Source organism: Pleurodeles waltl, chromosome 7, assembly GCF_031143425.1.
Source record: "Pleurodeles waltl isolate 20211129_DDA chromosome 7, aPleWal1.hap1.20221129, whole genome shotgun sequence".
Classification (NCBI taxonomy): domain Eukaryota; kingdom Metazoa; phylum Chordata; class Amphibia; order Caudata; family Salamandridae; genus Pleurodeles; species Pleurodeles waltl.
In genome coordinates, this window is record NC_090446.1 from 1,521,058,012 (window position 1) to 1,521,202,190 (window position 144,179).

General features: G+C 46.3%; 1 protein-coding gene across 1 annotated transcript; it reads right to left on the reverse strand.

Annotated features, from left to right (window-relative positions):
• Positions 1-28,904: 28,904 nt before the first annotated feature.
• LOC138246633 (guanylate-binding protein 2-like) lies at positions 28,905-119,688 on the reverse strand. Its single transcript, XM_069201344.1, has 10 exons — positions 119,604-119,688; positions 70,478-70,690; positions 70,247-70,374; positions 69,940-70,049; positions 69,293-69,513; positions 66,584-66,826; positions 63,883-64,160; positions 43,586-43,798; positions 39,242-39,344; positions 28,905-30,645 (listed from the first exon to the last, which is right to left on the reverse strand). The coding sequence occupies exons 2-10, from the start codon at positions 70,668-70,670 to the stop codon at positions 30,299-30,301; spliced, it is 1,836 nt and encodes a 611-aa protein (XP_069057445.1). The 5' UTR covers positions 70,671-70,690; positions 119,604-119,688; the 3' UTR covers positions 28,905-30,298.
• Positions 119,689-144,179: the final 24,491 nt, after the last annotated feature.

Genomic DNA, 144,179 nt, shown 5'->3' on the forward strand with positions numbered 1-144,179 from the left:
CTTGCCTCTATTTCTATTGCCTTAATAGCTTCCTCCGTGTTGCTTGTCACTATAGCTACATCATCAGCATATGCAAACACCTTATATGTTTCTCCATGATATAATAGAGGTTGAATATTTTTGCATTCTTCTAATCTCAGCAAGAAAGAATCAATATATAGAGCAAAGAGCAAGGGGGAACATGGACACCCTTGTCTAGTCCCCCTAGAGATTAAGATAGTATCTGATTCCAAACCAGCAATGCAAATTCTAGCTTTTGGGGCTACATATAAAGTTTTTATAGCTGTGATATATCCACTCCCTATACCTTTCCAGCGCATGACTTCCCATAGAAACTTCCACGATACACGATCAAATGCCTTCTCGGCATCCAAAAGTAATAATCCTAAATTTGTTTGATATAGTTCTGCAAGATCAAACATGGCTATTATTCTTCTTATATGATCTATTGTATCTCTACCCGGAATAAACCCATGTTGTTGTTTTCTAACCAGCCTGACTATCACATTTGCCAATCTACTGGCCAAAATCTTTGCATAAATCTTTCCATCTACGTTTAACAAAGATATGGGTCGGAGAGCAAGATGGTGGCCGCGTAACGCAGCCGCGAAGCGTCTGCTCCGACCAAGGAAACCTCCCAGCTTTGCTGCAGCTCTCCCGCGGGTCGGAGCTTCCTTCGGCAGTCGCGCTTAGAGGAAAACAATGTAGCGGCATTTTAGCAACATTGTGCTGACTCGCGTTGCTTCACCTGCTCCCTCTTTTTTTGGGGATGACTGTCCCAGGACTCTCAGGAGGGGCGGCACAGGGGAAATATTGCGGGTGACATTGCTTTTTGAAGGACTGCTTTTCATGTGAGGATTGTTCTAGGCTACTTGGCTCTTGGTTTCTGCGGGGCCTTTTTTTTTCCCCTGGGAGAAGTAAAACTACGTGGATTTGCTGACGGAGGCTAAAAGGATTGCAAAGTGCTTTCCCGGGATGCGGTCTGGACTGCTCCTGCTCCTACCTGAAGACAACTACAGGTCTGTGCTCACGGGTCCCAATTGGGGGCAATTTTCGACGTGGACTCAAAAAACGGTCAGAGTTTCTTTATTTTATTACAAGTATTTGACACTGGGCGTATATTATAATAACGCATTTTGCATTAAAAAGCAAAAAAAAAAGGTAAAAATGCCACCTAAAGGAGTGAAAAATGTGACTCTGTCTGGACGAGGCAAGCCGGTAAGAGTAAGCCTGTCGGCACGGCAGGGGGGGGGTACGGATATAAAACAAGGCTTAGGTGAGAAGGTTGTCTCCAAAAACAAGAGTGCTTCACTGGACAGGTATTTTGAGAAAGGGAAGGACATACTGGTGGGGGGCATAGATACCCCCCCCCGCCGCCGTGGAGGAGGCTGATCCTCTAGTAAACGAAGAGATGACGGCTATAGATGTGCCCCCCCCCGCATGAAGGTGGGCAGAGTGATGCTGAAGATGTGGCAACTTTACAAAAACAAGCTACCGGGAGTCAGATGGAGCAGAGGGAGCAGAGGGAGGGCGCACAAGGCGCTAGGTCATTATTACAGGTGGAGCGGAGGCCAGTGGAATTACGCGATAATGAGACAATACAAGGAGACAAGTTTTTCTCACTATCAGATCATTCAAGTTGGTCAAGCAACGAGCAGCTGGATTTGGAGGCGGATAACACTTCTTCTGAATTCGAATCTGAGGTGTCCTCTTTGGCACTGGGAAAGGAATTACAGGAGAGTGGCAGGAGTGCCACTGTTAGGAAAAAACAGAGGAAGAGAAGTGAGCAAGTAGGACCTAATAAGCACTCCACTAACCCATTGGACACTAAGGGTCTTCAGGGGCTTCAGTGGGAGTATTCCAAGGATGATTTAACTCTATATGATAATGGTGAAAAACAGCCTAATCCTGTGTCACTGGAAACCATATATCAAAGCATTATGGAACATCGAGAGGAATCTAAATTAGAGAGCCGTAGGACTCAAATGGCTTGCCGCAAGATGCAAATCCAAATTCGTCGAGTAGCTAAAACATGTTCAGAGTTTACTACACGGATGGAAGAAGCAGAGACCCGGATCTCGCGTCTGGAGGATGAGGCTGGAGCTCGCCAGTCATCTCGAGAAATGATGGAGAAACAACTTGAGGACACTCAGTGGAAATTGACAGATTTAGAGGACAGAATGAGGAGGAATAATCTGCGCGTCCTGGGTGTACCAGAAGGACTTGAAGGATCAGATATACATAGCTTTATGGTCGCACTTTTTAAGGAAGCTTTTCCGGACTTACACCAGTGGGACTGGGACAAAGAGGTTCAAAGAGCCCATCGATTTCCTTTTAGCAAAATAGGACCAAACTCAGAAGGAGGAAGTGGTAGACCTAGAGCAATATTAATCTCTTTGCTTAATTATCAGGCAAGGCAGGCTATATACGACCGAGCTCGACCCAATGCTAGAAGTAAGGCTAAGGGATGTGAGTTTTTTGTGAGACCAGACTATTGCCATATTACTGTTGAAAAAAGGTGGAGGCTCCGGCAGTTAATTCAGCCACTTCAAAGTAAGGGGGCACAGGTTTTTTTATTAAATCCGGCTAAACTGAAAGTAGTAATGGATAATAGGACTTACTTCTTCACGACAGAGGAGAAAGCAAGGGCTTTTTTGGGTGGACTTAACGGTCCGGTTCCCTAAGATAGATTTTCTGGATTGGGACATAGGGGTGGGGGTAAAGTAGAGAGGGTTAGGAGTTAAGCCCTGAGAAGTCGAGCTGGGGGTAAGATATTGTTTTGGCTGAAACAGGGTTAGATAGAGAGAGATAAAGACAAAGAAAGGGAGAAAAGGTAAAAGGAAAAAAGAAAAAGAAAATCATGCACTGGGTAGGGACGGTCGGAGCGGAAGCTTTACCATCATTAGGGACAGTGAGATCCCATACTCTCCATAAATTGGGTGTAAGGGTAGGGGTAAGGGGTGTAGGGGGGTGGGGGGGTGGTTGGTAGCAGGGTTGGGGTACAAGGGGTGGGAGGATGGGAGAGGGGGGAGAGGGGGGAGAGGGGTGGTGGGGAGTTGGGGGGGGCACTAATATAGGTAGAAATGTTCAGAACAATTTAATGAAGACATATCAAAAGAAGAGGATGTATAGGATTCAATATCAACAAGTTGGTTTCTTTAAGGGAGAAAGTATTGACGTGAGTTTGGTACATCAAACTGAGTGATATGGCAAATAGATTAAGGATTTGTACACTGAATATTTGCGGTCTAAATAGCCCCCAGAAAAGGAAAAGAGTGGCAGCTGGTCTTAAACTAATTAAATCAGATTTATATTGCTTGCAGGAAACACACATTGCATGGAGTAAGCGAGAGCTCATACGAGAGCTTGGGTTGACGCCTCTTGTTTGTACCAGACAGGAGGTTTCGACACGTGGGGTGACGATACTTGCCAGAAATAACAATGTACAAGTTTGTAGATCTCGAGCAAGTAACGATGGGCGGTGGGCTCTCTTAGAATTATCCGTGAATACATTTAAATTTACCCTCTGCACTATACATGGATCAGTTTTGGACGAGGCTGAGCCTCTGGATACGTTGAATATGGAACTAGTTGGATGGCCCTTACCAATAATTATTTGTGGCGACTTAAATATTCATTTAGAGGTAGGTAGCAGGAGCATGGACACCCAGAGTTTATATCAGGGACGAAAGCCTAAAGTATGGAAAGCTCTAAGGAGGTTAGTAAGGGAACATGGGTTGAGAGATGTCTGGGAAAATATTAAAACTGTAGATCCAGGGTATACCTATTACTCGTTCCCACATGCTAAATTGGTAAGGTTGGATTATTTTTTCGTATCACAAAACTTAATCTATGGGGCTGAAATAGAATGCAAACCCAGATTCTTATCAGATCATAATCCATTAATATTGTCCATAACAATTAAGGGACCATCTAATTTGCGTCGTGTATGGACATTTGATAGGAAATTGTTGGTTGACCCAGGATATATATCCCATATGAAAGAGTGGATTCACCACTTTTTTGATATCAATAGGAATACGGCAGATCCGGGGATGGTATGGGATTCATTTAAAGCTGCAGTGAGAGGTGAAACTCTTAGCTATAGTTTGGGAATACAGAAAATTAGGGGGAAGGAAATTGTAGAACTTCAAGAAAGATTAATAACAAAAGAGAGGGAATTAGCTAGTAAAATTACTAGTAGAGAAGACATTACTCTCACTCAGACCCAAATGGTGATTCTTAAGGCTAAAATAAATGCTTACTTGAATAAAACAGTGGCAGCCGTCTATCAAAGTCACCGATTGGAGTGTTATGAATATGGTGAATCCACAGGAAAAGTCTTAGCTAGACGGGTCAGACAAAAGGCAGTTAAACAGAATGTTTTGAATATAATTGATGGTAATGGGCGGAAACATACAGAGTTAGAAGGAATTCTAGAGGTTTTTAAGGGTTACTATCAGGAGCTGTATAGTGAAGATATAGTGTATTCTGAACAGCTACAAAAAAAGGTTAGTGAATTTCTGGGGGGATTAAAGAGTACAAGGCTCTCTTCTGAGGAACAAATTACATTAGATGCACCAATTCGTATTGATGAGATAATTGAGGCAGTAAGCTCCCTGGCAACAGGGAAAGCTGCTGGACCGGATGCAATACCACTTGAATTTTACAAGACCTTCCTGATAGACATTAAAAAGGATATGCATAGCATTTTTTGTATAGCGCAGGCAGGTCAGGCACCCTTATCGTGGGAATGTGCAAGTATTATAGTGCTAAAAAAAAAGGATAAATTAACAGAGTTCCCCAGTTCATATAGATCCAGCAATACTTCCAGTGAGACACAGGTAAGAAGACATCACTGCCTCCTACATCTCACAAAATTGTTAGACCTATCATATGTCTGTCACTTTCACCCAGTGTATGGACCCTGACTTGTCACTTTGCCTTTCCATTTCACAGATGAGGGTCCCACTGTGTGACCTCTGCTATATTAGCTCATGGACTAGAGCTGTGTGACATAGGTATGTTGACAATACAATGGATATTGCTATTTTCCTTAGTTATAGCAAATACACATTTGTTAAAGCACAGACTGACTCCAGATTGTTTTGTGATTCAAGAGTGTTTATTTAAGTGCAAATTAGAGGAGGGGGTTGGAAAATGGTCAGGGGTGATGGTGGAAGAATGTCCATGGCAGAGTCCAGTTATTTGTCTCACAGGTGCATTCTCCAAATGGGCATAGGAAGTGGAGCTAGGGCAGTTTAAGGATGGACAGGGTGACGAAGTGGGACAGAAGGATGAGATTCAGGGTGGTCTCATTTCTTGGCGGGGGTCTTAGCATTGCTCTCTGTCTTTGTCCTGGATCTCAGGGACTGTTTCCAGGGTGGTTCTCCATCTGCAGGGGGTGGGGTACTGGTGTCGTTGTCCTGTGGCGGTACCTCCTGTCCACTAGCGCCGGTGGAGGTGGTGGGATGTTCATCAACGAGGCTAGTGTCAGGGGCCCCTTGTTGTGCCACAGTGTCCCTCTTGGTGTTCACAAGGTCCTTCAGCACCCCTACAATGGTGACCAGGGTGGTGTTGATGGACTTGAGTTCCTCCCTGATCCCCAAATACTGTTCCTCCTGCAGCCGCTGGGTCTCCTGAAACTTGGCCAGGTCCGTTGCCATCGTCTTCTGGGAAGGATGGTACGCTCCCATGATGTTGGAGAGGGCCTCGTGGAGAGTGGGTTCCCTGGGCCTGTCCTCCCCCTGTCGCACAGCAGTCCTCCCAGTTCCCCTGTTGCCCTGTTCCTCTGTCCCCTGAACCGTGTGCCCACTGCCACTGCCCCCAGGTCCCTGATGTTCTTGGGTTTGTGGGTTTGCCTGGGTTCCCTGTAGTGGTAGACACACTGCTGCTTGACGTGTCCTGGGGACAGAGGGATGGGCCCGCTGGGTGGATGCTGTGCTGTTGTTTCCTGAGGGGGAGGCTCTGTGGTGGCATGTGCCAGTGTGTGTGGGGAACCGACTGTCCTGAGGTCCCAGACGGGCCGGGCTGGTCATCTAGATCCAGCTGGACAGAGCTGCTGTCATCACTGTGGGCCTCTTCTGTGTCTGGCACCCCGGTCTGGTGACATTGGGTAGGGGTCCTGCAGGGGTGTAAAGGCATGATTATTGCATCTGTGTGTGTCATCGTGTGCAATGGCTGGGTGACCCTGTACCCCAGTGCTTACATTCTTGTCTAGGACCTTGTATGATATTTGGTTTGGGGATCTGTGTGGATATCTGTAGTGGACATGCTTTGGTGATGGGTGTCCATGCTTTGGTGTTTGGTGGGGGTAAATGATAGCATGCAGGTAGGGTAGAGGATGTAATAGTTAAGATTTGACTCACCAGAGTCCATTTCTCCTGCTACTCCTGCGAGGCCCTCAGGATGCAGTATAGCCAAGACCTGCTCCTCCCATGTAATTAGTTGTGGGGGAGGAGGTGGGGGGTCCGTCGCCAGTCCTCTGAACTGCAATCTGCTGTCTTGAGACCACAGAGCGCACCTTCCCCCGTAGGTCGTTCCACCTCTTCCTGATGTCATCCCGTGTTCTTGTATGTTGTCCCACTGTGTTGACCCTGTCTACGATTCTGCGCCATAGCTCCATCTTCCCAGCAATGGAGATGTGCTGAACCTGTGATCTGAATAGCTGTGGCTCTACCTGGACGATTTCCTCCACCATGACCCTGAGTTCCTCCTCAGAGAACCTGGGGTGTCTTTGCGGTGCCATGGTGTGGTGTGGGTGATGTGTGAGGTGGTTTGTGTTGTGATGTGTGAGGGGATGTGTGAGGTGGTGTGTGTGAGGTGCGTGGATGTTGTGTGAGTGATGGTGTTGTGTGCCTGTGGATGCTAGTTTGTTGATGGTGGTGTCTCTCTCTCTCTCTTTCTTTCTCAATTTTTGTCATAGGGAATTGTGGGTGATGTGGGTATGTGTTATATTGGTTTGGGTGTGTGGGAGTGGTGTGTGTATGTGTATCAGGTGTGTGTATTTCGATTTGTCCAATGTGGTTGTGTTTTGTAAATGTGTGTGTATTTTGAGCGCGGTGGTGTGTACCGCCAATGGAATACCGCAGTTGTAAGACCGCCGCATGGATTCGTGGATCGTGATAGTGTGGGCGTATTCCTGTTGGTGTGACGTTGTCGGTTTTGTTATCACCAGTTTATCACTGACCTTTGGTGTGGCGGACTTGTGTGGGTGTCTAGATTGTGGCGGATTCTGGCCTGTGGGTCGTAATAGCTGTAGCGGATTTCCGCGGCCGCAGCGGTGTGTTGGCGGTCTTCTGCACAGCGGTAAGCGGGATTTACACCCAATGTTGTAATGAGGGCCTATATTGTTAAGAAGTGCAGTGCTGTGTGCATTTTAAATGGCAAATGTATGTGTGTGACTATTTAAATGTCTGTAGACTAAGACAATTCTGAATGAATGGTCTGGTTTAATTACGGGGAGCAACGGGTTGTTCATTGCTGAGACACAGGGTTCAGTTACACCCTGGTACTCTAGTTGCGTGAGGGGTTTCCTCCTCGGTGCTCTAGCTTCATGCTTTATTGAATATTGGGGTTGTGGTTGGGATCTAATTGGTATTATCTGGTGGGGGAGAATCCTTATCTCACCCTACATGGTTGTGATATAACGCGGGTGCCTGTGCCAATGCCCAATCAATAGCACAGGCCTCCCTGAGCTCTCTTGGAACAAGGAGCGAGAAAGAGGGTTCAATTACCTCTTCCCCAAATGGGAGATTACAGACAAATTCTGGTGGCCAATCTTTTTCGGCCAATAAAATATCATAAATGGTAGGTATACAATCCAAAAAGATAACATAAATTGTGTGCTCAATGTCTCCTTCTAATTGTATTTTTAGTTTATACACCCTATCAGGTGTGGAGACGCCAATGTCTTCAGTCTCGACTTCTAAAAAGTTGTTAGTTGCTTTCACCTACAGATACTCTTGAAGATTCTGGTGCACTAGTGTGACCTCTGCCGCACTGTCTAGCAGGGCCAGCACGCACTTCCTGTTCTTCTGTAAAGCTCTCATCCTCAGTGGCATTTCATATAGATTTCACTGCCACCTTCTTTTCAATTCGAGGTTTTTGTAAGTTTCTCTTCTTTCTGAACAGAAACTTCTGATGATTGTTGTGGCTCATTTCTCGGTTTGAAATACTCAGTTCCCTGTTTTGACGGCCCACCTCTTTCAGTGCATTTATCCGGTGAGTCCTGAAAGAAATGAGATTGGCGTGAATCATTGTATTGAAATCTATCAGGAATTTCTGTATTATCAATATTTCTGAGATTATAGCGTTTTTGACGGGTGTCCGAATGCGGGATTCTCCCCTTTCTTTTTTAGGTTTTTGTTTATTCCAGCATTTTTTTAGAACCCTCAGGTGCTTGCGTGGTAGAATCCTTATTGGATTTACCCTGCAAATGTGGTTCACTAGTCTGGCTCCCAGACTATCTCGACCAATACCAGAGTAGGTCTCAGAGTTAATCTTTGGCAGCTCACGTTCTTGATCCTGTACTGGAACGTCTGGGAGCTGCATGCGCACTGCTAGTGCTACTGCTTCCCCTTTAAAATTACTTAATATTATTGAAGATACTGTGGCAAAATTGCCCACTGATTGCATCCCCAAATTCAGGGCCAGGGCAGCCCCGTATTCATCTGGAATTTGTTTTAACACTTCAGGAAGATTGGTAAGTGTTGGTGTACAATGTCCTGTAGTACAGAGCGAGGCAAATACTGTGCCCTAAGTATTGCAGTTATCTATTGTAGGAACCATCCCGAATGGCAAGCACATGTTTATCTTCAGGTCCCATAATGGGGAAATACTGCTCCCAGCGTATTTATTTTTTGAGCTCACCAAAATGAAATTTAGTCCCATTTGTTGGGTACCTTACCCATGATCGAATATACAGTCACAGGGTTAATACCTGGTGTGACTGCATGCAGTTGCACTGGGGCAGCTCCTACTGGGTCACTATTTAATGTTTGCATTACAAACTGTATATTTAAAGTATATGTGCGAACCTCAGCTACCGCTAAGATGCCTCCCTCAGGATACAGTGTATATGTGGCCATTAAAGGCCAGGGAGGACCATCATTGCTCAAAGGACCTAACCTAGCGTGTAATATTGTATGGGATAGGGCGCCATCAAGCCCATTATTATGGTCTTAAAACGATAGAGGTATCTCTATATATGCATATGTTCTGTATTGTGCAGGTATATTAGCAGGTGTGTAATGATGAAATGTATTAGTGTTCGCATCGACTGCTGGAAAGTTGACCCAAGAATAAAACATTTCTGTTCTATAGGCTAGGTGAGTCTCAACCACTAATGTAATGGAACCCCCTTGACTGCAAGGCCATTAGCTCACAAATGAGCAATGAGGGGAGGTCGGAATTACCAATCGTTGGGGTTCGCATAGTAAATATACCTGTTCAGAGATAAGGACATCAAATTGGGAATAATCCTTTTAAGGTTCAAGTTTTTACGACCTACAGCATCGAATAGGTACTACCTATCTATCTGAGGAGGAAATCCTTAATACCACGGAAGTCTCCATATATATTATTGATGTGTCTTCAGCATGTAGTAAGGCAGAGATACTCAGGAGGATCCGAAAATCAGTGCCTGACCAAACATTGGCGGCACCATGTCGCTTTGGCTCTAATTGTACCAATGAGATTGCTGGATTTCGGCGTCAGCCTACTCGGAATTGTGGGGAACTGAGTCCAATCCTACACCATATGACAACTGTGGCCCAATCCGTTTCCGGTCAGGTAACAGCGCCTCATTTCTGTCCAAGAGCAGGGATGATTGTGGCAACCAAGCGCATGACATTATGACTTCTCAGGGAAATCGTGGTAGATCAGATCTCATCCTTTTCTCTCAGTTACATTAATCTCATACATGAAAAAACAAATAGAGGCAGGAAATGGTTCAGTAAGATTTATTGAATCAGATGCGATTTAGATAGAATGAATGACATGCAATAATTGGAATGAGGAAACATACTTGAAGCAAAATGGTGACAAGGAAAGTGAAACACAGGAAAAGTCCCACCATACTGTCACTATGCACAATATATGCATTGCATGGACATTGGGAAATGTTTCTTTCAGATTCGCAACATTTCCCCACAGTAGTCTGTGTTTGAACCCATTCTGGTACCAGTAATGCAGGTATTAATTGAAGGTCTGGACACAGTAGTGCGAATCACAGACGATTATTGTTAACAGTCCTGGCTCCGTTTGTTCCAGTGGCATTAACATATCCTTGAGCTCTCCTAACTGTGCAGTGCAGTCCCCTAAGGTCTGCGTATAGGTGTGTTGTGTAATTCACCATCCTTCAAGTAACCACTCAAAACCGCCCAGATGACGTAGTATTGATGTTCGGTGCCTACTGATGGTTAGGCTGAACCATCAGTGTACATAATTATTTTATATTGTTGAAAAGATAGAGGTATCTCTAAGTATGCGTATGTTCTCTATTGTGCGTGTGTGTTAGCAGGTGTGTAATGATGAAATGCATTAGTGTTCCCATCGACTGCTTGAAAGTTGACCCACAAATAAAACATTTCTGTTCTATAGGCTCGATGAGTCTCAACTACAAATGTAATGGGACCACCCTTGGGCTGTAAGGCCATTAGCTAACAAATGAGCAGTGAGGGGAGGTCGCAATTACCAACCGTTGGGGTTCACCATAGTAGATATACCTGTTCAGAGATAAGGACATCAAATGGTGAATAATCCTTTTAAGTTTGAAGTTTGAACAACCTACAGCATCGAATAGGTACTACCTATGTAGCTGAGGAGGAAATCCTCAATACCACTGAAGTCTCCATATATATTATTGAGGTGTCTTCAGCATGTAGTGAGGCAGAGATACTCAGGAGATCTGAAAATCAGTGCCTGACCAAACATTGGCAGTGCCATGTCGAGTTGGCTCTCATTGTGCCAATGAGACTGCTGGATTTGGGCGTCAGCATAGCCCGAATTGTGGGGAACTGAGTCCAGTCCTACACCATGTTACAACTGTGGCCTAATCTGTTTCCGGCCAGCTAGCAGCCTGCCCAAGAGCAGGGACGATTTGTGGCAACCAAGTGCATGACATTATGGTGGTCATTACAACCCTGGCGGTCGGTGTTAAAGCGGCGGTAAAACCGCCTACAGGCCGGCGGTAAAAAAATTGGAATTATGACCGTGGCGGAAACTGCCAACAAAGACAGCCACTTTAACACTCCAACCGCCACGGCGGTACAGACAAACAGCGTGGCGGTCACCGCCAACAGACAGGCGGAGGACAATGTACCGCCCACAGTATTACAACCTACCAATCCACCACCTTTTCCGGGGCAGATTCACCGCAGATAAAAACATGGTGGAAACAGCCATTTCGAAGGGAAAACGCTCACCTCTACACACTCCATGAGGAACAACAACACCATGGAGCCGGAACTCCATATTCTGCCAGCGATAGTCTTCCTGCTCCTATATGAGGATCATCAACGCCGGCGGCAAAGACCACGGTGAGTACTGCACCTACGACATAGGGGAGGGGGAGGGAAAAACACAGGGACACACACAGCCAACATCCCAACCCCCACCCCGACCCTCACCCACTACACACACCTTAGCATATCCAAACATTACATTAACAACCCCCAACCCCCCTGGAATAATGCAAAGACAAAAGGAAATGAGTTGAACCATTGTAATATATCAAAATACAAAATACAGTAACCAAATATATACATATATATATATATATACACATTAAACAAAATATACACCACGATTAGTAGTGCAGGTAATGCACCATTCATTGTCCGTGGACCACTGGGCCCAAAATGCATGGGCGAGGTCCACACTAGATACCTGATCAAAACGGAGAAACATTGCAGGGGCATCAAATAGAAATACAACAGGCACCTCAGGGGGGAGGGAAGCGGGGCACCTCAGCCGGATGAGTGCACCACGCCAGATCCACGAGGGGGCTCCATGCCCATTGATGTATCCTGGGGAGTGCAAATCCACAGTCTCTCAAGTCTCTACAGTGGGTGGGTTGCCCACTGTACCATCCTGGGGAGTGCAAAGCCACAGTCTCTCAACTCACTACAGTGGGTGGGTTGCCCACAGTACCATCCTGGGGAGTGCAAAGCCACAGTCTCTCAAGTCTCTACAGTGGGTGGTTTGCCCACTGTTCAATTCTGGGGAGTGCAAAGCCACAGTCTCTCAAGTCTCTACAGTGGGTGGTTTGCCCACTTTACCATCCTGGGGAGTGCAAAGCCACAGTCTCTCAAGTCTCTACAGTGGGTGGGTTGCCCACTGTTCAATCCTGGGGAGTGCAAAGCCACAGTCTCTCAAGTCTCTACAGTGGGTGGGTTGCCCACTGTTCAATCCTGGGGAGTGCAAAGCCACAGTCTCTCAAGTCTCTACAGTGGGTGGTTTGCCCACTGTTCAATTCTGGGGAGTGCAAAGCCACACCACAGTCTCTCAAGTCTCTACAGTGGGTGGTTTGCCCACTGTTAAATCCTGGGGAGTGCAAAGCCACAGTCTCTCAAGTGGATGCATGTCTCCACTGGTTCTGGAGGGGGACTGGTGCCCAGAGTGCTTCATCCTGAGCAGGACAGACGGAGTGGATGCATGTCTCTACTGGTTCTGGAGGGGGCTGGTGCCCAGAGTGCTTCATCTTGTGCAGGACAGACAGAGTGGATGCATGTCTCCACTGGTTCTGGAGGGGGACTGGTGCCCAGAGTGCTTCATCCTGTGCAGGACAGATGGAGTGGATGCATGTCTCCACTGGTTCTGGAGGGGGACTGGTGCCCAGAGTGCAGCACTCACCCCTGACGGTCCCAGTTGCGTCACTGCCCCTGCCGCTAATGGGCTAGCGGTGCTCGCCTTGGCGGTCTTTGCCCTGTTCGGCGGTCCTTGCCTTGTACAGCGGTGCTTGCCATGGTCAGCAGTGCTTGCCATGGCGGTCTTTGCCCTGTTCAGCGGTGCTTGAGTTGGCAGTTTCTGACCTGTTCAGCTGTGCTTGCCCTGTACAGCGGTGCTTGCCATGGCAGTCTTTGCCCTGTTCAGCGGTGCTTGCCATGGCGGTCTTTGACCCGTTCAGCAGTGCTTTTCATGGCAGTCTTTGCCCTGTTCAGCGGTGCTTGAGTTGGCAGTTTCTGACCTGTTCAGCGGTGCTTGCCATGGCGGTCTTTGCCCTGTTCAGCGGTGCTTGAGTTGGCAGTGTCTGACCTGTGCAGAGGTGCTTGCTCTGTTCAGCGGTGCATTCCATGGTGGTCTTTGCCTTGTTCAGCGGTCCCTGGCCTGTTCAGCGGTGCTTGCCAAGGCGGTCCTTCATTGCCCAGAAGGCCTGTGGCTGGCGGTCCTTCATGGGTCAGCTGGGATGTGGCTTGCGGGGCCTTCCTGGCTAGTGACTCTGGGGCTGGCAGTGGCCTCCTGGCCAGTGACGATGGGGCTGGCCTCCTGGGCAGTGACTCTGGCGGTGGCCTCCTGGCCAGTGACGATGGGGCTGGCATCCTGGGCAGTGACTCTGGCGGTGGCCTCCTGGCCAGTGACGATTGGGCTGGCTTCCTGGGCAGTGACTCTGGCGGTGGCCTCCTTGCCAGTGACGATGGGGCTGGCCTCCTGGGCAGTGACTCTTGCGGTGGCCTCCTGGCCAGTGCCGATTGTGCTGGCCTCCTGGGCAGTGACTCTGTCGGTGGCCTCCTGGCCAGTACCGATTGGGCTGGCCTCCTGGGCAGTGACTTTGGCGGTGGCCTCCTAGCCAGTGACGATTGGGCTGGCCTCCTGGGCAGTGACTCTGGTGGTGGCGTCCTGGCTAGTGACGATGGGGCTGGCCTCCTGGGCAGTGACTCTGGCGGTGGCCTCCTGGCCAGTGACGATTGGGCTGGCGGTGGCCTCCTGGGCAGCGGGGATGATGGCGGTCTTCTCCGCCGTGCTGCTCCTCCCAGACTTTGGAGATTTCTTCTGCCCCTTCCCCACCTTGTGAGGAGTCACAGCTGAGTCGACACTCCCCCCGGGACCCTTGTGAGCGGGCAGGAGTCTTCCCCCTCTCCCGCCGGGCACTGTCCAACTTCTGGTGCTTCACAGGGGGGGACTGGCTGTGCTGTGGCTCCGTGCCACACTGGCTGTCCTGGTGGCCGGTGCACTCCACATACCTGTAACAGGCACCACTGGTCCCGGAGAATTTTTAGCTGAGGTGCTAATACAGGACCTATGGGTTGGAGGGGGGGTGGTGGGAAAGAGGTCAAGGTTGGCCAGGAAAAGTTTCTTAGGAACACTGGGACGGGTAGCTGGAGGGGGTTTGGGAGTGGAGGAAGAGGTAGTGGTTGTAGGAGGTGTACGTTTGGTGACTTTAGGTGAAGGTGCATGGGCTGGAGGTTGTCGTGAGGTGGATGGCTGTTGGGTGGGTGTGTGCCTGCGTTTGTGTATCTTCGGAGGGGGCATCACAGACACACTGGGAGAGGACACAGGGGACGTGTAAATGGGAGTGGGGGTGGTGAGTGCACGTGAGCGGGTGTGGTGATGGGTGTGCTGGTGCGGGACGTAGTGGCTGTAGTGGTAGTGCATGCAGGTGAGAGTGTATACGAGACTGGTAGGGAGGAGGGAGACGAGGAGGAGGGGGATACAGTGGAGGCAGTGTATGTTGGTGTGTCTGTATGTGTGTGATGCTTGCGTGAGTGCCTGTGGGATGTGTGGTGCTTATGTTTTCCTGAGCTTCCCTTGTGTGGTGAGGTTTGTGCAGGCTGGTCTGATGGTGTGCTTGGGATAGGCTGGGGTACAAGGGATTGGATCTGGGTGGAGGAAGTTGGAGGGGGGAGGCTAGAGACAGGGACAATGGCTGCCATCAGTGCTGAGGCCAGAGTTTGCAGGGTTCGATGAAGGGCAGCCTGACCAGAATGAATGCCCTCCAGGAATGCATTTGTGTGTTGCAATTCCCTTTCTACACCCTGGATGGCATTCAAAATGGTAGACTGCCCAACAGTGAAAGACCTGAGGAGGTCAATGGCCTCCTCACTGAGGGCAGAACTGAGGGCAGAAGAGGTGACAGGGGCAGGGGCTGAGGTGCCTGGGGCGAAGGTGATGCCCACCCTCCTGGGTGAGCGGGCACGGGCCGAAGGCTGAGGGGCTGCTGGGAGGGCGGTGATGGTAGGGGGGGTGACGGTTGTACCTGTAGAAGTGGGGGGCACAGAGGTTGCTACCACCACAAGGGAGCTCCCATCGGAGGACGAGTCCGTGTCGCTAGTTGCAGATCCTGTGACCGCCGTGGTGCTCCCCTCGCCCTCCGTCCCACTGGTGTACTCTGAGTCCATTGTGTGACCCTCCATGGCCATGTGGGATGCAGCTCCCTCGCGCTCCGGTGCCACTGTACCTCCGCCTGATGATGCTGATGCACACAGGAACAGGGAGACCACAAAAAGGGGGGGAGACGACAGAAGAAAGACAGGTTGAGTGCATGGCTTACCGCTACCGTTGGTGGACAATACAGACACAGCAGCCCCCTGCACTACGTTGCGCTGTTGGGCTCTACAGATGCAATTCCTGGGATATGTCCTACATGGCTATGGTCAACATCTGCACACATAGATGACACAGGGGCATGTATACCTGTACTTGCCACTCTACAGAGGTGGGGTGGGGTGCCACATGGCCTGCATTCCGGAGGGGCCTAGCCTACGGAACTCACCCTGGCCTAGGGAAACCCACAGCCCTCCTCCCCGACCCAGACACCTTCACTGCGAGCAAAGTCCGCTGAATTATGTTGTACTCAACCCCTTGTGTCTGTTGTGATGCCCTCAAGCACCCATCCAACTCAGGGTAGGCCACCGCCAGGATCCGGAACATCAGGGGGGTCATGGTTCGACGGGCACCCCTCCCACGTTGGGAGGCCATCCCCAGCTGAGCCTCCGCCGTCTTCTTGCTCCAGCGGCATATGTCCTCCTATCTTTTCCAGCAGTGGGTGCTCCGTCTGTGGTGGACCTCCAGGGTCCGGACGTCCTTGGCGATGGCACGCCAAATATCCTTCTTCTGGTGGGTGCTGACCTACATGACATGTACAGGGGAAGAAGAGAAGTCATTACCAACTGCACCGACGAAGTGAGTGGCCCACATCCCTAACCTTGCCATGTGGCACATGCATTCACAGTCCTTCATGCACGCAGAACTGTGCCCCCTTCCTTCTTACAACCAGCCCTCTCCACACAGGCATAGCCCATACAGCGTGCTCCCTGTGTACTTACCTGTTGGTCTGGAGGACCGTAGAGTAGCGTGTACTGGGGGAGGACCCCGTCCACAAGCTTCTCCAACTCCTCTGCAGTGAAGGCAGGGGCCCTTTCCCCAGACGCGCGAGCCATTGTCTCTTCCAGACCAAGGTCACAGCAGCACTTGCAGTGTAGGTCCTCTACTGTTGATGATCAGGTATCGAGTGATTGAACAGCTAGAAAATGGTGGTCACGTCCGCGGCGGTGCGTACCATCACCGCTGGCGTACATCGTCATTGGCTCCTGGGACCCATAGGGTCCAATGTTAACCAATGCAGCATTGCGCCGTGGTCTTCGACCGCCTACCGCGACGGTGTACAACGCCAGCGCAGTTACCTCACATCCCATTGTCCCACTTTAGAGGTCAGGCAGCCGCCATTTCAGGGGCCCACATGGCCTAATCACCAACTGCGTCACACAGACCTAGGCCTTGTCGCACAACACAAATACAGGCCAGATTTTGTGTATGAATGGTGTTCTGTGTAGACTGTGGGTACATACCTCTGAGTTGTTTGACTCTGTGGTCGCTGTTGTCATTCCTAGGCACCGTCCACTGGGACATGTGAGGATATGGCGGAATCCTCCAGTGTACCGACCGCTGGTGGACCTGTCAACAATGGAGGAAAGACATTTGATCATCAGGGATGTCCCAGCCTATGTTTTCCAACATGTTGTCCAGAGTGTTGTCTGCCCTGCTGAAACACATGCAGAGCTACATCGTTTTCCCTCAGGTGGAGGATTTGCCTACAGTTAAAGGTGACTTCTATGCCCTTGGACATATCCCCAACATCATAGGTACCATTGATGGGACCCATGCAGCTCTGGTCCCCCCCCCCACAGGAGTGAACAGGTGTACAGGAACCAGAAGAGTTATCATTCGATGAATGTACAGATGGTATGTATGGCAGACCAGTACATCTCCCAGGTAAATGCTGTGTTCCCTGGCTCTGTGCATGACACCTACATCCTGCGAATAGCAGCATCCCTTATGTGATGGGTCAACTCCAGAGGCACCAGGTGTGGCTATTAGGGGCTCTGGTTACCCCAACCTGTCATGGCTACTGACCCCAGTGGGGAATCCCAGGATCAGGGCAGAGGAACGCTACAATGAGGCCCATGGGCGGACTAGGAGGTGTGTTGGCGGTCTTCTGCACGGCGGTAAGCGGCTTTTACCGCCAATGTTGTAATGACCCCCTATGACTTCTCAGGGAAATCGTTGTAGATCAGATCTCATCCTTTTCTCTTAGTTACAATAATCTCATACATGCAAAGACAGAGTCAAGAAATGGTTCAATAAGATTTATTGAATCACCTACATCTTAGAGAGAATGACATGACACACAATAATTAGAATGATGAAACATACTAGAAGCAAAATGGTGACAAGGAAAGTGAAACACAGGAAAAGTCCTACCATACTGTCACTATGCACAATATATGCAATTCCTATCCAAGCTATGATAGAGAATAGAGAATAGCAAGATAAACCCTAATCCACTCTTCAGGATTCCCCCCTTGGAAGACATCAACCCCACACCTGAGTATGACAGTAGTAGAGAAGCCTGTTATCTATAGAGACAGCATCCCCAAATAGGCCAGGGAACCGGTAGTCTCAGCGAGCAGTTGTAACAGACGGCATGAAGTCATGGTCATCTGGTTGGAACCTCCCTCTAAAATGCATGGGATAGGGAAATGGTTTTCTAATAAAACAACTGGTGTTCTGAGAAAGTGTCCCCACGTAAAGGTATGTGTGTTTCTATGAATGTTAGAGATGCATTGTACGACTTGTACCGACAATCCTATCTCGCTGCAGCCTTGAGCAAAGCAGAGTGAAAGAATGTCGTGCTAAGAAATTTAATGCTTTCCTAGGCGAAAGGACAACATGATAAAGAAAATAAAACACCATCATGAATGGAGCCAATTGTAAAAGAATAAAAATGAAATAAAGTAAAACGTTACTAGGCTAAAGGGCACGGGCAGCAGGCCTAGATGCTAAAATAACGTGCCCAGAGGCATCACTAAAATGGCTCTCAACAACACTAACCAAATCTACTCCAAGTAAAAAAGTGTGAATTCTATGAAGACAAGGACTGCACCTACCCCTTCTCGATTAAAATAGGCTCCTTGTCCAAAGGAAACGCAAAGGAAAATCCTCCCCTCACAGCATCTTCATGGACCATTATGGCATATCACTCTTAGTTCTCATCTCAGGAACCCCTGACATATCCCTGACTTAGAGATGCTCCATGAACACTAGAATTTAAGTTTAAGAGGCATTCACTAATATGTTGTATATCTATCTGTTTGCAATGTGTCCATTATGCACCTGCTGGACTGGAATTATTATGTATCCCATATGGCTTGGTCCCCTTCACTGTAATTCTTTTTTTGGTGTAAGGCTCTGCATCATGACCACCGGATTGAGTCTGGATGAATACTTTTTGAAATCTGTTGATGTCAAACAAAAGCATGATCTCAAGTTCTTATGAACCTACTTAACTACATTGTTGGCCAATGTGCAGGCTGGTGTTCTGTATCTTTTTATTGATCTTTCTGTGCCAGGAGAGACTTCTGGCCATATTTTGCTGCTTTTTGCTAATATATGCAGTATTTTGACAAAAATATTTTTGTAGTTTTCATTGTCTAGGTCCTTTTGTGAAACATGGGGATTATTTCTAATTTGGCTTGTTCACAGATCACTTTAATAGGTCCATTTAGTAAGTATTACTGATTTATTTCGGGGTGAGCTGAGGCCTCCTGCACACCATCCTGATTCTTCTCTGAGTCGGTTATCTAACTTTATTTTCAAAGTGCTAGCGTAGCCCTTTACTGAGTTACATTGAAACATAGATGGATTCCTATGGGTCCCTAAGTTACCAGTTTGTAAGTACTTTGTCAGCGCCTGAGCACAATAAGACTAGGTCATGCTGGTGCTGAGGCATGTATGTATACATATTTCATTCTATTAGAGTCCTTGAGAGAACCTGTATGGTTAGTCAATTTTCCTTGGGACCAGAAATGGATGTCTGGGATGGTATCGTCTTCCTTTTTAATAATGTAAGTCAATGCTGTTTGTAGTAGTGTTATGAATGGCAATATGCAGTACATAAATTAACGGGTGACATTCTTTAACTATCAATAGTCATGTGGCATTCCATAGTATGTTTGATGTTTGATTCGTCTGAGGCTCTGACTAACTAGGGCGTACAGCATGTTCGTGGCTTACTTTGAATCCTTGTTATTGGGTCTTTTGAACTCAGTGTCTTGTTGAAGTCTTGCTCTAAACGGAGATATTGAACTTGATTTGCAGTATCCACAACGGTTTTCCGCCACTTTGTATTTTAAGACTTTATTTTAACACGCTTCATAGAAAATGTTCACGTATGCATTTGAACGTATGCTTAACTGGTTTGCTCATTTGGTCATAGCCTTTTTGAGCTTCGATTGCCTAAATTAAGAAAGACATTTTGTCATGACGTCTGCTCTATGAATTGGGAAAGACACATCAATGTTGGTTTTGCTATTATTCGAAAGACTGTACTTTCCTATTCGAAGAATTTCTATAGGTGGGGTAGGATACTTATGTGTAGATAGCAGACCAGTTCATAACACATTATTTTCATGTACTGTTATGGTTTTAATATTTGTTTTTTTTCTGTTGCCTAATGTGTGTTACATCTTGTCTGCCATTTTTAGGTCGAGTCTTCGTGAGCATGCACCGGCGCATGCGCCCTCGCTTGTGAGGCTTTTGTTTTTTCTTATAGGCTTGGAACCTGCCCGTTGATTACCATTTGTTTAGATTTGTTGTGCTTTTCTTTGCTGCTTTTTAATTGGGCATTTATTCTGATGCGTCATTGCCTTTAATTCAGATGGCACATGAACAAAGCACAGATTATTTAACTTTAACCCCTTCGTCGCCATGGACGTAATGGTTACCGGAAGAGTTATCATTCGATGAATGTACAGATGGTATGTATGGCAGACCAGTACATCTCCCAGGTAAATGCTGTGTTCCCTGGCTCGGTGCATGACACCTACATCCTGCGGAATAGCAGCATCCCTTATGTGATGGGTCAACTCCAGAGGCACCGGGTGTGGCTATTAGGGGCTCTGGTTACCCCAACCTGTCATGGCTACTGACCCCAGTGAGGAATCCCAGGACCAGGGCAGAGGAACGCTACAATGAGGCCCATGGGCGGACTAGGAGGGTGATCAAAAGCTCAGCTTCCAGCGCGATCGGAAGAGAAATGCAAAGCATTTCTCTTCCAATCACGTGGGGGAGGCCGAGAGTGGCTTTAAAGGGAAGGAAAGTTATTTCCTTCCCTTTGAAGTCTCTCTCTGCGTTTTGGCAGCCGGATTGAAAGCAATCCGGCTGTCTAATTTCCCACTAGACACCAGGGATTTTATTTCAAAATTGAAATTGACATAAGGGAGCGACCCCTTGGGCAAGGGTTGCTCCCAGGGGGGGCATTTTTTTAAGGCCTTTTCTGCCTCTAGGCACCAGGGATAATATATATATTATTATTTTTTTGTTTGTTTTTTTGTTTTAGAGATGGGGAGCGACCCCTTAGGCAAGGGTCGCTCCCATAGGGGGGCAAATTATATTTAGGCCATTTCTGTCCCCCTTGGGGGCAGATTGGCCTATTTTTATGAGGCCAATCTGCCCCCAAGGGGGTCAGAAACCACTAGACACCAGGGAGTTTTTTTTTTTGTTCGTGAATTTCACGTAAGGGGAGCGACCCCTTAGGCAAGGGTCGTTCCCCTGGGGGGCACATTTATTTTAGGCCATTTCTGCCCCCCAGGGGGGCAGATCAGCCTATTTTAATTAGGCCGATCTTCCCCCAAGGGGGGCAGAAACCACTAGGCACCGGGGATTTTTTGTTGTTGTTGTTGTTTTACAGATGGGGAGCGTCCCCATAGGCAAGGGTCGCTCCCATAGGGGGGGCAAATTATATTTAGGCCATTTCTGCCCCCCTTGGGGGCAGATTGGCCTATTTTTATGAGGCCAATCTGCCCCCAAGGGGGTCAGAAACCACTAGACACCAGGGAGTTTTTTTTTTTGTTCGTGAATTTCACGTAAGGGGAGCGACCCCTTAGGCCAGGGTCGTTCCCCTGGGGGGCACATTTATTTTAGGCCATTTCTGCCCCCCAGGGGGGCAGATCAGCCTATTTTAATTAGGCTGATCTTCCCCCAAGGGGAGCAGAAACCACTAGGCACCGGGGATTTTTTGTTGTTGTTGTTGTTTTACAGATGGGGACCATAGGCAAGGGTCGCTCCCCTGGAGGGGCAAATTGTATTTAGGCCATTTCTGCCCGCTTTGGGGGCAGATCGGCCGATTTTAGGTCAGTCTGCCCCAAGGAGGGCAGAAACCACTAGGCACCAGGGATCTTTTTTTTTGCGCCGTCACGCAAGGGGAGCGACCTTGTAGGCAAGGGTCGCTCACCGGGGGGGGGGGGCGGCGGCGCAAATTTATTTTAGGCCATTTCTGCCCCCCCGGGGGCAGATCGGCCTATTGTTATTAGGACGATCTGCCCCCGGGGTGCAGAAACCTCTAGGCGCTTGGGCAATTTTTTTTTTTTTTGTTTGTCTTTTTAGAGATGGGGAGCGACCCCTTAGGCAAGGGTCACTCCACTGGAGGGGCAAATTGTATTTAGACCATTTCTGCCCCCCTTGGCGGCAAATCAGCCGATTTTAGGTGAATCTGCCCCCAAGGGGGGCAGAAACAACTGGGCACCGGGGATCCTTTTATTTTGCGTCGTCACGCAAGGGGAGAGACCCCGTAGGCATGGGTCGCTCCCCTGGAGAGGCAAATTGTATTTAGACCATTTCTGCCCCCCTTGGGGGCAAATCGGCCGATTTTAGGTGAATCTGCCCCCAAGGGGGGCAGAAACCACTAGGCACCGGGGATCTTTTTTTTGCGCCATCACGCAAGGGGAGCGACCCCGTAGGCTAGGGTCACTCCCCAGCGGGGGTGGGGTGCAAATTTATTTTAGCCATTTCTGCCCCCCGGGGCAGATCGGCCTATTGTTATTAGGCGATCTGCCCCTGGGGGGGCAGAAACCTCTAGGCGCCAGGGCTAATTTTTTTTAGTGTTTTGTTTGTTTGTTTTCTTAGAGATGGGGAGCGACCCCTTAGGCAAGGGTCGCTCCCCTGGAGGGGCAAATTGTATTTAGACCATTTCTGCTCCCCTTGGGGGGCACAACGGCCGATTTAAGTTGAATCTGCCCCTAAGGGGGGCAGAAACCACTAGGCACCGGGGATCTTTTTTTTTTGCGCCATCACGCAAGGGGAGCGACCCCGTAGGCAAGGGTCACTCCCCAGCGGGGGTGGGGGGGGCAAATTTATTTTAGGCCATTTCTGCCCTCCCTGGGGCCGGCTGAGCTAGAGGCCAAAATCCACAGGTAGGCACTTTGCAAAAAACACCTCTGTTTTCTGTGAAAAAATGTGATGTGTCCACGTTGTGTTTTGGGCCATTTCTTTTCGTGGGCGCTAGGCCCACCCACACAAGTGAGGTACCATTTTTATCGGGAGACTTAGGGGAATGCTGGGTGGAAGGACATTTGTGGCTCCTCTCAGATTCCAGAACTTTCTGTCACCGAAATGAGAGGAAAAAGTGTTTTTTTGGCCACATTTTGAGGTTTGCAAAGGATTCTGGGTAACAGAACCTGGTCAGAGCCCCACAAGTCACCCCATCTTAGATTCCCCTAGGTGTCTAGTTTTTATAAATCTGCTGGTTTTCTAGGTTTCCCCAGGTGACGGCTGAGCTAGAGGCCAAAATCCACAGGTAGGCACTTTTTTCTGTGAAAAAATTTGATGTGTCCATATTGTGTTTTGGGCCATTTCCTTTCGTGGGCGCTAGGCCTACCCACACAAGTGAGGTACCATTTTTATCGGGAGACTTGGGGGAACGCTGGGTGGAAGGAAATTTGTGGCTCCTCTCAGATTCCAGAACTTTCTGTCACCGAAATATGAGGAAAATGTGTTTTTTTAGCCAAATTTTGAGGTTTGCAAAGGATTCTGGGTAACGGAACCTGGTCAGAGCCCCACAAGTCACCCCATTGTGGATTCCCCTAGGTCTTTAGTTTTTAAAAATGCACAGGTTTGGTTGGTTTCCCTAGGTGCCGGCTGAGCTAGAGGCCAAAATCTACAGGTAGGCACTATGCAAAAAACACCTCTGTTTTCTGTCAAAAAATGGTATGTGTCCACGTTGTGTTTTGGGGCATTTCCTGTCGCGAGCGCTAGGCCTATTCACACAAGTGAGGTATCATTTTTATCCGGGGACTTGGGGGAACGCTGGGTGGAAGGAAATTTGTGGCTCCTCTCAGATTCCAGAACTTTCTGTCACCGAAATGTGAGGACAATGTGTTTTTATGGCCAAATTTTGAGGTTTGCAAAGGATTCTGGGTAACAGAACGTGGTCAGAGCCCCACAAGTCACCCCATCTTGGATTCCCCTAGGTCTCTAGTTTAAATAAATGCACAGGTGTGGTAGGTTTCCCTAGGTGTCGGCTGAGCTAGGGGCCAAAATCTACAGGTAGGCACTTTGCAAAAAAACCCTCTGTTTTCTGTTTAAAAAATGGGATGTGTCCACGTTGTGTTTTGGGCCATTTCCTTTCGTGGGCGCTAGGCCTACCCACATAAGTGAGGTACCATTTTTATCAGGAGACTTGGGGGAACACTGTGTGGAAGGAAATTTGTGGCTCCTCTCAGATTCCAGAACTTTCTGTCACCGAAATGTGAGGACAATGTGTTTTTATGGCCAAATTTTGAGGTTTGCAAAGGATTCTGGGTAACAGAACGTGGTCAGAGCCCCACAAGTCACCCCATCTTGGATTCCCCTAGGTCTCTAGTGTAAATAAATGCACAGGTTTGGTAGGTTTCCCTAAGTGCCGGCTGAGCTAGAGGCCAAAATCTACAGGTAGGTACTTTGCAAAAAACACCTCTGTTTTCTGTCAAAAAATGGGATGTGTCCACGTTGTGTTTTGGGGCATTTCCTGTCGCGGGCGCTAGGCCTACCCACACAAGTGAGGTATCATTTTTATCGGGAGACTTGGGGGAATATAGAATAGCAAAACAAGTGTTATTGCCCCTTGTCTTTCTCTACATTTTCTCCTTCCAAATATAAGAGAGTGTGTAAAAAAAGACGTCTATTTGAGAAATGCCCTGTAATTCACATGCTAGTATGGGCACCCCGGAATTCAGAGATGTGCAAATAACCACTGCTCCTCAACACCTTATCTTGTGCCCATTTTGGAAATACAAAGGTTTTCTTGATAGCTATTTTTTACTCTTTATATTTCAGCAAATGAATTGCTGTGTACCCGGTATAGAATGAAAACCCACTGCAGGGTGCAGGTCATTTATTGGCTCTGGGTACCTAGAGTTCTTGAGGAACCTACAAGCCCTATACATCCCCCCAACCAGAAGAGTCCAGCAGACGTAACAGTATATTGCTTTCAAAAATCGGACATTGCAGGAAAAAGTTACAGAGTAAAACGTAAAGAAAAATTGCAGATTTTTTCACCTCAATTTCAATATTCTTTTTTTTTAGTTGTTATTTTCTGTAGGAAACCCTTGTAGGATCTATACAAATTTGCTGAATTCAGAATTTTGTCTACTTTTCAGAAATGTTTCGGTTTCTGGGATCCAGCATTGGTTTCATGCCCATTTCTGCCACTGACTGGAAGGAGGCTGAAAGCACAAAAAATTTTAAAAATGGGGTATGTCCCAGTAAAATGCCAAAATTGTGTTGAAAAATTGGGTTTTCTGATTCAAGTCTGCCTGTTCCTGAAAGCTGGGAAGCTGGTGATTTTACCACTGCAAACCCTTTGTTGATGCCATTTTCAGGGAAAAAACCACAAGCCTTCTTCTGCAGCCCCTTTTTCCCATTATATTGAAAAAAACGAATTTTTCACTGTATTTTGGCTAATTTCTTGGCCTCCTTCTGGGGAACCCACAAAGTCTGGGTACCTCTAGAATCCCTAGGATGTTGGAAAAAAAGGACGCAAATGTGGCGTGGGTAGCTTATGTGGACAAACAGTTATGAGGGCCTAAGCGCAAACTGCCCCAAATAGCCATAAAAAGTCTTGGCACAGGAGGGGGAAAAGGCCTGGCAGCGAAGGGGTTAATTAGTGTCCCTCTTCTGCCCGTGCTGTGATTCAGCTACTGTTTCTGCAAAAAAATAAAGTGCTATGATGCAGTCAACACTAGTTGCGTCATAGCGCTTATTTTTCACCTTCTACCCACCTCCCCCAGTTTAATCTTTCCCCTCGTCTGCCCCATTTTGTTTTATCTCCCCCACCCACCTCCATTCTTTTTTCAAAATAAAAATGTGAAATCCGCCCAAGGTCAAGGCAGCGCATACAGGCGCACAAGATTACTTTCCACGTTTCATTTATTGGCTTTTCTTTATCAATGTTGAAGTTCGCCCCTTGTATCTGGAACAATGTCAGCACATACATCGGTTGCTTATCTAAGGACAAAGCGAGGGAGGAGGTTACAGTCTGCCTGTGTTTCACATAATTGTGATATAATGTACGGAGCCCGCACATTCTCAAGCACATATGAGGTCTGCCTAGGCCGGAGGGAACTTTTTACCAAAATTGGGGTTGTCAGACAAAACTTACTTTGAAGATTGTGGGCCTGTTTTTCATACAGTGTTTGTTCAGTAGAACAACCGAGAAAAGACTTTCACTTCTTAAATGCGCATCAGTTGTTCCAAAACACACGCAGCATCTCTCTGCCTCGCGACGCCAGTGTGTAGTAGAGACACTTGTGTTGTTGCATTCTAGAAACATTTAATTGCTGAGTCAGGCGGGAAGCACCATCACCATTAAGGGGTAAACCAGCCACTTGATTGACCACATGTGTTCTTTGTGGCACAGCTTGGCCCCTGTAGTCCTGAGCCCGGCAGCTCATCACAAGGCACGTTTCCCTTCCTAACATATGCTGACTGTGTCCCTGTTCAACACACAGCTGTTTTTTGGCCAGGTTTGCGCTAAATAATTAATACATACATTCATGCATCAATTAAAATAACCATGGAGAGGTGACACCTACCATGCCAGCAGCCCCTCCCCAGTGAGGTGCTTTGAGCAGTGTGTCATCTCCAGATTGTGTACACAATGGTGTGCACCAGATGGTCATTTTGGAAGAAATAAGTTTAACCCACAGTTCCAATATTTTCTACAGCAAAATTATGCTTGGAAACTGTAATATTTGTGCTTTTCATAGGGAATTACAATAGGACCTTTGGGAACAAATTTCATAATTTATAAATGTCAAAAGTGTGTAGCCTTTGGTAAATGGTGATTAACAGTCAAATCTTTGCATGAAGTAAGCAGTGCAACTCTTTATCTTTTAAATATGTGTTGGTGTTTCTTTGGAATGCCATGTTCAAAAGCTCAGAGTGGCAAAAACATTTCTGCTACTTTTTAAAAATGCTTTATTTACCAATACCAGCTTCATTGTGTAGCTGCGTTCATGCTTGTTGTGCGGGCCCAGAAAATAAAAGAGGCAAAAACGTCATGGCTCCTTTTTTGTGTCCTCTTCTGCCATGTTGCAGAGCATCTGGTATGCTGTTTATCATCACTAAAAACATTTTCAAAGCTAATAGATCCCAAAGGCGAGACCTGTTGGCTTTGCCAATGCTTGTTAATATTGGTGTTATAAAATAAAACATTTGTATTTTAGTAGAGTTTCTAATCCAGTAACTACGTAGAGACTGTGCACATGTTCAGAGGGTTTAGGCATCTCATGATGAGCTAGGACCTTGGGGTGAGGGGGGACTGGAGCAGGAGCCAATGCCCTTTTTCACAGGATGCTTCTGCCTAGTTCTGCTTCTCTAGGAAGAGCAGAATCTGGGATTGGATTGCAATCTATGTGAAGAAATGTACAGTGTGTGCATCCACCATGTTGGCGCTCGCTAGTGTGTGGCACGAGGTCTGATCAGCATTTTTATAACCTCGAGTGATACCCAAGCAGACTGCACACATAACATACATGTCACGAGGGAGTGTGCAGTTTGCTTCAGTTTGTTGTTTTTCCTCCTTCTCCCAGACCTAAAAATGAATCTATAGGTGGTACCTTGTCCTTTTTGATAACCTTGATTGACACCTGTGCGCTCCCTTCTACTTACCAATGGGCAGTGTCCCCTTAAGCATAAGCCAATATATGCGTAGACAGTATTTTTTTCCCTCTCAGTGTAGTTGGTAATGCACCAATGTACATGTTGCTTTGAAATCTTATCTTGCAGTTCATTTTTGTCAGTGACTATGCTTAAATGCCTGCCTTGAGAAGGTGGAACTTTTTGGTGGCATTTTCTCCCATAAGGCAGTTCCATGTGCAACTTGTTTTATGTTTTTGTAAACCCAGACCCGGCAATAATTGTATTTGGTCTGAGTTGTATTACCATGTGATTATTAATAACTCTAATGCTGCTCCATACAAATTGTAATGAGGCTACAGACTACCCAATCTTTGAGTTTCAAACACTTCATATTGCATATTCCAGTAACACGACCTCCTCATACTGCATGTCCACGGTACAATTATAGAACATATATTGGCCCTCATTATGACATCAGCAGTTTCCTCAGGAACCGCCGATGCCATGGGCGCCAAAAGACCACCATAATATGGTTACTGCAGGATTTCGGCCACAATAAGGGTTGAAATCCGGCAGTAGCCATGCTGGCGGTTGAGGCGCCTGGGCGGTGCTTCCACCTGCACCGCCCCACCAGTAGGATGCCGCCAGCCATATTTTGACCAAAAGACAGCCTGACGGTGTCCTACTGGTGGGGCGCTGCTGGAAGTAGCAGCGCCCCTTCCCGTTCCCTGCCAGACGACCACTTCGCTGGACAAGGTAAGTCGGGCGTCCGTCAGCAGAGGGGGTGGGGGGTGTTGTGTTTGAGTGTGTGGTGTCTGCATGTGTGTATGAATGTGTGTGTGCGTGTGTGTATATGTCTGTGAGTGTTGTGGTGTGTGCGTGGTTGTATGCATGTGAGTGAATGCGTGTATGGATGAGTGTGAGTGAATGCGTGTATGGATGTGGTGGTACAGGGTGTATGCGCCATGCGTGTGGGTGTGTGTGTGTGCATGATTCTGGGGCGGGGGGTTTGGGGGTTGGTGTGATTCTAGGAGGGTCGGGTGTGGTGGTTAGGAGATTGCTGGTGGGGGGTTAGGATATTGCTGGGGAGGAGCCTTCTACCGGTGACAGGGAAAGAATTCTCTGTCACCTGTAGCCCTACCGCCATGGTTTTCATGGCAGTGGTACCACTGCGAAAACCATGGCACTAGGCCCAGCTCATTATACTGCTGATGGTCATGTGTGGACCGCTGGGTCGGAAATGCACATCTCCGGCCCGGCGGTTCATACTGCCATGGAGGTATGAGTGGTGATGTGGCGGTATACACCGCCTGCCTGTTGGCAGTGATACCTAACATTAACCCTAGCAGTCAAAAGACCGCCATGATTACAATGAGGGCCATTGTGTTTTCAATGCATGTTATATTAATTTCAGTGTGTGCCATATTCATTTTAGCTCATGGAATGTAAATCTCAACATGTCACTTTCATTTCAAAACATGTCTTCTTTTCAAAGTATCAAACATTCATTTAGGTATGGGTCTTCTTTATTTCAACACATGCCTTATTTATTTCATTATGCGCACATTTATCTCTCGGGATTTTCTATTACCTTCAATGAGTGTAATTGATTTTAAAGAACCTCATATTTATTTTGATACAAGCCACAATCATTTCAACATATCCATATTCATTTCAATATATGTTATATTCATTTCAACGTGTCTTATTCATTTCAGTGCATGTCATTCATTTAACACATTGAATGCTAATTAAAAATATGTAATTTCATTCAACCTATGTTGTATTCATTTCCCTATATGCTATATTAATTTCAGGATGTGTCATATTACTTTTAGTGCATGTCATATTTGTTTCAGCAAATACCATCCATTTTAGAGTAAGTCATATTAGTTTTAACACAAATGTCAAATTCTTTTCAGTAATTATACTATTATTTTCCATGTTTCCTGTTAATTTCACCATATGTCATATTCATATCAGAGTTCAATTTTATTTAAAAGCATATCACGTGCTTTAAAAGCTCTTATTAATTTCAACATACATCATAATTATTTCAGCGTATGTCATATCCATTTGAACGCAGGTCAATTAAATTTCAGTAGATGTTATATTCTTTTAAATGTAAATGTTTTGTTACAGCATAATCCTTAGTCCATGAATTGACAAGTGTCAGCAGTACCAGGCATTTAGGAGTAGCCTGGCTGAACAGTCTTATTTTTAGGACAGTCAATTATTCTTTTAAAGAGAGAAATCCTTGCTAAGTGTTTACTTAGCTTCATAAGGGTAAACATACAAGGCCAAATCTACTGCCTTTCAGTTACTTGTCTACGCACAGCACCTTTGTGTTCAGTGTTGAGTTAGAATAGATACCCACAACTTGTTTACGTGGATAAAAGCTGCTAGCACACATTGATGTTTCAAGTCGATTACTGAAAAGCAATGTTCTGTCAAGAACAATTGCAATAGTTGAATAAATGAAGCATCACATAACTGATAGCATTTATTCCTCCCAGAATCATATATCAGCTAGCCTTTCAAAACAGATATGTGTAAGCGTTTAGACAGTAAAACTACATAATCTAAAGAACACTAATTAAAGATAGATGCAACTAGAAAGATCCCATGAATATGTCTATTTTCCCAGGACAGGTAACATATATTAAAGAGTGCTGGCCATATACTATGATCACGTTTTTTTCAACTCGACAGGGAAAGCATGTCTTCACCGGAGGTCTAGAATAATTGCCAGGTACATTCTGGGTATTGAAGTTACTGGCATTTTAGGAAATGTTGTCAACCAGTTATGCAGGTTAAGATAGCAAAGCAAAAAAAACCACTTCTGTCTTAATCAATTTTTGATTTTTCCTGTAACAGGTATTGCCAGGCTTGGATCTATAGATGATCAGATGTGGAGAATGTCTGAAAAGACCTTACCAATTGTCTCAAAAAAGCGAAATGGGCGGGGCTCTTCGAGATTTTTCTTTAAACTGTCAATCTGACTAGTCAGCCGGCTGGCTTTTTCTTCAAACCCTTTGTTTATCAGATCCTCTTGGAGCTTCATCCTGCTCTCCAGTGCCTTCTGTGACTCCATCCTCTCTTTTTCAGCTTCCTCTTTCATCTTGGCCTTCAGCTTTTCAACATTCTCATTGTGGCTGCGCTCCTGGTCTTTCAACATTTGTTCTGTCTGTAATACCCTCTCCTCTGCAGCCTTCTTCTCCTGCGCGATCAGAGCTGCTTTCGCCTCCTCCTCTGCCCATGAATTGAACAAAACAGTGGAATGTTAGTGGCAAGTTTTTGAAAACATTCTGGATGTCTCTGTATTCTCTGAAAGGCTTTTACACCGTGCAGCAACCCAGACATATGAAAGTGGGGTTTACTTTATGATTCACACATTTGCATGCACTGGAACAACATGAAGAAAGAGCACCCTGGCAGGCTTCAGCATCAAGTCTGAGTCTAATGCAGATGTGACGTCTCTTGTGTAATTCATGAAAGAAGGGACAGTAAAAGTCATTGATTTCTTGATACACAAGTGCATTAAAATTCAAAGCTTTTATTTTATTAGCAGTAATAAGGATTACAACCTTCAGAATGGTGATGTGAGATCATTATGAATCTTTGATCAATATAAGAGAATAGCCCGGAAGCAGGGATGGGAGTCTGGTGTAATATATCATAGGCATGGAAGTGTAAGGGAAACTGATATGCATTTTTCTGAATTCCACTATGTTGATAGTAATCTTTTTGCTACTGAGATTGAGAAGCGAGGGGAAGTTACTCTGAATAACCTGTCAGCAGACCAGTTTTGTTTTAGATGTTGGGATTAACTCTTCTATGGTCCATTGTAAAGGCACAAACACTCCTTTGATTTATACACTACTGAGCAAAAAGAACTAAAACTATATGTGAAAAAAATAACAGAACTGGAAAAACTACCACTGGTCAACATATTAACATATAAAAGGTCACAGAAGTAGGAGAGGAAACGGTGTGAAAATATGATTGTAGCACTTATATAGAGCAATCTAACTCCAGGTTTCTCTAGGAGCTTGAGCCAGATGTCAGATGTGTAGAACAGGCCTAGCCATGAAATGTCCATGTTTACCTGTGTGTATGAGAGGTATATGTTAACCCATATTCGCCCTGCTCTCTCTCTCTCTTTCTCTCTCTCCCTCTCTCTATTTGTGTGCATTAGCATCGTCAGGCAAAGGAGAAAGGGCATAGGTGAGTGGGGAAGCTGCAGCCCACAGGTCTCCGAAAGCGGCTACCAGCGAGAGCGAGGGACCCAGTGGGCCAGAGGGCGAAGGGAATGCCACAGGGGAGACCTCTTCTTCTGAATCCTCCCCAAGTGGACACTCCCTGGTGGTGGCGGGCCCATCTGGGACCACACGAGCATCATCTTTGTCTGCCACCCCCTGACTGACACTGACCTCCCTGTAGCTCCCCACCCAGTTGCCTGTGCCCGCTCATCCAGGAGGGTGGGCATCTCCTTCGCCACAGGCACCTCTGCCCCTCCCCAGTCAGTCCTGCTGCCCTCAGTGAGGAGGCTACTGACCTCCTGAGGTCCATCTCTGTGAGTCAATCCACCATTGTGATTGACTGGCAGCTAAAGTACAACAGAGCAAAGTGTTCCTGGAGGGCATTCACTGTGCCCTGGCTGGCCTCCAGAAATCCTTTCAGGCTCTTGCCTCCTCACTGATGGCAGCCAGTCTCCCTTTGTCTACCATCCCTCCTCCACCTACCTCTTTCCTAATCCCAAACCACTCTCCCCAAACCCAGCCAAATCACACATACACATAGGCATGCACTCACTTCAACAGACAAGGCTACCACTGACAAACACAAGTACCACAAGACCTACCAAAGGCATGCTCGCACACAACAGCCTCCTGCAGACACAACAACATCTGCTCCCTGCACTGACTCCCCCAAACCCCTTCATCACATCACATCATTCACAGATCCAGCCACAAGTCCTATCTTATCCACTGTCAGCACAATATCAGACCCTCAGACGTCCCCCGCAGTCACCACATCCGCACCCACCACAACCACCCACACCTCCACAGGCAGCACATGCACCATACTACAGACACCACCCCAGCAGTCACCCATCCAGCAGGGCATCTCCCAGCACCTCTTCCCTCACTCCTCCCTAGACACCTAAACGCCCGCACTCACCCACCCAACAGACACCCAGCAACCACATGCATTCCACGCACGCAGTTGAACCCATGACATCCACACCAACACATCTTACAACCACTCCCTCTCCCGCCACTCCCAAAACCTTTTGCCATAACCACTTCTGAATGTCTAAGAAGCATTTCCTCTCAGAGATTTCCCTGTTCCCTACTCCTCCCCCACCCTGTGATACCCCCAAGTGCTCCGTGTCCCTCCTCAAGTCCAGCCCTTCAACATCCAAGTCCGACCCCCTGCTAGTGCCCATGCCCCTCTCCCTGCCAAGACGTCTACCCCTCCCAAGCCCAGGACCCCCTCACAGACCAATGCCCAAGACCCCACCCCCTCCATCCTTCTCCCTAATCCCTGAGGTGGGTTCCTGCCCCCTTGATGCCCCTATCCTGTAGAGGTCTTATTGTAGTCAGGAGTCAAGTAGGGGCACACTGAGGTGCCATTTGTGCCTTTGGCTCTTCGGACTGACCAATTGCCTGCTATTTGCATATAGTTATTTATTTGCTACTTCCTTTTTTAATACATCTGGCCCAATATGTCGTTAAATTCAATGGTAACATACTTGTCCTGACTTTCTTTCCACATGGCTGTTTTGTATTTGGCGGCTTTTGTTTGTGGGTGTGTGACGTGTGTGTGTGTTGGTTGTGCTAGCTGTGGTGCCTGGGATGCATGTGTGTGTGGCCTTGCCATTTGTCCTGCTGTCATTGCTGTGTATTATGTCTAAGATATGTTTGTATTTGGTACATGCATGTATGTAGCTAAATTGTGTATTGTTTGTATTACCATCTGTATTGGTGGTGTTGTGTGCCCTTGTGTGGTTGTTGTGTATGCGTCCGTGTGTGTGGTTTTGGCTATGTCATATGCATTGTGTGTGGTGTTAGTGTGGTATGACGTATGCTTTGTTGTATGGCAGTGTGATTGAGTTTATTGGTTGTTAGGTGTTTTTACGTGTTGTAGTATGTATGTGGCTTCAAGTAGGGATGTGTACTGAAATCACTGGATGAATTGTTTTTGTAGTTGCAGTTGTGAGGTAGTTGTGTGAATCGGTGGTGTGTATGGTTGTGTTAGACAGTGGCAGTGCTATGTGTCTGCGGGTTGGTGTGTGTATGGCACATGTGTATTGTCCGTGGTGTATGTAGTACGGCTGTGTGTGTGTGTAGTATGGGTGTGCATGTGTGTGTGTTCATATGGGTGTGTGGTTACGTGTGTGTGTCGCCTTCACAGGCCGCCCCAGCTGTGTATGTTGTGTGTGCGTGGGTACTAATGCCTTTCCCTACAGTGTGAGGTAGGTGTGTGGACGGTTGCTATTGTCATCGCTGGTTCCAGAGTTGTTGTGCTACATAGAATGTGAATAAACATAGAAAATAATGTGCAATTTGGAAAATGTGCCCACTTGAATGGCCGTCATTATTTATGAAGTGTGTTTATTGAAAGCTTATTATTATTAATTGAAGTACCTACAATAAGAAAATGTAGCAGTGTGACGTATTAATGAATTTGCATTATTTGCTTTATTAATTGTAGGCCTTCGTTAGCGAGGTTTTGGGCCGAGTTTTGCACAGCCTCATATTAAGTAGCACTGTTAAAGAGATGTGGTGAGAAATGTACGCCCGAATAAATTAATACATGTATTGTTTTCACATGGAGTTAACCAACCGTTAGCAGGTGTATTTTGCTTTCTCATGAGAATTGCTTGTTAGAATGTCTTGTACGAGTTGTTGAAACAATGTATGGTCTGGTGCGTGAGACAGCGATGTTCTGAGGAGCTAACAATGGATGTACTGACTGGAGTATGGATGTATACAAAAACTGTTACCTGACAAACCTGACGATGGGAAAAGAAGAAGAAGAGCCAATCATTGACATGCGAACAACAGTTTAATTATATCTTAGATTTAGGTTCCAATTCTTAGTGGACTAATTGCGAACGTACGATTTTCTGACCAATGATGGCGCACAAAATTTTATGCTAGTTTAGCTTAAGTTGCTTGCACTTAGAAGGTCAAGGTCCATTTTTTTCTGATCCCATTCGACCCACTCTTTCTACCCTTGCTAAGAGTCCTGATTGTGGAACACCGCAGTTCAATGTGTTTTTTTAATTTGTGTTAATGCTGATCCCTTATTAGTGCTTCGTAAGTGGTTCAGATAGTTTAGAGTCCCCGTCTCCGGACCATTCCCTTTCACTGTCCCATTGCTGATGCTGACCAGATGGATGTACACCTGACGAAGAGATCACACCTTGCTGACACATTGAGGAGAGGTATAATGAAATGTTACTCTTGCCATGCTGTTTACATGAAGTTTCAAGTCCTGGCTCCTAAGGCAGGGGAGTCACGGCGCAAGTGAGGGGGGAACCTGCATTCCAAAGAATGAGTCTCCTCTCTCCTCAAAGAGCCTGAATCCCCACAGGTGTTGCTGGATGACAGCAGCACTCACCACAAAATCACTTGTGGGAGTATGATCATGGCAGTCAAGGGGATGTATTCTCTGATGTACTGTGATCCTAACAGTCGGCTTTTTGACATGCCGAAAGTCCGTTGAGGCCAAGCTTGACTTTTTCATTTTGCACATCCTGCATGGTGCTTCTGCATCACATGTTTAGGTCTTGGGCTCTGCAGCACATGGCAGTGTGACAGGTGGTCTGGCCCTCCATTTCCAATCCATTGAAGAGGAAGCAAATCCCTCTCCCCCAGGGGAAGGTGAAGAAGGATCCGTTCAATTAGCTGAGTGGGCTGGTAGTACCCACATGCTGAACACAGAAACTGGGCACATATGCAATTGTAAGGGCAGATGTCCAGCTGGATACTGGTCTTGCTCCCCAGGCACCCAAGTATTGCAGGCCAGAAATTAGCAACAAATGGTCATGCTCCAAACCTAATTACCAAAATACAACAGGAAAGTCACAGAAGGAATTTTCTGGATACATAGGGGAACCAAAAAAAGGATGAAAATAACAAATGTGAGGGACACTGGACTTAGCAGATAAACTATAAAAAGCAAATAGTCAATGAACTATGAGTCATTGTCAGGCAAAGGAGGTTCTTCCTCTAACAAACTGGAAGTGTACTGAAGCCTCCCAATGGGTAGCAGTCTAGCTTCCTGACTTTTCACTGCCCAGTCTTTCAATGCTTCCATTCTCTTCTCAGTCAACTTCTGGTAATTCAGAAATATACCTGTGAGATCACATTTTTAGCACTTGAGTCCTTCTTTCTGAAATTGAGACTGAGTTCCTGACAGCTGGTCAAATGTATCAAAAGTGGGGGCATGATAAGACACAGGTCACCTTTGTCAAATGTGTGGAGGATGTCATCCAGCACCATGAGTGTGGTAGATTCAGGACGTGCCCTGAAAACCAATTGCAACAAACCCAAAAGTCATTCTGCTGTGTGTATATATATGTGGAAAAATACAAATTTCTCAATGACCTTGACCTGAAAGTGGAAACCTGTGATCTGATGATAATATTTCACATTAGAGGGGGGGGGAGGGGCATCAAGATTAAGATTAAGGGTCGAATTTAGAGTTTAGAGGATTAAGATTAAGGGTCTAATTTAGAGTTTAGTGGACGGGTTACTTCGTCACAAACGTGATGGATATCTCATCCACTGTAATATGATTCCCATAGGATATAATGGGATTGTAATACGGCATTTGCGACGGAGTAATCCCATCTGCCATCTAAATCAGGCCCTAAGGTGGTAGGAAATTCGTCCCTGATTGAGGCGATGCTACTGGAAACATCAAGTTTCTCTATGAATTCGATAATCATGCTATTGAAAAAATGAAGAAAATTTGTTAAATATGTAATCATCTTAACCAGATAGGGAGGAATATGCACAAATGAAAAATGTCGAAACATTTATTGGGACTGTTCTTAGTGAGGTTTACTTGGGAGTTGAGTCAATCAGTTTCTGGTGAGGGGGATTGAGGATCTGTAGTTTTCTATTTGAGTGCGGTGAGTGACAGAGGAGTTCTTGTGGCTCTCCACAGTCTTCCAGCTCTTTGGGCCAAGTGTCTCATGAGAGGTAGATTAGAAGAGAACCATTTGGAGTTCTTAGATTTGGGCACATTCTCCTTAACAGAGGGGATACATTGTCAAAAATGTATTCAGAGGAAGAGATTAATGTTTCAAAGAGAGGTTAGTGTTGCAGAAGGTAGGTTTGCAGCATGGGGGCAGAGGAGATGGAGCTGTTAAGTCAATAGTCATGCCACCTACTGCATTCACTCTTCATTTGAGTCTAGAAGGCAGTGGTGGGGACAGTAAAGTAGAAAGGAACGAGGAAAAGGAGAGACTAATCCAGAATGTTTGGGTCTAGGGTTTGGAAATGATCATGCTTGTAAATGACAAGGATGAGAATACAGCCTTTGCCAACAGTACAAAGAGAGAAAAGGCTGTGCCACTTCAGAAGTGATTGCGTCTTGTTCCACATGATGTTGATGTCTCCAAGAAGGATGGGTCAAGGGACAAAAGGTTGGAAGGTAATAATTCAGTAGGTTCAGTTAACAGGGGTTGTTTCCAGTAATAACCAATTTTAGCTCACTTGTGAAGCCAAGTGAGAGATCAATTTAAAGTTTGAAAGAGGGGAGTGGTATTGCAGGGATCGGCAAACAAGACAAACATGTGAATGGGTGAACAAGACAGATTAAGTTTATGAATCATGACATGTCACTCCATCTTCCCCTGTCAATCCTGTGTGACAGAGTATTTTAGTAGGACAAGTAGGTCTATAGGATGCAAATATGATTGATTAAGCCAGGTTTGAATTAGAAAAAAAATATTAAGCTCAAAGTCAATGATGGTGGAATAGATGTTATGACAACTGGCAAATGTAAATCTACAGTTTTTGTTATTTCTCTTTATTGGTTTTATACATAACATGTACAATACACCATTGCAGTCATTCTACCCGACTCATTTATTTAGTGTCATCCCCTTGCCTCATGCCCTAACATATATATTGCATGGTGTACTGCCCACAACAGTCCGATCGAATTTTAAATAATTTGTACTTTTTGTTGCAGTCCATCTCACTGGGACCAGGCATCTACAGTATAACAGAGGAGGATGTAACTGTGTTTTCAGCAGCATAATAAACATTAACAATAGTAAACTTTGACTAAACTGACAGGTAAATCCAAGTATCTCAATCATTTCATTCTCAGTGTGATGGAGCAACATTTGCAAATCTGCTATTGCTGTGAATCCAAGTGGAGGGGGGGATTTCATCTGTCCCTATTTTGATGTGCATGTGTTACCCACAGCCCTCTTTCGAGTGCCCATGTTTACTAAATCTGTTCCTGTGTTACCTGGAACATATCTAAGCCTGCCAATTCACCTATCACAGTGGGTGATTATCTGATTTCTTTTAATTTGTGCTACCTGATTTAGCTGCAATATCTGCTAGAGACCATTTTAATACATCACTGCTCAAAGGGGCAGTGACTGGCAGCTGAGAATTTACAGGGCATAGCAATCCGCTGTTGTACCAAGACTAGAGCCAGACTGGCAAACCTGTATGTGTGTTTGTTCTTTTTTGAAATGGGACGCACATCCAATAGGTTGGAGACCTACAGTTAAAGAATACTCAATATAGAACATTTGGAATTGGGCGTCTTGTGAAAATTATAGATGATAATGAGGGTTTCAGGTCAGGATCTTCGGAAGAGGAGATGCAATTTAGTAAGGCAATCAATTATGGGAATTCAGTGAGAGTGATGATCTGGAGTTGAAGGAGGAGGTGCAGACTGATAAGTAAGGGGAGGAGGGCTGGCCAGTGGGAGGTCCATCAGGAACAGGGGCTCAAAGGCTGGAGACAAGGTAAAGGATCTAAAGAAAGATGGGAGCAGGGGGGGAAAAGGGTACACAATGGATTCCAGGATGTACATTTCTTGGATGATAGCATTAGGATTTTTGTTGATAAGTCGAGGAGCATGTGAGAAGCCATGGTGTGGAAGTGGATGGGAGAAAGGTTAAAATGAAGGGTGGTGGGACTGTAACAGGAAAAAAGGTTAAACAATAGGGTGCAGTCCTCAAGGAAGTAGGTGGATGGAAAGGAAGGAAGTGGATAGGAAGACTGGGCACTCATCGTAGGAGTAGCCAGGGAGAGGCCAATATAGTTAGTGTCATAATTAGAGAAGGAGGTGGAGAGAGGAGGAGATATTGAAGGATGTGCCTTCATCCAGTCTGACAGAAGGCATATTTTCAGTGTCCCTAAGACATATGGAGTAAGGAGGAGAGGGAACGATGAGGATAAAGGCATATATTGATGGTCATACTATGGATGGTTTGGATGCTTGCTAAATGTTGATTGTAGCTTTTATGGTGCATTGAATAGAGGGATAGCTTTTTGAGCTAAGCAGTAATCAGTAGTTAGGAAGCTGAGGCAAGAAATGAACACATTAATTAAAACATAACTTCTTTTAAATGCACATATTGTACAATATACCATGATGGTACATGTTTTATAATGATAGCATTGTGTTTGATTTGCTGATAATATAATATAAACTACAGTCTCCAGAATGCCTAACATAAGCTGCTTTTTTTAATTAGCCTTGAGGCACAATTTACCAGATCTCTTCTCCTGGAAATCTATCATTCTAGCTAAAAGGGCAGAAATAAGTTATCTTTATATTTATTTCAACAACTTACCTGCAACTCTTTTGTCTGCTGCAGTCAAGTTTGTATCTGCTTGCAGTATGGTTTCAGCTTCCCCTTTCTTACTTGCCAGAAATTCTTCTAGGACAAATTGAGCCTGTGGACAAACCCAGACATGACAGTGAATGAGTGCCCGGAGATCAATCTTCCCTGAATCTAGTCTACATAAGAAATAATATGGAGACTGCACAGAAAAACCATGTAAACACACCCAGTGCACCACCAGTCATGGGTTATAAAACATTCCAAAATGGTTCATAAAAAAATGTTTTACAAGATGTTGCGACGTATAATTTTCAGCTCAATTATCTTTATTTCCGCATAATGCCATAAAAGTGCAAATAAAACAATAGTAGCAAATGTATATTTTTTTAAAACATAATAAAATACAGTCCATAGAAAAAGCACAATTTGAAGAGCTGATATGACAATTTATAGCGCAAATAATCCTCAAATCAAATAAGAATATTCTGTTTTCAGTACTTCTCATATGACTAAAGTGCTACAAGCTGTGAAAAAGTAATTGATAATTCTGATCTCCTTGTCCAGATAAAATATAATATTCTTTAAAGAGGACAAATCAGAAGCAGCTCCTACAATAATACCAAATGCATTCAGCTAAAACATATATCTGTTCTCCTCAACCTTATAAAGTGCAATATTCTTTGCAAGAAAAAGGTCAGCAAGATTGCACTCCCTCCATAATAGAAGGGTCAATTGAATGTGGGCGGTGCTTTTGCTTAATACACCACAACAATCGCAAAAAATGCAATATGGAAAAAACTATTGTTTAAAGTAGTAAATCTTAAATATTTTGATATATACCATTAATATAACATTAGTTATAAATCTCAGAAATATTTAATACTATATAAAAATATATACTTATATAAACACACATACCTATCTATAGTAACACATGTATGTTACCATTTGTTTTTGAGATTATTTTACTTGATATTAGTATTGTTAATATAGGGAAATAAACTTTCTAATTTTACTAAAAGGTGTGGTTATTCATGGCCGCATGGGTCATGGTGCGTAAAGCTTATTGACTCCTAAAGATTGATGCTGTTTTATTGATTATGTTGTTATATTGCTAATTTAGGTTATGATCAATGGTGGAATCACTCTAAGCACAGTCAAAAGGTCTATTGAACCTCTAACGCGTCCCATTATAAATAAATTACAAAAGACCAAATAAGGCCAGGTGCGCTCACACCGCTAGGCTGGTGGACGGGCGGAAACTGAAGTTTTCGCTAGCCTTGAGGGAAACTTTCAATGCCGGGGAGGTAGCCTATGTGGCTGCAACCTTCCCGTCGGAAGTTCAGCGTACGTTAGAAAACATCTGCCAAACTCATAATGATCCTCTTTGTATTTAGTGCTGTAGGAAAGTACCATCTTTCTTTGCATGTTACTACCAATTTTACATGTAGGTCAGTATGTTTTTGCCTGTCTCACTGGGATCCTGCTAGCCAGGACCCCAGAGCTCATAGTTTGTGGCCTAAATGTGTATGCCTGTGCAGTGCCTAACTGTGTCACTGAGGCTCTGCTGATCAGAATCGCAGTGCTCATGCTCTCCCTGCCTTTAAAGTTGTCACTATAGGCTAATTACTACATTTACCAATTCCAATTGGCATACTGGACTCCCCTTATAAGTCCCTAGTATATGGTACCTAAGTACCCAGGGCATTGGGGTTCCAGGAGATCAACATGGGCTGCAGCATTTCTTTTGCCACCCATAGGGAGCTCAGACAAACCTTTACACAGGACTGCCATTGCAGCCTGAGTGAAATAACGCACACATTATTTCACAGCCATTTTCATTGCCCTTAACTAAATTATAAGTTACGTCTATGTCTAACCTTCACTTGCTGAAGGTTAGGTGCAAAGTTACTAAGTGTGAGGGCACCCTTGCACTACCAAAGGTGCCCCCACATAGTTCAGGGCCATTTCCCCGGACTTTGTGAGTGCGGGGACACCATTACATGTGCACTACATATAGGTCAATACCTATATGTAGCTTCACAATGGTAACTGTCCCCCCATTCCAAATCTGGTATTGGGGAGCCAAATCCATGCATCCTGGGGGCTCAACTATGAACCCTCAGTATTGCCAAACCAGCTCTCTTGGGTTTTCTCTGCAGCTACAGTTGCTGAATTTCCTCTGAGAGAAGGTGTTACACCCTCTCCCTTTGGAAATAGGTGTTAACGGCTGGGGAGGGGTAGCCTCTCCCAGCCTCTGTAATTACTTTGAAGGGCACAGATGGTGCCCTCCTTGCATAAGCCAGTCTACATCGGTTCAGGGAACCCTCAGCCCCTGCTCTGGTGTGAAACTGGACAAAGGAAAGGGGAGTGACCACTCCCCTGTCCATCACCACCCCAGGAGTGGTTCCCAGAGCTCCTCCAGTGTGTCTCAGACCTCTGCCATCTTGTTTCCAGAGGTGTTGGCCACTCTGGAGGCCTGTGAGTGGCCAGTGCCAGCAGGTGATGTGAGAGACCCCTCCTGATAGGTGCATACCTGACTATGTAGCCAATCCTCCTCTGAGGGCTATTTATGGTCTCTCCAGTTGGCTTTTCCTCAGATTACGACTTGCAAGAATTCATCAGGGTTCCTCTGCACTTCTTTCTTCAACTTCTACCAAGGATCGACCACTGTCTGCTCCAAAGTAGCCAGAAGACTACCAGCGACATTGTAGCATCTTATCCTGCTGGCTTTCTCGACTGTTTCCTGGTGGTGCATGCTCTGGGGGCTGTCTGCCCTCACCCTGCACTGGAAGCCACAAACAAATCTCCTGTGGGTCGACAGAATCTTCCCCTTTGCTTAGCAGGCACCAAACTTCAGCTTCACTGGTACTCTGGGTCCCCTCTTATCCTGACGAGCATGACCCCTGGAACACAGGTGGTGGACCCAGACTATCCAGAGGTCCAAATGTCCGAATTTGGAGGAGGTAAGTCCTTGCCTCCCCTCCCCAGACAGTAATCCTGTGCACCGTGTGATCTGCAGCTACAAGGGCTTTTGTGTACGTTTCCAGGAAATCCTGCATGCACAGCTGAGCCTAAGTCCCCAGCACTCCATCCTGCGATGCTCAGCTCCCTGAGTTGACCTCCCTGTCTTGGGATCTCTCTTTGCAGTGTTGAGATGACTGCTGTGTTCAGTCTTCTTGAACCCATGTTCAAGGACTTCTGTGGGTGCTTCCTTCCTGTCCATGGGCTCTCTACGTTTCAGAGGGCCCTCCTCTGTCTCCTCTCCCAAGTTGCGACATCCTGGTCCTTCCTCGGCCCGGGTAGCACCCTTTTTCTCCAACCACCACTCTTGCAGGTAGCAAGGCTTATTTGCAGTATTTTACCAAGGAAACAACTCCGCATTCTCCAGCACGCTGTGGGACATCTTCTGCACAAAGAAGAACGCCCTACCTCCTTTTGTTGTTGCAAAACCTGCAGCTTCTTCCAACCGGAGGCAGCCATTTTGCACCTTCATCCGGGGTTTAGTGGGCTCCTGCCCCCCCGGACACTTTAGCAGCTCTTGGACTTGGTCCCCTTCCTTTGCAGGTCTTCTGGTCCAGGAATCCGTCTTAAGTGCTTTGCAGTCTATTGTGGTTCTTACAAAATCCTTTATCACAACATTAGTGTGTTTCTGGGGAAATAGTAGTACTTTACTCCTACTTTCCAGGGTCTTAGGGTGGGGTCTCCTTTACACCCTTAGTGTTTTCCCACACTCCCAGCGACCCTCTACACACTGCACTTGCCTAGGGGTGGATTCGTGGTTCGCATTTCACTTTCTTAGTATATGGTTTGTGTTGCCCCTAGGCCTATTGCATCCTATTGTGTTTTACTGTGTTTGCACTATTTTCTGACTGTTTTACTTACCTGATTTGGTTAGTTGTGTATATTTTGTGTATGTTACTTGCCTCCTAAGGGAGTATTCCTATGAGATATTTTTGGCACATTGTCAGTAAAATAAAGTACCTTTATCTTTAGTAACTATGAGTATTGTCTTTCTTATGATATACTGCCTATATAAGTGGTATTGCATGAGCTTTGCATGTCTCCTAGTTCAGTCTTGGCTGCTCTGCTATAGCTACCTACATCAGCCTAAGCTGCTAGAACACTACTACCCTATACTAATAAGGGATACCTGGACCTGGCATAAGGTGTAAGTACCATTGGTACCCACTACAAGCCAGGCCAGCCTTCTACAGGTGCCTTTCTAGAGCAGATTCGAGGTCATTCAAGCTCGCCCACTGCTGTAGAACATAATACTCAGCTCTCATGTCAGTACCTGCTACTATGGTAGGCCACTCTCATACCTTATACATGAACAATGACTCATCTCACCTTTACACCTTTGTTTGGGGTTTCCTTGAACTGTTTCACAACTTTGTCTCTGTCACAAACATATGCATTGTGCCCACCAGCCCTGGAATAAACACCACTGGTCACATTCTTCTCAAGGTTGGTGGAGAGGTCCTTAAGCAGAGACCGGCATCTTTCCAAAGAAATGTTTGCATTCTTCTCAACCGTAGCCACATAATGTTCTTCCACTCGACCCTGGGGGACAGAGATTAACACAGGTGAAGCAATCAATACTGTTTCTCTCATTGTAGTTGTTGTAAGGAAGGGAGAAGCACAGAAACAGATTAGCAGAATATTTTCCTTCTAGGTAAATTAGGTTTCTGTTTTCGTATTTCATAACAGTGTTACAGCCTCAAATAGTCTAAGACACAGCATCGTTATCTTATGCTCCCTTTGGCAGAGTAAAAAGAAGTCTCTAGAGACCATGGAAGTAACATGAGTGTGCAACAATTCATGAGTCATACTCCACAGGATGCTAACACTTATGTTATGTAATTGATAGTTCACCTCATTAGTTATTATGATTCAAGGGACAGTTTGTCCAGAAAGGCGTTGAGTGGACGGCAGGCCTGGGCATGCCATTAGACATGGGATGATGCTAGTGATAAAAGATGCCAATACATCAAGTATGGGGCCTAATTTCCACATTGTTTTGCTATGAGTGACTAAGTCTAGTGTACTTTTAGCTTCCTCTCGAATTTCAGTAGTACTCTTGGACTGGCTCCTGGCTTACTTCAGGGCAAAATTCACAAAGGTAAAAAAATCTACTTGGGAGTCATGATTGTTGTAGGAAGTTGGCTCTGTATGCACTATTTCAAAGTAAGGAATAGTATGAATAGAGTGCAAGGGTTCCCCTCAGAGGTAAGATAGTGGCAAAAAGAGATAATACTAATGCTCTATTTTGTGGTAGTGTGGTCGAGCAGTAGGCTTATCAAAGGAGTAGTGTTAAGCATTTGTTGTACACACACAGGCAATAAATGAGGAACACACACTCAGAGACAATTCCAGGCCAATAGGTTTTTGTATAGAAAAATATATTTTCTTAGTTTATTTCACCACAGGTTCAAATTTTACATGTAATACTTCAAATGAAAGGTATTGCAGGTAGGTACTTTAGGAACTTTGAATAATCAAAATAGCATATACACGTTTCAAATAAATCACGTATAGCTATTTTAAAACTAGACAGTGACATTTTCACAGTTCCTAGGGGGAATAAGAGTTTGTTAGTTCTTGCAGGTAAGTAAACCACCTATGGGGTTCAAGTTTGGGTCCAAGGTAGCTCACCGTTGGGGGTTCAGAGCAACCCCAAAGTTACCACACCAACAGCTCAGGGCCGGTCAGGTGCCGAGGTCAAAGTGGTGCCCAAAACGCATAGGCTTCAATGGAGAAGGGGGTGCCCCGGTTCCAGTCTGCCAGCAGGTAAGTACCCGTGTCTTCGGAGGGCAGACCAGGGGGGGGTTTTGTAGGGCACCGGGGGGGACACCAGTCCACACAGAAGGTACACCCTCAGCGGCACGGGGGCGGCCGGGTGCAGTGTGCAAACAAGCGTCGGGTTTGTAATTGAAATCAATGGGAGACCAAGGGGTCTCTTCAGTGATGCAGGCAGGCAAGGGGGGGCTCCTCGGGGTAGCCACCACCTGGGCAAGGGAGAGGGCCTCCTGGGGGTCACTCCTGCACTGGAGTTCCGATCTTTCAGGTCCTGGGGGCTGCGGGTGCAGAGTCTCTACCAGGCGTCGGGATCTGGGAGTCAGGCAGTCGCGGTCAGGGGGAGCCTCGGGATTCCCTCTGCAGGCGTCGCTGTGGGGGCTCGGGGGGGGCAACTCTGGCTACTCACGGTCTCGCAGTCGCAGGGGAGTCCTCCCTGAAGTGTTGTTTCTCCACAAGTCGAACCGGGGGCGTCGGGTGCAGAGTAACAAGTCTCACGCTTCCGGCGGGAAACGCAAGTTGTTTCAAAGTTGCTGCTTTGTTTCAAAGTTGCAGTCTTTCGTGAACAGGGCCGCTGTCCTCGGGAGTTCTTGGTCCTTCTAGAGCAGGGCAGTCCTCTGAGGATTCAGAGGTCGCTGGTCCCTGGGGAAAGCGTCACTGGAGCAGTGTCTTTAGAAGTGGGGAGACAGGCCGGTAGAGCTGGGGCCAAAGCAGTTGGTGTCTCCGTCTTCTCTGCAGGGTTTTTCAGCTTAGCAGTCCTCTTCTTCTTAGGTTGCAGGAATCTGAGTTCCTAGTTTCAGGGGAGCCCCTAAATACAGAATTTAGGGGTGTGTTTAGGTCAGGGAGGGCAGTAGCCAATGGCTACTAGCCCTGAGGGTGGCTACACCCTCTTTGTGCCTCCTCCCAAGGGGAGGGGGTCACATTCCTATCCCTATTGGGGGAATCCTCCATCTGCAAGATGGAGGATTTCTAAAAGTCAGAGTCACCTCAGCTCAGGTTGCCTTAGGGGCCAGTGACTCCTCCTTGTTTTTCTCATTATCTCCTCCGGCCTTGCCGCCAAAAGTGGGGCCGTGGCCGGAGGGGGCGGGCAACTCCACTAGCTGGAATGCCCTGGGTTGCTGTAACAAAGGGGGTGAGCCTTTGAGGCTCACCACCAGGTGTTACAGTTCCTGCAAGGGGGAGGTGATAAGCATCTCCACCCAATACAGGCTTTGTTACTAGCCACAGAGTGACAAAGGCACTCTCCCCATGTGGCCAGCAACATGTCTCGAGTGTGGCAGGCTGCTAAAACCAGTCAGCCTACACGGGTAGTTGGTTAAGGTTTCAGGGGGCACCTCTAAGGTGCCCTCTGGGGTGTATGTTACAATAAAATGTACACTGGCATCAGTGTGCATTTATTGTGCTGAGAAGTTTGATATCAAACTTCACAGTTTTCAGTGTAGCCATTATGGTGCTGTGGAGTTCGTGCATGACAGGCTCCCAGACCATATACTCTTATGGCTACCCTGCACTTACAATGTCTAAGGTTTTGCCTAGACACTGTAGGGGCACAGTGCTCATGCACGCGTGCCCTCACCTATGGTATAGTGCACCCTGCCTTAGGGCTGTAAGACCTGCTAGAGGGGTGACTTATCTATACTGCATAGGCAGTGTGAGGTTGGCATGGCACCCTGAGGGGAGTGCCATGTCGACTTACTCGTTTTGTCCTTACCAGCACACACAAGCTGGCAAGCAGTGTGTATGTGCTGAGTGAGGGGTCCCCAGGGTGGCATAAGATATGCTGCAGCCCTTAGAGACCTTCCCTGGCATCAGGGCCCTTGGTACCAGGGGTGCCAGTTACAAGGGACTTACCTGGATGTCAGGGTGTGCCAATAGTGGAAACAAAAGTACAGGTTAGGGAAGGAACACTGGTGCTGGGGCCTGGTTAGCAGGCCTCAGCACACTTTCAAAGCAAAAGGTAGCATCAGCAAAGACAAAAAGTCAGGGGATAACCATGCCAAGGAGGCATTTCCTTACAATTGTTTTTTAAAATTCACTAATGAGTTACATATTTTTATTTTTTTAATAAATAAACATCTATTATGGTTATATTCTTATGTTGTGAATTGTATTTTTACTTCAGTGTTGACAATTCAAAAAGTAAAATGTTATCTGATGTGTTATTTTACTATTATTTTATGATTCCTTTTTATACTACATGCCAACTCTCCTTTGCCAGGGTTGGCATTAGAAACCTAAGGAGTTCTGCACCCTGCCAAAAGAAGCTGGTTAGATCCAGACTCCTGAAGGGAGGAATTGAACGACTGCCTAGGAGGGGTGTCGGAAGTGTCTTGAGGAAGACATTGCCTAGAAGATGGGAACATTTAAGGAGCTGAACTGAAACTGCAGCTACAACTCTAGGATGACCATTATGACTGAAGACGGAGAGTATAGGTTTAGGAGATCTTAGTGTCCCTGCAGCGTGTGAAGTCTGATGCTATGAACTCTAGGATGACCATTATGACTGAAGACAGAGAGTAAGATTTAGGAGATCTTAGTGTCCCTGCAGCGTGTGAAGTGTGATGCTCTGAATGCATCATTACCACATTCAATGATGTATTCCAGAAGGCCTGACCAAACAGGAAGGTATCCTGTTGTTGGAGATGGTAATAGCTCGACTTGAGGACCACCACTCCACCACTTCGCCTGGCAAAGCAAATGCTCACCTGCCTGGCTATGCGCGTGTGCACACAATAGAGACCGCAAAAATGACAGCCAGGTGAGGTTGAAGACCAGAAGATCCCTAGTTGGGGAGGCTGAGCAGAAGCACACCACGTCAAGCAGTACTGCCCCTACTAAAGGACCCGATTACGCAACAAAGGATGATCCTGTGATTCTGGCACTTAAAAGGACAGTACCATCTTGCCTGCTGAGTTTTCATTGTTCCTGTCTTTAGCAGTCAGCTCTACAGACTTCGTGCACATTTTCATGGCAGGATAGAGGTTGTCACTCACCCTCCATTCTACAACTGCCTATTCAGCATGTCCTCTACTGAACATCCAACAAGCACATCTTTTGCTGGTCCTTCTGTCTGTGTTACAGACCTCAGCAACAGTGATTCCTCTCTTGTAGCCACTAGGTTGTTTTCCAGCCTGCTGACACACGGACCTCTACCTTAGTTTTGTTTATACTCTCTTTCAGACAATGCCTTTAATATTGTACAGAGTGGTAATCTACTTTGGTACAAATACACCCTTCTGAAACAGAATCCACAGCACTATTTTTGTCCTTTCCTCTGAATTTCCTGTATCTATTTATCATTATGATAACTCCTTGTTGAGATGAGAATGTCCCTTGCATAATGTACAGTTAAGTTCCCAGCTATGTGTGTCTAGTTGCAAGTATCTGTTATCCCAGTTTCTACATGTTTTGTTCCCAGCCTCAAGCTAATCTAGAGAGTGCATGAAGGCCTAGGCCTGGCTTTAACCTACATCTGATATTGGACCTGCACTGTACTTAGAAGGGAACACTGAGTGCACCCTTCGTACTGACGAAGGGCTAATATCCCTGTCACAGATTCACATAGTGGTACAGTATACTGTGTGGTGTAGTGATCCTAGTGTGACTGGGCCATTTTACCTATGTCACATGAGTGATAATCAACTGGCCATTCCTATAAATTCCCTTTGCTAACTGCAAACTCGAAATCCTAGGGCAGGGAACCCTAGCACTTGGTTGAATGTGTGTGTACGAGAAGCATGTTCCACAGTGTGAGTGTCTGAGTGAACCAGAGTGATAGAGGACTATGAGCTTCATTTTGGAGGATATTGGACGGTTCGTGGCACAGTGATGATGATGTTGCTTTCCCACACAATGAAAAGGCATTGCTGGTATTTAAGACACTGGAAGAAGGGATCCTAGGCACTGAAGCAGGAAGAGACAAGACGGTCTTCCCTTTAAAAAACAATTAATTCCTTTCTGATACAAGGGGCTGATCATTAGTCTGCTGAAACTGCAATTTGGTGGATGGTAGGGGTGAAGGATGGGCCTACAGTGTCTGATATGAGTATGCAAGGTCTTTCAGAAGAGGAGCAGTACTTTGTCTGTGATCACTGTCAGGTGTGGCTATTGATAGCCAGGTGCAGATTGCTCATACCTCTTTGGGTCTCTGTTGTGGGTGCTTCTGCCCAGAGATGACCCTGCTGTTAGGAGCAGCATTCAAAATAGCATCTGGAAAACAGCTGGAAAAGGACATACTAAAAGAGAACCAACCCAAACCGGTTCTGAAAGAGCAGTAGATAATCCTCATCCCTGTCCCCATCTGCAATCCCTGTGTAAGGGCGGGATCTATTGACCCACTTTTGGTTCCAATTTCAGTCTGACTAAGCAGGGGGTGCTCCACAGATTACCCAGAGGACTACTGGGTAAACAGAGCTGGTGTCTGCTTGAGATCCAGCTTCTAATAGGTGAGGAGACATCACCTGGATTCTAGTGTAGCCCCCTGGAAGCATAAGGAGTTCTACCTGATACTGAGGGAAGGAGCAAAATAATTTTGCTACAGGAGCTGACTGTTCAGTGCACCTACAGTAGTAACTATGCCATCAGGCCCTAGACTAGCAGAGCAGGAGATGAAGGTACATTGCATAGTGGAGCATATTGGACTACTATGTTCACAGGGCATCTGAGAAATGTTTGTGACTTTTGTATATTGTATTGCTGTAGAATAAGCTGCTTTTCTAAAAGAGAAGTACTTGCCTGGACAATCATAATATTGTGTTGCTGGGCGTTTTGCTGAATTCTGAGTCTGTTGGCCTCGTCCTCCCTTCCCTCCACCACCACTAACCTCCCTGAAAAACTTGTAGCCGTAAGTCGTAAAGTTGCTGAAAAGGGAAGTCCGGAAGCAGTTGTACTTGATCACGGGTTGCAGAGCCATAGCAGGAGAGATCCAGGTATGCTAGAGATAAAGGACCTCATCTTCCATGGCTGTGGCCTGGTAGACCCTGCCTGCACCATGACCCCTGAATGGGGACTGACACCGTTATCCTTGTAGGTCAAAATTACATTAACGTTCAACATATGAACCTTGCTTAAATACATATCTGAGTTGTAACTGCCTAATTATTGGAATCTAAACACTACTTTACTTGAAAGATATGTCCTTTAACGTTTTCATATTTTGTAATTTGCTACTCAATTGTGCACTGAGCATGTGTTTTTTCACTTTGGCCAGTTTAAAATTATTTTTTCATCATAGTATTGAGTTTCTGTTTTTTAATGTTATTGATGTTGTGACATTTATTGTCCTAATTATTAATGGCCTTACTAACATTCTCAGAAACATCTGCTACATGCTGAATCACTGGCAATCAATCAATCAATCAGAGTATTTGTAAAAGCGCACTACTCACCAGTGAGGGTTTCAAGGCGCTGAGGTGGGAAGCTGCTACTGCTTGAACAGTCATGTGTTGAGGTGTTTCCTGAAGGTAAGTAGGTTCTGTGTCTGTTGCATGTGGGTGGGAAGAGTGTTCCACGTCTTGGTGGCGAGGTGGCACTGACACTAGCACCAATACCACCAAAGACACTGAAACTCTGGGAGAGAGGGAAGTCATCACTCCATTGAGACTGAAGGATTAATCCAACCCTCAAGCAAGGAGTCAGTCAGAGGTTTACAATGTGTCCTACAAACACTTTGTGACCTGTAGGTGAGATTCATATGTACAGTATTGTGTTGTGTGCAAAAGTAACATACTTTTCTTTCTGGAAAGCAAAAGAGCTGGCTGGACCTTGATGTATGCATTGCTATTAGATGGTTTGTTAAGTTCTGATTCTCTAACCCTACAGTACTTTCCTTCTTAAGCCTTGGGTTTCTGGCTGTGCTGCCTTATGGGTCAAATGCCTAAGGGGTGTGCTTCACGCTCAGTTGTGAGCGTAACAGTAATGCTCAGATCATTACATGTGCAGCAAAAACCTCAGATTTGTAGAATTTGAGTCCAGTCCATGTCTGCCTCGAGACTCCTAAAACTGGTCCCACGGTGTAGTACAAGAACATAATTTACAGGTTATCATCCTATTAGAGTTAATATTAGAAAATTCATTCAGTGGGACATTATGGGCCTTCTTATGACCCTGTCGGTCTTACGACTTCCAGGGCAACGGTGGTGGTCTGACTGCCACCAAAGCGATGGTCCAACCGCTTTGGCAGTGGTCAGACCACCACATTATGACTGTGGCGAAAGAGCCATGGTCGGATTGCCTGTACCACCACTTTTTTACTGCCCGACGGCCTGGCGCTGCCCACAGTCTTGATCCGCCAGGGCAGCTGCCCTGGGGATTACGAGTCCCCGCTCTGCCAGCTTTTGCATGGCGGTTGGACTGCCATGCAAAGGCTGGCAGAGACAGGATGCCGGAGGCCCCATGGGACAGACAGTGAAAAGCGCTACGGGTGCTAGTGCACCCGACGTACCATAACACTGCCACCGACTCAATAACGAGCAGGCGTCAATGTTGTGGGCTGTTGCCCATTGGCCCAGCGGCCAACTCATAATAGGGGGCCGCGGTCTGGTCACCGCACTGGCGGTGACCTGACTGTGGGATTTTGGCGGATTTGGCTGCCTAAAAGACTAGATGCAGTGGTTCATGGAAGAAGCACGTCCTTCACTCAGAGTCAAGATATCATGGTGTGTATCTGAGATCTTCAGACCACCATTGTAAAAAGTGTATGACGTAGATACAGTACTCTAAGTTGGCTATATACTAAGCAAATCTTACAAAAGTCGGATGACTTGTCCTGATGAGACCCTATTAGTAACCTCGGGGTCGAAACATTGACAGAAAATCCCTTGGTGTATAAGGACTGAGGCATACACTTATGAAGTGGTAACAGGCATTTATATAGACTATAATTGGATCCAGGGATTGTCAAGGAGAGGTGTGTGTTTGTATCTGTATAAGTCACTTGTTCACTCTGTTCACACACACACTGAGTCATCTGCACTTTTGTCATAAAAAGTTTATTATAATTGTAAACCTATAAAATAGGCTAAATAGAAGTACACAAAATTAAAATCTTGAGAAAGAGGGCCCATTTTTAGTTATTATTCATAGCCTCATAAAGTGATCCATACAAGTCTAAGTTGTAATTGATTAATGTTATGCACTGGAGAGCTTTTTAAAAAGAGTCCCACTGGACCATTGTATTTTATAATAAAAGAAGACTTCAGCAGACCTTTGCAGCTAGGTATCCAGGTTTGGTAGGACCCTGGTGGGCAATCAACAAGGCACGGGTCTGCAAGCCTCTGCTTTGCCCTGCATGCAACCACTTATGGAAAGCTCACTCCCTTCAGACACCCAAGACCCACTGGGGCCAGAGTCCATGTTTCCTGAAGTGACTGCTGCAGCATTTTTCTTCATGTTGTGGCCAGCTAATGACATTGCTCAGACCCACAGGACTGTTACAGGTCTGAGATGGGAGAGAGGAAAAAAAGTCATGTTGGCGAATCTGAGTGCTCTACATTTTTAACTTGCGATATGCGAAACTCCCACGGGAGCAACATTCCAGATATTACTCCATTTTGACCCTTAGTTTCTCACAAATAGCCAAACTTATTTACAACAAATCACTTTCTGATTAAGGCTATAGCTTTCTGCTAAATGTGGTGTAGTTCTGTTCATCTGTTTTATTCTGTATCTATAGTTCACATGGGAAACTGCACGGAGAATACATGTTTTGGGTCCCACCTCTGTTTTTCTCAGCCCCTGCTTGACACATCACTTTTCATGAAGGAGCTGAAGAGGATGAACTTTTTTTTCGGAAAGTTTGATGTTTTGTCAAATCTAAGGATATTGGACAGATTTCTATAGTTAACATGTAAAACTCTGATGGAGGATGCAGATATGCTGGAAGATATGTCTCTCTGATTGAGCGGTTTGCTACTTATTCTGGATGGCCCGTTAAGAGTTGAAGCAACAGCTTCTTGAATCACAGAAAATAAAGATGGAATCTCTAATGAATAAACTGAAAACAACTTTTGTTTGAATTTGCTAGTTGTGTGGCTTACCTTTTGAAGTAAACAGATTCAGCAACTAGTTAGATGATACATGCTATGACATAGGAACTATTGACACCGCCCTGATTAGCCACTAATTGTCGTTTAAAGCTGATAACTGGATGGTATCACTCTAATACTGAGTGTCCATGATAATCTGTGAAACTATCACCATCATTTACCAAAGCCCTGGAGGTTTTACTGTATTTGTCCATTTTCCACTTCACTTTAGGGGGCTCCTCACCCTGCGGGATTCTCCAACCTACAGATCTGATGCTACATAGGGAGCGCCTTGGCCTAACCTAACACTGGAGCCATCATAGACTGATTACTGCCAGTCAGTATATGCAATGAAGGAGTCTCCTAGAAACCCTTTATCTTGGCCCTGGCTGGTGCCAGCATCTTTTTGCATTTGGGATGCAGCAGAGGCATTCAAGAGAAATGGCGCATTGAAAAATTTTGAAAAAAAGAAAAGACTTTTCATCTTGAAAGTGTGTACTATTAAATAATAATGTATTGATAGCATCCTCCCTTGTTTGAATACAGTCCAGCGACCTATGGAAAAATGGTCCCCTTAGTGCTTCTTGTTTCATAATTATGGATGATCGCAATTGTGATGGTGTTTGATGAGAATAGCGAAAAAAATGTTGTGTGGCAAAAATATCTTTCAGAAATACCGAGTACAAAAATATTGTGAATGTACGTTACTATGGGGAAGCATCGTTTTACTATCCTTCACTCCACATATATGCACCATAGTGATATATATCTTTGGCATCATTTGACGAATCTTCACAAAGGTTTCCAAAGAAATTGCTCTCTTGGGTCAGGTTGTGCATGGAAAGTTTCTGGATGATCCATCAAGCGGGGAGCCGAGAACAAGTGGGGTTAAAAAAAAGTGTCTTTCCCATGGTAATTCCCATAGACTCTTTAGACACGTCTGCAGCCTGAACCAATGTATGGCATTACACCAAATTTGGCAGAAAGGTAGCTTTTGGTCCACAGATGCCAGTAGGTAGTTACAAAGTCTGCCATAGTTACAAAAGGTTAAAGATGAAAACATAGGCACAAATGGCTATTTTTTTTTCCAACTCAGTTTCAATATTTGTTTTATTTAAACTGTTACTTTTCATAGGAATATTTTGAAGGGTCTACACAAATCACCCATTCCTAAATTCAGAATGTTGTCTACTGTTTGTCTACTTTTCAGAAATGTATAGTTTTCCAGGATCCACCACTGGATTCACATCTATTTCTACCACTAACTGGAAGGAGTTTGAAAGCCCAACAAAAAGGAAAAATGGGCTCTGTTAGAAATGGGGTCTCTAATTGGCAGACATATACACCCTTGTCTAAGTAGGGAGCACAATCCTAGTCAGGGTAAGTCATACACAATCCAAATTATCCTGTGCCCACCCTCTGGTAGCTTGGCACTGAGCAGTCAGGCTTAACTCAGAAGGCAATGTGTAAAGTATTTGTACAATAAATCATTCAGTAACACAGTGAAAACATCACAGAAATACACCACACAGGTTTAGAAAAATATATGATATTTATCTGGTTAAAAAAAGGTCAAAACGATAAAGATTCAATGAGCACAAGCTGAAATATCACTTTTGCAAACTTTAAAAGAGTCTTAAATCTTAGAAATCAGCAGTTGCCTCTTGGTTTCACAAAGTACCTGGTTTGCATCAAAAAATTACATGCACGGAGACTGCAGAGGAGGAGAAGCGTGGAAAAATAAGGTGTGCGTTTGATTTTCCAGTGAGTGTGGCTCTGCGCTTGATGAATGTGTGACTGTGAATAGTACAGAGCAGGAATATATCAGTACTGTGTTGTGCATGTGTATTTGGTGCATGCACTTTGCGCATGTATGCCTGAAAGGAGTACATTACATGAGAAATGTAGCGCTGTGCAATGCATGTGCAATGAAAAGCATGTACTGGCTGTAAGTGTGTGTGAATTACAATACATGAATGGTAAAGTTTTGTGAGGAGTGTGTGCGTTTGCAGTTTGTGTTGTTTAAAAATTGCACACCCTGGTACAATACAGAAAGGCTACAGTACCGAGCAGTGCACACAGATGGAATGAGAGTGCTGAATCAATGTGTGTCTCTGGTGGCATGATACATGGAGGTGACAGTACCTGACAGTCTGTGAGCTATGAATGTATTCTAAGCACAAGAATGTTTGCTGTGGTGCATTTCAGGGGGACCCTCAGTTTCATTTTCGGATGCCCAGGCCAGCCAGGTGAAGACATCAGGAGCAGAGGAACACCCCCCTGACCTTGAGACAATGTGGATTGCTCCATTCCCATGAGAGGGGTGGAACACACTAGAGAGAAGGAAGAGGCTTCCCCTTTACACTTGAAATGACTACTTTTTGATTCAGTGATAGATCACTAAGATGAGGCCTGAACTCTTCTTAGAAAGGAGATGGGTCTTCAAATGGAATCATAAACAGTAGAACTGGGAGCCCGGGAGGAACCTTTTGATGCAGATATTACTGTGGCTGACATCCAGGTGTGAACTCTAGTCACTCCAGTTAAGTGTGTTGTGGGTAAATCATCTGAGTCTTTCCTGCTGTGACAGACGGCCTTTCAAGAGGGAAGAAAAGAAGTAAAAATGTGCACTTCAAAAAAAGCAGAATCCCAACATAAACTTTCAAAGACTCAAACCCTAAATCACATTTAATGTCTGGAAATTGTCTATGAGAGGGAGAGTTTGGGACCCCACAATTTGTCATCTACAAGCAGTAAGACAGCCTTTGTGAGAAGAGAAAGTTCTGCAACACTTCTACCTGCGACCAGGACTCAGGGACAAGCCCTCCTAGTCTACTGTTGGGTGAGCACCTGCCCTGGAGCATTAGAGGGAGCAGGATCCAATGGGAGCCCTACTGAAAGGACTCCCTGGGTGCAGTGCGAGGATACAGCTGTCCACAGATTGGGTCATTGCCTATGTGCAGGATGGTTTTGGTGAGCCCTGTATGCCATGAGAGGGCCGCTGTGGACTGAGCTGTGCAGTGAAAGCTTTGTTGGGAGCACCAAGCCCATACCGCCTTGTTGCGGTGACCCCATATAACATAGGGACCCACCATTAAATTGATTGTGCACCAAGCATACCAAGGACTTGTCTTTGCCTAAGTGGCAACACAGTATGCCAGAAAGGGCCACCGTGGCATGGGCAGTTGCACCGGAAAAGTCTGCACTGTGCCTTAGGTGCCCATATGCCAGGAGGGGTTACCGGTACTAACTTTGCCAAACGTTTGGACCAGTGCTTGGGAAATGAATGAGGGTGCGACCAGCAGGTCGAGCCAGCGCATCAAGATCTGTCACTGACTGAACCACCAGGGACTGTGGAGAATGTTAGGAAGATGTTGCACCATTGTTGGGCTCCAGTCGGGAGCTGAAGCATCGTATTCAACCCCCATACCCATTTGGGGAAGTGTGAAATTGTATAGATGGTATGCTCCTTTCCCCCCCTTGTTCATCGATTTAGTTCACTCTTTGTTATGGAATGTTAGAATAGAATGGTTTATGTTTAAACAAAGAGGTGATAGGAGCGAAGCTGGAAAGGAGCTGTGCTGGTGGCTGCAGTTTCTCTATTGCCCAATAAATCTGCCTGTCTCATTGTGCATCTTGGACTGTCCTTATTAAGCTTATGAGAGCAGTGCAAACTTCCACTTTTGGAAGATTGACTTACTGCGTCTTCGCAGGCTGGGATCATCTCTGATCGCAGAGAAAAGCCAGCAGCACCACTCGGAAGAGAGCATTCCGTGTGGCGCTGTATGTAATATGAGCAGCCTGACTTCTGTGTACATGACCAGAGCTTGCGAGTGCCTGTGGTCGACACACCTGTTCAACCACTGAACGCTTCTGTGCTGCAGGAGCTGGTAAGACTTTAATCAGCCATATTTAACCAATTTCTAAACAGCCAAAGGGGTACTGTTGAGTACGTTCAACTTGTCAGCATTCCCTGGATGTGGCCACCAGTGAACAGGGAATATACTGGACCATATTGCTAGAAAGAGGGAGAGACAGGGAATTACCAGCCAGCCACTGGAGCCCGAGCTCAAGGGGGGTTTGTTATTACTTATGAATGTCATTATTTCTTTGAATGCATAAAGATAGAAACAAAAAACGTTTTTACATAAAAACAAGTATTTGACTGGACAGGGATTTATTGACATTGCTTTGTGTTATGAGCCGTGTTCACAAACCTCTCTACACTTCCCCCTGAGGGAGCCTTAGAATGCTTGCCCACTGCTACCACTGAAATTCAAGTGCAGAAGGCGTACTTGGCCAAGGTGCTCAGGATCCATCAGGAGTAAAAGGCCTCAACCACCATGGTTGAGCCTAGTAGCCTCTGCATGCCTTCTGAAAGGGGTTCTGACAATAGTTATTTCAACTGCATTCACACATTGAAGTGATAGCATGAGCTTTACTGATATTTGATCGACACTTACCATTGGATAAGGATTATGCGGTTACGTTACGTATACTTACATAGTGCACTATCCTGGCTGGCTTAGCCCTGCTTATTTAGTATGGTTAATTGAAAAGACAGCTCTTCAGCTTCTTGCAGAATTCAAGAAGAGAGAAGGGGGCTCTGATGTGGAGTGGGAGGCTGTTCCATGTTTTAGGAGCAATGTAAGAGAATGTAAGTTCACCCGATCTGTTCTGTATATGTGTGTATGAGTCTTGCAGAGCAGAGGGGTCTGGGTAGCTGGTGGAAGGAGATGCAACTGTTCAGGTAGGTGGAGATTAAGTTGTGTAGTTCCCTGAATGTATATGTGAGGAGTTTGAATAGAGCACATTTGTATATCAGGAGCCAGTGGAACTCCCTGAGGTGTGATGTGAGGTGAGTTCTGAGTGGGAGGCTGAGGATGAGTCTGACTGCCGAGTTGAGAAAGATATTCAGGGGCAGATTTATGAAAAGTGGCACTGCACTTGGTGCAGTGCCACTTTTCTTGCACCCCTTAGCGCCCCCCTAACACCACCATGTGTGCGCCGTATTTAAAATACGGCTCACCATGGTGGTAGTCAGGGATACTAGCGTCATCATTTTTTACGTTAGTCCGGGCGCTCTTCAGGATTACAATGGGAGCCTCCCTCTAATGCCTACTCTTAGCAGGTGTTAAAGATGCCGATAAAAATGACGCAAAGAAATCTCTTATATTTTTTTGTGCCATTTTTCTGACCCTCCAAGCGCCGGAACGCCCCCCTTGTATACATTATGCCTGGAGATTGCATAATGTGGCACAAGGGTTTACAAAGTGGTGCAATGCAAGCACTGTGCCACTTTGTAAATAAGGTGCGGCGTTTATGCCATCCAATGCCACATTAGTGTAAAAAAATGACCCTAATGTAGCATTGGAACGGCGCTATGCCCTCTTAAATCTGGGCCTCTCTCTTTTTGTGATTTACTTGGTGATCCTGGCATAAAGAGTAGTACAACTAGCTGGGGACTAAAGCATAAGTGAGAGATTTTCAAGAGCTGCCTGGGGGCCATTTGAAGACCTTCCTCAGCATCGTCATGATGGGGAAGCAGGATGCAGTGATCGTGTGGACTTGTGTGGTTGTATCCAGCTGTTGATGATTATTCAGAGGTTGCTGGTAGTATTCTGGGTGTGAGTGTGGGTCCAAGTTTGGCCATCCACCAGTTGGAGTCCCATGGTGAGCTGTTCTTGCCAAAGATCACTACTTTTGTCTTGGAGTTGAGCTTAACACAGTTAGCTTTCATCAAGTAATCGACACATACAGGCAGTGGACTTGTTTCATGTGTTGGGGATTGTGTCTCTGAGGAAGAGTATGAGTTGCATCTCTTCATCACAGAAGAGGATCTTACATGCGCAGATGACAGTGGCCAGAGGGATCATATATGCATTGAATTGGGTGGGGCTGAGCGATGAACCTTGAGGCACCCCTCAGAGTTTGAGGGTTTTCGAGAAGTAAAATGTCAGGGTGACAGCTTGTGTTCTATTTGCAAAGAAGGAGCAGATCCACCACAGAGCAGGTCCTTGGGTCCCAATCTCATGCATGCACTTGATTAGGATGGTGTGTGAGGCCGTCTTAGGTGCTGCAGACAAGTTCGGGACAACAAGAGCTGCTGTGTCTCCTCTGTCAAGGATCACGCGTATATTGACTGTGGCAGTGATAAGTGCTGTTTCTGTACCCTAGTTGAGCCTAAATTCAGACTGCGTGGCTTTGAGGAGCCGGTGGTTGCTGAGGTGATTGATGAACCATTGGTTGATTAGTTCCTCTAAGTCCTTTGCTGAGTATGGGAGGTGTGAAGTGTGTCTGTAGTTGGAAAGCATTGCTGGGTTAGCAGATGGCTTCTTGAGCAGGGTCATGATGGTGACATGTTACCAGGTGACCAGAAATGTGGCTGGGTCAATAGAGTCACTGAGGTTGGAAGGTAGTGCTTTGCTGACCAGTAGTAGTCATTTGGTGAATGTGTGGTGCTGACAAGGTTCAGATGGAGCCCTCAAGTGGATGGTCTTCATGGTAGCAGCAATTTCGACATGAGTGACAGAAGGCCACAGGATAAGGGTTCATTCATCGGCCATGATAGGAACTTGAGCTGTGACGGGGTCAGATTGATGGTCGAAGTTGCTGTAAATGGAGGAGGTCCCAAGAGCTTTTAGCAAAGATCTTGCAGGAGGCTAATGATGCTAGAGGCAGCAGGAAGTGTGATGAAATCTTTGATGATGGTAAAGATTTCCCTGCTGCTAGCATTAATGTGATTTTCAAGAGCTACACGCTTGGTGTTCCATATCTGCTGATGGTAGCATCTTTACCTGAAGTGTTTTGATTTGCTCTCCATTTTCACATCAGTCACTTGTAGTAGAGTTTCATCAGCCTGAGTTACTCTGCATACCAGCAGCCCTGTGGTCCAGCTGTTGCAATTGGGTTACAGTTGACGAGAGCCAGAGTGTTGGTACATGCATTGATCCAGCAGTTAAAGTTCTTGATGGCTTTCAGCAAGTTTCTGGTGTGCTTGGGCCATCATACCTCAGAACTGACCAAGCACTGGGAGCTCACACCTTAGTGTGGTGCTTGTTAGAGGTATATAATGGGTTACCTTATCTTTTTAAATATGCCCTTTTGGAATGTAATGTGTCACTATCTCTAAGAGCAAGGCCGAAGGGGTGGTGGAAGTTTATTGTCAACCCTGGAAGAGATCAGAAATGTATAATGTAATTGAGTGACCAGATTTAAATATACTTTGCATTTAGTTATGATTGGGATACAAAAAGGAATGTCCTATGAATGTTTTTAAGGTAGTATGTTGAAGAAAATCAATTGACCTTCAGAATGATAGATATCAAATGCACAAACTCATATTGCTAGGGATGGAAAAGGATTTAGCCGATGCAAGCTTATGGTATGACCTTTAAACTAGCAATTACCTATCAAATAAAATTCAAAATACACTACTTTACACTGTTTGGTTTTGCATAACTACAACTACATTTTTCTCACCTATCTGCGGAAAATCCAATCTAAGTTGATGGTATGTTTGATGCATTGTAGTCTTGGGGAGGGATCATGAGACATGGCAAAACCAAAACTTCTATTTTGAACAAAAACAACTTGCACCTTCTGAAAGGCAGAAGTGTGCAAAGCATGCAAACTACAACAGCATATAATACAAACAAATTGATATGCACAAAGGGACTGCTTAAATAATATTGACATTAATATTTTTTTCAACTTAGGGCAAGTAGATGAAGTAGCCGATATCGAAAGATAAGGTTTGGGCAACTACTAATGGATTACTACCTCAGAAACTCACAGTCCTGGATGGCTACATTGGAGCTTACTTCAGACCTGCCAGCTCACACGGTGCTGCAGTGCCTCACACCATTTCAGCTCCCTTCACACAGTGAGAAACTGAAATCAAACTGTGGCAGAGAAGTGAGCTGGAAGCCACTGCACAAAGTGACTTTCCAAATTGTCTTTCCAAGTTTTGAGCATCCAATGTCCATTAAGGGATATGAAAATACCCCAGGGCCTTGACAACAGCCTCTCTGACCCTTTGTTTTTTTGGGGGGTTTGGGCATGGGTAGGGGGTCTCAGTGACGGGCATAGTGCCTCTTAGGCATCTCTTTGCATTAGGCCCTGCACTCTCTGAGACTCTGTCCACTCATCACTCAGTGAAATAAGTTTATAAGTTGGCAGGTCTGTTACTTGCACCTCTCTTCAGCACTTTTGTGGACAAATGAATAGTGACAAATACAGTTACAAAAGCAATGTGAGCACTGGTCGTAAAGAATATTAAACACCCTAAATAGTGCTCCTCATTTAAAAGGCTTGCCTATCTTAATATGCAAGCAAATATCTATACAGCAGTTCTATCAACACAAGTTAAAGTACATGTCACCTTCATGGATTCATCCTGTCCAAGCAGGGTATCTCACCTTGTAGAACAGTTGTGATGGAAAAACATCCATGTGATCATGATGTCCTTGGACATTGAGAAGGCATTTGACTGAGTGGATTGGCCATTTCTTCTGCTTCTTAAATTAATTGGATTGGGAGACAGTATGAGTAGGCTTAACACTGGAAAATCCAGTGACATTTCTGCTTGCAGCCTAGGGTGATTAATGTCTTTCCAACTTGTCTTAAGGTGGTATGTTTGGAAATAATGGGCCAGGTCTACAACAAACTTGTGCAGCACGGTGCTGCACCAAAAATAGCAGTGGCGTGCTGCTCCAGTTTTGAAATGCAGGGATGTGTTGTATTTACAAGAATACGGTGCACCCCTGCATTTACCCCTGTGCTAGTATTAAATTAAGCAGCCTGCACCAATGCAGGCATCCTTGCACCACAGTGCAAGAGTGTCGGCGATGTGGGGAGTGGTTGTTAATGTGCATGAAGGGACACCTTTCTGCACATAAACAACCACTCATGGCTTTTTGCTCTTTCTATGTGTGCTGCAGAATGTTGTACACATGGAAAAAGCAAAAAACGAGGAGGAATAAAAGTAAATATCCTTGTGCATTGCTAACGCCAGTCCTGGGGTGGCATTAGTTTTTGGCGCCCCCTCAGATTTACGCCTTCTAGTAAATCTGTGGCAGCATCAAAAGCAATGGGTGTTGCGATGAAACAACTACAGCAACACCCATTGCACGCCCCTCTAACGTAGAAAACCGTGTCGGACGAGCCCATATTTACAAGGCAGCATTAAGCCACAAAAAGTGGCTCAGCGACACCTTGCAAATGAGGTGCACTGTACAGCGCCACCGGTGCATCACTAAAAGTGACGCTCCGGTGTTGCTAGGGCCTTGTAAATCTAGCACAATATCTCTTTTTGTTGGGCAGGAAAAAAAAGGCAAATTACATTAAGATTTACACTTTCTCACCAATACAGGCCTGGAGTAAGGCCAGTAACATCAATGTTGAACTTATTGAAGAAACTTAGTGAAGCAGACATATAGGCTGTTTTGGACTTTTAGGGTTCCTCTGTGGAAGATTACATTTGATGTATTTGCCAGTTCAGCGTTCTTGCAGTATATCTGGTCCCTGTGTTTCCAAGGACAGCAAAAATACTTTGGAGTAGGACACCTGTCTTTCAGTCATCTAGCAGGTGTGCTGGTGTGAGAAGAGCACAAAAAGTGACCAGCATGACTTGCAGGCTGCAATCTCGACATTGGCAGTGAGCTCATAAAATTATTATGCATCTTTACATTGTAGTACCTGTTGTTACTTCTACCGGTGTGCATTTAAATGTTATACCGTGGTTGAGATGTGTTGTCTGAACCATGATACCCAAGCAGTCCCGGCTCGCTGCGCTCACGCGGGGAGGGGCGGGAGCGGTGTGTGGGGTGTGGGCGTGGGGGTGGGATTGGGGTAAAATGTAATTCAAGTTTTTTTTTTTTTAACTTACCTGCATGCCGCTGTGCCGCTCCGCTCCTCCGTCTCCTCTGCTGCAGGCACAGTATCTCAGCCTGCCCTGCAGCAAATGCTGATGCTGCTCAGAGCAGCGTCAGGATTGGCTGGGAGCACCCAACCAGGGCGCTCCCAGGCGGACTGGGAGCCTGTGTCTGCTCTCTCCAGCCCGGTAACTGTGTTGCTGGGCTGGAGGGACCCTCCTGCACATGTGTGTTAGGCCGGCCCGAGATGGCCGGCCAAGCACACATTCGCACTGAGAAGGAGTGCACAGTGCACTCCCCTCAGTGCTTATCATCCCTAATGCCCCACCCCTTTTACAAACAAAACAATAATAAACATGGTTTATTATTGTTTTGTTTGTTAAAGGATTTGCAGCGGCTGCTGCTGACGGGGGGTGATGCCCCTCCGCCTTAACGGAGGAGCCACCGCTGTACACAAGGCTACCACTTTATACTTGCATATAATCCGCACCTGCAAGGAGAGTCTCCACACAGGTTCTCTTTCATTACTGTTTTGTGGATGATCTATAAAGAAGATTTCTTCTTGCAACTACAAGGCAGAAAGGCTGATCAAATGTGTAGAGGCCTTAGTTCTTAGCAAAGGTAGAAAAAAGGCACAGGCAGACACCGAATCTGGGGATGCGTGCAGGAAATAGAAGGGGTTTGTACATTTCATTGATACATCTGTGTTGTTTTAGCGGGATCATAAGCTACTTACAAGGACTTTTACAGTGGAGGTTACGATGGCGATTCGAACTACCCTGTCTTCAAACGTCAGAGTCACAACCCTTCTTTCGTGTTTTCTACATTTCTTATTTAGTGAACTGGACATTTTAGAGGTTGTTTGCTACTTCTCCTTGTGAGTCATAGATATAACTCCATCACTACAAAGAAGCAAAAGAGGAGTTGAGTCAAAACTGGCTGATGACTTTACCTTGAGCATACCCTGGTACTTGTTGTCTTGGTCTTTGAAGGAGCGTTTCATGAAGACATTGATGGCTTCTTGCTCACACTTCCCATGCAGAGCAGAGAGCTCTTGGACTTCTGCCGGGAACTTCACCAGCTTCTCCATCTGGGCCTTGTAGTGTCTCTCAGCGTCCTGCATGGCGGCCTCATTTTCACTGTTGGCCATTGAGAGAACTGCACTCTCAATGCACGGAGCACCACCGTTCACAATGGTTGTCACGTAGTTCTGGACCAAGATGCTGAACGCTAAAAAAAAACACAAGACCCAATGTAATTTGGAAGCAAGCTGTCACAAGGGGCATATACAAGGTGCCATGTCTGGACCGTAGAACCTCAGCTGCTGAAGCCATCGCTTATTGTGGGTAACATGAGAGATGAAAGAGTTGAGGCTCCATGCAGTGTGTGAATCAAGGGGCTCACTCTCCTTGTACAGACCAGAAAGGCCACCTTTCACCTCTTATGAAAAGGGTTCCCCTTACAGTGTGATTGGCTGTGAGTGTTTTGTGTCCAGGCCGTAGGTATCTAGGAGTGAACCAGCCTGGGTGTGCACTCCTGCAACTTCCAATCGGTCATATAGTTACAAGTGTCCTTAAAAGATGAGGTGGCAATTAGTATCTCTTAGCAATAGGAAGATGGGCTGGCAGGCACCCCAGGCAGGGCATGACTTCATATGATTGGCTGCAGGGATGAAGGGGTGCACCTGGAATATGCCTTGAGAAGGGATTTTCAGAGTGAGTTCTGTTGGAAGAGTGTGGTGCTGGAGAGCCTCGAGGGAGGCAACAGCTTCAGACACCTCCTGGAGGTTTCTGTGCGGGACCATAGGAGGGACCCCACAGGAACTGAGCAGTGCCCCATCCTGAGTATCTGGAGTGCATTCCCATTGGAGGCCACTGGGCACAGGGTACCTACCACTGCATAGATGGAACAGTGTACCAGCGTTACTAGATCAGAGTAGCACCTTCGGAGATCACCACTACACTGATTAAGAGTTGCTCATTTAATTTTACCCAAATGTACTTAAATAAACAGGTAGGACGAGGTTTAAGTTAATTATATTTTTAAATGTATCCCATATAAAGCAGTTTAATAAAAGGATAGGGTCAAATTTGATATTAAGGTTGTTAATTATATTTATTAAAATTAATTTAACCAGCTAATGAGTTTATTATTATTGCTCCTACTAATAGGGATAGGTTAAAACCAGCAATTTAATTTATTCAATTTTGTTCATGATAATTAAGGGTTGGGTGTAGGTTGAATATTTAATTCATTTAAGTGAATGAAAATTAAACAAGAGTGGGTGTAAAATACATAAGGAAAAGGATAATTCAATTTAGAATATAAAGACTGAGTCCATGGAGTTACGAGGCAACTGAAAATGGATATTCGCTTTAATTTGTCTGCTGGTCAGATAGATTTTATCCATATTAAACGAGGACAAGAGTTGAACAAGCGTTAGGTTTCTTTATATAAATTAAGATAATTTCGTGGTATTGCTATTAGGGTTTCGATTAGTATTTTTAGGGATATGATAATTAAAATTAAGTAATTTGCTTAAATGTAAAGAAAATTAATTAAGTATAAAGAAAACAATAATAAGTGTTCAGTGAGGATAAAGGGAAAATAGATTACATTTAAATTTTATCTGATTTAAACACATGAATCGACATGCTATACCTAGCTATTTTAAAACAATTACAATAATTAAAATGATTGTACATTTTACAAACCGTGGCTATCGCTGTAGCTATATTTCTATGTAATACCATCTATTTCACAGCAAACAACTGTTGCACAATGAACAGACAATAAATGGGCAACATGTGAGGGTGGTCAGAAACCTTGGGAGAAGGTATTGCTTTAATCCTCCCCTAGTCTACCAACAGGAGAAAGCAAGGCCAAACCACAGTTCAAACTTTATTTCTTTTGAGGCAGGGATGGGAGGTAGTAGACAAGCCAATGAGGCCAAAGTTGTCTGAGTGGTGACAGTGAGTACCTGGCAAGTGGCCACCGGGGTTTCATGAAAAAGTTTGCAAAAAGTTTTCAGCAATTATAGAGATGGCTTATGTGTGAGATGCAGGCCTTTCTGCGGGATCTAGGGGATTAAACCCTTTTATGTGTTGTTTCACCAGGACTCACGATAGTAAATCTCAAATACATGTTCATGGAGGTCAAATCCCTGGTGTTTGCACTATGAGAACCATGAAGCTGGAGTAACTCTTGAAAAGGAGAATGTTATTTTGTCCTGAGGGACACAGGAGACACCACACAGGATCCCCATCCTGCTGGCACTGCTAAGTTCCACAATCATCTACAGAAATAGGGAACTATGAGGCATATTTACAATCCCCTTGCGCCAAATTAGCGTCATTTTGTTACGGTAATGTGGCATTAGGTAGGCCTTTCTGCCACACCATATTTACAATGCTTGTAATAGCAGGCTATTGTGCATGCAACCACCATGGTGCGCCGTATTTTATTGCATGGTGTCATTAGGTGCCGGTAGGGAGGCGCAGGAAAGATTGTAAATATGCCCTTGTATCCTATCCTCTGTGTCTTACTTCATTCAGAAGAAACTGGCGGGTGCTAAGTGCTATATTCACATGGATGAGCAAGTCTGTTTTTTTTTTAAATACATAATGTGATTTTCATCATTTGCAAAAACTTACTCCTGCCGTTAAGCTCATGACCACCTTTCACCTTCTTCACCTCAGCCTTTTCAAAGACATAGTTACAGAACTTGCGTGTCTGCTCAATGAACTTGGGGTCCAGTGTGTTCTCTGGGAGGGATTCCATTTTACTGATTTTGTCCCCTGAAATAGGGCGCACAAAGACGAAGCAGTTTCTTGTTGGGAAGAAGGACTGTATGCACTCACGGGGAAGGTTATATGCCGCCACTTTTTTACCAACACCTGCAAAGGTTAAAAAGACACATAAGGGCAAATTGCATGGACATGAGAGGTCTGAGAATAAAAGATGGCTGCTACAGAATTTATTGAAGAAAGTCGAGCACAGCAAATCTACAAAATTGAGTACAGAGTACAAGGAACATATCCCTGTGGAATCTGGGGCCAGGATCAAAGGCCAGGCTTCATTAAAGGTAGAAAATAAAGAAGGTCAGGAGCGGTTGTGGCTTTCACAGATTCACGGGCAATAGATTAACAACTAAATCAGGTTTAAGGTAATGTCACTGACTCAGTCAAAATGTATGAATTTGCTAAGACGTGTTGGTTACAGATGGAGACAGCACATGACTGGCCCGGAAGGTAGCACCTCACATGGCTCTAAGAGTGGATATGGAACAACAAAAGCTTCTTACAAATAAGGAAATTAACACGTAACAGCCCATGAAGGGCATAGTGGTAGTGGGCATCCCACATTTCTTGTGGAATTGCATCATAGAATACACTAACAAAAACTGTCTTGGGTTCAGTCAGGCTTGTTTGAATAACCATTCACTCATCCCTGGGTAGCTATGACTTTCGTGCAGCAACGTTTATACAAAGGAACTTAGTGTAAAGCATTGACAGAATAAAACAACAGAATAAAGTCACTCGACAAGAAAGAACCAGGACACCAATTTATAAAAATAGAGTATATTTTATGAATTTTTAGATACCTTGATGTACGAAATCTGTCAGGAGGTTCCGGAGATACAGATTTTAGAAGATTTTATCACTTTTAAATGCAACCACAAACAAGCATTGGGCAACAAAAAGTTTGTAAACTTTTTCAAATTTTGAAAGAATTAGTTTGACTACTCCGGCCTGGCTTGGGAGGCCAAATCCAACAGGATCGAGGTCTAGGGGATAGGAAAGGATACTTTGAACAGTTACCTGGCCACCAAAGCTTTTTTCAGTCCCGTTCCAGCCTTTAGAGAATGACATAGACTACAATGTAGTGGTCCTGATGCTTTGGAGGTAGGATGAAAAGATGCTCATGGATGCTCCAGTTGAGGCCTGAGGGGACCACTTTTTCAGTAGCTAATGGGCTGCCAGTTCCCCTTGCTTTTGGTGATGAATTACCTGCCAGGTGTAGCATCTGGAAATCCAAGAGTGCACTATTATAGCCTCTCTTAAGATGTCAGGGCCCCTTTTTGGTCATCAGGACCTTGGTAGCCCCCCCTAGAGGTGTGGCTACCTCTGAGGTACACGCCCATGGGAAAACTGGCCTGGGGACAGGTATTCCCTCTATGTCCCTGTCTCCAAATCATTTACATGAACAAAATGCAGACTGCTCAGGAGTGTTATCAGCATTTGCCCTTCAAAGGTGGCTTCCCCTTTGAAGCTCGACTTTTGGGCTGACACCCCGACTGGCTTTCCTCAAAGGGGAGGTAACACCTCACCCTGCAGCAGCAGTCTTTGTTCCTATTCCTGGGAATCGTTTATATGAATCCACAGGTGGGCAGAAAGCTGTCTGTGGGCCAGAGCCTGTGTGGGGTCACTGGACCACATGGGGCACAGGCAGTCTACTTTCTAAAAGTTGCAGAACTTTAATTGTGACATTGAATATGACCTGGACATCAAGTCATGTTTAATGCCATGAATAGTTCAAGACCTTACAGTACCTGATTAAGTAGTCCTATTCAGAAGTTAGCCAGCCTGGGGTGCCAGCCGGTAACCCTGTGTTAGCCAATGGGGTTACTAACCTTTCCCCAACAAAACGACAATTTGAGGGGTTTTGCTGTTAAGGCAAATTTACAAATAGAGATCCTACTTAACAATATATAGCTCGTTGCTTTAGGCCTCTACAAGCCTCCCTTAGGGGAGACTTCCATATAGGGTTAAGGGAAGTGGTAGCTTTGCCATTGGTTTAAATGGCAAAGTCAGACTAGCCCTCCAGGCTGCAGTGCCTGGCTGGGAGCTATGTTCTCCTTTGTCACATTCAGGGTGGCACAAACAATGCTGCAGCCATGGGTGGACACTCTGCATAGGGACTTGTAAGTAAGTCAGCATTTGCCAAGTGGGTATAGCCAATTCAACAAATGTTTTGTAAAGGTTTAGAGCACTGGCACTGAGTTCTCGTGAGCAGGCCTCAGTTCACTCACAGAGTCTTAAAACCAGCAGCATTACTCCAAAAATATGGGGGTGAACATGCAAAAAGAGGCATTTCCTTACAGTTCTTTACATCTTCTGTATACCACATTGTTTATCATAAGGTACTTTGCTACCTAAAAGGCTGGGGCTGCTCTACATAAATACCATTAATAAATAATAGAAAAATGATAGATTTTGTGCAGTATGAAACGGCTGATTTAAAGGTGCCCACTCCTATAGTGATACATTGTCATATTGCTGAAGTCTCTTGTAAGATATTTCTCTCTCTCCCATTCTTTAGCAGCCCCTCCAATTCACCCTCTTAAGTAAAATTTCACTTACCGCTCTTCGGTGTCAGCATGTGCTCTAGATATTCTGACTCTGTCACATCCTTCCCATCAATGTTCAGCTTCAAGATGAAGTCACGAACCACCCACACAAAGGCTGGAAAAACACGTACAAATTCATTCTCCGATGTATCATCCTCTTCTTCCTCTTCACCTTCTTTATTTTCTTTGCCTTTGGATTTAACTTTAATCCGGTCAGAAAGCTCTGTCACAAAGCTGTTGAGTGAGTTAAGAACTTCTTGCAAGAAAGAACACGTTTTCTCAATTAACATTTTTGCTTTGCACTGGCCAATAATTCTTCAGTATATTGGTGGATTGTAAAATTTTATTACCTCTAGTGAGAAATCCCTCCTCTCTAAGATTTTTAGTCTCTGGGCCTGATTTATAGTTCTGAAGATGGGTTACTCCATCACAAATGTGGACAGGATATCCGTCACACTTGTGTAACTTACCTTCCAAACTCTAAATCAGGCCCTCTGATTTCAGGGTTTATATCCCAGCTCTCAACAGACATCTCTTATTCTTGTGGTGCTTGACTATAGTGGATGGTTAGAGAGTAGACAGCAAGAGGTCCATTCAACATTAGTTTTACAATGTGCCCGTTTTCATATCTCTAGAAAGGGCAGAAACACATAAGGATACTGCAGCTGTTCCAGGGCTTGCTGGTTGATGGTGCCCATACTGTTGTAGACCAAGACGCTGCTCAGCAGGACGGCCAAAGTAAAGAGTGCAGAGTCATTATTTGAATCCCCCTGGAAAAATTAACATATATTAATCAGCTGAATTGGAGGGAAACAGTACTTTCGTCCTTGTAGATATCATTAACTATTATTCTGTGTCAGAAGGACTGCTATTAATTTAGTGTGGATGTAGGAAACCTCTGCGCTCAAATCCCAAGCACAACCCACTCCAACCTTGTCCACCAGCTCTTGTCATCCTCCCAAATTACCTTCTCTGCATCGCCCAGTCCTTCCGTGTCCAATAACACCAAGGTGTGGCCTGGCTTTGTTGGATGTGGAAGACACCACATCCAGATACCCTTTGTGTGAGACTGGATTGTGGCTCCTAAGGAGAATCCTGTTAAAGAAAAAAAGAGCAGGGTATGCAATACAAACCAAATAGTCTACCTGCAGGGAGAAGTGATCCTTATATATACAACAGTGTACAGTAGAGTCCTCACCTTTCTTCTTGCCTGCAAGCTTGTTCATAAGGTAGGATTTGCCTGTGCGGTAGAATCCCACAATGGCCACCACCACCACAGGCTGATCAATGTGATTGAGGATCTCAAGTGCATCCTGCACTACCTCTAACTCTGCACTGTCAGTGTTCCCAACCAGGCACACAGGAGCTTCCATGGGTTCCTGGAGGGGCATTAGCTCTGAATGGGATGATCCTGTGTGAAGAAAAAAAGTATATGAACCGAGGATCCCAGCAGTGTGAGAACTTCAGTTCAATTTCATGTGACTGTGTCTTAACAATAGAAATAAGTGAACCAATTGATAAGTATCAAACATCCTTTATATTTTACTTTTGGGAGCACAGTTTCATAGGCAGCAATCACTGCCCACATGTCCACCCTACTCCAGTTCAAATCTTGGTCACTACTAAACTGTCCACACATCGGGAGCAAACCAGAGACATTTGCACCTGCCCCCACACCACTGCTCCACCATGACCAGCTGCATGTCCACCGCACTTGTGCCCTCCTGAGCAGCAACATACTTGCATCCCAAGCTCCTCCTCTCACACAATCTTCAATACCTTTGGTAAATCTGAAAGGACAGCTTCAACCCTGCTGCCCACAGTGATACTTTGAAGTAGCCTGTGCAGTCCTGTTCTTCATGAGAGTGATATATGGGGCCAGTAAAATCCAGACATAGGCCCTCATTCTGACCTTGGCGGGCGGCGGAGGCCGCCCGCCAAAGTCCCGCCGTCAGGTTACCGTTCCGCGGTCGAAAGACCGCGGCGGTAATTCTGACTTTCCCGCTGGGCTGGCGGGCGGTCGCCTTCAGACCGCCCGCCAGCCCAGCGGGAAAGAGGCTTCCACGATGAAGCCGGCTCGGAATCGAGCCGGCGGAGTGGAAGCTGTGCGACGGGTGCAGTTGCACCCGTCGCGTATTTCACTGTCTGCGCAGCAGACAGTGAAATACATGTAGGGGCCCTCTTACGGGGGCCCCTGCAATGCCCATGCCAGTGGCATGGGCACTGCAGGGGCCCCCAGGGGCCCCGCGACCCCCCCCTACCGCCATCCGGATCCCGGCGGTCGGACCGCCGGGATCTGGATGGCGGTAGGGGGGGGTCGGAATCCCCTCGGCGGCGCAGCAAGCTGCGCCGCCTTGGAGGATTCAATGGGGCGGCGGTACACTGGCGGGAGCCCGCCAGTGGTGCCGGTCCGACCGCGGCTTTACCGCCGCGGTCGGAATCCCCATTGGAGCACCGCCGGCCTGTCGGCGGTGCTCCCGCGGTCCTCCGCCCTGGCGGTCTTTGACCGCCAGGGTCAGAATGACCGCCATATTCCTTAGTCCCCACTCTCACTCTCTCCTTTGTACACTCTTCAACCTACATACTCCAGCACCTCTCACCCAAAAACCTCAGATTTGTGGACATCTCGTATGGGCCCCTCTCATGCCATTCTGCTTGGTGTATATTAAGACTATTTAAAAAAAACACAAAGGGTATTTGCCTGACTCCTTTTTAGGGGTTCTCACTTTGTCTTGCAATAGTCCACTCCCACATACACTGCACCTGCTCAACTCTAGCCTTCTCTGTGACTGCAACCCACTGCCCTCACCTGTGTGAGATCAGGACCCTACCTTGGTTCCTCACAGGGTGAGGGCAAATGTAGTATTCCCTGAGAAGCTGCACAATAGTATTCCCCTGTTCAACCCAAACCTAGTCTCTCACAAGTGTCCCTACTTAATCTATAAATAAAAAGTTCATTCATGGTGCGCGCAGCAGCACATGGCTGTGTGAGAAACAGCCCATGTACAATTTTTCATTTGGTACCGCAAACAACAGAGAGGTCCCACGCAACCCTACATTATGGCGACAAGGACACGAATACCAAGGCCTGTCATTTCCTCACTGTTGGACTTTTCTGCGTATGCACGGTCATTCCCAATCTTTTTGCCTCTTGCCTCCTATTTTTCTGACCTGTTGCTGTTGGCTTTTGAACTCTGAGCACTTTACCACTGCTGACCAGTGCTAAAATGCATATGCTCTCTGTGTAAATTGTATGTGATTGGTTTATCCATGATTGGCATATTTGATTTACCAGTAAGTCCCTAGTAAAGTGCACTGGAGGTGCTCAGGGCCTTTAAATCAAATGCTACTAGTGGGCCTGCAGCACTGGTTGTGCCACCCACATTAGTACCTCTGTAATCATGTCTCAGACCTGCCACTGCAGTGTTTGTGTGTGCAGTTTTAACTGTAAATTCGACTTGGCAAGTGTACCCACTTGCCAGGCCTAAACCTTCCCTTTTCTTACATGTAAGGCACCCCTATGGTAGGCCCTAGGTAGCCCCAAGGGCAGGGTGCAGTGTATGGTTAAGGTAGGACATATAGTAATGTGTTTTATATGTCCTGACAGTGAAATATTGCTAAATTAGTTTTTCACTTTTGCACGGCCTGTCCCTTTCATAGGTTAACATGGGGGCTACCTTTAAATATGATTAAAGTGTAGATTCCCTTTGGGAGTGGATGGACATGTAGGTTTGGGGTCTCTGAGCTCACAATTTAAAGATACATCGGGGGACCGCTGTTTGGGTGCTCTGTCCTGGTGCCTGGAGGAAGGGGCAGGCTCTGAGCCCCTTTAAACATTTATCGTGCTCCCACCTCGCGGGAAGCGTGGGGACCGCGGTTTGGCTGCTCTGTCCTGGTGTCTGGAGGAAGGGGCAGGCTCTGAGCCCCTTTAAACATTTATCGCGCTCCCGCTTTGCGGGAAGCGCAGAGACCGCTGTTCGGCTGCTCTGTCCTGGTACCTGGAGGAAGGGGCGGGCTCTGAGCCCTTTTAAACATTTATCGCGCTCCCGCTTTGCGGGAAGTGCGGAGACCGCTGTTCGGCTGCTCTGTCCTGGTACCTGGAGGAAGGGGCGGGCTCTGAGCCCTTTTAAACATTTATCACGCTACCGCGGGACGCGCATGGGTGGTGCCGGGCGAAGCCCAGGCCAAGGGCGGGCCCGTCCTTCGCCCGTCATCGACAGTAAGAGGCTGGACTGGGCCCCCTGGTTAGGCCCCCCCCCCCAACATTTCTTTTTTCCCATCTGGTGGTAAATTCTCTTGGAAGCTGTTAAAGGAGGTGTGAGAGATCGATATCTAAAATGGGGAAAAGAAAGATCAATCTCCAAAAGGGGGAAGGTGGGCCCAGCTCTTTAGCTCAGTCTTCTATTACTAGCTATTTATCTTCTGTGATTGGGGCTATTGAATCCGAACCAGAGCAAGTTGAAGAAAGGATTGGGGCTGTTCGAAACACTGCTCAGCAGCCCCCACTGGAACCTACTGTCCATATAACTACTAATTCAAAGGAGGAGTCATCCCCATTGGCTTCGCCTATCAACATAATACAATCTGCTTACTGTAATATGCCCCCATCAGTTTTACCTAAACCTACTGTCCAAAGTTTTAATTCGTCCCTGGAACGATCCCCGGTGCTTTCCCCTCCATTGAAGAAGAGGAGGGCAGGTAAAAAGACCAAGAATATAAAAAAGACGTTAGGCTCGAAAAAGAAAACACATATTTCACCGGCAATTAGTCCCAATGAATCATTTGTTTTGGCTTCAACAAATGAACATCCTAAAAGCAATGATGCTTGTAGCAACCCTTTTGATGTAATAGACTCCATACTTAAATCTTTTTGCACTACCCTAGAGTAGAAACTTACTATTATGATTACTAAAAAACTAGATTGTTTCTGTGATAACGTGCTTAGTACTTTTGCTCAGTCACCAAATTCAGGAGTACTAAGCAAGTGAAAGGCACAGAGCTGGGATGTGGCAACAAAGGTAAACCAATTACCCATATTGACATCCCATGATGCCGGTACACTTATGGCTAGACCTCTGGCTATACCTGGCCTAGGTAATGCTGTGACTAGTTTGCTGCAAGTAATTCCTAAAGAAGCCACCCCTCCTGGCCCAATTTGTCCATTATCAAATAAATCTATTAATCAGGCAGATGTTTTGCACTTACCTCCTGATTGCATTCCATATGTTCTGGTGTTATCAAATCTACCTCCTTTAGACAGTAACAAAAAAGAAGACACTCAAGCTTTGATTAGGAAGTCTGTTCACTGGTTGAAATCGAAATTCAAGGCTAAATATCATCTGAATAATAAGATCCTTATGGCACGTAGAGTGAGGCAGGTGGGCCACCGAAGAAATATGGACGACGGAGATTGTGCCATTATTAATTTTGCTAACCCGTGTTCAGTTGATCACCTTTTGGCAAATTCAGATTGTTCTTATTTTCCAGATAAAGGGATACAAACCCACTCGTTATGTCATTTTTATGACCATTCCCTTTTTCCTCAATGTGCTAGTGCTGTCTCTAGCTATCATGGCTTAGCTCCTATTAGGCCATAAGCGCAGGTAAATGTTCCCACTAGCAATTGTCCTCCGCCCTTTAACTCTCTTGACGAGAATGATTGACTTAGGGTTATCGCAGGTCCAGGTCACAAAAACCTGTTGAGATTAACGACTGACGATGACCATGATGAGCCTGCACAGGAAGTAAGAGTGAAGATTCCTGATAGCTCCCACTTAAACAATATTGATAGATTGGTGCCACACCAGGGATCAAAGCCTTTATCCTTGATTAGTTGGAGTATTGCGGGGCTCCGATCTAAAATAAATAATCCGGACTGGTTGAGTTTTATATCATCCTTTGATATAATCTGTTTACAGAAACTTGGACCCAAGATACTTTTTTTCTGGATGGGTATACAACTCTTTACCAGCCGGCAGAAACTTCCACAATGGGAAGAGCGCGAGGAGGTCTTTTAATGTTCATATCTTTACGACTACCATCACTGAAGGCTTCCTTAATTTGGTCCTCTCCTTATTTTATGATTGTTTTATTATCCATTAGGGGATGTAAAGGTATTTTGATCTTAAATTTTTATAACAATGTCCCACGCGGTCTCCTTAAAGGAACGTTAGAGGAGGCTGTGGATTTTATTGATTCCTCTACTGCAATGCAGGATGAAGATTTAGTAGTTTTATGGGTCGGCGATTTTAATACTTCTTTATGGTGTCAGGAAAATTTAGAATGTTGCGCTATTCCTACTGAGGGCAGAGAATCGTTAATTAATTTTACTCATTCACTTGAAGGAGAAGCTCTGAACTCCTTCTTATGTAATTTTGATCTGGTTCATGTCAGGGAGAAAATGGCACTAGATTCTCTAAATGTTGCAACATTTACAGGGAATGTGGAGGGGAGTACTATTGACTTTATTCTTATTGGCTCCCCAGATTATCATTTAATCTGTGATTTTGAGATAATCCCTCATTGTGCCAGTGACCACAACCCTCTGTGTATTAACCTAGACTTAATTATAGATCAGGTACCCAGGGATAAGGGATTGAGAAGAAATACTACTTTTCATACAAATTCTGGTTTACGTTTGAAGTGGGATAAAATAAACCCAACGACTTTTAATCAAGAAATTATAAGATCTAGGCTTGACTCCATTAACATATGTTTATCTCAGCAGTCTGACCATGACCATATAGTTCAAGAATTTGAAATACTAAGTAATGCTTGCCCTTGTGGTGGACAGGCCTATCATGGGTTTGCCCGGTCATAAATGGTTTGACTCCGCATGTTCTATTGCTCACAAAAAATTAAAAGATACCCTTAAATCAGTTTCTTCTTCCCGTCATTTAATTAAATCAGCCAGGGCTGAGTATAAGGCCACCTTGGAAAAAAGGAAATCAGAGATGAGGACTAAGGCATGGGAAGAGCTTCAGGCCGCGTCCGATCGGAAGGATTCCTCAAAATTCTGGAAGGTGGTCAATCATTCTTATTTCTCGGATAGTAATACTAAGGTTGATGATTGTTTTATTGTAGAAGAAGTTTCGTTGAACCACTTTAGGAAAGTATTTGACCCAGATAATGATCCTCAGATCATGGAGGATAATATCAATAATCGGACCAATATAGACCCCAACATAAACGCCTTAGATATTTTATTTGATCTACATGAGATCCTTGGAGCCATAAATCGCTCAAAACAAGGGAAGGCCCCCGGCCCTGATGGTGTCCCCATTGATATTTTTAAATCGATGCCTAATCTTTGGGGCCCTCTAGTAACAAACGTTTTAAGAAGTGCTGTTAAAACTAATATACCCTCTTCTTGGAAACTGGCAATTATCATCCCTATTTTTAAAAAGGGTAATAGGCAAGACCCTTCCTGTTACAGATCAATATCTTTGATTGACTCCACAGCTAAGATTCTGGGTAGTGTGATTTTATCTCGCCTGGAGGATTGGGTGCTACAGATACAGATTTTATCTCCAATTCAATTTGGTTTTTGACCCAGTTTGGGTACAGTTGAGCAAGTATTAAACTTGCATCTCATTTTTAACAAATATGTAACTGCCAAAAGGGAGCCAATTCATATGGCTTTTATTGATTTATTCAGTGCCTTTGATTTAGTAAACAGGGAGAAGTTGTGGCAAATCATGGAAACCCTGGGATGTGATGCGACTCTACTGGATCTCATAAAGCGCCTTCATATGGATTTAAAGGTGTCGGTTCAGTTTGGCCCATCGGGTCAGAGAACCGTCCCTATTTCCTCTTTTAGGGGAGTGTGACAGGGATGTATTTTGGCCCCCTTTCTCTTTTTGATATATATTAACAGTCTTTATGATTTTTTGATAAAAAAATGGGAAGGATGTGCCAAAGATGGGTCAGAGATTGATCCCAGTTTTATTATATGCAGATGATGCTGTACTTATTGCACGCACTGCAAATGGTTTACAAGGCCTGTTGGATCTTTTTTTGGATTTCATGTTGGACTTAGATTTGAAAGTTAATTATTCTAAGACTTTTGTTATGACATGTGGCCCCCGAAATACAAAATCTAAAACATTTACTATGGGGGGCAATATCATCAATAAGGTGAGGGATTTCTGTTACCTAGGTATGCATATAAGCTCTTCTATGCTTTGGAATACTCACCTTAAATTTAAGACCCAGCAAATGGCAAGGAATACGGAAGCGTTCTTTCGTTTTACCCGTAAACTGGGCCATAGACCGTCTTCTCAGATTATGACGCTATGTAACTCCAAGTGTGTCTCAACAGCCCTATATGGGGCCGGAGTCTGGGCTACATAGAAATACCCACTCTCCAACCTACTGAGAATAAATTTATACGCAGACTATTGATGTTACCTAAGTGCATAGCAAACATCATTATCCACAAGGAGGTGGGCCAGTGCTTTTTAGAGGACACAGTCTCTATTGCCCCCCTTTTGCTGTGGATTAGATGTTGGATGAACCCAGAGGCAAGTCTTGTGCAGGGATGTATTACCGAATGCACACAGTTGGCTAGCTCGATTCCCTGGCTTTCGTACTTGCGATCATCCTTTGATAAGCTGGGGCTTAGGTATATGTATGAAGAACCACAACTGCTAACTACAACTGCAAGGTCCCTGCTGAAAGCACGTCACTCTAAGCATACTTTGCACATAAGACATCATAGCTGTTTTAACTTGAAATCTTTACCCAGCTTGCTACGGCCTTACATATTGAACCTTATTTGACTTGGTTTTCATGCCCAAAAATATATTCTCTTTTAACTTTTTTCAGACTAAATCTGATTCATTTTAAGGTGGCCTTTCCCAAGCAGTGTATGTGGCAAAAAGATTTACCACCCTGCCCTTGCAATGCCAGCTCAAGGCAAAGCACTTCTCACTTTTTTTTCTTTTTGGTCTCTTTATGCCTCCCCTAGAAATACTTTTATTTTACCTATTTTACGCACATTAAGACCGATCCATTATAAGGAAGCTATGATATATTTTCAGAAATTACTAAACTACAAAATTTGTTTTCAGGTTTTACATTTTTTTAGATCATCTATTGCTATTAGGAACCAGTATTAATATCCTGTACCTTATTAATCTCATCTACGTTGATTTTTAAATACTATTTTATGTTCAAAATTGTATACCTTATATATGTGGTTTAGGATAGTCTTATTTCAGAGGAAGAAAGGTTTTTATCACACTTTAGGGTATTTAAACAGTTTTTAGTATTATATTGTATGAAACTAGTAAATGATTTGATAAGAACATTGGAATATCTGTGAAAGAGGAACTTGGTTTAGATTATTCTGCCCTCTTTTTTTCGGTAACATATGTAAGATGTATTTTACTCTTTTTCTGTCTGCTTGTTCTTTTTGAAAATGTGATTTTAATTTGTACTTTTATGGCAATTGCCGAATAAAGTTCTTTGACTGACTGACTGACAAAAATACATCTTTTAGTAAAGTTGATTTTAAGATTGTGTGTTTGAAAATGCCACTTTTAGAAAGTGAGTATTTTCTTGCTTATACCATTTCTGTGACTCTGCTTGTTTGTGGATTCCCTGTCTGGGTCAGTATGACAGTTGGGCTGGTTGCACCTCACACTAGACAGTGACACAAAGGGAGCTGGGGTATAGTCTGCATTTCCTGATGAGCCATCTGTGCTAGGAGGGAGGGGAGGAGTGGTCACTTACACTTGAAAGGGTTGTGCCTGTCCTCATACAATGCAGTCTCCGACCCCCTGGTGAGTGCCTGGGGCCTGGCCTGGGCAAGGCAGGATTTCACATTCAAAAGAGACTTTACTTTGAAGTAGGCCTACTTCAAAGGAGAAATTGGATATAAGAAGGGCACCCACAACCACAGACTTTAGAACACTTCTGGAAACAAGAGGAACCTCTTCCTGGAGAAGAGCTGAGGAGAAGTGCTGCCCTGCCTGTGACTGTACTTTGTGGAGCTATCCTGCAGTTGCTGCTTCTGCCAGAGTAAGAGGGCAAAGACTGGACTTTGTGTGCCTTCCATCTTGTGATGACATTTAGCCTCCTGTTGTTTGAAGTCTCAGAGACAGCAAAGACTTCTCTCTGCCAGCACCTGGAGTCTCTAGAGAGACTCCTGTTCTGCAAATTATAGCAAATTATAGCAATAACAGCTCTCCTACTCCATACACATAGACAACAACATGTTTACATAATACAAATAATTAACTTTATTCTATATCGCAATTAAAAACAAACCTTCAGTGTCCACATATATTCTAAGAATTGAGTAACAACACAACATAGACTCAGACTGACTACAATAAAGACAATGTACAAACCACAGACTTGATCAAAAACAGACACACAAAGAGGCAGAAAAAATTAGAATCTTCAATATACTGACATATATATATATACATAACAAAAATCTTCAATATAATAACATATCTATTCATAAGAATACAAAATCGTTCACAAAACCAGATAGCTCAATATATGTCCTTTCTTGTATTTGGCAGTTAAATTCACCACCAACATCATATGTTTTCATATCTCCAGTTTTTTTGCCGGATTTCCAATATGTTCATTCAAAGCTCAATATATCCTCGCTCTTCCATAAACTTATGTTAGTCCTTTATTTACTCGTTGGTTATTGAAAAAACATGGAGTCACGTTGTCGTATTTTATAGATCAAACCGAATACAGATACAACCTTGGTACTATTCGCCAACCGAATACAGGTACAACTTTGGTATTATTCGCCCAGGTACAACTTTGGTACTATTCGCCAACGCACATTTCAGTAGATCCAAATCTATTATTAATTTCGCAGCCACCTTCCTCAGGTCCAAGTAATAATAAGCACCAAAAGAATGATGATATGTGGCAGTATCCAAAGGCATTCCTCTTCTCACGAATAAATCACTCTTTTTCCTTGATTACCATTCTTATAAGTGGGAAGCGATATCACGCTTCATTTTGGCTCGAAATGGTTTGAAGGATGTCCTCCTGCTCTGACAAGTGGTGCCCTATCCAGTCCCTGGTCCTTTGAAAGGAAAGCTGGTGGAAATCCAAGGAAATCGACTTTGGACGACTTTGGACCGACGCCGCTGCTGAATCCGGTGACTCCGCCTGCAACCGACTCCGTGATCTTCGCTGGAACACGATGACCTTCGCAGGCCCGAAGCCACTGCAGCCCCACTGAAGTCCACGACTCCATGGAAGTTGCCGCACCACTTCGTGACCGACGCCGCTCGAAGTGCGCGGATTCAACGTTTTGTACAGACGCCGCGATCCACAACTCCGCGCATCGACTTGTTTTCACTCTTCATCAAAGTTACTGTACTTGGGGGTCTACGTGACTCTGTGTCCGGCGCCGCTGGTGTTGGCTTGTTGGGAACGACTCCGTCGCAACGCCATGTTAACACCTCATCGAAGCATTTTGTGTTTCTAAGCGCTATTTTTTAGTTTAATCTTTAAAAATTCATAACTTGACTTGTGTATGTCGGATTGTTGTCGTTTTGGTCTTGTTTTGTTTAGATAAATATTTCCTATGTTTCTAAACTTGTGTTGTGTCATTTTGTAGGGTTTTCATTAAGTTACTCTGTGTGTTGGTACAAATACTTGACACCTAGCACTCTGAAGTTAAGCCTACTGCTCTGCCAAGCTCCCAAGGGGGTAAGCAGGGGTTAGCTGAGGGTGATTCTCTTTTACCCTGACTAGAGTGAGGGTCCTTGCTTGAACAGGGGGTAACCTGACTATCAACCAAAGACCTCATTTCTAACACTCACCCTTATAATGTCTCAGCTGTGCCTGCCACCTGTAGCTTGCTTGCCAGTCCCATGTGCTGCCAGTGGTACTCCTGGACCTACAAATCTCACTTCTCTTGTGTGATAGCATTGATTCTGGCTCCCCATTAGTCGCTCCTCCCAGTACCACTGTTCCTTCTGCAGCTCCTGTGGTAACCCTGGCCTGTGAGCTGCACATCCAGGTTTTTTAAGTGCACAAATTGGATCTCAACAGCAATCCTTGGTGTCTCCTAGTCCAGCAACAACCACCTACCACCGCTGCTATGACAGTCATGCATTTCTCCCCATCCTAGGCTACATCATCCTGGTGAAGTGTGCATCCTATTGTGATGTTCTCTGTTGGTGGCCTCTGCTGGTGCCCTACACCTGCGTTGCCCGGAGGACACAACTTGCTTTCTACTTTCTCCCCACCTTGATTGCATCTTCATCAGTGCTGTACTTGTCTGTGGCTGTTCATCTGGTACCTGAGCCCCTTTGCCACTACTCGACATGCTTCAAAGTTCAGTAAATGCTACCCACTACCTTGACATGCTGTCCGCACCACCCTCAAATGCAGCATGATAGAAAACGTGGGGAGCAAGGTTTAGAAACTATCTGACTGCCAAGAAAGAAACTGATCCAGCAATAGAGAGATTCATCCTACTTCAACTGCTAAATGGAGAAGTACACAAAATGTTCCAGAATCTCCCAGATAGTGACTCAGACAATGATTATATCGCAGCACTGATGAGACTGAATATGCGGTGTAGTATACAAATGAAAGCGTACTATGAACAACTCGTTTTGTGCCAGTCAAAACAAGATCTGAATGAGCCCCTAGACACCTTCTATGGGCACTTAAGTGGTCTAGCAACCACGTGTGAGTTTCCAAACGCCGAGGGAGAGTTACAAGCCCAAATGATTTAAGCACGGCTCTCCTCTATCCTCTGCAAAGAAATTCTTAAAGCTATCAAGATGCCTCTGGCTATGCTGCTCACCCTAGGACACACTCATAAACTGGAGAAGGCAACCTGAAGGAATCATCACTAATGTCCAAATAATTCGAGACTGCTCGAAACCAGTGGACAAATCCATGCCATCACCAGAAAGTCACAAAGAAGGTGGCAAGACAAACCACGTGGCTACTGTGCCACCATACTTCACCGAGACCCCAATACCCAGTGAAAGAAAAGACATGCTCCGCCTGCAGTAAAGCAAATCATTTCACAAAATGATGCCATTCAGCTCCAGGGCAAACACCAGGAAAGGTCAATCAAGACACGTAAAGATTAGCAAAAGAAGAGCTCTCTAATGAAATAGTTTTATCCGATCTTGAACAGGCCCAAATGAAGTCTGCTATCAAACACTCTGCACACCCCTTGAAGAAGTCTCACAACCATGGAGTGAACTGTTCAATCATGGACATCAGATAAGCAGTTTAAATGGTACCAGTGCCACAGTTTGTGTCATGTCAATGACTGACTATAAAAAACTACTTTCTTTTCCTGCCTTGCAGGGAACCAACATTCTGGACCCGTCTCAGTCAGGATTCAGAAGCAACCATAGCACTGAGGCCGCCCTCCTCGCCGCCACCGACAACATTCGCATCCTCCTCAATCGAGGCGAGACCGTCGCCCTCATCCTCCTGAACCTCTCTGGTGCCTTTGACACAGTCTCACACGACACGATATGCACCCAACTCCACGACGCCGGCATCCAAGACTCAGCACTGCAATGGCTCTCCTCGCTCCTCACCGGCAGAACACAGAAGGTCCAAATCCCCCCCTTTCTCTCGTAAGCCACCAAGATCAGCTGCGGCGTCCCCCAACGATCCTCGCTGAGTCCCACCCTCTTCAACCTCTACATGACCCCACTGGCCCCCATCGTCAGAAGCCACACACTCAACATCATCTCCTATGCCGACGACACCCAAATGATAGTCTCCCTCACCAACAACCCGACCACCGCCAAGAACAATTTCCACGAAGGAATGAAATCAGTCACCGCCTGGATGCCTCAAACTGAACTAGGACAAAACAGAAGTTCTTATCCTCGGCTACACACCCTCCACCTGGAACGATTCCTGGTGGCCCACCACCCTCGGAAACACCCCCACCCACACTGACCACTCCCGCAACCTCAGCATCATCTTAGACTCATTGCTCTCAATGGAGCGCCGTCTCATCAAGTTGCTTCCACACCCTGCGCATGCTTTGAAAAATCTACAAGTGCATCCCTACCGAAGCCAGAAGGGCAGTCACCCAGGTCCTCGTCAGCAGCCGCCTAGACTACGGCAATGCACTCTATGCCAGAACCATCGCCAAGACCCAGAACGACTATAACGCATCCAGAACGCCTCCGCCTGTCTCATCAAGAATGCCCCAAGACACAGCCACACCTCTGGCCTTCTGAGAGACCTACACTGACTGCCTATCGACAAGAGAATTACCTTCAAGCTCCTGACCCACGCCTACAAAGCCCTAAACGATGCCGGACCAGCCTACCTCACCACAGACTCTCCTTCTACACCCCTACCAGACAACTCTGCTCCGCCAACCAGGCCCTCGCCAACGTCTCACGCATCTGGAAAACCACAGCAGGAGGAAGATCCTTCTCCCACATCGCCACCAAGACCTGGAACACCCTCCCCATCCACCTCAGGCAGTCCCCCACTCTGCCACAGTTCAGGAAGGACCTCAAGACCTGGCTCTTTGACTGATCCTCAGCATCCCCCCCACCTCCCCCAGTGCCTTGAGACCCTCACGGGTGAATAGCCTTGCTTTTACAAATCCCTGATTGATTCATTGATTGAGTTTTTCACCAACTGTATCAAGTATTTTTGTTACCTATTCTCTCAAAAAGGTGTCCCACAGACCATTGTGTCCAAAGTGAGGAGTGGATGCAGGCAGCGCCACCCGCACCACTGTGGGTGGCTCAGGAGGGCAGGGGTGCAGCCCACCCATCTTCAGCAAGGTGGAGGCAGCTCCACTCATTTTCTGGATGCAGCACCACCTTCCCAGCAGGCTGGTAGCAGGTGGCAGTCAGAGAAAGGGGTATATTCCCTGCAGGAGCATCAAATGCTCTGGAGGCGAATGCAGCGGTGCGTGCACAGCAGCACTGGCATTATACACACCTGGTGGCAGCTGACATGCCACTGGGCAGATGTCCTTGACAGGCAGCAGGACCTGCTCGACCTGCTGAGTGTCAAGTTTGCAGGACTTAGTGAATAAATAATATTTTTGTTTTCTAAAAATGCTATTTTGTTTTCAAGCAGCATGATCACAGGTAAGGTAAGATTACATAACTCTAATCTTTGTTTTTTAAGTGAATTTCTTTTTATTCTATTTCCTAATTATAAAGTCTCTGTAACCTATAATTGTTTCAGTGAGTATGTGTGTGTGTGTGTGAATTTATATATATATATATATATATATTTTTTTTTTCTTCACTAATAAAACCAAAGGTTAGAGAAATAGAAATTCATTCAGCAGTTATAATTAGAGTTATTTCAAGTAACCATAACTTGTCCCCTAAGGTAACTATAACTTGCGCCCCCACTGTCCACAGTTTTTTCTTCAATATTTTGACTGCTAATGTTTCATTTATATTTTTAATGAGGTTACAGAAGTTGTCAAGAGTGTTGTAATATCTGGAGTAATTAGCAGTGCATGGCAAGGGCACGAGTTATTGTTACCTCAGGAAGCAAGTTATAGTTACTTGAAATAACTTTAACTATAACTGCTGAATTTCTATGGTTTTGTGCAAGTAAATTCAGAACCAAACTATAACATCCCTGTAATATTTGCTTTATTCAATGAATTTCTATGTTTTTTAACATAAAGTATTTTTTATTGAATTTGAATCTGGTAGCTAGGAATTGTGGATTGAGCCTGTCTGCATCTAAGGAGAATCTCAGTAGAGCAGCGTCCTGGGCTTTATGATTGGCTCTCTAGCTCCCAGGTAACCTGAGACCTCCTCCCACACCTGAACTAGCCCTTTAAGTTTGTGGAGGTAACCCGCAGACTGCCACCTTCATCTTTTGAGCCCAACTTCTCCGCGCCCTAAAACAGCCAAGTGAGAAAGAGTCAATGAAGGTGGTAAGATCACAGACTTTCTGGGCATTCTTGTATTTTTACAATAATAGTGATTTTTCTCTACCCGTGTCAGTTTACATTTGGCTTTGATTTTTCTGCAAACTTGGTATTTATGAACTGTTGTTTTGCCCTACCCGTGAATTTCCCTTCTAGTTTTTCACAAAGACTGTATCAAGCCTCACGTCCCTTTACAAGGTTTAAAAGAGGCTAAATACACCTCAGTGGCTAACCAGATTGTGTTTAGGAGACTGCTTAATCTGCTCTGTGGTTTAAACTGTGCTTGGAAAGTGTATGCAGCACTCGTCGTTGGCTTGAAAAAGAGATTAATTTTTCAAGAGCGTGGAAAAGCAGCATTTCAGTGGTTTCAAACTTGTCCCTTACCTGTAAAGTTGAATCTGGTAGTTAGGAATTGTGGATTGAGCCTGTCTGTATCTAAGGAGATTCTGAATAGAGGAGCAGCTCTCTCTACCCCCCCCGTCCCCCCACAGCAGCCTGTGCTTAAGCTCACTTGCTCCTTATGAAGGTTTCTCTTGGTTGTTGCATCAGTTGCTGTGATTGTTTGGTAGGGCTAGTATTTCTTTTGGATTGAGGGTTTAAGGTTTGAGTTGTGATTGATTGGTAGGGCTTGAGTTTTGATTGGCTACTAGGGTAGGGTTTCCATTGGATTAGGGGCTTGGGGCTGGAGTACTCGTTGGCTGTTAGGGTGTGGGGTTTTGATTGGCTACTAGGGCTAGAGTTCTCGCTGGACTAAATGATTAGGTTTACAGTGCTGATTGGCTGTCAGGCTAGGGCTCAGATTGGTTAGTAGGACTAGTGTTCCTACTGGACTTAGAGCATAGGGCTTTGGCTTTGATTGGCTGTTAGGGCTAGGGCTGTGATTGGTTAATTGGTCCTGGCCTCCCATTGTTTCTAGGGTTGAGGCCAATACGGTTTTGTGTGATAGCCAATAGGAATATTTAAGCCTAGGGCTCAAGGTGTCGCAGGCCAGGTGTCGAGGCTAAGGGCAGAAAGGACAAGGACAGTTGCCTGTTTGGGACTGATCGGGCCTAGGGCCAGAGATGCTGCCCAATTTTCCATTTTCAAGCAACTACCTCAATCCCTCCACATCCTCCAAAATCTAAACACAGTATCAGCAAAGGCATTCTACTCATGCACCACAAACAAACCTCATACAGATTGCCATGCCCCTAAAACAACCACAAAACCCCACATACCTCACGTATACATAATTCCACCACAGCTACAACATTATGGCACCTTCGTTCTCACACCAAACACAACTCTGTTGATTACCACTAACACATCTACACATCACCAACACAACACAAAGCCACATTGTATTTAGGTTTAATGTATCCAGATACACACTCCCTGTTTACACAAAACACCAGCACTATCTTTTACTTGCTCCTAACAAACCCCTTTTTAACATGACAAAACCTATACTCAGCCTTCCATCACACCATCTACCAATACCCTCCTCTATTTTTACCAATTACACACACCCATACAATCCTTACAATCCCCTCCACTACACATATTACCTCTTCCAGTTATCAAATCTAAGAGACTCATAACTCTTGTTCATCCCCTGTTACACACCACATACACTCTTCTCAAAAACACATCACCACTCCCTGTACTTTTCACATACCACTCACCAGCAGTAACTCACATACAAATCCTTCACAGAAAACCACTACATCAATATCTCCCATCACACACACACACACCCACACACACACACACACACACACCAGCACATCAAATTAACACAAACATTCTCAATACTTTCCGTCACACCCACTCCTACCCTCCTGACTATGATTACACAAATAATACAAATCCTGAACAAACTTTACTCCAGAATTTTCACTCTTCACAAACATCTACCACAAACACTCCAACACAGCAACAATCATTCACCCCTCTCATCCATTATAAAATTTAGAGCCTTAGAATATGCCCAACATGCTCCTCCACCACCCCAACCCATACTCCTTCCACCTTAAACAGACGCAAACAAAATAAACAACATGCCACTCTTAAAAACTTCACATCCCCCTGTCTGTTACACAACAAAGCTACTCTACAAAAAGAACACAGCTCGCCATGTCACTCTCAGCCACCAAGTTTACCACCAACACACACAGACCCAACAAAATGCCCCCTAAGCCTGCTGAACGAGGAACGCAAAATAGAAAAAACAATACCATTGTGACCCTCATACAGTTGATTTCAGGACTAACACACCTTCTACAAGCTCAAAATATACTGCTCACCCTTCTTTAAATCAAAATGACACCACCAACAAAACACAATCTCTAAACTACCTACTCATAAATGCTCAATCACTCTCAAAAACCCAACACCACATCTGCGATCTGCTCGCTGACACCCAACCTGACTTACTATTCATAACAGATTCATGGTTGGAAGACGGCGTGGCCCCAGTGTTACATAAAGCCATTCCTCTAGGATATCAAACCATCACACAAAACTGTATAGGCAAAAGAGGAGGTGGACTAGCTGTTAGATTCAAACAAGCAATAAATCTCAGCTAAACAGACAACATCTCCATAAACGTTTGTGAGGCCCTCATCACCAGATGCAACCCTAAACCAACTCCTGTAACTTCATCCTCCTTTACAGACCACCACCTACCAATTCAACATTCCCAGACACACTTCTAGATACAGTTTCAAAACTTATAACACTATACTCTAACCTAGGCATCCTTGGGGACCTAAACATTTGGTTTGACAAACCCAATATGCCCCATCCAAAAACTATAACCACTGGGCTAGTCACATTGAACCTACATCAGATTGTACACAATCCCACACACATCACTGGACACATCCTAGATGTAATTTTTGCAAACCCAGAACTGTTTAAAGCATCACACCAGTCACATGGTCATACCATCATTTGCTAACTTTCCAACATTAAACACCAGAAATCAACCTACCCAAGACCACCTTACATACATCCACCTATCGACCATGGAACATACTCAATTTGGAAGACTTAGAAACGCAACTAACAGTTAACACAGATCTAGACACAATAAATTATATTCTAAAACTTTCTGAGTGGCTCCGTGAAGCTTTCGATATCCTGTTACCACTCAGATAAACAAAACAGGGCAAAAGAAAACAAGCACCTTGGAGAAATACAGAAAATAAAAAGATAAAACAAGAAATCAGAAGGCTGCAACAAACGTGGCTAAAAAAAAACAACATTCAAGACAAACGTCACCTACACAAACTTAACAGAATGTACAAATCATCAATCACAAAAGCTAATAAAAAGGTACTACTCAGACAGAATTCAAAATGATGTATCTGCAAATAAAAAATGTTATAAAATACTCAACAAATTTCAAAAACCTAAATGCATGGAAGTACTACATCCCTTTACTCAAGAATTCACAGATAATACACAACCAAGGCAGACACATTGGACCCCTATTTAAACAAAGGAAAACCACCACCACCAACCTGTTTCCTAAAATCCCCTGCGAAAGTAAGCCAACCCAGCCTCTACACTCCTTCAAACAAATAGCCCAAAGTGAATTTATGGCTGCTCTTCTCATTCTTGTCCAACACACATCTTCAATAACATTGTTTTATATACCTCTGCTGACACATATGTAAGAAGAATCATCAATAATTCTTTAAGCACAAGAATCTTTCCTGGAGACCTTAAAAAGGCATAAATACGCCCATTATTAAAGAAAACAAGCCTGGACCGACAGGACCCCAACAGTTACAGACCAATTACAAATGGACCTTTCCTGAGCAAACTGATAGTAAGAGCAGCATTTCGCCAGATGTCAAAATTCATTGAAGATAACTCCATACTTTCAGACTACCAAACTGGATTCTGCCCTGGAAGAGGCACAGAATCTGCCCTCATCACCATCTGGGATGTTCTTCAAAACACAGTTGATGGCAATGGAGTTGCTGCACTATTCCAGCTGCCTTTGACACAGTTGACCATGACACGCTAATACAAAGACTCTACAAAGTCGGCATATAGGGGACTGTTCTTGACTGGATCACATCCTATCTTCAAAACAGAACAAACGTCATCTATTCTCCCCCTTTCTCATCCAAACCCTACTTCACACAAGCAGGTTTCCCTCAAGACTCAAAAATCTCACCTATGCTTTTCAACAGCTACATGATGTCATTACTAGAACCGATCAATGAATTTCAACTCACATACTACAACTATGCAGATGACATACAAATACTCCTTAAACTGGAATGCTTCAAAGACATTGGAAACTCATATTTTCAGTTGCCTCTGAGCTGTTGATCAGTGGATGACATGGAGCCATCACAAACTGAATGTTTCCAAAACAGAAATACTCACATGTGGCGATCGGAAAAATTATGACCCACTCTGCACCTGGCCTGACAATCTGGGACCACCTCCTCAAGTATCTAAGGAAGTTAGAAACCTTGGAATTACCATGGACTCCAAGCTAACAATGAATGTCCAAGTGGACAAATTAGCAAGATCAAGCTTCATCACCATGAAAACTCAGCGACGCATCTTCCCCCACCTCAGATTTCCACACAAGGTCCAGGCTACTATTTCTCTTGTACTATCTAAACTAGATTACGCTAATGGCCTCTACGATGGATCATCTCTATCTACTATTAAAAAACTACAACACATTCAGAACTCGGCTGACAGACTTCTACTACATATAATGCCACAGGCCCACATCCCCCCCTGCTTTCAGGGCAATACATTGGTTACCGGTTGCCAGAAGATCCACTTTAAAACTGCTTTGTATCACCCACAAAGCAATATATGGAACAGGATCACTTTTCATCAGGAATAAAATCACCAAATACATTCAACAAAGCAACCTCCGCTCAAGATTGGCAGGCCGCCTCAAAACACCACCATACAAGAAAAAGTCAATAGGTGGTACATCCTTCTCTGTTCAAGCAGCCAAACTATGGAATTTATTACCCCCAAATATAAGATCCAAAGATAACTATCTTATCTTCCGAAGACTCATCAAGAGTTTGTTCTTTCCTACATAAACACCATATCCAATGAGCAATGGACTGCATATGCCTGTGTTGGTAAACATTTATAATTTGATTATGTGTATATAGATATGTGTATCTCTTTGTACAAATATGTATAATAACTGTTTTATAATAATGCAATATGTACATACGCTTTAGGCCTGTTTAACAAATGTATATTTTAGTCATGGTTAAATGTATATATGTAGGTATGCGTATTTGTATGTGTTATACATATATATATATATATATATGTGTGTGTGTGTGTATATAGTAGTGAATCCTAGTTTGTTTTAATGGAAAACAGGAATTAGCTTAGCCTTTGGCTTGCAGACTTGTGCCCCCATCACCTAGTGACTTTTACCCTATTTAGCTTGCTCTATTTTAGCATATTTATTTAATTACATCTTTTAAGAAGGCTGCCTTGTTTTTAGTTAGGCCTATGTTTTAGTTTCACATTATCAGTGCCACCGCGTTAAGGCGTCAATATCAAGCGACAAAGATAAACAAACTGTAGGTGTTCACATTAGGTACTTTCCCTCTCCACCCCTTCGAGTGAATTGTTTACATAAATTGCCATCCCAAGCATGTCTTGTTATCTATTGTTTGGGAACAGACCTACGTCAGGGGTCCCAGCAGATCTCCATAAGTACTCCTCACTTAGACAGATAGTCAGAGGGATTCCGACCAGATGCCATCGTTGCTGCACTTCGCCTTGATGCTGACCCAGTCTTCGTGTCCCTATGGAGTCTGAGCTAGAGGCCTCATTCCAAGGTAACGAGGTTTGGGGGCTCTTCTCATGGACATGGCATTGGCAGATAGGTTTAGCACACCTAGCTCTCTTTTAGGTTAGAGATTAGGTTTACATTATCAGGTTATTAGGACATATTTCACATCTCATGTCACTTCATGTCATTGCAAGATGGTGGGGGTCTTTGTTTTAATGGCTCTTGTCTTTACCATTCTGTTTCTTGCATTATCCATTATCCTAATCATTACAGCCCATGCAACTTATCGTAGATTGCAGTTTTGTTAAATAAAACGTATTGAAACATTACTGCATCTTCTTCATTGCCTGTTTTTGATTGAGACATGTTGTTAATGAGAGAAAGGGGTAATATCCGTTTAACCACGACACTCCCTGAGATATCACACTCTTGAGTCCATGTGTAAAGGCTGCCACAAATCACCTTTTAATGTTTAGGTTTTTGGTGAGGTGCTGCTTGTGAGCCGGGAGGGTTGGGACGACAGTTACGACTTGTTGTAGGATTGGCATAATCGCCTACAAACATAAGTACTGTCATCCTTAACCCCTTCTGTGCCCAGGACGTAATGGTTACGTCCTGAGGCACAGTGCTGCTGTGCCCAGGACGTAACCATTACGTCCTGTGCACAGAGCCCAGAGGGAGCGCTCTCGCTCCCTCTGTGGGGTTCCCCCCCACCCCCCCAAGTCAGGGATGGAAGGGGAAGCCCTTCCCCTCCCACCCCCGACCCCCCCAAACCCCCCTGTGACGTCAGCACGCGAGCGCGCGCTGATTAGTCACAGGGTCTCCCCCATCGCGCTGAAAGCAGAGCTTCCAGCGCGATTGAAAAACAAATGCTTTTGCATTTCTTTTTCAATCCCATGTATTTCCTTCCCTTTGAAGTCTCTCACAGGTTTCAAAAGCGGGATTGCCTGCAATCCGGCTTTTGAAACCCCACTAGACACCAGGGATTTTTTTTTTTTCAGTGAAATTGGCAAAAGGGAGCGACCCCTTGGGCAAGGGTCGCTCCCGGGGGGGCACTTTTTTAGGAAGGCCTTTTCTGCCCCCCCTGGGGGCAGATTGGCCTATTATTAGGCCGATCTGCCCCCGGGGGGGGCAGAAACCTCTAGGCACCAGGGACCTTTTTTTTTTTTGTGATGATTTCTTTTTTTTTTAGGTGGGGAGCGATCCCTTAGGCAAGGGTCGCTCCCCTACGGGGCAATATATATTTAGGCCATTTCTGCCCCCCTTGGGGGCAGATTGGCCTATTTTGATGAGGCCAATCTGCCCCCAAGGGGGGCAGAAACCATTAGACACCAGGGAGTTTGTTTTTGCGCGCGAATTTCACGCAACGGGAGTGACCCCTTTGGCAAGGGTCGCTCCCAGGGGGGGCATTTTTTTGGGAAGGCCTTTTCTGCCCCCAGGGGGGGGCAGAAACCTCTAGGCACCAGGGATCTTTTTTTTTTTTTTCTTTTTGTTATGTTTTCTTTTTTTTTTTAGGTGGGGAGCGACCCCTTAGGCAAGGGTCGCTCCCCTAGGGGGCAAATTATATTTAGGCCATTTCTGCCCCCCTTGGGGGCAGATTGGCCTATTTTGATGAGGCCAATCTGCCCCCAAGGGGGGCAGAAACCATTAGACACCAGGGAGTTTTTTTTTTTGCGTGAATTTCACGCAAGGGGAGCGACCCCTTAGGCAAGGGTCGCTCCCTGGGGGGGGGATTATTTTAGGCCATTTCTGCCCCCCTGGGGGGGGTAGATCAGCCTATTTTGATTCGGCTGATCTGCCCCCAAGGGGGGCAGAAACCACTAGGCACCAGGGATTTTTTTGTTTTTCTGTTTTACAGATGGGGAGCGACCCCCTTGGACAAGGGTCGCTCCCCTGGAGGGGCAAAATGTATTTAGGCCATTTCTGCCCGCTTTGGGGGCAGATCGGCCGATTTTAGGTCAATCTGCCCCCAAGGGGGGCAGAAACCACTAGGCACCAGGGATCTTTTTTTTGCGCCGTCACACAAGGGGAGCGACCTTGTAGTCAAGGGTCGCTCCCCGGGGGGGTGGGGGGGGGGCCAAATTATTTTAGGCCATCTCTGCCCCCCCTGGGGGCAGATCGCCCTATTGGTATTAGGCCGATCTACCCCCAGGGGGGGCAGAAACCTCTAGACGCCAGGGCAAATTTTTTTTTTGTGTTTTTTTTTTGGTTTGGTTTTTTTTTTAGAGATGGGCAGCAACCCATCAGGCAAGGGTCGCTCCCCTGGGGGGCAAATTGTATTTAGACCATTTCTGCCCCCCTTGGGGGCAGATTGGTCGATTTTAGGTCAATCTGCCCCAAGGGGGCAGAAACCACTAGGCACCGGGATTTGTTTTTTGGCGCCAATGTCACGCAGGGGGAGCGACCCCGTAGGCAAGGGTCGCTCCGGGGGTGGGGGGGGAACGGGGGGTGTTCGGGGGGCAAATTTATTTTAGGCCATTTCTGCCCCCCCCTGTGGGCAGAAACCTCTTGTTGCCAGGGCAAATTATTTATTTATTTTTTTTTTTGTTTGTTTGGGTTTTTTTAGAGATGGGGAGCGACCCATCAGGCAAGGGTCGCTCCCCTGGGGGGCAAATTGTGTTTAGACCATTTCTGCCCCCCTTGGGGGCAGATTGGTCGATTTTAGGTCAATCTGCCCCAAGGGGGCAGAAACCACTAGGCACCGGGGATTTGTTTTTTGGCGCCAATGTCACGCAGGGGGAGCGACCCCGTAGGCAAGGGTCGCTCGGGGGGGGGGGGGACGTGGGGGGTGTTCGGGGGGCAAATTTATTTTAGGCCATTTCTGCCCCCCCTGGGGGCAGATTGGCCTATTATTAGGCCGATCTGCCCCCAGGGGGGGCAGAAACCTCTTGTTGCCAGGGCACATTTTTTTTTAGTGTTTTTTTTTTAGTTTGTTTGTTTTTTTAGAGATGGGGAGCGACCCATCAGACAAGGGTCGCTCCCCTGGGGGGCAAACTGTGTTTAGACCATTTCTGCCCCCCTTGGGGGCAGATTGGTTGATTTTAGGTCAATCTGCAACCACTAGGCACCGGGGATTCGTTTTTTGGCGCCAATGTCACGCAGGGGGAGCGACCCAGTAGGCAAGGGTCGCTCCGAGGTGGGGGGGTGTAGTGGGCTTGGGGGGGCAAATTTATTTTAGGCCATTTCTGCCCCCCCCGGGGGCAGATCGGCCTATTATTAGGCCGATCTGCCCCCAGGGGGGGCAGAAACTTCTAGGCGCCAGGGCAAATGTTTTTTTGTTTTTTTTTGTTTTTTGTTTGTTTGTTTTTTTAGAGATGGGGAGCGACCCATCAGACAAGGGTCGCTTCCCTGGGGGGCAAACTGTATTTAGAGCATTTCTGCCCCCTTTGGGGGCAGATTGGTCGATTTTAGGTCAATCTGCCCCCAAGGGGGCAGAAACCACTAGGCACCGGGAATTTGTTTTTTGGCGCCAATGTCACGCAGGGGTAGTGACCCCGTAGGCAAGGGTCGCACCAGGGCAGGGGGGGTTTGGGGGGGTGGGGGTCAAATTTATTTTAGGGCATTTCCCCCCCCCTGGGGCCGGCTGAGCTAGAGGCCAAAATCCACATGTAGGCACTTTGCAAAAAACACCTCTGTTTTCTGTGAAAAAATATGTTGTGTCCACGTTGTGTTTTGGGCCATTTCCTTTCGTGGGCGCTAGGCCTACCCACACAAGTGAGGTACCATTTTTATGGAGAGACTTAGGGGAACGCTGGGTGGAAGGAAATTTGTGGCTCCTCTCAGATTCCAGAACTTTCTGTCACCGAAATGAGAGGAAAAAGTGTTTTTGGGCCAGATTTTGATGTTTGCAAAGGATTCTGGGTAACAGAACCTGGTCAGAGCCCCGCAAATCACCCCATCTTGGATTCCCCTAGGTCTCTAGTTTTCAAAAATGCGCTGGTTTGCTAGGTTTCCCCAGGTGCCGGCTGAGCTAGAGGCCGAAATCCACACGTAGGCACTGTTTTCTATGAAAAAATGTGATGTGTCCACGTTGTGTTTTGTGCCATTTCCTGTCGCGAGCGCTAGGCCTACCCACACAAGTGAGGTATCATTTTTATCAGGAGACGTGGGGGAACGCTGGGTGGAAGGAAATTTGTGGCTCCTCTCAGATTCCAGAACTTTCTGCCATAGAAATGTGAGGAACATGTGTTTTTTTAGCCAAATTTTGAGGTTTGCAAAGGATTCTGGGTAACAGAACCTGGTCCGAGCCACACAAATCACCCCATCTTGGATTCCCCTAGGTCTCTAGTTTTCAGAAATGCACAGGTTTGGTAGGTTTCCCTAGGTGGCGGCTGAGCTAGAGGCCAAAATCTACAGGTAGGCACTTTGCTAAAAACAGGTCTATTTTCTGTGATGTGTCCATGTTGCGCTTTGGGGCGTTTCCTGTCGCGGGCGCTAGGCCTACCCACACAAGTGAGGTATCATTTTTATCGGGAGACATGGGGGAACGCTGGGTGGAAGGAAATTTGTGGCTCCTCTCAGATTGTAGAACTTTCTGCCACAGAAATGTGAGGAACATGTTTTTTTTTTAGCCAAATTTTGAGGTTTGCAAAGGATTCTGGGTAACAGAACCTGATCCGAGCCACACAAGTCACCCCATCTTGGATTCCCCTAGGCCTCTAGTTTTCAGAAATGCACAGGTTTGGTAGGTTTCCCTAGGTGGCGACTGAGCTACAGGCCAAAATCTACAGGTAGGCACTTTGCAAAAAACACCTCTGTTTTCCTTAAAAAATTTGGTTGTGTCCACGTTGCGCTTTGGGGCGTTTCCTGTCGTGGGCGCTAGGCCTACCCACACAAGTGAGGTATCATTTTTATCGGGAGACGTGAGGGAACGCTGGGTGGAAGGAAATGTGTGGCTCCTCTCAGATTCCAGAACTTTCTGCCACAGAAATGTGAGGAACATGTGTTTTTTTAGCCAAATTTTGAGGTTTGCAAAGGATTCTGGGTAACAGAACCTGGTCCCAGCCACACAAGTCACCCCATCTTGGATTCCCCTAGGTCTCTAGTTTTCAGAAATGCACAGGTTTGGTAGGTTTCCCTAGGTGGCGGCTGAGCTACAGGCCACAATCTACAGGTAGGCACTTTGCTAAAAACAGGTCTGTTTTCTGCGATGTGTCCACATTGTGTTTTGGGGCGTATCCGGTCGCGGGCGCTAGGCCTACCCACACAAGTGAGGTATCATTTTTATCGGGAGACTTGGGGGAACATAGAATAGCAAAACAAGTGTTATTGCCCTTGTCTTTCTCTACATTTTTCCCTTCCAAATGTAAGACAGTGAGTAAAAAAGACATCTATTTGAGAAATGCCCTGTAATTCACATGCTAGTATGGGCACCCTGGAATTCAGAGATGTGCAAATAACCACTGCTTCTCAACACCTTATCTTGTGCCCATTTTGGAAATACAAAGGTTTTCTTGATAGCAATTTTTTACTCTTTATATTTCAGCAAATGAATTGCTGTATACCCGGCATAGAATGAAAACCCACTGCAGGGTGCAGGTCATTTATTGGCTCTGGGTACCTAGAGTTCTTGATGAACCTACAAGCCCTATATATCCCCGCAACCAGAAGAGTCCAGCAGACGTAACGGTATAGTGCTTTCGAAAATCTGACATTGCAGGAAAAAATTACAGAGTAAAACTTAGAGAAAAATGGATGTTTTTTTCACCTCAATTTCAATATTTTTCTTTTTCAGTTGTTATTTTTTGTAGGAAACCCTTGTAGGATCTACACAAATTACCCCTTGCTGAATTCAGAATTTTGTCTACTTTTCAGAAATGTTGCGGTTTCTGGGATCCAGCATTGGTTTCATGCCCATTTCTGTCACTGACTGGAAGGAGGCTGAAAGCACAAAAAATCGTAAAAATGGGGTATGTCCCAGTAAAATGCCAAAATTGTGTTGAAAAATTGGGTTTTCTGATTCAAGTCTGCCTGTTCCTGAAAGCTGGGAAGCTGGTGATTTTATCACCGCAAACCCTTTGTTGATGCCCTTTTCAGGGAAAAAACCACAAGCCTTCTTCTGCAGCCCATTTTTCCAATTTTTTTTAAGAAAACGAAATGTTCACTGTTTTTTGGCTAATTTCTTGGCCTCCTTCTGGGGAACCCACAAAGTCTGGGTACCTCTAGAATCCCTAGGATGTTGGAAAAAAAGGACGCAAATTTGGCGTGGGTAGCTTACGTGAACAAAAAGTTATGAGGGCCTAAGCGCGAACTGCTCCAAATAGCCAAAAAAGGCTCGGCACAGGAGGGGGAAAAGGCCTGGCAGCGAAGGGGTTAAACCAGCAGTCGTGCCTAGAGCAAGAGTCAAACTACAAAAATGTGTATGTATATATATATATATATATATATATATATATGTTAAATGTATGTATGTATGTGTGTGTTATATAGGTGTATATTATTCTATGCTTAACATGGTCATGGGTCATTGCATAGTTTCTATATAAAATGTTTGATTAGGTACTTATGAGTCTCTGTTTTAATTTTATCTATCACAATGAATATATGTTATCTCAACTATTTATCTGCAAGCATTTCACTATTGAAATATTGAGGAAATATAAAATATTATTAGATAAGTACACAAATAAATTAACTTCAAATATTGCAAATCTTGACATAGTGTGTTTATACAATACAACTTTAAATCTCCAAATATCATATCCCTTATTTAGTCCTACTATACAAGAGAAAAAAAGTACTCATAAGGTTTACTCTGCCTTACCATCACCCTACATGTGTATCAATCTATCCTCCATCTCCACTATCTAGCTCATCTCAAATGCATTGATCTCCAAAATAACCCTGTCTAAGCTCTTCCCTCCTTTACTGCGCCTGGCTCACGCCAAACCTCAGTTTATTACTGTGATCTCCCAAGCAACCCCACTAAATTCTCCCTCATTTATCTCTTCTTTGACTCATCCAAAACCCCTTCTGCTACTATGATCTGCCTAACCCCTTTCTCCAGGTTCTTTCCTCTGCTGTCTCTCCTTTACTCATCCCACGCCTTATCTTACTACTATGATCTCCCAATTAACAATTCTGGATTCTTCCTTCCTCTATCCCTCCATTACTCTATTCAGTTAAACTAACATACTAATTAACTCATACCTTCCTATACTAATACTAATACTGTACTCATATTTCCCAATACTAATCCTTTTGGGTTCCGGAGTAGCGGGCTACTCACCAGAAAGCGTTTCAATGCCTCATCAGGGGTAGTAAGCGCTATATAAATACAATTACAAATAAAAAAACGTTGCTTTCTCGGACCAAGAGGTACCTTTCTGCCAAATTTGATGTAATTCTATCCAGTGGTCCGGACTGCAGTTGTCTCTAAAATCCTTGTGCGAATTAACATGGGAAAAAAACTTTTTTTTGCCCCCCCCTTTTTTTCTCAGCCCCCGCTTATTTGATCACCCCAAAACATTCCATGCACAACAAGACCCAATTTGACACCTTTTTTGGAAAATTTTGTGAAGATTCGTCAAACGCCGCCAAATGTATAGATAAGTCACAAAGGCCCTCATTACAACATTGGCGGTAAAAGGCGCTTACCGCCGTGCAGAAGACCGCCAACACACTGCCGCAGCCGCGGAATTCCGCCACAGCTATTATGAACCACATCTTGGAATCCGCCAAAATTCAGACACCCACACAAGTCCGCCACACCAAAGGTCAGTGATAAACAGGCGAAAACAAAACCGACACCGTCACGCCAACAGAAATACGCCCACGCTATCACGACACACGAATCCACGTGGCGGTCTTTCAACCGCAGTATTCCATTGGCGGTACACACCGCCACGCTCAAAATACACACACTCTTACAAAACACAGCCACATTGGACAATTCAAAATACACACACCTGGTACACATACACACACCACTCCCACACACCCATTACAATATAAAACACACACCCACATCACCCACAAACCCCTACTACCAAAAATTCAGAAAGAAGGCCAGAGAGAGACAGCACCAGCAAGAACAACGGCATCCACAGGCACACAACACCATCACCCACACAACTTCCACGCACCTCACACAACACACCACTACATATCACCACACTTATCACCACACAATCCACCCCATACATCACCCACACCACCCCATGGCACGGCAAAGACACCCCAGGTTCTCGGAGGAGGAGCTCAGGGTCATGTTGGAGGAAATCATCCGGGTAGAGCCACAGCTATTCGGAGCACAGGTGCAGCACAGCTCCATTGCAAGGAAGATGGAGCTATGGCGACGAATAGTGGACAGGGTCAACGCAGTGGGACAAAACCCAAGAAATCGGGAGGACATCAGGAAGAGGTGGAACGACCTACGGGGGAAGGTGCGTTCCGTGGTCTCAAGAAACCACCAGGCGGTTCAGCGGACTGGTGACGGACCCCCACCTCCTCCCCCACAACAAACAACAGGGGAGGAGCAGGTCTTGGCGATTCTGCATCCTGAGGGCCTTGCAGGAGTAGGTGGAGGAATGGACTCTGTTACGTCAAAGCTTTACTATTACATCCCCCACCCTACCTGCATGCTATCACATACCCCCACCCTCACCCTCGCCCCCAGCACCCCTACTCCTCACAAATGTCCCAACATCACAAACCACCCATCCCAACACCAAGCCCTGCATGCAACAACAAAGCATCGACACACATCACCAAAGCATGCCCACTGCACATACCCATACACCCCCCTAAACCATCATCACACAAGCTCCCACACAGGAATGCTAGCACTGGGGTACACGGTCACCCACCAATTGCACACCATGACACATACAGATGTAATAACCATCCTTTTATAACCCTGGAGGACCCTTACCCAGCGTCACCGGACAGGAGGGTCCATACATGTCCACACCACCAACAGAAGAGGCCCACAGTGATGACAGCACCTCTGTCCAACTGGATCTAGATGACCAGCCCGGACCATCGGGGACCTCTGGACAGTCGGTTCCCCTCACACAGGCACAGGCCATCACAGACCTTTCCCCCTCTGGAAACATCAGCACAGCACCCACCCAGCAGGCCCATTCCTCCGTCCCCAGGACACGTCGATCAGCTGTGTGTCCACCACTACAGGGAACCCAGGATAACCCACCACCCCAACAACACCAGGGACCTGGGGGCAGTGGTAGTGGGCACACGGTCCAGGGGGCGGAGGCACTGGAACACAGGGGAACTGGGAGGGCTGCCGTGCGACAGGGGGCGGACAGGCCAAGGGAACCCACTCTCCACGAGGCCCTCTCCTCCATCATGGGAGCCTACCAAAACTCCCAGGAGACAATGGCAACGGTACTGGCCAAGTTTCAGGAGACCCAGCGCATGCAGGAGGAACAGTATATGGGCTTCAGGGAGGAACTCAGAACCATCAGCTCCACCCTGGGCACCATCGTAGGGGTGCTGAAGGAAGTACTCAACACCAGGAGGGACACTGTGGCACTACAAGGGGCCCCTGACACTAGCATGGACGATGAACCACCCACCACCTCCGCCGGCACTAGTGGACAGGACGCCCCGCCACAGGACAACCACACCAGCACCCCACCCCCTGCAGAGGGAGAACCACCCCGCAAACGGTCCCTGAGATCCAGGAACAAGACAGAGCACGATGCCAAGACCCCCGCCAAGAAATGAGACCACCCTGATTGTCATCCTACTGTCCCACTTTGTCACCCTGTCCATAATTAAACTCCCCCAGTTCCACTTCCTATGCCCATATGGGCAATGCACCTGTGAGACTAATAGACTGGACTCTGCCAAGGACACTCCTCCACCATCACCCCTCACCATTTCACTACCCCCTCCAATTTTGAGCATTTAAATAAACACACCTAAAGCACAAAATGATCTGGAGTCTGTCTGTGATTTTGAAATAGTGTATTAGCAATTACAGTAACAAAATGTTTGTTAAAATAGTAATGTCAACATACCTATGTCACACAGCTCTAGTCCATGAGGAATCTAAGCAGATGTCACATAGTGGGACCCACATCTGTGAAACCGTAAGGGAAAGTGACAACTCAGTGACCATACACTGGGTGAAAACGACAGACAGTAGAGAGGTAGTAGTGTTAAAGTACATGTAGTAGGCATGATTGTATTCTTACCTGTGTCTCACTGGAAATATTGCAGGATCACTGAGTCCCTGTTGTGCATGTCTTCTTCCTCTGCTTCCTCGTCATCACTGTCCACAGGCTCCACAGCTGTAATAACACCTCCATCTGGACCGTCCTCCTGCAGAAAAGGCACCTGGCGTTGCAAAGCCAAGTTGTGAAGCATACAGCAGGCCACGATGACCTGGCACACCTTCTTTGGTGAGTAGAATAGGGATCCACCTGTCAGAAGGAGGCACCGGAACCTGGCCTTCAGGAGGCCGAGGGTCCGCTCGATCACCCTCCTAGTTCACCCATGGGCCTCATTGTAGCGTTCCTCTGCCCTGGTCCTGGGATTCCTCACTGGGCTCAGTAGCCATGACAGGCTGGGATAACCAGAGTCACCTGCAAATGGTGAGGGGCAACTGTTAGATACACACTAACCTGGGGGGATAACCCCAGACCCAGACAACCATTCCCACTGACTTGCTTCCAGCTACCCATCACATAAGGGATGCTGCTATTCCGCAGGATGTAGGCGTCATGCACTTAGCCAGGGAACATGGCATTCACATGGGAGATGTACTGGTCTGCCAAACATACCTTCTGTACATTCATAGAATGATAACTCTTCCGGTTTCTGTACACCTGTTCACTCATGTGGGGGGGGCCAAAGCCACATGGGTCCCATCAATGGCACCTATGATGTTGGGGATATGTCCCTGGGCATAGAAATCACCTTTCACTGTAGGCAAATCCTCCACCTGAGGGAAAACGATGTAGCTCCGCATGTGTTTCAGTAGGGCAGACAACACTCTGGACAATACGTTGGAAAACATAGGCTGGGACATCCCTGATGCCATGGCCACAGTTGTTTGAAAAGAGCCACTTGCAAGGAAGTGGAGCACTGACAGCACCTGCACTTGAGGGGGGATTCCTGTGGGATGGCGGATTGCTGACATCAGGTCTGGCTCCAACTGGGTACACAGTTCCTGGATTGTGGCACGGTCAAGCCTGTAGGTGATAATCAAATGTCGCTCCTCCATTGTCGACAGGTCCACCAACGGTCGGTACACCGGAGGGTGCCGCCATCTCCTCACATGTCCCAGCGGACGGTGCCTATGAAGGACAACAGCGAGCACAGAGTCAAACAACTCAGAGGTACGTACCCACAGTTTACCCAGAACACCAATCATACACAAAAGGTGGCCTGTATGTGTGTTGAGTCTAGGCCTAGGTATGTGTGACGCAGTTGAAAATGAAGCCATGTGGGCCCCTGAAATGGAGGCTGCCTGACCTCTTAAGTGGGACAATGGGATGTGAGGTAACTGCGCTGGGATGGAACACCATCGCGATAGGCGGTCGATGACCGCGGCGCAATCCTGCATTGGTTAACATTGGATGCTATGGGTCCCAGGAGCCAATGACTATGTACTCCGGCGGTCACGGTACGCACCGCCGCGGACGTGACCGCCATTTTCTATCTGTTCAATCACTCGATACCTGATCTTCGACAGGAGAGGACCTACACTGCAAGTGCTGCTGTGACCTTGGTCTGGAAGAGACAATGCCTCATGCATCTGGAGAAAGGGCCCCTGCCTTCACATCGGAGGAGTTGGAGAAGCTTGTTGATGGGGTCCTCCCCCAGTACACGCTACTCTACGGTCCTCCAGACAAACAGGTAAGTACACAGGGAGCATGTTGTATAGGCTATGCCTGTGTGGAGAGGGCTGGATGCAAGAATGAAGGGGGCAGAGTGCTGCGTGCATGAACGATGGTGAATGCATGTGCCACATGGCAAGGGTAGGGATGGGGGCCACTCACTTTGACGGTGCAGTTGGTAATGACTTCTCTTCTTCCCCTGTACATTTCATGTAGGTCAGTGCCCACCAGAAGAAAGATATTTGGCATGCCATCGCCAAGGACGTCCGGACCCCGGGGGTCTACCACAGACGGAGCACCCACTGCCGGAAAAGATGGGAGGACATTCGCCGCTGGAGCAAGAAGACGGCGGAGGCTCAGCTGGGGATGGCCTCCCAACGTGGGAGGGGTGCCAGTCGAACCATGACCCCCCTGATGTTCAGGATCCTGGCGGTGGCCTACCCTGAGTTGGATGGGCGCTTGAGGGCATCACAGCAGACACAAGGGGGTGAGTACACTCTCATTCAGCTGACTTTGCGTGCAGTGGAGTTGTCTGGGTGGGGGAGGAGGGCTGTGGGTTTCCTTAGGCCAGGGCGAGTTCCGTAGGCTAGGCCCCTCCGTAAGGCAGGCCCTGTGGCACCGCACCCCACCTCTGTAGAGTGCCAAGTACAGCTATTCATGCCCCTGTGTAATCTATGTGTGCAGATGTCATCCATAGCCTTGTAGGCCATTTCCCAGGAATTGAACTGTGGAGCCCAAGAGCGCGGCGTAGTGCAGGGGGCTTCTGTGTCTGTCTTGTCCGCCAACGGTAGTGGTAATCCATGCACTCAACATGTCTTTCTTCTGTCCCCCCCCCTTTTGTGGTCTTCCTGTTCTTGTGTGCATTAGCATCATCTGGTGGAGGAGCAGTGGCACCGGAGCATGAGGGAGCTGCATCCCACATGGCCCTGGAGGGCGAGACTACGGACTCGGAATTCACCAGTGGGACGGAGGGTGAGGGGAGCTCCACGGTGGGGACAGGAGCTGAGACCAGCGACACGGACTCGTCCTCTGATGGGAGCTCCCTTGTGGTGGCGGCAATATCTGTGCCCCCCGCATCTACAGGTACAGCCGCCACCCCCCCTACCAGCACCGCCCTCCCAGCAGCCCCTCAGCCTTTGACCCGTGCCCGCTCACCCAGGAGTGTGGGCATCACCTCCGCCCCAGGCACCTCAGGCCCTGCCCCAGTCACCCCTGCTGCCCTCAGTGAGGAGGCCATTGACCTCCTCAGGTCCCTCACTGTTGGGCAGTCTACCATTTTGAATGCCATCCAGGGTGTAGAATGGCAGTTGTAAAAAACAGCACTGGTGGCAGCCATTGTCCCTGTCTCTAGCCTCCCCCCTCCAACTTCCTCCACCCAGACCCAATCCCCTGTACCTCTGCCTATCCCAAGCACACCATCAGACCAGTCTGCACACACCTCACCACACAAGGGAAGCTCAGGCAAACATAAGCACCACACATCCCACAGGCACTCATGCAAGCACCATCCCCATGCAGACACAGCAACATCCACTGCCTCCACTGTGTCCCCTTCCTCCCTCCCAGTCTCGTCTCCACTCACACCTGCATGCACTACATCTACAGCCACTACTTTCATCACCAGCACACACACCACCACACCCCGCTCACGTGCACTCACCACCCCCACTGCCATTCACACGTCCCCTGTGTCCCCTCCCAGTGTGTCTGTGACGCCACCTTCCAAGATACACAAACGCAGGCACACACCCACCCAACAGCCATCCACCTCACGACAGCCTCCAGCGCATGCACCTTCACCCAAAGTCACCAAACGAACACCTCCTACAACCACAACCTCTTCCTTCACTCCCAAACCCCCTCCAGCTACCCGCCCCAGTGTTCCTAAGAAACTTTTCCTGGCCAACCTTGACCTCTTTCCCTCACCTCCCTGTCCGTCTCCTAGGGCCCGACTCTCCAGGACCCAACCTAGCACCTCAGCCACAACATCTCCGGGACCAGTGGTGCCTGTAGTCACCGTAATCTGGAGTGCACCGGGCATCAGGGCCGCCAGTGTGGCATGGAGCCACAGCACGGACAGTCCCCCACCTGTCAAGCATCAAAAGTTGGCCAGTGCACGGCGGGAGAGGGGGAAGACTCCAGCCACCAAAGCCGCTCACAGGGGTACAGGTGGGAGTGTGGAGTCAGCTGCGACACCTTCCAAGGTGGGGAAGGGCCACAAGAAAGTCAGCAAGGCTGGGAAGAGCAGCACAGCGGAGAAGACCGCCATCATCCCCGCTGCCCAGGAGGCCACCGCCAGCACCAGCTCTGCTGCCCAGGAGGCCACCGCCATCATCCCTGCTGCCCAGGAGGCCACCACCATCATCCCCGCTGCCCAGGAGGCCTCCGCCAGCACCAGCCCTGCTGTCCAGGAGGCCACCGCCATCATCCCCGCTGCCCAGGAGGCCACCACCATCATCCCCGCTGCCCAGGATGCCACCACCAGCACCAGCCCTGCTGCCCAGGACAGGACCGCCAGCACGAGCCCCGCTGGGCCATGAAGGACCGCCAGCACCAGCCCCGCTGGGCCAGACAGGACCGTCAGCACCAGCCCCGCTGGGCCAGACAGGACCACCAGCAGCTGAGTCACTGCAAAGGAGCCCTCCACCACAACCACCGCTGAACAGGGCACGGCTGCCACAAGCACTGCTGAACAGGGCACCGCCGCCACAAGCACCACTGAACAGGGCACCGCCGCCACAAGCACCACTGAATAGGGCACCACCCACCACCGCATCAAGCACCGCTGCCAATGACACCGCCGCAACAAGCACCGCTGGCCCATGAGCGCCAAGGGCACTGACGCTACTGAGTCCGTCACGAGCAGGATGAAGCACTCTTGGCACAAAGCCCCCTCCAGAACCAGTGGACAAAGGCATCCACTAACTCTGTCCTTCGCAGGATGAAGCACTCTGGGCACAAAGCCCCCTCCAGAACCAGTGGAGAAAGGCATCCACTACCTCTGTCCTTGGCAGGATGAAGCACTCTGGGCACAAAGCCCCCTCCAGAACCAATGGAGACTGTTATCCACTTGAGAGACTGTGGCTTTGCACTCCCCAGGATGGATCAGTGGGCAACCCACCCACTGTAGAGACTTGAAAGACTGTGGCTTTGCACTCCCCAGGATGGAACAGTGGGCATGTGGCCCCCTCGTGGATTTGGCGTTGTGCACTCAACCGGCTGAGGTGCCCCCCCTTTCCCTTCCCCCTGAGGTGCCTGTTTTATTGCTATCTGATGCCCCTGCAGTGTTCTCTCCGTCATTTCAGGGATTGAGTGTCGTCCTCGCCCATACCGTGTGGGCCCAGTGTTCCACGGACTTCAATGGAGCACTACCTGGACTACTAATCTTGGTGTATATTTTGTTTATAGTGTATATATATATATATATATATATTTGCGTACTGAAGTTTAATATATTACAATCATTCAACTCATTTCCTTTTGTCTTTGCATTCTTTCGGGGGGTTGGGGGTTGTAACTGTAATGTATCATGCTGTATTAGTGTGTGTGTTGTCGTGGGTGAGGGTGGGGTGGGTGTGTTGCGTGTGTGTGTCCCTGTTTTTTCCCTCCCCCCTCCCCTGTGTCGTAGGTGCAGTGCTCACCGTGGTCTTCGCCGCCGGCGTTCGCACTCCTGGTTGATGAGCAAGAAGATAAGGGCTGGCAGGATGTGGAGTTCGGGTTCCATGGCGTCCGGATTCCTCGTGGGGTGTGTAGAGGTGAGCATTTTCCCTTCGAAGTCCTGTTTCCACCGTGTATTTGTCCGTGGTAAATCCGCCCCGGAAAAGGTGGCGGATTGGTAGGTTGTGATACTGTGGGCGGTACATTGTCCTCCGCCTGTCTGTTGGCGGTGACCGCCAAGCTGTTTGTTTGTACCGCCGTGGCGGTCAGAGTGTTAAAGTGGCTGTCTATGTTGGCGGTTCACGCCACGGTCGTAATTCCATTTTTTTACCGCCGGCCTGTTGGCGGTCTTACCGCCGCTTTAACACCGACCGCCAGGGTGGTAATGAGGGCCTTGGTGCCTACTGCCTGTTTCTGATCGCTTTTCTGGGGTGGGTGACAGCTGGGCTTTGTGTATTCCCCGTAGACAGCCACAAACAGTGGGAGCTTATGTGTGACTTGATGGGCCATCCTCGGAGGTTGGGAGGGAGGAGCTGGGCCCAACCTCACTTACACCCGAATGCAGACTTTAACCTCATTAAGCAGAACTGATTTACTGCCACATTTATCCTTTATGCCAATTTCTTTGTGGCACAGCATCTAAAAATTAAGTGTACAAATTAAGGCCCAGATTTTGTGTCAGGGTTGCATAACTTTTTTGTCACAACCCCAGAGCAAAATCTAATTTGTTAAATATAGTAATGCACTCAAATATACTCTATAGACCTGCTAAACATATGTCTAAGATGTTAAGATCTGATGCCACTTCCTGTGAGGTCATGGATTGCGCCCTGATGTCATGTCCTGTGAAGTCACTTGCCTGCGGCCTTACTTGGTTAGCCCCTGTAGGAGGCTGGCCTGGCTTATAGCGGGTACCTAGTGGGACTTACACCTTGTGCCAGGTACAATGATCCCTTATTAGTAGATTAGAGATGTTCCATTAGCTTAGGCTGATAGAGGTAGCTATAGCGGAGCAGCTTAGGCTGAACTAGGAGACATGAAAAGCTCCTACTATACCACTTATATCACTTAGCACTATATCACAAGAAACACAATACTCAGAGTTACTACAAAATAAAGGTACTTTATTTTAGTGACAATATGCCAAAAGTATCTCAGAGGATATACTCCCTTAGGAGGTAAGTAAAATACACAAAATATATACACAGACCGAAATCAGGTAAGTAAAACACTTAGAAAGTTAGAGCAAACACTGTAGAACACAATAGAATGCAATAGGAGACAATAGGCCTAGGGGCAACACAAGCCATATACTCTGAAAGTGGAATGCGAACCAGGAAGAGACCCCAGGCCTAGTGTAGTGTGTAGAGGGTCGCTGGGAGTGTAAGAAAACACTAAGGGTTTCCAAGATACCCCACCCCAAGACCCTGAAAAGTAGGAGTATATTTACCCTACTACCCCAGAAAGACAGTAAAGTCGAGATAGGGGATTCTGCAAAGACAACAACTGACTGCAATGCACTGAAGATGGATTCCTGGACCTGAGGACCTGTAAAGGAAGGGGAGCAAGTCCAAAAGTCACAAAAGTGTCCGGGGGGCAGGAGCCCACTAAACCCCGGATGAAGGTGCAAAAGGGCTGCCTCCGGGTGGAAGAAGCCGAAGATTCTGAAACAACGGAAGGTGCCAGGAACTTCTCCTTTGGTCAGAAGATGTCCCACATAGTGCTGAAGGATGCAGAGTTTTTTCTACACAGAAGGACCGCAAACAAGCCTTGTTAGCTGCAAGAGTAGCGTTTGAGGATAAATGATGCTGCCCGGGCCAAGGATGGACCAGCAGGTTGCCACTTGGAAGAGGAGACAGAGGGGGCACCCAGTAACGGGGAGCCCATGCAGAAGCAGGCAGCACCAGCAGAAGCACTTGAACAGGCGTTCAAGAAAGCTGAACACAACAGTCGACTCAGCAACACAAAAGAAGGTCCCACGAAGCCGGAGGTCAACTCAGCGAGTTGGGCAATGCAGGACGGAGTGCTGGGGACCTGGGTTAGAATGTGCACAAAGGAATCCTTGCAAGAGTGCACAGAAGCCCTAGCAGCTGCAGTTCCCGCAGTACACAGGATTACTGTCTGGCGTGGGGAGGCAAGGACTTACCTCCACCAAACTTGGACAGAAGGACCACTGGACTGTGGGGGTCACTTGGATCCAGCTCCTGTGTTCCAGGGACCACGCTCGTTGAGATGAGAGGGGACCCATAGAACAGGTGAAGCAGAAGTTTGGTGTCTGCGGTAGCAGGGGGAAGACTCCGTCAACCCACGGGAGATTACTTCGGGATTTCCAGTGCAGGGTGAAGGCAAACAGCCCTCAGAGCATGCACCACCAGGAAGCAGTTGAGAAAGCCGGCAGGATGAGGCGCTACAATGTCGCTGGTAGTCTTCTTGCTACTTTGTTGCAGTTATGCAGGCGTCCTGGAGCAGTCAGTGGTCGATCCTTGGCAGAAGTCGAAGAGAGAAGTGCAGAGGAACTCTGGTGAGCTCTTGCATTCATTATCTGAAGAGAAACCCACAGGAGAGACCCTAAATAGCCCTCAGAAGAGGATTGGCTACAGAGAGGTAAGCACCTATCAGGAGGGGTCTCTGACATCACCTGCTGGCACTGGCCACTCAGAGGTGTCCATTGTGCCCTCACACCTCTGCATCCAAGATGGCAGAGGTCTGGGACACACTGGAGGAGCTCTGAGCACCTCCCCTGGGGAGGTGCTGGTCAGGGGAGTGGTCACTCCCCTTTCCTTTGTCAAGTTTCATGCTAGAGCAGGGCTGGGGGGATCCCTGAACTGAAGACTAGCTTATACAAGGAGGGCACCATCTGTGCCCTTCAAAGCATTTCCAGAGGCCAGGAGAGGCTACTCCTCTCAGGCCCTTAACACCTATTTCCAAAGGGAGAGGGTGTAACACCCTTTCTCAGAGGAAATCCTTTGTACTGCCTTCCTGGGACTGGGCTGCCCAGGCCCCGGGGGGCAGAAACCTGTCTGAGGGTTGGCAGCAGCTGCAGCTGCCAGGAAAATCCCAGAGAGTTAGTTTGGCAGTACCCGGGTTCTATGCTAGACCCCCAGGGATGCATGGGATTGTCCCCCCAGAATGGTATTGAGGGGACAATTCCATGATCCTAGACATGTTACATGGCCATGTTCGGAGTTACCATTGTGACGCTACATATAGGTATTGACCTATATGTAGTGCACGCGTGTAATGGTGTCCCCGCTCTCACAAAGTTCGGGGAAATTGCCCTGAAAGATGTGGGGACACCTTGGCTAGTGCCAGGGTGCCCTCACACTTAGTACCTTTGCACCTAACCTTCACCAGGTGAGGTTTAGACATATAGGTGACTTATAAATTACTTAAGTGCAGTGAAAATGGCTGTGAAATAACATGGACATTATTTCACGCAGGCTGCAGTGGCAGTCCTGTGTAAGAATTGACTGAGCTCCCTATGGGTGACAAAAAAAATGCAGCCCATAGGGATCTCCTGGAACCCCAATACCCTGGGTACCTAGGTATACTAGGGAATTATGAGGGTGTTCCAGGGTGCCAATAAGAATTGGTGAAAATAGTCACTAGCCTGTAGACAATTTTAAAAGCAAAGAGAGCATAAAAACTGAGGTTCTGGTTATCCAAGCACAGGGAACACATACAGGGCATACAAACTTATGAGCACTAGGGTCCTGGCTATCAGGATCCCAGTGCCACATATCAAACACAATGACAAAATAGGGTTTCCACTATGAGAACTGGGGTCCTGGCTAGCAGGATCCCAGTGAGACAATAAAAACACCCTGACATATACTCACAAACAGGCCAAAAGTGGGGGTAACAAGGCTAGAAAGAGGCTACCTTCCTACAGTCCCCCCACTTCTTTTTGTAGTACTTGTGCTCTGAGTATTTGTAGTTGCCTAGGATCACACCTTTTGGTGATACAGGGACGTCAAGAATTTACCTTTTCAGACTAATTTAGCTACTATAAGGGTGTCTCTTTCTAACATTTACACATAATGCTTTTTATCTAAGTAATGAACGGTTGGATTACAACATGGCTAACAGGGAGAAGGCACTTTTCATTTTGGGCAGTTTTGCCTAGCGTTATTAGCTATGTTGTTATCATTACATACTTAAGCATATTGAAGTGTATATCTTTTCTGTTTTTAACATTCTTGTTTGACTTTTATTTGACTTTGTTTTACTAGTTTCAATTTTTATGAGTAGAGACAGAACAAAATACAAATAAATAATAACAGTTACAAGAGGATACACTGGTGATAGTCAGGGCCACAGGAATTATCTAACAGGAGAGGGCCAGATTATGTGACAGTAATAACTAAATTATGCAGCAAGAAGAGGCAAATTTTGAAGGAAGCTGGCCTGGTGTATGGTGAACACCTAGGTATTATACCAGGTCCAGGTATCCCCTATTAGTGAAGTGCAGTCAGTGTCTGGAAAGCCAGGGCTCTCTAGAGGTAGCTGTGGATGAACGGCCAAGACTTATCTAGGAGACATGCAAAGCTTATGCAATACCACTGTAGTCACACAGCACTTACACACATGAAGAACCACACAGTGTTACAAAAATAAAGGCACTTTATTATAGTAACACAACACTAGATTACCTGTAGGCAGTTCACCCCAACTGATGGAAAGTGCACACTAATTATATACATATTTTGCAAACAGCAATTAGCATAGAAAACAACAAACATTGGCAATACTTAGTGGAAATAGCAAGGGCCCTAGGGGAGGGCCAAACCATATACTAAGAAAGTGGAATGCGAGATACAGTCCCCCACCCGTGGATGTGGTGTTGTTAGAGTGGAGCTGGAAGAACTAGGAACCCCAAGAGGTGAGTACCTGAGTGAACCCCAGCGACCAGGACAGAGGAGGTAAGTATCTGGTCATCCCAAGGACTAAGAGGAGGACTTAGAAAAATTATTATGTAAGACCAGAACGAAACAAGAAGAAACCAAAGCTGGATTCCGGAAGAAGAGGACCTGCAAAAAAAGGGGACAGAGTCCAGTCCATGATGTAGTGTCCAGTGGGGGCAGTAGCAACTACCCACCTTCCTGTGGATGAAGAACCAGGTCAACAGCGGAAGAAGAAGACCAGCTATTGAGCCCAGCAGCTGAAGAGGAGTCCTTGGAGCAGTGCATATGGTGTCCCACGTCTGTTTTCAGGTTGCAGATGGTCAGTAGTGTTGGAGAACCACCAACAAGCCTTGGCAAATGCAAGAGGAGCAAAAGAAGAGTTGCAAGGCTGAAGAGGACCAGCAGGTCCCAGGGACTCAGCCCTTGGAGGGGAGTCCGGCATGACCCTGAGCAGTTGGGAGAGTCAACAGAAGCAGTTGCAGCCCCCACAGGCAACCCACTGGTAGCATACATAGTAAGTTGCAGTGAGGCCCAGACGGCACACCTGAAGAGGAGTCCCACATCACTGGAGCACCAGAGAGGAGACTATGCTTGGCAGGAAGAAGTGCTGGGACCAGGAAGAAGTGCTTGGGACCAGGGATACTTGGAGACTGAAGATCCCTTGGAACAGGTGCACAGGGGTACTGTCCTGCAAGGAGAGGCAAGGCCTTATCTCCCAAGTTGGACAGCTAGCTTAGAGGACCAAGGGGACCACTCCAGACAGCCACCTTTGATGCAAAATCCACCACGCAGTTCCAGAGGAGAGCAGATTCACGCAGCTGGATGTCGTTGCTGTAGGTGACTCCTTCACTCCAAGGGAGATTCCTTCTTGCTTCTTGGCACAGGCTGAAGTCTCGCCGACCTCAGAGGACGCACAGCTGGGGAAATGATGCAGTTGCTAGAAGGAGCCGGAGAAACAATGTTGCAAAGCAACGTTGTCACAGGAGTTGCAGCTTTGGCAGTTCCCGCCAGAGAGTCCAGTAGCAGTTCCAGTGGCCAAAAGTGGAAGTAAACGATGCAGAGGAGTCCTGGTGGAGTCTTCCACATCAAATCTGGGGACCCACCCTCAAGGGAGTTCCTAAATAGCCCTAAAAGGGGGTTTGGTCACCTAGCACACGTGTTGCTGCGCTTTTAGTAACTTGTGAACTGTTCGAGCTAGAAACAATTTTTTGTTTAAATCTGTAGATTACGATTTTGTGGCAAATGCAGCAAATCCATAATTATGCGAAAAACACCGCAGCGCACCAATGCATAATTCCAGTGGCCCTGGTAATAGCCACCAATGCATCGGCAATACAGTGATTGTATCAATGCATTTGTAATAATTCTGCACACATTTCATAATGTTACAGGAAAATACAGTGAGTGCAGTCCATCCCATAAGTGTATGTAAAAGGCACTAAATAGCAAGATACAGTTTGACTATCGCAGTGTTTAGATGACATATTGTATTGTAGTCTGTCAGATCTCCGAGTAGTGGCAGTATTTATTTCATGAGCATAGAATCCTTACTCTGATGTGTGGATTAGGCTAGATGAGGTTGATCGTTCAACATCCTTGTCTTCAGCAACGTGGAATAAAAAGGTACATGCCAGAACTCAAATACCTTTGGGTCTCAGAGAAAGAAGTGGTAATTCTGCATATATTTTAATCTGTGTTACAGAGGGCAAGATCTCTTCAATCTTCTGATGTGTATCATAATTGGATCATCATGAATGTTCCATTGCACACAGCGCCCCTCCAAATGATGTAGGGATGATGGACAGTGCACAGGTCTGGGAGGAGGGGGTATGGAGGATCAGTGTGCAGGTTCAGCTATTTTTGCATGAGGTTATAACTTTCAGTACACACTTCTTAAAATAAGGCATAAAGTACCCCTTGACATACAGTATAAGGATATTGCAGGTCACAGAGGAGTTCTATAAACATATAGAGGAACGAGGCCGAAGGCTGAGTTCTTTAAGTCGAAGCCGACCAGACAGCACAGCTGTATGGTTTGCTGAAGACATTTAAGGGACATTTGGAAAGCTTCCCTGGGAATGTATTCCCGCCATTGCTTACCTTTGGCTTTGTAGCTTGCAACTCACATTTGCTTGGTTTCTATTTGCTAGCTGTATTTGTTTTAGGCTGTCTAGCTTGAGTTTGCCCCTCCCGTAGAGCAGCCTTGTTTACTGCATCCTTCCACCAGTGTTTGATTTCTGTAAACAGGCCTTTAAATCTTGTTCTCATCTTGTCACATTTGCTGTGCACTCAAAGACCGAGGTCAAATGACAAACTCATTCTTCCCTTGGAGCATGGTGTTTATCTTTCTTTCTCCGGCTTCAAAGTGAGAGGACTTAAATGACAATCATGTTGGCTACGGGGGTGTGATGGAAGAAGGTTTTAGGGTGATATTTTTTTCTACCACACAACAAACTTTAATTGTCTGTAAATGAAATGTGCAGATAATTAAAAATATAAGTGTGGTGAAAACAAATATTTTAAGATGATCAAAACTAATCAATACACTAGGTTATGACATTTACACACATTAACAAGTGCTATGTACTTTTATCAGTAAAACTGTATGTCTGTGCAAATGTAATGGTCATTTCAATTGAAGATGTGTTGCTTTTAATGGCAGTGTGTTACCACACCATGCATACTCCACTCTATGTCACTGAACTCCACTATGCACCACTCCATACCACTCCACTCTACACCACTCCACTCCACTCCTCGGAGTACTCTGTTTTAATGCACTCTATTCTGTTCCACTGCACTCTACGCGAGTGCACTCTATGCCAATCCAATCTATGCCATTCTAATCTACTCTGCACCCCTGTACTCTACACCACTCTACGCCATTTCCCTCTACCCTGCACCACTCCACTCTATGCCACTTCCATCTACTCTGAAACAATCTACTCTATGACACTGCACTCTATGCCATTGCAATCTACACTGTACCACCCCACTCTACATAACTCTACTCTGCACCACTCCACACTATGCCACTGCCCTCTACGCCAATGCACTCTTAACCACTTTACTAAAAACCTGTGCACTCTAAGCCACTTCTTTCTATGCCACTCTACTTTGCACCACTACAGCCTATGTCAATGCGCTCTATGCCACTCTACTATACAACGTTGTACTTTACTGCAGCACTCTATGCCACTGCACTGTTTGCCACTCTATTCTACTCTGCACTGCTACAATCTACACCACTGCTCTTTACATCACTTTACACCAATGCAATCTACACCCCTCTGCTCTGCAACACTGCACACTACGCCACTCTGTTCTACTCTGCACCATTGTGCTCTACGCCAATGCACTCTATGCCACTCTACTCTATGCCACTTTCCTTTATGACACTCTACTCTGCACATTTTGCCACTGAACTCTGCGCCACTCCACTCTGCACCATGCACGCTACTCTCCACCGCTCAACTCTATGCCACTCTACTGTACTCTGCACCAATGCACTCTATGCCACTACACTCTACGCCACTCTATCATGCACCACATCACCCTTTGACACAGCACTCTACGTCACTGCAATCTATGCTGTGCCACTCCAGTCTGCACCCCTCTAATCTTCGCCATTCTATGCTAGTGCACCCCCCTCTAAACCAGTGCACTGCACACCAATGCACTCAACATCACTTTACTAAAAAGCAATGCACTCTGTGCCAATATACTCTGCACCACAGTACTCTGCATCACTTCCCTCTAGGCCACTCTACGACGCTTCACTCTAGAACATTACATTACATGGCACTCTACTCCATTAAACTCTACTCCACTCCGTACCACTCTACGACACTTTACTAAACTCTGTGACTCTCTACAAACTGTTTCTATACCACTCCATGCCACTTTATTCCACTCTATTCGGTGACACACTACTCCACTCTATCCCACTCCAAGACATTCTATGCCTCTTCATTCTACGATACTCTACTGCACTCTACAACACTCCATGACACTCCACTATACCACACTGTACTACGCTAAATGATGCTGTATTCAACTCTCTCTAAGCCACTCCACATTACTTTACTCCACTCTATGCCACTACATTCTTCTTTATGTCTCCACTCTACAACACTCTAATCACTCCTCGACACTCTGCACCACACCAATCAACAACACACTATGACACATCATTCTCCTTTTTGCCATTAACTTATAGCCATGCTGAACAGTAGCCATGCTAGTTTACAACATGGCTAAAACACATTGGCAAAGCCAATAGCTCTGCATAGATGAGACTTATTGGCTTTGCCAATGTTTGTTTATAAAGTATGGCACTCCGAGGTGACTGGCAATATCCTTATTGTCTATGCCAGGGAACACAATAGCCCATATAATACATGGTCAAACCACCATCTTTCACATAAACCACTTAAAAGCTTAGTGCAGCGGTTCCCAACCTGTGGGCCGAGGCCCCCCAGGGGTCCATGACACTTTCCCAGGGGATCCGCATGAAAGCACTTCTCAACTGGGGCCTCTAGAAACATATGCAGCAGCTTTCACACAGAAATAAAGAGTCAAGATTACTCTGGTGACTAATTTACCTGCTTGAGCGACATGGGAGTTTTGTCCAGTGGCGGTTTTGATTCATCTAAGGTAGCACGGATGGTTACTATTCCTTCTGCTGAGAACGTGTATCATGCAAAGAACAGTATTTTATGTGCATAGCTCAGTGGGTTACTACTTTTGTCACAGAGATTCTTTTGTTACTGTGCAGTTAATGAATTACAACCATAATCTAGCACAGTGAGCTATGAACTGCCATCAAAGAGCTACCTGCAAACTGCATGGCACAAATTATACAAAAAGGTTTGCTTGCATAGAAATACATTCTTATTATTAACGTCAATGCTAATCACTGTGTAATATTTTGAATGCTGAGTTTGTGCTTCTCCAGACCAAGCACTGGCATGAGAGGTGCTATAAAGCAAATGAATTATACGTGACAGAGAGGCTATGGAGAGATGAGAGGCCCTTATGGTTTTACTTCTTTTCCCCACTGCACATTTATGTCAAAAGCTTTCTCAGATCTTATGTATCTAAAAACAGAAATTGCTTGGGAAATTTAGAATCTGACCTGAGAATTCAGCTTTCCTAAATACGATCAAACATTGAAAAATTAGTCACCTGAGCTTCAGCACCAATCTTCCCATTAAAATGTTTTGATTTTTGCATATTTTTTTAATCTAAAATAATTAAATATTCGAGTATTTGTTTGATGTGAACTTGTTTGTGTATTTTTTGCAAATTACTTTTTTTAATATTTGAAATTTAAATGGTACAAATGCTTGGGTGTCCCCTGCTTCCAGTAGTGATTCAGTGGGGGTCCTCAGGAGTCAAAAGGTTGGGAACCACTACCTTAGTGCGTAGCTTTTGTCACTGCAAGCTATTAAAATGGAGCAGAAGAAAGAAAAGCAATGTTCCATCTGTTGCTTTAAACAGTTGCTTTAATTGTGCTCCGTGACCTGACCTGCCTTTCAGCTTGGCTGCTGGCTCTGGCAGAAGGCATTGTGAGTCAGAACCCAAATGTAAGAACCTTATTAAAGTCGAGTTCTGACGTCTTTTCTTTATAATCAGTGACTTGATGCATCAGAAGTAGCCGATTACATAGAAATAAATGGCTGCTGTTTATATAGGGAGCACATAATCCTATGCATTAAATAGTCTGTAGAACATACTTTTCAACTGTGAGAACATGCCTTCCTTTCTCCCTACTCCAGTCCAAACGATATGATTCTGTACATTTATCGAAGCCTGCATTTCGCAAACAAAGGGTGATTTGTAAAGGATCCCCCCCAGAAATGTATTGTGTCCTACGCCCCTGTATGTGTTAGTGCTTATATGTGTACATCTGTGTGAGTGTGCACGTGTGTGTGTGTGAGCGCGTGGGCGTACACAGCCTGCACTACGTAGACCGGTGTGATTTCTCTGTCCAGAGAGGTGTCCAGCATAGATCCAGATTACACCTGCCAGGTTCACATAATATAAAACAACAGACTGACAATTGTTAATGCGTTTTGTTACTATCCCGCAGCTGTGGCATGGTCTGGTCTGCCTTAGACATACGTTGTGCAATCCTCGCTTAAACCACAGCTCCAAAGGGGACCCATGTCAGGGTATGACTTTTTCAGACAATCCTCGAGTTTTACAAAATAGAAAAATAATCAAATAAAAACGATGTAACTCTTGGCAGCCACGGTTTAAACACTTTGGGTATTTACACATTTTTTATAAAAAATGTTATACGGAAAAGTAACCCAAAGGTGATCTCTCTCTATCAAAGCAGAATTTGAGACTGGAACAGTTAAGTTACTAGAGACTTTATTGGCCAATAACGGCGAGAACATCACTGTCAGAAACTCTAACACACCCCATCAAAGGGAGTCCCATACAACAGCCCTACAAAGTGTCAAACATGGCAGCAAAAAGAACGCAGTGGTTGTGAAATCTGACAGGTATGCGGTGTATTTATCCAAAGGAATGAGAAGTGTCTTACCTTCAAATGTGACAACCTAACGCAGGGCAGTGTGCCGACGCTGCACATCTCAGCACCAGTACCTAACCCTGGCTGTCACAGGGCAGTGTGCCAACGCTGCACCTCTCAGCACCAGTACCTAACCCTGCCAGTCACATGGCAGTGTGCCAACGCTGCACCTCTAGCACCAGTACCTAACCCTGCCAGTCACAGGGCAGTGTGCCAACGCTGCACCTCTCAGCGCATTACCTAACCTTAGCTGTCACAGGGAAGTGTGCCAACGCTGCACCTCCCAGCGCCAGTACTGTCTCAGGGCAGTGTGCCAACGCTGCACCTCTCAGCGCATTACCTAACCTTAGCTGTCACAGGGAAGTGTGCCAACGCTGCACCTCTCAGCACCAGTACCTAACCCTGGCTGTCACAGGGCAGTGTGCCAACGCTGCACCTCTCAGCACCAGTACCTAACCCTGCCAGTCACATGGCAGTGTGCCAACGCTGCACCTCTAGCACCAGTACCTAACCCTGGCTGTCACAGGGCAGTGTGCCAACGCTGCACCTCCCAGCGCCAGTACTGTCTCAGGGCAGTGTGCCAACGCTGCATCTCTCAGCACCAGTACCTAACCCTGGCTGTCTCAGGGCAGTGTGCCAACGCTGCACCTCTCAGCGCCAGTACCTAACCCTGGCTGTCACAGGTCAGTGTGCCAACGCTACACCTCTAGCACCAGTACCTAACCCTGGCTGTCACAGGGCAGGGCGCCAGGGTAGCAGATCTCAGCACCAGTACCTCTCTGCACCGGTACCAAACCCTAGGGGTCACATGGCTCTGTCTGAGGGCTGTGCCTCTCAGCACCAAACCTAACCCTGGCTGTCACAGGGCAGTGAATCGGGGAAGTACCCCTAACCGCCAGTACCAAGGTTGTCAGGTCTTCCCCTATAACTAACGCTGACAAATGTATTTATTTTTGAAGTTTTATGTAGCGCCAAATCGACTCGAAGGTGTAGGAGCGCTTCACATGACCACCAGTTACATTACACAAGGACAGATGCATATTTTGACACTGGGAGATTACGTGATTTGTCTAGAATCACAGGGTGTTGAGCAGACGCTGGGATATGAACAGGTTTCCCCAAAGTCAGCAGCTCTGGCCGTAACGCCACATCCTCCCCCCAGCTAAGGTAATGAGCTGGTATATTCCTTCTACCTTATGTGCAGCCGCCCCTTACCCTGGGTAACGTGTTGGTTTCTCCCTCTCTGCTGGCTTTCGCAGTGCAATGTGCCAGGAAGTACCTCTTCTGGGCACCTAACGGCGGCTTTACAGCGCCTCTGCTGGCAGTCATAACTTAGAGTGCCAGGAAGTACCTCTTCTCGGCACAGCACCCTACCTTGGCTATCACAGGTATCCTGCTGTTATAGCGCCTCTGCTAGCTATCATAGCTTAGAGTGCCAGGAAGTACCTCTTCTCGGCACCAGCACCCTACCTTGGCTATCACAGGTATGCAGCTGTTATAGCGCCTCTGCTTCATAGTTTAGTGTGTTAGGGAGTACCTCTTCTCGGCACCAGCACCCTACCTTGGCTCCCACAGTTATCCTGCTGTTATAGCGCCTCTGCTGGCTATCATGGCTTAGAGTGCTAAGAAGTACCTCTTCTCGGCACCAGCACCCTACCTTGAGTATCACAGGTATCTTGCTGTTATAGCGCCTCTGTAGGCTATCATAGTGCCATGCGCCAGGACGTACCTCTTCTCGGCACCGGCCGCGTCCTCGATCAGCTCCTCGGCTTGGGTCTGCGGCAACGATCAGTGCATCCGCTCCGGAGAAGTGTGACCCCCAGCGTGGGAGGGAGCCCTTAAATACAGCCTTCTAGGCGCGCCCCGCCCTCTCCCGGCCCTGCTCCAGAATTCCCTTTTAGGATTGGCAGCCAGCAGTGGGCATGGGGTACTCCTCCGCCCCTAACAGTGGCCCCTTCTCCTCCCCACAAAAGTCAAAAAGTTCTGCATAGTGTCAGACGCACGTAGAGTGGACCTGGGGCGGTCCCACTGGCCCTCAAAGGGGTCACAATGGGCGGCGGCGTTCTCGGGGGTCTCCACATTAGACCTTCAATGAGACCTCCAACCCGTGGCACTTAAGCATACCAACAGGCCCGATTCATGCGGGAGACTCCCGATTTTTGTAGCTAAACGTGGCTTTATTTTGGCTCCCGCCTGAAATTGTCTTTACTTCAATATAGATCAATAGTGGAAATACATTCTCCAGCTTATATATATATTTTATCTCCCCCTTTCGGGTTCTGGAATGTAAGCCTCGGGGCTTTAGTATAGTGTAGTGGTTTCTGTTAACTAATTGCTGGGCAAAAAGCATGAAGGGCCCACTCAGCCCTGCCAAGATTAGAACCCGTGAGGCCCTCTGCAGGAAGTGAAGATCACGAGAGTGGCACTGCCAGTCCAGCTCATAAAGAGCTAAATAAATCCCAAAAGTCCCAAAAATGTTCACCTTGCATTCACTAAGGGGTGACTATGCATGCATGTTGGTGATGAAGCTCAGGTTCCTGGCAGCTGAGCGCATTCGAAGCCTTATCGAAGAGGTGGCACCTCTGTGCCACGTGGCTGGATCACCCCAGATAACAATACCATTCTAGGTGCCCTCCCTGTCACTCATGCCTTAGCAATACATCTGTGGAGAAACAAAGCTTGCCCTACTGCTGCCACGACTGTGCCTGTCCTCTCAAGGAGGGAAGCTTGCACTGCTGCCCTGGCTCTGCCTGTCCTCTGAAGGAGGGAAGCTTGTGCTGCTGCTGCCCAGCCTGTGCCTGTCCTCTGAAGGAGGGAAGCTTGTGCTGCTGCTGCCCAGCCTGTGCCTGTCCCCTGAAGAAGGGAGGCTTGCATTGCTGCGTCCCAAGCTGTATCTGTCCTCTGAAGGATGAAAGCCTGCACTTCTGTTGTCCTGGTTGTACCTGTCCTCTGAAGCAGGGAAGCTTGTGCTGCTGCTACCCTGGCCTTGCCTGTCCTCTTAAGGAGAGACACTGAGAAGGGAAAAACAGTGAACTGGCACCTGTTTTTCCCAGGCCTCTCTATACGTATCCCCTAAAGGAAGGAAGCTTCCACTGCTGCCCAGGCTGTGCCTGTCCTCTGAAGAAAAGAAAAGAAGCTTGTGGAGGGAAGCTTGCACCGCTGCTGCCCTGGCTGTGCCTGTCCTCTGAAGGAAGGAAGCTTGTGCTGCTGCTGCCATAGCTGTATCTGTCCTCTGAAGGAAGAAAGCCTGCACTGCTGCTGCCCAGGCTGTGCTTGTCCTCTGAAGGATGGAAGCTTGCACTTCTGCCCTGGCTGTGCCTGTCCTCTCAAGGATAGAAGCATGTGCTGCTGCCCTGGCATTGCCTGTCCTCTGAAGGACAGAAGCTCGCACTGCTGCTCCCCTGGCTGTGCCTGTTCTCTTCAGGAGGGAAGCTTACACTACTGCTGCCCTGGCTGTACCTGTCATTTGAAGGAGGGAAGATTCCACTGTTTCTTCCCAGGGGGTACCTGTTCTCTGAAGAAGGAATGGTCCCACTAATGTTGCCCCATTGTAAAGATCGACTCATGAAGCCTTCATGTGCGTTAAAATCTTCTTTATTAGAGAGCACCTCATCCAGACAGCTCTGCACTCCTAGGACTTGCCCATCTGACACAGAATAGAACTCCTGAGTCAGACCATTACCCAATAGGAATGCCTGCAGCAGAATTTCAATTAATTATAGTGTGCATATACATAGACAAGAAAGAGTACCACACATCTCCCCCTTCCAAAAATAGAAAACAAATATATATATATAATAACCATAAAACTAATGGATATAAATAATAGAAACAAAGGTATTATCTTGAACACAAAACTAGGACATATTCCTCCTGTAAGACACAACTCTGTTAAGGTTCCAAATTCTCTGTCGTTCACTTTGACTGTATTGTGGAATACTTTCACAACCCTATGTGAAGAAGAATACTTGGAGCAACCACTGACATCATGATGTGCAACAGCTTTTCTCAAATCAAAATTGCATTTGCAATCCTTCACAAATGTCACTTCCTTAGGAAATCAATTTCCAGATTCCTTGTATACCGCTGCACCCCAACACTTCCAGCCTGATGACAATGCTGTGTTGGCATTCCTTCCTCTGAATAGCTCAAAAGGTACATTTCCTGTTGTTGAATATGGAGAAAACCTATGTGCTGATAGGAGCTTCTTCAGACATTTCTTTCAACTTCTCCCAACAGACACTTCCAATTACACGCATTCTTTTATCACTGTTAAATCTCTCCACTGTACCATTACATTTGGGGTGATTGTAGGAGGCTGGACTGGCTTGTAGTGAGTACCAAGGGGTACTTGCACCTTGCACCAGGCCCAGTTATCCCTTATTAGTGTATAGGGTGTCTAGCAGCTTAGGCTGATAGATAATGGTAGCTTAGCAAAGCAGCCCAGGCTGAACTAGGAGACGTGTGAAGCTACTACAGTACCACTTAGTGTCATATGCACAATATCATAAGAAAACACAATACACAGTTATACTAAAAATAAAGGTACTTTATTTTTATGACAATATGCCAAAGTATCTTAGAGTGTACCCTCAGTGAGAGGATAGGAAATATACACAAGATATATATACACAATAGCAAAAATATGCAGTATAGTCTTAGAAAACAGTGCAAACAATGTATAGTTACAATAGGATGCAATGGGGAAACATAGGGATAGGGGCAACACAAACCATATACTCCAGAAGTGGAATGCGAACCACGAATGGACCCCAAACCTATGTGACCTTGTAGAGGGTCGCTGGGACTATTAGAAAATAGTGAGAGTTAGCAAAATAACCCTCCCCAAGACCCTGAAAAGTGAGTGCAAAGTGCACCAAAGTTCCCCTAAGGACAAAATAGTCGTGTTAGAGGGAAAATGCAAGGAAAACACAAATCAGCAATGCAACAACGATGGATTCCTGACTGAGGGTACCTGTGGAACAAGGGGACCAAGTCCAAAAGTCACAAGCAACTCGGAGATGGGCAGATGCCCAAGAAATGCCAGCGGTTGGTGCAAAGAAGCTCTTACTAGGCTGAAGAACTGTGAATACTGCAGGAACGACAAGGGCTAGAGACTTCCCCTTTGGAGGATGGATCCCCCACGCCTTGGAGAGTCGTGCAGAAGTGTTTTTCCGCCGGATGGACGCCAACAAGCCTTGCTACACGCAAATCGTGCGTTTGGCGTTTTTGGACGCTGCTGGGGCCCAGGAGGGACCAGGAGGTCGCAAATTGGACCTGAAGAGAGAGGGGACGTCGAGCAAGACAAAGAGCCCTCACTGAAGCAGGTAGCACCCGGAGAAGTGCCAGAAACAGGCACTACGAGGATGCGTGAAACGGTGCTCGCCGAAGTTGCACAAAGGAGTCCCACGTCGCCGGAGACCAACTTAGAAAGTCGTGCAATGCAGGTTAGAGTGCCGTGGACCCAGGCTTGGCTGTGCACGAAGGATTTCCGCCGGAAGTGCACAGGGGCCGGAGAAGCTTGCAAAGTCGCGGTTCCCAGCAATGCAGCCCAGTGAGGTGAGGCAAGGACTTACCTCCACCAAACTTGGGCTGAAGAGTCACTGGACTGTGGGGGTCACTTGGACGGTGTCGCTGGATTCGAGGGACCTCGCTCGTCGTGCTGAGAGGAGACCCAAGGGACCGGAGATGCAGCTTTTTGGTGCCTGCGGTTGCAGGGGGAAGATTCCGTCGACCCACGGGAGATTTCTTCGGATCTTCTGGTGCAGAGAGGAGGCAGACTACCCCCACAGCATGCACAAGCAGGAAAACAGTCGAGAAGGCGGCAGGATCAGCGTTACAGAGTTGCAGTAGTCGTCTTTTGCTACTATGTTGCAGGTTTGCAGGCTTCCAGCGCGGTCAGCGGTCGATTCCTTATCAGAAGGTGAAGAGGGAGATGCAGAGGAACTCGGCTGAGCTCATGCATTCGTTATCTGAAGTTTCCCCAGAGACAGAGACCCTAAATAGCCAGAAAAGAGGGTTTGGCTACCTAGGAGAGAGGAAAGGCTACTAACACCTGAAGGAGCCTATCAGCAGGAGTCTCTGACGTCACCTGGTGGCACTGGCCACTCAGAGCAGTCCAGTGTGCCAGCAGCACCTCTGTTTCCAAGATGGCAGAGGTCTGGAGCACACTGGAGGAGCTCTGGACACCTCCCAGGGGAGGTGCAGGTCAGGGGAGTGGTCACTCCCCTTTCCTTTGTCCAGTTTCGCGCCAGAGCAGGGGCTAAGGGGTCCCTGAACCGGTGTAGACTGGCTTATGCAGAATTGGGCACATCTGTGCCCAACAAAGCATTTCCAGAGGCTGGGGGAGGCTACTCCTCCCCTGCCTTCACACCATTTTCCAAAGGGAGAGGGTGTCACACCCTCTCTCAGAGGAAGTTCTTTGTTCTGCCATCCTGGGCCAGGCCTGGCTGGACCCCAGGAGGGCAGCTGCCTGTCTGAGGGGTTGGCAGCAGCAGCAGCTGCAGAGAAACCCCAGGAAGGGCAGTCTGGCAGTACCAGGGTCTGTGCTACAGACCACTGGGATCATGGAATTGTACCAACAATGCCAGGATGGCATAGAGGGGGCAATTCCATGATCATAGACATGTTACATGGCCATATTCGGAGTTACCATGGTGAAGCTACATATAGGTAGTGACCTATATGTAGTGCACGCGTGTAATGGTGTCCCCGCACTCACAAAGTTCAGGGAATTGGCTCTGAACAATGTGGGGGCACCTTGGCTAGTGCCAGGGTGCCCTCACACTAAGTAACTTTGCACCTAACCTTTACCAGGTAAAGGTTAGACATATAGGTGACTTATAAGTTACTTAAGTGTAGTGTAAAATGGCTGTGAAATAACGTGGACGTTATTTCACTCAGGCTGCAGTGGCAGGCCTGTGTAAGAATTGTCAGAGCTCCCTATGGGTGGCAAAAGAAATGCTGCAGCCCATAGGGATCTCCTGGAACCCCAATACCCTGGGTACCTCAGTACCATATACTAGGGAATTATAAGGGTGTTCCAGTAAGCCAATGTAAATTGGTAAAAATGGTCACTAGCCTGTCAGTGACAATTTGGAAGTAATGAGAGAGCATAACCACTGAGGTTCTGGTTAGCAGAGCCTCAGTGAGACAGTTAGGCACCATACAGGGAACATATACATGCACACCTATGAGCACTGGGGCCCTGTGTGACAGGGTCCCAGTGACACATACATATAGGCCACAAACTTATGAGCACTGGGGTCCTGACCAGCAGGATCCCAGTGACACATAACAAACATACTGAAAACATAGTGTTTTCACTATGAGCACTGAGGCCTGGCTATCAGGATCCCAGTGAGACAGTGAAAACAGTGACAAACACCCTGACATACACTCACAAACAGGCCAAAAGTGGGGGTAACAAGGCTAGAAAGAGGCTACCTTCTCACACAACCCCCCCCCAAACGAAGGACAATAAGGCTAACCTTGGCCAGTTGAGACTTTATTGTCTAAGTGGTGATAAGTAGAGAGTAGCTCTGCAATAGACTGGTTACTCCCTTTATCATCCACTATATGGTTACTTCCCTGTGGGGATGTAAACCACCCTGTTTGAAGTTTTTTAGCTAAGCAACAATGTGAAGATGTATTTTCAGAGTTTCTATCAGTAAGTTTTAGTTTAGAGCAGTGGGAATTGTCCACTGAACCTATTTGTAGTGATGGAAATGCCAGACAGGGATGCTGTCTCAGAAAAGCCATAGCTGGGCAAAAACTTTGTCCATTTGGCTGGAAGAGAGAACAGGGATGCTGTTTCTCTTGAGTTGGAGCAGGGCAGGGATGCTGTCCTATGAGCTCCACACTAGGGCAGGGATGCTGTCCTAAGTGTTGTGAGGCAGTACAGGGTTTCTGCACTAAAGTTTCTCTGGGAGGGTTGGAGGGATGCTCCATGTTAACTAAAATGGTGCTCTTTTTGTCACCAATGTTAGTTATCCCACAGAGAGGTACTTCTACCTCAGGGAGTCCAGCTATGCCAGCTGATGATTCCCTTGGAACAGGTGCCACCCCAGGAGAGGTTTCTCCCACCACAGGAGTGGTATCCTGAATGGTAGGGTGGTTAGGGGATACTGTGATACCCTTTTTACCTGTTGATGGAGAGGGGTCCTGAGTTTTCAGGCCTTCTCTCCTTTGCTTTTTCATTTCAGTAGAAATGAGAGGGAACAATTCCTCAGGGATGCCTAGCATGGCTGCATGGGCATAAAACTCTACATCAGCCCAACCTGAGGCCTCTAGGTCATTACCTAAGAGACAGTCTACAGGTAAGCTAGGTGATACCACCACCTGCTTAGGGCCAGTAACTCCACCCCAACTAAACTGAATTATAGCTAAGGGAAGAAACTTAGTGGAGTTATGGACATCAATAATCTTATACTGTTGTCCAATGATGTGTTGTTCAGGAGGCACTAGGTTTTCAGTCACCAAAGTGAAACTGGCACCTGTGTCCCTGTAGGCCAAGGCCTCAACACCATTTATTGAAACTGTCTGCCTGTACTTATCCATTGTAAGGGGACAAGCAGCCAGTGTGGCAAGGCCAATGCCACTAGGTGTGACAGAAACTGTCTTGGGACTGATTACATCAGTTTCCACTATGGACCCATAAGTGAACCCAACTACACCCTTTGCTTGACTGTTGCCAGCAGTCCCACCACTAGTACCACTACTGCTAGGGGCACTAGAGCTTGATGTATTAGTGGTGGTAGGCTCAGGGGGTTTACCTGGACAGGACTTATCCCCTGGCCTATGGCCTCTGTTTTTACACACAAAGCACCAAGGCTTTTTAATGTGTGCAGGTTGGGAAGAAGAGGAAGAATTTGTTTTATCCCCACCCTCTGAAGAGTGTTTAAGATTTGAAGTGGGATCTTTGGTTTTACCCTTATCCCCATGCTTATCTTGAGATTTTTCACCATCTTTCTTCTTATTGCCATCTTTGTCACCCCCTGTATGAACTTTTCTGTTCACCCTTGTTCTGACCCATTTGTCTGCCTTCTTTCCCAATTCTTGGGGAGAGGTCAGATCAGAGTCTACCAGGTACTGGTGCAACAAATCAGACACACAATTATTAAGTATATGCTCTCTCAGGATTGTGTTATACAGGCTTTCATAATCAGTAACTTTACTGCCATGTAACCACCCCTCCAAGGCCTTCACTGAATGGTCAATGAAATCAACCCAGTCTTGTGAAGACTCCTTTTTGGTCTCTCTGAACTTTATCCTGTACTGTTCAGTGGTTAAGCCATAACCATCCAGGAGTGCATTCTTAAGAACTGTAAAATTATTGGCATCATTTTCTTTCACAGTAAGGAGCCTATCCCTACCTTTTCCACTAAATGATAGCCATAGGATAGCAGCCCACTGCTTTTGAGGGACATCCTGTACAGCACAGGCCCTCTCAAGTGCAGCAAACCACTTGTTAATGTCATCCCCCTCCTTGTAAGGGGGAACTATCTTATGCAGATTCCTGGAATCATGCTCTTTTGCAGGATGACTATGGGGAATACTGCTGCTGCCACCATGGGTATCTAAACCCAACTTCTGTCTTTCCTTCTCTAATTCTAAAGACTGTCTATCCAAATCCAGCTGTTGCTTCTTGAGCTTCAGTCTGGTTTGTTCCACTCTCAATCTATTGAGCTCCCTTTCTAACAATCTGTCATCAGGGTGGGTGGGAGGGACATTTCTAGATACAGAGGTATGATGGGAATGAACAGAAGGAGACCTGTCCCTTACAAGGGGCACCCTAACAGCTTGGCTACCAGCATAATGTGAGAGCACATCATCAGTATGATGTGATTCAACCTCTGTACCAACTATGCTAGACTGTCTAGTAATGGGCAGGCTGAGAAGTTTCTTTCCTGAACCTTTTCCTGGGGGAGTCCCTGGATCAGATTGAGAACCATTAGCTACTTTTTCTACAGATTGGGCACTTATGGCCTTATCCTGTACTCTAAGCATATTAATTAACAGTTCTAAGGAAGGATTCTTCCCTACACTCAAACCTCTCTCTATGCAGAGACTCCTTGCTCCTTTCCAGCTAAGGTGATCATATGCAAGTTTGGACAGTTCAACTTTTTTTCCTGTGCCAGACATTTTTTAGAGAGAGTTAAAGTGATAGCAAAAGAGAAAAAAGTTTTCAGAACTTTTTGGAAAGACAGAAAAAAACTTTTTAAACTTTTAAGAACTTTTTGAAAGTTTAGAAGTACTTTTCAGCACTTAGAAAAGAGTGAAAAGAGGAAATGCAAAACTTTTTGGCTATGTGTATATACACTGACCTTGTTTTGTATATTTTTCTCTTATGAAAAGTACAATGACAAGAGTGGTAAGTAGTCTCAAAGCACTTATCCCACCACTGCACAACCAATGTAGGAGGCTGGACTGGCTTGTAGTGAGTACCAAGGGGTACTTGCACCTTGCACCAGGCCCAGTTATCCCTTATTAGTGTATAGGGTGTCTAGCAGCTTAGGCTGATAGATAATGGTAGCTTAGCAAAGCAGCCCAGGCTGAACTAGGAGACGTGTGAAGCTACTACAGTACCACTTAGTGTCATATGCACAATATCATAAGAAAACACAATACACAGTTATACTAAAAATAAAGGTACTTTATTTTTATGACAATATGCCAAAGTATCTTAGAGTGTACCCTCAGTGAGAGGATAGGAAATATACACAAGATATATATACACAATAGCAAAAATATGCAGTATAGTCTTAGAAAACAGTGCAAACAATGTATAGTTACAATAGGATGCAATGGGGAAACATAGGGATAGGGGCAACACAAACCATATACTCCAGAAGTGGAATGCGAACCACGAATGGACCCCAAACCTATGTGACCTTGTAGAGGGTCGCTGGGACTATTAGAAAATAGTGAGAGTTAGCAAAATAACCCTCCCCAAGACCCTGAAAAGTGAGTGCAAAGTGCACCAAAGTTCCCCTAAGGACAAAATAGTCGTGTTAGAGGGAAAATGCAAGGAAAACACAAATCAGCAATGCAACAACGATGGATTCCTGACTGAGGGTACCTGTGGAACAAGGGGACCAAGTCCAAAAGTCACAAGCAACTCGGAGATGGGCAGATGCCCAAGAAATGCCAGCGGTTGGTGCAAAGAAGCTCTTACTAGGCTGAAGAACTGTGAATACTGCAGGAACGACAAGGGCTAGAGACTTCCCCTTTGGAGGATGGATCCCCCACGCCTTGGAGAGTCGTGCAGAAGTGTTTTTCCGCCGGATGGACGCCAACAAGCCTTGCTACACGCAAATCGTGCGTTTGGCGTTTTTGGACGCTGCTGGGGCCCAGGAGGGACCAGGAGGTCGCAAATTGGACCTGAAGAGAGAGGGGACGTCGAGCAAGACAAAGAGCCCTCACTGAAGCAGGTAGCACCCGGAGAAGTGCCAGAAACAGGCACTACGAGGATGCGTGAAACGGTGCTCGCCGAAGTTGCACAAAGGAGTCCCACGTCGCCGGAGACCAACTTAGAAAGTCGTGCAATGCAGGTTAGAGTGCCGTGGACCCAGGCTTGGCTGTGCACGAAGGATTTCCGCCGGAAGTGCACAGGGGCCGGAGAAGCTTGCAAAGTCGCGGTTCCCAGCAATGCAGCCCAGCGAGGTGAGGCAAGGACTTACCTCCACCAAACTTGGGCTGAAGAGTCACTGGACTGTGGGGGTCACTTGGACGGTGTCGCTGGATTCGAGGGACCTCGCTCGTCGTGCTGAGAGGAGACCCAAGGGACCGGAGATGCAGCTTTTTGGTGCCTGCGGTTGCAGGGGGAAGATTCCGTCGACCCACGGGAGATTTCTTCGGATCTTCTGGTGCAGAGAGGAGGCAGACTACCCCCACAGCATGCACAAGCAGGAAAACAGTCGAGAAGGCGGCAGGATCAGCGTTACAGAGTTGCAGTAGTCGTCTTTTGCTACTATGTTGCAGGTTTGCAGGCTTCCAGCGCGGTCAGCGGTCGATTCCTTATCAGAAGGTGAAGAGGGAGATGCAGAGGAACTCGGCTGAGCTCATGCATTCGTTATCTGAAGTTTCCCCAGAGACAGAGACCCTAAATAGCCAGAAAAGAGGGTTTGGCTACCTAGGAGAGAGGAAAGGCTACTAACACCTGAAGGAGCCTATCAGCAGGAGTCTCTGACATCACCTGGTGGCACTGGCCACTCAGAGCAGTCCAGTGTGCCAGCAGCACCTCTGTTTCCAAGATGGCAGAGGTCTGGAGCACACTGGAGGAGCTCTGGACACCTCCCAGGGGAGGTGCAGGTCAGGGGAGTGGTCACTCCCCTTTCCTTTGTCCAGTTTCGCGCCAGAGCAGGGGCTAAGGGGTCCCTGAACCGGTGTAGACTGGCTTATGCAGAATTGGGCACATCTGTGCCCAACAAAGCATTTCCAGAGGCTGGGGGAGGCTACTCCTCCCCTGCCTTCACACCATTTTCCAAAGGGAGAGGGTGTCACACCCTCTCTCAGAGGAAGTTCTTTGTTCTGCCATCCTGGGCCAGGCCTGGCTGGACCCCAGGAGGGCAGCTGCCTGTCTGAGGGGTTGGCAGCAGCAGCAGCTGCAGAGAAACCCCAGGAAGGGCAGTCTGGCAGTACCAGGGTCTGTGCTACAGACCACTGGGATCATGGAATTGTACCAACAATGCCAGGATGGCATAGAGGGGGCAATTCCATGATCATAGACATGTTACATGGCCATATTCGGAGTTACCATGGTGAAGCTACATATAGGTAGTGACCTATATGTAGTGCACGCGTGTAATGGTGTCCCCGCACTCACAAAGTTCAGGGAATTGGCTCTGAACAATGTGGGGGCACCTTGGCTAGTGCCAGGGTGCCCTCACACTAAGTAACTTTGCACCTAACCTTTACCAGGTAAAGGTTAGACATATAGGTGACTTATAAGTTACTTAAGTGTAGTGTAAAATGGCTGTGAAATAACGTGGACGTTATTTCACTCAGGCTGCAGTGGCAGGCCTGTGTAAGAATTGTCAGAGCTCCCTATGGGTGGCAAAAGAAATGCTGCAGCCCATAGGGATCTCCTGGAACCCCAATACCCTGGGTACCTCAGTACCATATACTAGGGAATTATAAGGGTGTTCCAGTAAGCCAATGTAAATTGGTAAAAATGGTCACTAGCCTGTCAGTGACAATTTGGAAGTAATGAGAGAGCATAACCACTGAGGTTCTGGTTAGCAGAGCCTCAGTGAGACAGTTAGGCACCATACAGGGAACATATACATGCACACCTATGAGCACTGGGGCCCTGTGTGACAGGGTCCCAGTGACACATACATATAGGCCACAAACTTATGAGCACTGGGGTCCTGACCAGCAGGATCCCAGTGACACATAACAAACATACTGAAAACATAGTGTTTTCACTATGAGCACTGAGGCCTGGCTATCAGGATCCCAGTGAGACAGTGAAAACAGTGACAAACACCCTGACATACACTCACAAACAGGCCAAAAGTGGGGGTAACAAGGCTAGAAAGAGGCTACCTTCTCACAGTGATACAATAAAAATGTATGTTGTATGCCTTTCTGAATCAGAACATTCTCCATCCTTAAGATTGTGGTCCATTATCTATCAGATTTGACTCAGGTAATCCCTCTGTATTAAATATCTCACTCAATAAATCTGTTATTCTCTTCAGGGAGAGCTAGAAGATAACTACATGATCCCTTGTCATGTAAAGGACTCACAGTGTTGCAAGCAACTACTTTCTTGTGTTTACTTGGGAGATCTCTATATTCCATGGGGGCATCTCACATTACACACCTTGTCACTCCTAGTATAATCCAAACACTCTCTGACCAACCTTCCAATCTGGATGTCCGTTCCCAGCAATCAATAGTCCATTGTGACTCTTGCCTTGGTCTTGCTTCTACACAGGGGTCCTTCATGTGTAAGTCCTACTACTCTTTCTCTAAAAGATAGTAGCAACACTAATCTCGTTCGATGCAAAATTCACAATTGTTACATGGCAACTCATATCTCACCTTCAAAAAGTACTCAAAATCTGCAACTTTGTCCTTTTCCAACATCTATCCGGTTCATATAGACTCACCCACTTTCTATAAAACCTAATCTTCGCGAAGATCATCCAACCATTCCTCTCGGGATATCGTACCCTCAGAAACCACACACACCTTTACTTGTTCATGCAGATCAGTTGTTTCCTCCTCTGTGACTGTACTCAGCCTAGACAAACAGTCACAACTTTGTTGTGGGACCCAGGGACATAGCATACTTGGAACTATGGGCCAGATGTAGCAAATAACCAATTTGCGACTTGCAAATTGCGATTCCCTGCGACTCGCAATTTGCAAGTTGCAAATTGGTATGCAGTACGGTGTCTCAGACACCGTCTGCGACTCGCTATGGGGTCGCAATGACCCACCTCATGAATATTCATGAGGTGGGTCGCAAATTGCGGCCCCATAGCGAGTCTAGGCACTCGCAAACATGGAGGCCTGCTGTCGTCAGCAGACCCGACCTCCATGTTCGTCACTGCTTTAAATAAAGCAGTGTTTTTTTTTTTTAAGTGTAGCCCGTTTTCCTTAAAGGAAAACGAGCTGCACTTAAAAAAAAAAACCGAAACTTTTAGTTTCGGTATTTTTTCAGGGCAGGCAGTGGTCCCTTGGACCACTGCCTGCCCTGAAAAAAATGTTTTGGGTCCATTCACAAACTGGAAGGGGTCCCATGGGGACCCCTTCCATTTTGCGAGTGGGTTACCATCCACTTGAAGTGGATGGTACCTACGATACCCTTTGCGACCGCATATGCGGTCGCAAATGGTATTGCATTCCACTCCGAATCGCAAATAGGAAGGGAACACCCCTTCCTATTTGCGATTCTGAAATGCATATTGCGAGTCGGTCCCGACTCGCAATATGCATTTCTGCATAGCAAAGAGGCATTTGCGCCTCGCAAACGGCGATTTTCGCCGTTTGTGACGCGCAAATCCTTTGCTACATCTGGCCCTATATTCTCACAGTCCCACAATCCATTTGGTTATCCACATTGAAACAGCATCAAGACCCTTGGACAAAACCTCAACCAAAGGATTGTGATCCATCAATATAGTGAACAGCTTTCCCCATGCACAATTTCTCAATTTCTGTATGACCCAGAACACACTCAAAGCCTCTCTTTCTATAGCAGAGTAGTTAGACTCAGCTTGTCACATTCTCTTTGAAGTAGTACAGCACCCAACCCAACTGCACTCACATCAGTCATTATAAAACACCTCTTGTTGAGATGAAAACATAACAACTTAAGACTCCCTTTTACATCAACAAGTTGCCTCTCACAATCCTCACTTCACAAAAAATCCTCTCTCTTCTTAAGTAACTGTCTCATCCTACTTGTCCTGGATGCTAAATTAGGGATGAACTTAGCATGAAATTCCACCATCCTGACAAAATATATTAACTCTTCCTTCTTAGATGGACTGCGTAATGACAGTATACCTGTAATCAACTTTTTTGGGGGATAAATTCTATCACTTTTTCTTACTGTGTCCCTAATACTCGATGTCTTGCCTACCAATCTTGCCATTGATTAGTTTGAGAGTTAAATCACTTTTCTTTAGCACATCCAAAACCTGTCTCACTCTCAAATCATGTGTTTCCAACATTTCTCCAAAAATCAGGATGTCATCCTTGGAACACTTAACTGCTTCCCTGCCACCAAATTACATATACATCACTCTCTGAAATACAGTCACAGCCGACAATAGGCATGCACACATACCGGTATGTGGCAAAAAGAGTTATGAAAGTTGTGAGATCCTTCGAGTTGGGATGCAATCTTCTATGGTGGTATGCCACCATCAGATCTGGAGTTGTGAAAAATGTCGCCCCATGCATTAAAGTCACCATCTCATTGATATTGAGTAGCGGAAAGTGGTCAATCACAACACACGTATTCAAGGGCCTCAGATCCACACACAACCTCATCTCTCCTGAATGTTTACGTACCACAACAATCTGAGCCACCCATTCTGAGCTTTCCACCAACTCTGTGATCCCTTCTCACATAAGCGCTCCATCTCCCTTTCTACTGATTTTCTCATGAATATGGGAATACTGATTTTCTCATGAAGATGGGGATAGATCTAACTTTACAAGAAATGGGAATGGAGTCTCCCTTTAACTTTATCTGATGGACATACCCCTTAATGCACCCCTGTTTTTCTTCAAAAGTTTCTGGAAACTCATCAACAAACTGTTTTCAAAATCTCCAACTGCTCCCACAATGTCAAGACTCTGTACAGTAGTCCTGTGTACATCTCTGATGTAATCCTCTCTCAACCTAATGGGAGGTGAGGCATTAGGATCCAAAAGTATTGTCACTGCGAATATCCACTCATGAAGCCTTTCTGTGGGTTCAAATAGTCTTTGTTACAAAGCACCTCATCCACACAGCTCCGCATTCCCACGAATGGCTCATCTGACACAGAACAGAACTCCTGAGTCAGATCATCATCCATTAGGAATGCCTGCAGCAACATTCCAATTCATTACAGTGTGCACATACATAAACAAGAAAGATTACCACACACATCTTATGATAAAAGTATTCATGTAATGCATTTTCATAACATACCCTATGAACCAGGAACTGTTTCACAATGTTTGAAGCAAGATAACTGTTTGTGTAGTTCGGTGGAAAGTGCCTGATTCCATGAGGACAATATGCAAGACTGAAACCTGGCAACAGAAAACTGAACCAAAGTCTATTGTTCCACCCACCTTTTTTTATTTTTTTATAGTCTTTGGGAGAATGATTAAAGAGTATTTACCTCACCCACACGCAGTTTTAATATAGGTCTGACAGTTTCACAATGGAACAAATGTTAACAGAAGAGATAGAGGGCCTAATTACAACTTTGGCGGATGGAAAAGCCCCCCCGTCGAAGTTCCGACGGGGAGGTTGCCACCAATATGACTGCCTCCCAGTCATTGCCATTAAGTGTTTCCCGCTGGGTTAGCGGGCAGAAACACAATTTCTGCCCGCTGGCCCAGTGGGAAACGTCCTATAGGATTGTCTCCGGCTCGTAATAGAGCCGATGGCAATGCTGCTGTGCGTAGGGTGCACTAGCACCCGTCACAATGTTCACTGTCTGCTAAGCAGACAGTGAACATTGCGGCGGGTCTGGCCAGGGGGGCCCCTGCACTGCCCATGCCAAGTGCACCCTGCACCCCGTCTCTGCCAGCCTTTTCATTGGGGGGGTTACCGCCATGAAAGCGCTGGCAGAGAAAGGGGTCGTAATCCCAGGGGCAGCGCTGCTTGCAGTGCTGCTCTGGAAGATTAGGATCGCCAGCACCACCAGAACATCATGTCGATGAAAACTGGTCATGCTGGTGGCCTGACTGTAATGTGGCAGTCAGGCCGCCGTATTGGCAGCAGTCCGACCGCCACACGACCCTGGCGGTCATTAGACCACCAGGGTCGTAATGAGGGCCATAATCTTTTCCAAACTTGGGATCCCATTACTAGAACACTGTACAGTGCATCAGCAGTAGTGCTCTCAGCTGCTTGCCAGTACTAGAGATGAAACCTACATTGAAGCATACCACACTAGGTAGGCAAGGGTAATTCCAACATAGGGTTGTCAGTTTGCATATGTTTAGGTCTACAGTGAGCATACTAAAGTCTTTTAACTCCGGTCGCTCACTCTTTAGTGTGTTAGCTACCTATATTGTACCTAATCTTTATGTATGAGAGAAGTGTGTGACAGTGCTTCTGCTACTCAGTGGCAGAACAAAAGCCCCCGCAGCCCCGTGGTGCGGGGGACCCGAGCTCCAGAGGGGACCCTTAGCACAGTACACTGTCAGGGGCAGCAGGCCCCTGTCAGGGTTCAGAGGGGATGGGGCCCTCTACTTTGCAGAGGGGTACCCTTATGTTTTGTTACGCCACTGCTGCTACTGCCACTTATCCTTTACTTATTCTTTGTTTTAGTGTAGACTACACTGTTGCTGTTCATGCTTTACCATTGCTGTGCTAGGGTTATTGGTATAAAACATTCCACGGCACAAAAGTCTGGACAAAACGATCGGCATTGCTAATGTTTGTTTTAATGCATGCTGTGAATGAAAGACTGAACTCTCACTAACTATGTGAGCAGAGATTAATTTTCATTTGACACGGGAAATAAGCAGTTTTGAGTTAACAACAGTGTTGTAGCAAAACTACAAGCCCCACAATGCATGATTTTGGCTGGAAATCGATCGAGGAAAGGCTGATGATTTCATGTCATAGTAGCATGCTATGAAATGCTTATGAAATGCAAATTAAAATGTTGTGCCTGATGTTTATCTTTATAGGATTAATCAGCTCAGTGAATTAGAGTGCAGAGATAGCCGTTTCATTGCAAGCGCAAGCATCTCACTCCTAATGGGCTATCATGAACACTTCTTGGAGAAACAAAACCTCATGCTCAAAACCTGAGAGCAAACGTATCTGAAGAGACACTGAGAAGGGAAAAACAGTGAACTGGCACCATCCTTGGCCTACAGCATGGTGTGTTTTAGGAGGAGTGCCTGCAACAGCACTGAGATGCGCCATGTCTTGAACAGATGCAGCACAAGCATGCAGTGCGGCCCTGCAATCTCCACCAGTGTCTCCAAGACTCCGCTACGGATGAACGGGTCAGCCCACTTCAGCCATTGGTTGCAGTCTCTTTGAGTGACAGCATTTACTGAAGCACAATGTCATCAAATAAACACACAGAAAATAGTGCCCATCAATGCCAGGGATTGGTGGGCCAATGTGTCCATTTTATTAAAAAAATAACATATATATATATATATATATATATATACACACAAATAGCTTTCTGCTGAATTAGTTCAGTCAAAAACAGACACTTTGCTAGCTCTCAGCAGTGTTTTTAGTGTGCCTACATTTTTGTAAGAATGCAATTACAGCCCTTCCAAGTGCATGCATGACTAGCTACTCTAGTATGGGTTTTTGTTTGCATTCCGGGTCTTCTAGGCGGATTTATTCCATCATAAAACCACTACTACAAGTCGCGGAATGCAAAAAAAAACCTGGACTGGACCAGCTACCCACGAATGGATCTGGGTACTTGGCAGCTATGCAATTGAAATGTGGTTCCTGGCACAGGTTGTGTTGTTATGCTATGTGTATTTACAAGGTGTACTTTTTCCCGCAAGAGTTTCGTGGTGAGGTTTAAAGTTTCCTGGACAGGTGTACCTGTGCATTTCAGATCTCAAGTGCCAAACATATCATCTGGCAACTAATAAAGCTGTCCAGAGCCAGGCAATGCCTGTCTCTAGGGGCACGATGCCAGAAAGCTCAGCAGCGCCTCTACGTTGTATCATTTGGAAACTGTCAAGCCACCAATGACATATTACTTCACATGTAATACAGATCAATGTGCAGTGAACTTCAGAATGATAATTTGGGACCACATAGAAGATCTAGGGCCAGATGTATCAAGCAACTTTTCATTTGCAAACGGTGCGAATCGCAAAATTCGGCCTTTTGCAAATGTAAAAATGCATTTCACGATGTATGAGAGGCATTTGCAGTGCAAATATAAGAAATCACTAACATAGCGATTCCTTGCGACTGCAACATGAATTTGCATGTCGCAATCTATGTGTCGCAAATAGAAACATGATTTAGCAAATCACTATCTGCGTAACGCAAATTACATCCTAGATTTGCGATTCGCAGATAACGATCCGCAAATTCAAGTCGCTATTTGCGATGCGCAGATTGTGACACACAAATTCCGTCTTGCAACGCTATGCATCCAAAAATCGCAAATAGCTAATATTTGCAGAATGGCCTTTTGCACATGCAATTTACCACAAATTGAAATCAGGTGGTAACCAGGTGCAACCTATATAAAGAGGCCCAGAATGACTCTGCCCTTTTTCCACAATGGCCGAACTCTACATGATGGCGAGGAGGATGAGCCTCCTGGCAGGTTTGAGGAAAGGGAGGAGGAGACAGGAGCGCATTTTTAGAGCGTGCATATCCCTTTTTGACCAGACAGAGGAGGAGATATATGAGAAGTACAGGTTAAGCTCAGCCATGATACTTGACCTGATAGCTGATCTACAACCCAAATTGCAGCGCACCACACAGGACCAATAGTATACCCACCCATGTGCAGGTATTATGCTCCCTGCACCTATTAGCCTCAGGGAGCTATCAAGGGGTTATAGCAGCAGCAGCAGCAGGAGGGGTCTCACAGAGTGCCCTCTCACGATTATGCAATGCATTTCTCAATGCCATGCTGAGTAAAATTTAACAGCACATAAGATTCCCCAACACCCCACAGAAATTACTACAGATAAAATAAAATTTCTACCAGATTGCCCGATTCCCACATGTCATAGGTGCCATCGATGGGACACATGTAGCTATCTGTCCACCATCGGCCACAGAGTAGGTTTATCGGAACCGGTAAAATTCACATTCCATGAACATACAAGTAATTAGCAATGCCTCCAACATCATAACCTATCTCGTGGCCAGATATCCTGGTAGCACACGACTCCTACATCTTTCACCAGAGTGGAATTTACACAAGACTACTAGCTGGGGAGTTTGGCGAAAGATATCTACTGGGTAAAGTAATAGCTGACAATGTTGCATTGATGTAAAAGTGACATAACATATAACAAGTACTCATTTTACTCTCATTTTATTCCAGGAGACAGTGCCTACGCAGTGCGGTCCTTCATACTGACACCCTACCTGAGTCCTGCAATGCTAGCCAAGAGGAGGTAGAATGCTGCTCATAGGACAACACGCAGTTTTGTGGAGAGGACCTTCGGACTGCTGAAGAGCCGCTTCAGATGCATCCACAAGAGTGGCGGTGCACTAAAATACAGCCCTGAATCAACCTGCAAAATTGTGGCTAAATTTGCTATGTTGCACAACATTGCTACAACGAGGGGCATACCTGTGGAACTCACCGAGCCAGACTCAGAAAAGGATGGTGATCCCGTACCACCCCTTCACCCAGTAGACAGGAGCAGTGCAGCAGAGGGAAGACAAAGACGTGACATTTCTGATGTAAGTAATGACAATACTACATCTATTATATGTATTGCTGTAGGTAGCATCTATATTGCCTTGACTTCAGGTAACATATGTGTGAATATGACATAGCTATGCACTATAGACAAACCGGTGTAACATTGTCACACTATTAGCATCATAGTATAACTGTATTGCTACATGTTAAGCTAGTTCCCTGTACCCCTCATCATCACTTCCTACGTCCACGCACTCCACTTGAGTGTTCAGTGGCCTCACTGGCTCCTCTTATAGCGGGTTCAAAGACAGTACTTTGTCTGGTACTGCGATGCCTAGGATCCATCATAGGGGCTGTGAGACTGCTGAGGCTAGAGAGCTCTTCACTATCCCCAACACCCAGTTCACTGTTTGTAGCACTCCGTGCTGTCTGCATTGTATCTAGAACATTGGTCATTTGCACCAATCCCTGTGCAACGTCCCAACTGCAATGTGCCATCTCCACCTGTATGCCCAGAGCACGCCGTGATATCAAGGCAGTTGAGGTAGAAAGCCGACTGATCGATCTGCAAAACCCATCCAACTTGCATATAAATTGGTGATGGCGCCCACGGTGGCTGACACGCTCCTGCTGAATCACAGTGCAGAGTTTCCTAATGGCGTTTGTCATCTCCTTTGTGTTTTCTGCTGCTGTTTGCTGTCCCTCATGCATCTTGCGCATGTTCTCATTCAGAGACCCCAACTGCTTGTGCAGTATTCCCATGTTGTCATTGTGAGACACCAACTGCCTGTGCATTGACCTCATGTGTTTGCATTGCAGGCGCTGCACTTTCAGCATGGAAGCTTCAAGGCTGCCAAAGAGTGATGGGCCCTCTCCTTCATCAGTGCACTGTCTGCCTGCATCGTGACGCCTCCTGAGGGGAGTGGACTGATGCTGGGGCAGGGACTGCTGTCTTCCACGAATCTAGCCTCTGTGGGTGGTGTGGGTACTTCATCCAGCATTTCATCTGAGTCCAGGTTATACTCTGGGAGAGGTAACACTCTTGCCCTGCGTCTAGTTGGTGTAATAATGAAGGACTCACTAGTATTTGAGTCGCATTGCGGCTGTATTTCGCAATCCCCCACATTTCCACCTTCTGCTGCAGCAGGGCCCGGGACATCTACAATGACAATGTGCAGCATGTCATTTTTGAATATTTCACAAAATGTTGCATAATAGTATTAAATGTACACTAACATAATATCACTATGAGTCGTTTGTATTGTTTCTCTATGTGGCTGAACACTATCTTGCTATTTATGGGGTATCTGCACTTTAGGGGTGTGGACTACCACTCCCATAAGGCATTGTTGCGTTGTATGTACGATGTGGCATGGAGTACTTATCACACTGCATCGTAATAATAGCTATTTTCTAGGGGGCATTTGTACATGCACATATGGGGATACACATCATTACTGCTCTTACCTTTGCTGGTGCTGGGTGTGCCTGAGGTGTCAATGTCAGTCACACCACTGACATCTTCAGGAAGCAGTGTGGACTCCACCATGTCTTCCATTGGTGTGGACGGTGTCTGGGTGGGTGGTCCTCCTCCAGTGCTCCTTGCCTCCTTTAGCATGCTGGCTACCCTCTCTTTGGCACGGGAACGCAATTCATACCATTGCTTGCATATCTCCTCAACAGACCACTGTGGAACACCCACTGCGCATATTTTGGTCTGGATGTCTGACCACAGTTTCCTATTCTCACTTTCAGGTACCTAGAGTGAGTTCTTCCCAAAAAGTTTGTCGTGGTTCCTGACCACCTCCTCAGTGACTACCTCCAATTCCTGCTCACTGAATTTGAGCTTGCGCTTCCTGACTCCTTCTCAACAGTGGCCATGTTGCTGTTTGGTTCTGGCTGGCTCTCAAGGCTGCCTCCCTGGTGCTGGGCTGTGTCTCTCTGCCTGCTCCTATGGGTGTGGCTCCTGGAAACAGCATGGGCTGACTCACTTCCTGTCTGTGGTGTCATCAGCCTGTTCCGGTTTGCTGTTTTTGCAATTTGCAAGTTTCAAATACCGATTCGCTATTTTTTTGCGATTCGGTATTTGCAAGTCGCAAATTACGTTTGCAAATTTTAAGAAATCGATATTACCGACTTGCAATTTTGATACATCCAATTTTGCATTTCATAAATAACGATTTATTCAAATTTGCTTTTTAAGAAATGCAAACCGTGAGCTTGATACATCTGGCCCTTAATTCACAATACAGGCTCTCTAAGGAAAAAAAACCAATTACATTACAGGGTACTGTGCACAGCGAAAACTGTGGGGAGAGAAGACACAGAGTGGGGCATTAACTGAGAGGGTTAATGAGCAGGAGCAAGATGAACAAAGCTTCAGAAACAGCATCCATTTTAATAAAATGGTGTCTCTGCAAAAATGTGGCATAACTGAACCCAGGGGTAACTCCTTTGCAATGGCAAAGGAGCATCGCCCACCTGGCTAAGCCAGGAGCTGAAAGACAAAACAATATTTGATTATCAATTTATCTGTCAGCTGCTGGCTCAGACAGAAGCATGTGAAGGGAGGGGCGGGCTGGGCCATGGAATGTGGGAGGGGGGATTAGGAGAGAGTGCACTAAGTGCGCATGTTTGTTTGGCCCTCTATCTCAGGCCGGCCAAACACACATGCGTACTTAGGTTTCTCCAGCTGTTGAACAGCCAGGCTGGAGAAACTGCACAGACCTCAGGGTTGTGTCTGAGCGTCAGTCTATGCCGCGCAGACCAATCCTGACGCTGCTTTCATGCTACGTTTAGCATGACAGCAGCACCAGCCTGTGCTGGTGTCCCAGGGAATGCTGGAACACCACATCGAAGAAAGAGGAGCAATGCGGCAGGAGGTAGCAGCGTCGGCAAAAGGTAAGTCCCCCCCAACACCCATGTCCCTCCCCCCCGCCCACCCCTCCCCTTGCGACTTGCAGGGGCCGCCGCTGAGTAAATCACATTATTAAACACACTTCTAAATCTTTAAACAAAACCATTTTAAGTGTAACATTATTAATTCATCAGTTACGACTATATTCACCAGAAACAGCCACATTGGAGAAATATTCCAATAATTACACACAGGATCTTTCAGAAATGGCTGTGTGATTAAATCTGTGTGAACCACTGGCTTTGCAATTACAATTCACTTACCTGTTTTGGAGTCCCGCCACATTCTTTAGCGAGTTCATTTTTGCTGCTGTAGCACATTAAAGCTAAGCCTCAAGACTTTGACAATATTTCTATTTCATTACTGTAGGAAGCTGGTCTGGTGTTTTGTGAGCACCTATGGTGTTATCATCTTATACCAGGTCCAGGTATCCCCTATCAGTGAGGTGTAGTCTGTGTCTAGGAAGCCAGGGTTCTCTAGAGGTAGATGTGGATGAGCAGCCAAGACTTCTCTAGGAGACATGCAAAGCTTTATGCAGTACAACTTATAGTCACACAGCACTTAGACACAAAGAACCACACAGTGTTACAAAAATAAAGGTACCTTATTATGGTAACACAACTACCAAAATACTATATAGGCAATACCCCAACTGGAGGTAAATAAACACAATATTATATGTACATTACAAGTCAGGAATTAACATAAAATACAATAGAAAACAGTGAAAGCAATAGTAAGTACTGAAGGCACCGGGTGGGGACCAAACCGTATACTAAGAAAGAAGAATGCGAACGTTGGGCCCCCACCCAAGGAAGTTGAATTGGTAGAGGGGAGCTGGAGAAGCTAGGAACCCCAAAAGGTAAGTACCAGAGTGTCCCCCAGCGACCAGTAGAAGAGAGGTAAGTACGTGGTTCTCCTCAAACCCACCAAAAGGACTTCAGAAACGGAAGGGAAACACCTGGAAAGGAAGGGGACCAAGTCCATTTCCCGTTGGAGTGTCGGTCGTTGCAGGAGCCGCTACCCACCCGTCTGTGGATGAGGAACAGGTCGACAGTGGACAAAGACAGTCAACAGTGCAGCACTGGAGCAGCTGAAGAGTTCCTGAAGTGATGTAGTCAACATCCCACGCCGGAAGAAGGATTGCAGTTGGTCAGTGGTGTGGAAAAACCACCAACAAGCCTTTGCAGAGGCAAATACTGTGGAAGAAGAAATGCGGGGCTGCCGCGGACAAGTAAGGTTCAGGAGGACTCGACCTATGGAGGGGAGTCCCAGGTGATGCTCAGCAGTGAGGAGAGTAACAGGAAGAGGAGGCTGCCCCCACAGGTGACCTAAAGCCAGCAAGCACAGGAGTCACAGTGAGGCCCAAGCAGCACACCTTGGAAGGAATCGCACATTGTAGGAGCAGCACGCAGAGGGCTGTGCTTCGAAGATAAGAGTGCTGGGTGTTGGGGCGTGACAGTGTCTGAAGATCCCTTAGATGAGATGCCAAAAAGCCTTGGTAGCTGCAAGAGACACAGTGCACAGGGGTACTGTCCTACGTGGAGAGGCAAGGGCTTACGTCTCCCAAGTTGGACAGATGGTAGAAAGAACCAAGAAGGTCACTTCAGACCACCATGCATAATGCAGGATCCATGTAGCTGTTGCAGTTGGTGCCTGTGGATGCAGGGGAGTGGCTCCTTCATTCCAAGGGAGATTACTTCTTGCTTCTTCTGCAGACTGAAGATGTCACCTTCAGAGGATGCACTCCCGGGGAAATGTTGCAGTTGCTGGAAGGAGCTGTGGAAACAATGTTGCAAGCAGAGTCATCGCTGTGGATGGAGAATGTCGGTCTCTGGGGGGTCCAGCTGCAGTTCTAGTGGCCATAAGGTGAAGTAAACATTGCAGAGGAGTCCTGCTGGAATCTTTCACATAGATTCTGAGGACCCACCCAAGAGGGAGACCCTAAATAGACCAGAACGGGGGATTGGTCACCTTGCAGGGTGACCACCTATCAGGAAGGGGCTGTGATGTCACCTGCCTGTCCTGGCCACTCAGATGCTCCTAGAGGCCTCTGCCCAAATTGGATTCAAGATGACAGAATCAAGTGGCCACCTGGAGGAGCTCTGGGCACCATCCCTAGGGTGGTGATGGATAGGAGAGTGGTGTCTTGTGCAAACTGGTTTATGCAAGGAGGGCACCAATTGTGCCCTTCAAAGCATACCAGTGGCTCTACCACCCTCTTTCTCTCCAAAAGGAAATCCTTTGTTCTGCCTCTCTGGGTTTCAGCTGGTCAAGCAGCAGGAGGTCAGAAACCTGTCTGTAGGATGAC

Coding starts and splice junctions, on each gene's coding strand:
- LOC138246633 (XM_069201344.1), bottom strand. CDS start 70,670: ATGCCCCTCCAGGAACCCATGGAAGCTCCTGTGTGCCTGGTTGGGAAC. Junction 70,050..70,246: donor GACTGGGCGATGCAGAGAAG/GTAATTTGGGAG, acceptor TAATTTTTCCAG/GGGGATTCAAATAATGACTC. Junction 43,799..63,882: donor AGTACCAGGGTATGCTCAAG/GTAAAGTCATCA, acceptor TCTGTCCCCCAG/GGTCGAGTGGAAGAACATTA.